General features: G+C 39.6%; 8 protein-coding genes across 8 annotated transcripts; 5 read left to right on the forward strand and 3 right to left on the reverse strand.

Annotated features, from left to right (window-relative positions):
* Positions 1 to 10,409: 10,409 nt before the first annotated feature.
* Positions 10,410 to 11,354, forward strand: LOC113195120 (olfactory receptor 10W1-like). The gene has a single exon (XM_026406532.2). It carries the CDS (start codon positions 10,410 to 10,412, stop codon positions 11,352 to 11,354), a length of 945 nt encoding a protein of 314 aa, XP_026262317.2.
* A 17,359-nt stretch (positions 11,355 to 28,713) lies between these two features.
* LOC113195121 (olfactory receptor 10W1-like) lies at positions 28,714 to 29,654 on the forward strand. Its single transcript, XM_026406533.2, is given in 2 exon segments — positions 28,714 to 29,125; positions 29,128 to 29,654. Coding segments are annotated over 2 exon segments (939 nt in total).
* A 16,520-nt stretch (positions 29,655 to 46,174) lies between these two features.
* Positions 46,175 to 47,134, forward strand: Or10q1 (olfactory receptor family 10 subfamily Q member 1). Its single transcript, XM_026406535.2, has one exon. It carries the CDS (start codon positions 46,175 to 46,177, stop codon positions 47,132 to 47,134), a length of 960 nt encoding a protein of 319 aa, XP_026262320.2.
* Positions 47,135 to 57,614: 10,480 nt separating this feature from the next.
* Positions 57,615 to 58,592, forward strand: LOC113195123 (olfactory receptor 1S2-like). The gene has a single exon (XM_026406536.2). It carries the CDS (start codon positions 57,615 to 57,617, stop codon positions 58,590 to 58,592), a length of 978 nt encoding a protein of 325 aa, XP_026262321.2.
* A 7,926-nt stretch (positions 58,593 to 66,518) lies between these two features.
* On the reverse strand, positions 66,519 to 67,463 carry LOC113195159 (olfactory receptor 9Q2). The gene has a single exon (XM_026406580.2). The coding sequence runs from the start codon at positions 67,461 to 67,463 to the stop codon at positions 66,519 to 66,521; it is 945 nt and encodes a 314-aa protein (XP_026262365.2).
* A 10,336-nt stretch (positions 67,464 to 77,799) lies between these two features.
* Positions 77,800 to 78,735, reverse strand: LOC113195162 (olfactory receptor 9Q1-like). Its single transcript, XM_026406584.2, has one exon. The coding sequence runs from the start codon at positions 78,733 to 78,735 to the stop codon at positions 77,800 to 77,802; it is 936 nt and encodes a 311-aa protein (XP_026262369.2).
* Positions 78,736 to 117,815: 39,080 nt separating this feature from the next.
* On the reverse strand, positions 117,816 to 118,760 carry LOC113195124 (olfactory receptor 9I1-like). Its single transcript, XM_026406537.2, has one exon. The coding sequence runs from the start codon at positions 118,758 to 118,760 to the stop codon at positions 117,816 to 117,818; it is 945 nt and encodes a 314-aa protein (XP_026262322.2).
* Positions 118,761 to 136,220: 17,460 nt separating this feature from the next.
* On the forward strand, positions 136,221 to 137,165 carry Or9i1 (olfactory receptor family 9 subfamily I member 1). Its single transcript, XM_026406586.2, has one exon. The coding sequence runs from the start codon at positions 136,221 to 136,223 to the stop codon at positions 137,163 to 137,165; it is 945 nt and encodes a 314-aa protein (XP_026262371.2).
* The last annotated feature ends 7,014 nt before the right edge of the window (positions 137,166 to 144,179 follow it).

The following is a 144,179-nucleotide window of genomic DNA, read 5'->3' on the forward strand; positions in this document are numbered from 1 at the left end:
TATGTATTAAACATTGGCATACAGATGAATATGGTCTATAGATCAAAGTGTGGAGAGAAGTTGTGCCTAAACCTGAACTACTCCATTTTTACAAATCAGCAGATTGCCATGACCTTCACTTTGAACAAGTTCTGCACCCTAAATCACCCTGTTCCCTGAAAAAGTCCTTCAGCTAGCTCAGTAATCTCATCTGGCCACCTGCAGTGACCCTTTTGCTTTTTGCATCTGCTCTCTGCCTTTGCTCTTGGCAGGGCCTCTTGAAATCCTGTGACCACCTTAATCCTTTCTTAGCCATCTGTAACCTCTATATTATGATGTAAAGTATGACATGTGACTCGAGAGTTAGAGATACTAGTAATTAAAATTGGAATGGAATAAAAAGAGACCGTGATGACCCTGCACATGGCTATCAAGTGAACCACTGGTAGTCAGTGAATTAAAGCTGATAAACGAGCTGTAGCTGGTGAATTTATTGTTACTCAATAAATTCTGACACTGTGGAAAGACAAAAATGCGCCTGCTCTATGTTAATGTTGATGGCACAGCTTGCTCACAACAACTGGAAAAGTCAGCAGGATTCCAGTCATCAAAGAAGGAATCTGGTGAATAAATAGACCACTGGCAAAGTAACACAAAATACGTGAACTTTTTTTTTTCAAACAAATCACAGTATTTGGTGACAGCGATAAGATTCAGATCCTACCCCCAGGAACTCATGAACAGATACTAAAGGTCACTCTGCCAACCCAAAGGCTGGCTTGCACCATGGTGCCAACTATTTAGGGTAAGATCCAGTGAAGGTACAACTCTGTTCAATGCAGATCAAAGATGGGAGAGCTGAGAAGGGAAATTACCTACACTCTATGGGGTCTCATCTCATGAGGAAATGGTGGGGAAAAGAAATATACAAATCAGCAGGAAGAAGAGAAGCAAACCTCAGGTCACCTGGCTATGATTACCCCCTGTGAGGTGGACTGTGGAGTTGTATCACATCAAGAAAGTATTTCCGTGGGCAAGAAAATTAAGTAGGAAAAAAAATGTTAGCTCTGGGAAGAAAGATAAGGGACAGAGTACAAAAGAAAAGCCCTAAAACAGTGCTGGGCTCTGGGGATCCATGACACCCTACAGAGAAGGAGGTCAGAAGAAAATCATCAATAGCAGTCCCAGAGGGTATGAAATCAGGCTTAAAGAATGTACTAATGTAACACACTAATAGAGAGATCATGAAGAGAAAAGTTACCTGAAATGTTGTTAGAAAGCCCTCTCAAGTCAATTAGGATAGGCCCAAGGGTAAACAATTTAGCACTGGGAGGACTTAAAAGACATAAATCTGCAGATGATACAATGACAGACAGATAATAGATGACTCCCAGAACCATGTGATCCCTATGCTAGGGCCTCAGAAGACTTTAACAATCCTTGCAGGAGGAAAAACAGTAATAAGTTATAACCATAGAAGAGAAAAGACCCAAAAACATAACAGAAGATCTGTTAGCAGAGGTAGTTAGTTAGATTTGAACAAGAATAGAAGGAAATGTCAGGAGAGGGGAGCAATAATAAAAGGGCTCCCCAACTGGGAACTGATCCAGACTTCCCAATCTCCTACGTGGAGAGCGGTGACAGTGATTGGGAGGCCAGTGTCTGAGATTGGGGTCCCTGATGATATCATGGCTGTGGCATGCTTGGTGCCCGGAAAAGTTTCTGGGCAAAGGTGCAGGATGCCTGGTTGCTATGGTAATGCCCTTCATAGGGAGGCTCTATGCTAGAGTCTTATCAGCCTCCACCTTGCTCTCAGGCACACAGCTCCTAGGAATGAAGGAATTATTTTGCTGAGACAGCCACAATGTTTCACCAGCTCAGCTGCTCCTGAACCTGCATACATAACAGTAACTTTAAACAATGGACTTTCTTGAGAGCTACACAGTGCTCCTAACATTGCACATTGCAAACTGTAGAATGTAACTGAGGAATAAGCTACATAATGTTGCTAACTCTGTAACTTTCATGAATACAAAGAATACTGCTTGTATAGTCTTTAATCTGATTAATGAGACATATATAATAAAGATTGCTGGTGTAATTCTTTAGAACTGCTTCTCCATCAGAGAGCAGTGCTCCACTGAATCCCAGCTGTTAGTTTCACAGTCTGAGTTTGTGAGTCTTATTTCTTCCAATCTCCCACCACCCTTCATTGGAACCTGCTTGCTTGGCCATGCTGGTTGCAGCATCCCTACCCCTATATTCCAGAAGGAGACACAGGACAGTCTCCCTAGATGTATGGGCACCCTCATGTTCCAGAGGTCATGCATGTGCCCACAAGTTGCTCCAAGAATCATTATACCATTGTATAACCTTCTGCCAGTGGCACTAAGCCAGAAAGAGCAAAGTGACCTGCATATACAGGTCCCTGCCCTCAATTTTCAACAGCACAGGCATATTCCTTCCTCAAATGGTCAGTGATGACACAAAGCATCAGAACCAAAGAGGTGTGAACAAGGTCTTATGCCACTGTAATTTCCCATCCCCTATCCTAAAACAAACAAATAAAAAATCTAATTATTTAGGGCACTGTGATCCCTAGTCAATCTGCCCACCCCTCTCTCCAGGTGTATCTTACTTTCTCTTGCCTTTCCCTCACCTTATAATAAACTTGCCCTAAACACCACCTCTGTCTCATTGTATAGTACTCTGTCTGCAGCAGACTAATCACTTAATCTTAGATAATTATACCCAAGGACTTAGAAGCAAATCACAATACTCCACAGTTAATTCTCAGCCTAACAGAGAATACACCAGGACAGAATTCCAAAAACAGGACAGACTTTATGCAAAAAGAAACCACAGAGGTTGGTTGGCTACCATTTACACTCAGGACAGAGTAGTCCATGTCATTTGTAAAATAGACTCACTCAGAGTTATCCAGCATGGAGTCACTCAGACCAGGGCACAGACTGCTTCCCAGATGTATATAGAGAGAAGTGAGAAAAATAGCTTAGAGTTTGAGCTGTAGGAATGACCCAGAAAATTGTATGGGAAAATAATTTAATAAGCATAATTTATGTAGGTACACTATAGGTTTAATTTGCAACAATGGCACTATTTGTACTAATTTGCCTGATACTTTGTATCCATTTCCCTGTGTGCTGTATAGGCATGGAATCCATAGATAAACAGGCTTGTCCTACAAAGTACTCACTGTATTATCTGCCTTGAGTTTTGAATTCCTAGTATAGGACTCGATTTGGGGCAATGGAAAAGCTTTGCAAAATGCCTAGTGAAACATAGTAGGATGAACTAACACAAGTTCTAGTTCCAACCTGAGTTCCTATAAAGCATACATCTGGAAGGACAGTCCACTGGCAGTGTTTGGAGAAATTGCTGTCCTCAGGGTCCCATACTTAATACCACCCAATGGGAACCTCTATGAACAGGTCAGAAACATCCATTTGGAAAATATCAAGTGATTCTATGTAAATCAAACTCTTTACATCAAACATTTGCAAACAACAACTTTTTTTCACATCCACCCACATTTAGATACTAAAGCTTATTTATCTTCATTTTTACTGATCTTTCTGGAACATTGCTGAAAATCCTTAGGTTTCCACTTCTGAGGTCACTTCCGCAGGGATCCTCTGCAAAGCCACTGGGTGACATCTTTGTTTCTGTTTTATGCTTTCTAAATTAGGACATGAACATTCCTGAGATGATGGCATTTGCAGGAACTCCACAAGGAGGCCGTCCACATTAATAATTTTTAAGCCTCCTCACATTTCTCAATTTATTCAATTTTTTTGTTTGTTTTTAAGTTTGATCTTTCAAAATATCAGCTTTCTTACAGAAAAGTACGCCAGTAGGCTCCACTTCTTCCACCCAAATTCCCTTTGGGATTAATTAAATCCAGTCCCTGCAAATCAAGGGAAAAAAGTAGAATTACTTCAGCAACAAATTATTATTCATTCCATGAAGGATCTGGTCCATCACTACAGTATATCCTAATAGTTTCTTTATAAAATGTGGGAAATGAGAAAGAAATTCTTGGCAAATGGGTATCTGTTTCTTCATCAATTTTTCCAAGTACTTTTGCCGCTGGGACATGATGACAGGGAGTGAGGGTATTTGTGAGATGGGGGGCAATGGCTCAAATAGCATACACATGGAGACACAGGTGACACTGTCTGAAGCAAGATGCAAAACCAGATTAAGGCCATCCCAAGGCCCCATCACTTTCTATTTTTCTGTGGTCTGGTATTTTGCTCTGGTGAGTGGCTTTTGCAATTATGCCATGCAATTTCCTGTTCCATAATAAATTCTCCAGGCACTTATTTGAAGTCAGGAAGGAGCATGCTAAGATTTAACATCATTGTTGCTGTATAATGCCTTGCTTAGCTCGTGGACATATCAAACCACAGTGAGAAATTACTGGAGAAAGTAAAAGAAGCCCTATATATTTTCATAGTTATAAATTCTCTGCCCTCACCACCACATCCTCCAAGTTGTAGGACCATTCACTTGTCCCCCACACCCCCAAGCAAGGACTCACACAGGCAACTTGCTTCTGAATAAAATTTTCATGTAGACAGGAGTTAATCTATATTATTAGAAAGAGATATATGGTAAGGAAGAATTGGTGTTTCCTTGGACTCAATCAGGGAAAAGGGTGCTCTGATTCCAGACGAACATTCTTAATTCATTTAACTAAAATATCTGTGCAACAGAGAAGAAAACACAGCAGGCTACCAGAGGAAAATGGAAAGACTTGCAAGTGCATAATATGGTCAGCTGAAATTCTGTGTTCTCCTCCCAACCTCCTCATCTTTATCTTCACATGTAAGATTCATTCCTTATTACAGTTCCTGACCTGAATCTTACGTCATTTGCATACCTTCTATATGCCTAGCTCCACGTTCTCAACTGGGATCAATTTTAACTTCCAGGGAAATATTTAGCAACGTCTGGAGATATTTTTGATCATCACAACTGAAGGGTAGGGACTGATGCTACTATCATCTAATGAGGAGAAACCACGATGATGTAACCCCTCCTACAGTGAACTGGACACTCCTGCTCCCCCACTCATCTGCAACAAATATATATCCAAATCTAAACATCAGTAGTACCCAGGTCAGGAATCCTAGGCTAGGCTTGTGTCATACATACAAGTTAAGAAGAAGAAAACTTGGTCATTTCCTTTGTTGAATTAGGCACCACTAAGAAAAATACAAGTGTCAGGAGGCTGAGGCAGGAGGATCGCAAGTTCAGAGCCAGCCTCAGCAAAAGCAAGGTGCTAAGCAACTCAGTGAGACCCTATATCTAATTAAAATACAAAATAGGACTGGAGGTGTGGCTCAGTGGTTGAGTGCCCCTGAGTTCAATCCTCAGTACCCCCTCTTCCCCGAAAAAAAAAGAAAAATACAAGATCATTAAGGAGCACACAAATACATGTAAACTGAAGCAGAGATGGTGGCAATAAATGAAAGGTTGCAGGACACTTCAAAAGATATGTTTGATCCTGATGAGGCTAAAAGTCAGGGAATTTTTCTTTGGGGATGCAATAATACAACTGGGGTGAAGAATAAGTAGGAACTACTTAGAAAAAAAAAGAAAGTGTTTTCCAAGCAGAGTGGACAGCAAAGTCTTTATGGTAAGAGAAAGGTTGGTGAGAAGGGACTAAAATAAACACAGCTAGAGAAAAAAGTCAGCAAGAGGGGGGAAATTAGGGAGAATTAGACCCCATGTGGCCTTGAAAGCCTTATCATGGCTTATCTTTGCAATTCATGCTGGATATGACTTTCACTAGGGCATGGAGGAAGCTGAATCGAGAGCAAGGGGAACGTGCTATGGGATGAGGCCAATTCATGCCAGCCATTGCTGCATCTACTCTTGGGAAAATTGCTAAAATTCTATCGACCATTTACCTTTGAATTTATCTGTAAGATAAGGGTAAAAGAGACTTTGCAGAGTTCACATGATGATTAAATGCTTTAATATATAAATAGAAACCAAAAGTTCCGGCTTTGTTAGAATTTGTAAGGATAAAATAAGTTAATAGAAAATGTGTAGACTATAAAATAGCAGTGTAAGATGTAGCTACTGTAACAATTTTAATGCTTTGGCATGTAGTAGTCATAATACTTTTTTTTCTTTTTTATTGTTTTGTTTTAGATACAATGACAGTAGAATTCATTTTGATATAATTGTACAAGCATGGAATATATCTTATTCTAATTAGCACACAATTCTTACAGATGTGTACGATGGTGGGATTCACTGTGATGAATACATTTTATATTCTACCTCTCCCGTATGCTCTCTCTTCCTTTATTCTCACTAAAGATACTTCAAAAATCTCTAAACATCTCAAGTTTCTCATCCCTGCCTGTTGTTGGATCTGATTGCCTTCACACACACACACACACACACACACACACACACACACACACTACATTAATCACTCTGTCTGAGCAGAGGAAGTCTTAAGTAAATAGGACACTTGGTATATATGTTTATACTCAGTCACCTAAACATTTATATACACATGAACAACCAACATTTTTTTTCAAAGCAATAAATCCAATTGCTAAAACCATTAGAAGTTTCTCTTCTGTGTGGAAATTAAATGATGATGCCCAGGAAAAGGTAAAATATTTGGTAGGTATTGATTGAGGCACTATTCATAACATGGGATTATGCTGGGCACCATGGAAAGCAGGCGACATATAAAATGTGGTCTCTGTTCTCCAGGGCAATAATAATTGGGACTATGGGTGAACCAAGCAATGACAACTGGGTGGGAATAAGCTGTCTGAAACAAGAGGTTCAACTAACCAGAGTCTGTAAATTTTCTATTTCTCAGGAAATTGTTTCAGGCACTGAGAAGACTGCTAAGTAATGCAATGCTGGTCTTTACTTAGACAACGATACTGCAGAACTTCCATGCAAAACAAGGTCCCAAGAGGACAGACATTTCCAGTTTGAACTCATTACCTGGTAATAGGGGAGGAGGTTTATAACCTCAGTACCACCTTCTTCTGGGAGATGGAATTCATGAGACAAGATCCTAGATGACAACACAATTTACTCCTTCTGGCTTTTGCTTGGGAATGTACATAAACTCATTTCCACTGGGGAGTCTCTCCAGGATAACTTCCCTCCCTTCTTGATCTACCAGAGCACCAACACATAACATACCAGATCCTGTCTTCTATGAGACTAACTGAGAAGCCCAGTTTAGTAGATCCCTCTCTCTTCTCACCTTAAAGGTAAAAAATAATCTTTCTGCCTTCTAGATTTTAAAATCTGAAATTCACTGGGAAGCCCAAATATTCTGATTAAAATGTTGATAGCTGATCTTGAAGAAATGTTGTGGAGTTGAATGATGTAAATATGGATGAATAATGTAAATTTGGATAAAACTAAAATGTTTATAAAGGCCCTGGACTCATATGGTACTTCACATAATCCTCCACCAGGAAACAGATAATATTAATGAAGCAGATATTATTAATATCAAACCTGTAACAGACATAAGGAAGGGAGACAAGAAAACATGTATTATGCAACTTAATAGGCTTCATACATCAAACCAAGTGTTCTAAATACTTTATCTCCTTTAAGATCACCACAGCACTATTAGGTGTTATTATTCACATCTTTTAAACATGAGGAAACAGAAATTAATGTGAGATGATTGGCCCAGGGGATTATGCTATTAATAGTAGGCTGAGCATGCAGCTTGGGCTTATTTAATGCCAAATCCACTATTTCCCTTTTTTTCACATAAAACCAACTAGATAATTGCTGCACTCTTTCAGCCTACACTGTCTGAATTTCCAACATGAAATCGGAGACAGAGACCATCTCTCTCATTACAGTCTTGCCCACTGGGGCTGGGCTACCCAGAGAGGGAAGAAGGAAAACCACAGTGTGTAAGTGGAGATCTCCTAGATGCACTGAGATCCACGGAGATCTCTGGGCATGATGCTGAGTGCCCTTCTCTCACTTCTGTCCAGCACATCATGCTCACAAACAACATGCAATTATAAGTTGATGACATGTTGACATAACTTTCATACTCTTGGAACCATAGGCTTCACCATTTCATCTCTCCAAACTGTTTAAGTGTGATCTGTCCCATGCGGCACAATTCAAAGAAGATATTTAAAATAAGACCCTTTCCAGAGCTTAAATTATGACATAAATCAACACCATGCCATGAAAAAATAGTAAAAGGAAATTAGAAAGACAACTCAGGGCTGCAGGTTAAGAGCTCTGAGATCCATGCAGGGTTCAATGCAGAAATGGCCACAGTGTTTAGAACACATGTAGAAATTGCCTACAAGGAGGATTCGATTAATGACAGGAAAGAGCAGTTGAAGAATTGTGTCTTCCAACACTGATGGAAGGAGGCCAGGAGACAATGGAAGCCCTGGGCACTGAAGGTTTTTGGATACTCTCTTGGAGACTCGACTGTCCAAGAGAGACCAAACTAGACAACACTAAAAAGTCATGAACTGTGATAGCTCTGATGTCATTATTTTATTACAGACTAAAGAGCACCATGAGGATGATATAAGTGTGATAAACAGCAGTAAAACTTTCAGCAGTCATACCATGACCCTAAGACCCTACATCTTCACAGGGGGATAGGCCACCCTTCAGATGTCTACCAGTTGTAGGCATTGAGATGCTTGTTCTTAAGTGATAGGATTTTACCCCAGTGCAATCTTATGTTAGATATCTTTTATTTTCCACAAAACATCCTTAACAAATTACAAACTTCGTTATGACATAATTTAAAAAGAGGAAATAGAAAATGAGTCATACTTTTCACAACATATTTATCTCTTCAATGTGTAATTATACAATATATCAAATTTATACATCAGGCTGGCAATAAAAGTGTAAATCAGGCAGGATGGTTGCCCCCAGATTTTGCAAATAATAATGATGGCTATTTTTATTAGGTTGCTATTACTATGGAAGAGTTATTGTGATATACACCTGAATTACTATTTTGTTTAAATTCACAACTCTTTGAAATAAGTACAATTGTTTATAATTATTCTTTCTACTTTTCAAATAAAAAAATCACTCAGAGGAATTTATGTATTGCCTAGCATCATGGATTCTGGAGTTGGAATTATTCAAAACAAAGCATCTAATTTCAGAGCTTGTGTCACAGTGGTACAGTGGCCCGCATACAACATGCGATAGTGAAATTTGTAATATGCTAAATGACTTTAGAAATAATCCAAATTATTAATGAGTTCAGAAAAGGAAAAGAAAATGAATGAAACAGAGACAGCCATTGTTAGTTGGAGAACAGCAGAGAGCTATTTAGGTTCTAAATGCTCTGAATATTTGTGACACTGAGGTGGGTTTGTGTGAATGATTTTTACTGCAAGAAGTGATTCGTGGTAAAGATTTTCTTCACACCACATAGTAGGAAATATTAAAATTTGGCAAGTTTTCACAAGGTAACATTTCCTCTCTTTTCCACATTATCAAATATGAGTTGGCCTAAGGGGGAAAAGAAGTGGAATGGATGTCCTCTGTGAGTTATGTCTTGTTCTTTAAAAGCTTTTCATGAAAGTTGGATGGCTCCTCCCAAATTTCACATTGGATCCTTACTAGGGAAATTAACACAGGGAAAGGAAGTGGATTGATCTTCCATATTCACATATTAACTCACAGGAAGGATTCTTGGAGCTCCAACACCTTCTGGTGATGCATTTTTTTTTTTAGACTTGCACAAACCAGGACAAGGCTTTGCTACAACACCCTGTCTCCTTCAAGTCCACCACCTAACCAGATTGGAAAGGCCTAGAGGAACCAATGGCAGAGAGGGCTTTGTTTTCTATGCCTTATTTCTAGCAATGAAATTCAGACCATTGCTTCCCCATGAGCATTTTGTTTTTCTTCAATTTCCATCACATCATCACCTTTTAAATCTACATATCTCTGGATTAATACATCAGGAGACATAAAAATATATCAGTGAATAAATATAATATGCAAATATATTAAAGAATTAATGGCTTCCTCCCTCACCTCCAAGTCTCCTAGCCCCAAAAATTCCATGATGCTTTCTTGTGAATTTACTGAGAGAATTTAACTTTCATTTTACTCCTTCTAAATATAGTTCCTGAATTCCACCCAATTCCACTGCCACTTTTCTTCATAGTTTCCCACCCAGCTATGGGCAGTTAGAAATTGAAGTGAAGATATTTCTGTGGAAGGATTTCATAAGAGTGGGCAAAAACTAGTCCTGATCCTTCTTGTTTTCACTTCCAGCCTTGGAAATTACCTTCATGGCGCAGAGTGCAAACACATCACCAGGGTGACGATACATCACCTGTCTGACCCTTCCTTCTGTCCTGTGACCTCAGAGAGCAAGCTGTAGCTCAATGACCTGGGGGAACCACTCGGTGACGATGCAGTTTGTGCTCCTGGCCTACCCCTCCTGCCCAGAGCTTCGAGTCCTGTCCTTCCTGGGGTTCAGCCTGGCTTATGCACTTATCATCTCCGGGAATGTCCTCATTGTGGTGTCCATCCAGGCTGAAGCCCGCCTCCGTGTGCCCATGTACTGTTTCCTGGGCAGCCTCTCAGGGGTAGAAATGTGCTACACTGCTGTGGTGGTGCCCCACATCCTGGCCAACACCCTGCAGTCAGAGAAGACCATCACCCTCCTGGGCTGTGCCACTCAGATGGCCTTCTTCATTGCACTTGGCAGTGCAGACTGCTTCGTCTTGGCTGCCATGGCCTATGACAGATACGTCGCCATTTGTCACCCCTTGCAGTACCCTCTCATCATGACTCTGACTGTTTGTGTCCGCCTGGTGGTGGCATCTGTGGTCACCGGCTTGTTCCTGTCCTTACAACTGGTGGCCTTCATCTTCTCTCTGCCATTCTGCCAGGCTCGGGGTATTCAGCACTTCTTTTGTGATGTGCCACCCGTCATGCAACTGGTGTGTACCAACAGCCACTTCCATGAGCTGTCAGTGCTGGTGGCAGCCACGCTGGCCATTGCCGTGCCTTTCTTCCTCATCGCCACCTCCTACGCCTTCATAGGGGCCACTGTGCTCAAGATGCACTCTGCAGCTGGCCGCCACAGGGCCTTCTCCACCTGCTCCTCCCACCTCGCTGTGGTGCTGCTGCAGTATGGCTGCTGTGCCTTCATGTACCTGCGCCCCCGCTCCAGCTACCAGCCCCAGCAAGATCAGTTCATCTCACTCGTCTACACACTGGGCACCCCCATGCTCAACCCCCTCATCTACACACTGAGGAACAGCGAGATGAAAGGGGCCATTGGGAAAGTGCTTACCAGGAACTGTGGCTCCCTGAGAGTCTAGGACAGGGTCGGGCACGGCCTATCAGACCAGGGTTTGGTTCCAGTGAGTCAATATGCCTATACGGCTGGATTTCTCTCAGCTGATGTTCAAGGAAATTTTTTTAAAAGTATGAATTATATAAATACTGTTAATGTGTGCCAAGGACCTTTAAAATATTTCTACCATTTGACTCAGTAAATACTCTTCTAGGAGAAAAGTATATCAAGGGAATTAATGTTAAGATACGCAAAGTGGCAATGAGAGGGTGCAGCTCATTCCATAGGTTTTAGAAGGCTCATTCCATAGGTTTTAGCCTTTTTAAGAAATGTAAGAATGGAATTGTCTCCGGCAGTTGTCGATAAGGAAACCAACGGGGATTTCCACACCAACAATAGCAGGAAGTCATTATCACTCCTAGACCCAAAAGGCAAACTTAAGTCTCAGTGTTATCAGACACCAGGGAGAGCTGGATGAATGGGGGGAACCACCAGGAAGAACTGTGACTTTGGGGGTAAAAAATCCATTATGGACAGAACTATGGCCAGGAATGGAGAGAGCAGGGAGAGAAATACCACAACCTCTTTCTGCTCAAAATATTCTCTGGCCCTGGTCTTCCATTGGCCCAAACCCATCTGAAGCAAGACGGTCAAAGATATGGGTGACTCTGTGCACAGGTACTGGGCTCTTGTGGCACAGGAAAAGGCATAGGAGGCCCTTCAGAGTTAGAGACCAACAGAGAACAAGGACAACAAAATTGCTTCTTATAGTAATGAATGCAAAAATGAAATAAGTTAACAATTCAATCTCTTCATAATAAAGAATTGATTAAACAATTTCTGCAAGAATAAATATGGGCTTAGCCTTATATTTATGCTTTAAAATACTAGTTGTTAGGAATAATTAAAGTTCTTACCGTGTCCCAGAAATATAGATTATATATAACACACAAGCTTGAGAAGAGTCGATAAGGTTGTTAGCTAGTGGTAAGGCTTTAATAGTCAATGTCTCTGCATGTTTCTGTCTCATTGTGTTATCAATGACTGACAAAACAGGGCTAAAATCCACAACTATGATTCTGCATTTGTCAATGCCCCCCACTTGGTTTTGTCCATTTTTTTCTTTCCTGTATGTTGAAGCTCCATTATTAGATTAAAAAACATATTCAACATTGCTATATCGTGCTGATTTTTTAACCATCTTGTCTTTAAGGAGTGGTTTTTTTTAATTGTAAGTCCAGAATTCTACTTTTCCTGATGTTAGTACTCATATTATCTTTTCTATGAATAGTATTTACATGAAGGTTGTTGTTTTTCTTTGATTACTACCTGTTTCCTCATAAATAAGATGCCTCTTGTAAAGAGCATTCTCAGAAAATTAAGGGCTATGTGTTCCCTCTCTCTCATATGTAGAAGCTAGATGGAAAAATATATTTTCAAGGTATATCACTAAAATAGATGGAGAGACCAGACCAAGGGCAGAGAAGAAGGGAGGGAAAAGGGAGGTCCTGGGGAATACAACTGATGAAATTATGTTATAAACATGTGCACATATGTCACAATGAGTCCCACTATTGTGCATAATCATAACACACCAAGAAAAAAGATATATATATTTTAGGTATTTCATCCCTCATTTTAACTGGTGTTTCTATATCATCTTTCTATGTGTTTCTTATTAATCCCTCTTTGCACTTTGACTTCTCCTTTCCATCCTCTTTTTCAATTTTAAACTATTGTTATCTCCTCTGTCAACTTTCTAGTTATATCTTCCTAATTATATTTTGTGACTGATGCTTACCACCACCTACCATGAATTATTAGGATACCAGTTCAATAAATACGATGGAAACTTTCAAAAGTATGATGCCATTTTGTGTCCTTCTGTGTTTGTGCTGTTATCGTACTATTTTTAAATAAATTCCATCATAGATTATCATTGTTTTTAATCATTCTTAAAAATTTTTTTAAGTAACCTATATTTTTAAACTTTGATTGTAAGGAAAGTTTACTAGGGATAGGTACAAGGCATTCCCTTTTCTCTCATTTTTTTCAAAGACAACATTCTATCATCTTCTGGTTCCCGTTGTTTCCGATGAGAAATCACTTTTTTCACCCTATGTGAATGTAACACTTTACGCTTCTCTTTGGTTCCTAGCCATATTATATAATGCAACTAATGAAGAGGGGGTTTGTTGTATTTAATTACATATTTCAAATGTTAAATGTGTTCACCTTTACCCCAATATCTTGAAAAATTCATTCCATTAGAGCATCAATGAGAGTCCCAAATCTCATCTAAATATCATCAGTTAAGTGTCCCTAATCTCATCATCTAAACCATGTAAATTGGGGTCTAGGTGAGACTCTGAATATGAATTATCCTAGGACAAATTCTTCTCCATCTTTAGACTTGGAAACTATAAAATAAAGTAATGTGATGCTGGGACAGACACAGGAAAATGGTTATAGATATTCCAATTCCAAGGAACTTAGAATTTTTAAAAATGCTCAAAAGGATCTTTGATACCCAAAGATATCAAACAGCATAGATCATTTCAAGTTTTCAAGACCTGTGAATAATCCTGTGTGGGTCCTATCTCCACCACCTGGACATGAAGCTCTCTGCCTTCTGGACCCAAGATTTTCTCAGTAGTCCAAGAAGTCACTCTCTAGGTCCTTGGATCTGTCTCTAAGCTCATCTTTCCTTTTCCATGGAGGGTGGTATGTTTTCATCTGAGTAATTTTATCAGCCTCTTTCTTCTTTGTAGAATTTAGGGAGTCTAACAGCTTTCCTTAATTTCTTTTTTTCTCTCTCCCTTTCAATACAAGCTATCAGGTTTTCTGCTCACATTACTTACTCATAAGTGTTTCCATGTATGTTACAGATGTTTACTCCATTATTGGGAGGGGTGTCCTCCACATGGATTTCCTGGACTATCCCATCTCTATTCTTGGAATTTGCTGAGGTGGTTGTGGGAATCCATGATTTAATGTACCTAATGCCTTCAAGAACCTTCTGTGAGATTGAAAAATCTGATCTGTTGATCTTTCCAAAACACTTGTAGTAAAAGATTTTCCAGCCATATCCTTAACTTTCTATCCATAGCATACTTTCCTGACAGTGTGTCTCCTAATTTTAATATCTCTTGCAATCCAAACAGACTAGGAATCTCCTAATTCCTTTGGCTCAAAAGAACTTGAACCGTGATGTCCTGGGTAAAGCTGGTTAGTTGGTGACTCTACCTCATAATGTGACCCCTTGGCATGCCAGGTTAATATTGAGGAGTCACATGTTAGCCCCTAATTTGTGCAGCTTTGGGCTTGTTTTATACTCTCTTTATTTCAGAACATTCTCCAACCAAGTTTTATTCTCTGGGAGTGATAAAAGTGACTCCCATGCTTTTTATAAGTTATACTCTATTAACGATTTTCATTCAATTGTATCCTACTAACAGTTGGAGATCTTGTCAGCTTTTCAGGGCTTTTAAGAATATGATTTTTAACCTTTCAAATATTCTCTTTCACCCAGCATTTTATTTATATTTTTATTTTTGGATTTTTTATTTGTTCTAATTAATTATGCATGATAGGAGAGTATATTCTGATATATTATACATATATGGAGTATAACTTCGCATTCTTCTGGTTGTACATTATGTAGTATTACATTGGTCTTGTAATCATTTATGCATATAGGATAGTAACGCCCAATTCATTCAAAAATCTTTCCTATTCCCATTCCACCCCCTTTTTACTTATCCTCTTTATCTAATCCAAAGTATTTCTATTCTTTCATAACCCCTACTTATGATGAATTACCATGTGCATATTAGAGAAAATATTTGGCCTTTGGATTTTGGGGATTGGCTTATTTCACTTAGCATGATAGCCACCATTTATTAGCAAATGCCATAATTTTCTTTTTCTTTATGACTGAGTAATATTCTACTGTGTATATGTACCACATTTTATTTATCCTTTCATCTGTTGAAGGGCACCTAAGTTGGTTCCATAGTTTATCCATTGTGAATTGAGCTACTATAAACATTGATGTGGCTGTGTCACTGTAGTATTCTGATTTTAAGTCCTTTGGGTATAAATGGAGAAGTGGGATATTTGGGTCAAATTGTGGTTGCATTCCAAATTTTTTGAGGAATCTCCATAACTGCTTTTCATAATGGTTGCACCAATTTGCAGTCTCACAGCAATGTATAGTGTACCTTTTTCCCTACATCCTCACAAACACTTAATATTGCTTGTATTCTTGATAATTGCCATTCTGACTGGAGTGAGAGGAAATCTTAGAGTGGTTTTGATTTGAGTTTCTCTAATTGCTAGAGATGTTGAACATTTTTTCATATATTTATTGACTGATCACATTTCTTCTGTGAATTGTCTGTTCAATTCCTTAGCACATTTATTAATTGGGTTATTTGGGTTTCATGTGTGTGTGTGTGTGTGTGTGTGTGTGTAAGTTTTTTGAGTTCTTTGTATATCCTAGGGATTGATGCTCTATCTGAAGTGCAGGTGGCAAACATACTCTCCCATCCTGCAGGCTGTCTCTTCACATTTTTTATTGTTTCCTTTGCTGTGAAGAAGTTTTTCAGTTTGGTTCCATCCCATTTATTGATTCTTGATTTTACCTCTTGGTGCTTCAGGAGTCTTGTTAAGGAAGTCAGTTCCTAAGCCGACATGATGTAGATTTGGGCCTATTTTTTCTTCTATTAAGTGCAGGGTCTCTGTTCTAATGCCTAAGTCCTTGATCCACTTTGAGTTGAGTTTTGTCACCCAGCATTTTAAATGGTACTTAGCTTCTTAGTTACATACATCCATTTATCAATGGCATTCTAAAAGCAACAATCCATTGTTGGTTGTATTGTTAAATAAGTGGTTGTCATGAAGTTTACAGATAAGCAATAAAAAAGCTTTTCAGGATAGCATGGGCAGTTGGAGTCAGCTTTCCTGGGTTCATATCCTGCCTCTGCCTCCTTATATCTGTGTGACAAAAGAAATTCACATAAACTCTTTGTGATTCAGTTTGGTGATCAAGTGGAGATGACAATACACGTGTTTGATAGAGCCAACTAAAGGTTAGATATATATTTATATCTCCTATTAAACCCTGCAAACATGAGATGCTAATATTATTGCTACTATTATTACAATTTACAGCATGATAAGGAAAAGAAAAGAAGACAATTGGAGCGTGTCTTCTAGGGAGGTGAGGTTTTGAAAGTTTGTTCCAAACATTTCTTGGCTTCTGTAAATCTGTTCCCTTAGAAATTTCTGCTGAGTTCTTCAAATAGATTTTAGTTGTTTATCATACTGAGTATTTTAGGTGCAACAATGAAAAGGTAAACTTAACTTGGAGAATACCTTTCCTCTGATATTTGCCAAAAATGTAAATGCCTTGAGGTAGGAGAATAGTATTTCATACTAAAATATTTTAGTAAGAATGAATAGAATTTTATTAAAAGAACTATGCCTCATGTTACTCCAAAGCCACATTGAAATGATTTACAAAATATGTTCTTTAAAGAAACATAGTTATGGCTAAAAACATTTTAAACTATATTAAGTTGTTCATACACATGAAACACAAAGATCTGTTATCTGTTAGCAGATTGAGACTGAGACTTGCTGGCAAATTGGGACATACATGCCAGTGACCTAAAGTGACACTTATATGAGTAAATTGTTACCAAAAATCAAACTTTTCCAAAATTTAGTGGTTTAAAACTGCAAATATTTAGGAGAGGGGAAGATGGCAGTGAGTCTAAGCTCCTCCCTAGCACAGAACAGAAACAGTGAGAGACCAGAGAGGACTGTGTCAGAGGATATACTCTGAAACATGACAGTGGACAGTCTGAGACTTGGAGGCACCCAGAAACTGGTTACTGGAACAGAATATCCAGCAAACCTCCCATGCTCAGCGACCTGCATCAAACAGAGCAACTTCCAGTTGATCACTTTCACTAATCTCTCATGAACATAGGCTGACCAAGAGAGTCCAGTGACTAATAGAAGTCCTAGGAACCAGCAATGTAGCAGAGGCACCTGTGTGCCAGTGGCATCAAGAGATCCACAGTGGCCTGCAGATGGAGGTGGGTCAGCTGATAACCCCCGCTAAAGGTTGGAAGACCCCCAAGATATGCAAGAGCAGGAGAAGAGGCTCTCAGGCCATAACAGCACCCTGAGGGCCCATAGAAGGCTAACACACAAAGACCTCGCAACCACTGACAACCACCAAGTGTCCATACATGGGTCACTGACAGCAATCCCCAGCAGTGACTGGAAGCTCAAGAGCTCAATGATTCACAGGAGCCAGGGAATCCCCTATACCCAGTGCCCCAGGCACAACAGAAGTGGCTCACAGATGCCATCAGGCACTGAGCACCTACAGACAAGGGCCTGCAGTCCTGCTGACAGTGAGTACCAGCAACTGTAGCAGTAGCCACAGGAATCACAGCAATAGGAGACAGAGTCTCCCATGCACAGCAGTGCCTCACATCTCTTGGAGGATCTGCAGACACAGGTCCAACATCTATCTAATGGTAACCTCAAAACATTTTAGATGCAGGCTCGTGAATGGTTTTCCCCAAGGGCATCCAGAAACCAGCCTGAAACCCACCCAGCAGCTTGCAGTCTCTCTCACATTGGCAGAAAAATGTTCCACACAGAGGGGACCTATAGAGCCCCACCCCCACAGATTTCAGTCACAGACCAGTGTGCCCAGACATAGATCCACCAACTCCTGCATCCCACCAGGGACAACAGTCCTAAACCCCAACGGGCCATCCAGAACCACCACAGATGAACCACCCCACCTCTGCCTTAGAGCACCATACCTCACACACCCCAAAATCTATGCAGGTGAGACCACACCAGATTTGACATCTGTGGATGCAGAAAGCGTTTCTACAGAAGAGCACACAAGACTGGATCCCCAACAGGGAGAAAAATCTGGTTGCTAAGGCAAGGAGAAATAGGGGTTTTCTCCTCTGGCCTGCCAGGAAATTAGTAGGTACCCAGAAATACCAAAGAAGCAAGGAGACCTACTAGGATTATATTAGAGGTGTGCTGGTGAGATCCACTATATCCAAACACAGAGAAACTTAGAGAAAAATTTGTAGATCTGTTGGCATTTACTGAAGCTCCCAAATCCTGATAAAATTCAAATCATGGAGTCCCAATAAGAAATCTCTCCAACACAAAGAATTCAGTCTAACAACAATTTTGTTCTCAAAGATATTAGTTTCTTGATTGAATTAATAGTTTCCCATTTTATTTGATATTGTATTCCTCTATCCAATGTGATCTGTTTTTAATGTATTCAAGCATTAGTTAAAATTATTCTGTCATTTTTTTCTCTTTGCTCATGTTTATTTTTTCTCCTTTGATTATCTTTTTCTTTTTACATTACTTGCTGCTCTCTCTATTATACCATTTTATTTTTGCTTTTTCTTTTGTTTTCTTTCATTCTTTTTTCTAGTTCTTTTTTTCTTTTGTTTTTCTATCCTTTTTTATCTTTCCCCTTTTCAAACACTATATAGTAGTCTTACTTTCTCCATACCTAATTTTTCAACCTATGGAAGAAGATTTCTCTTTTTCTTGATGAATTAAGGGACTTCTGAAGAACATTTTAAATAAGAGTTTTAAAGGTTATTACACTATGATGCTATCTTGAAGTGGTCACAGTTATAAGGGATTCGTATCTCCTTTAAAAGCAGTGCTGTTGTCTGGACATAGCAGCAGGTTCACATTGAGCAGGATTATTGACACTTAGGTATTTGCTCAGCCTGGGGCCCTTAGTAAACAAACAGTAGCTCACTAAAAAGTTACTTGTACAACAATAGAAGGTAATCATTCCAGCAGCTGCACATAAATAAAGGCAATAGGAGAAAGCAGGAAAATGAGACTCCCCCAACAGTACACAAAACTTCAACAAATGACCACATAGACACTACAGAGGGGGAATCCTGACAAAGAATTTTAAAAGTTGATAGTTATGATCAATTAATTGACAGAATATCTAAGAAATGAAGAAGGAAAATATAAAACATAAAACAGCATTTCAAAAAAAAGGAAGATATTCTGAAAAAAATACAAATTCTGGAAATAAATTACTCAAAAATCAAATTTAAAATTCAGTTGAAAACATTGCCAATAGATTAGACAACATAGGAGATTTTCATGCCACAAAAATAAGATGTATAACCTTGAAAATATAGTCATCAATAAAGAAAAGACAATAAGAAACAATGACCAGAATACTCAGGAAATATGGAAGATTAAGAGAACAATTTGAGGACCTTTAACATCAAAAAGGGTACTGAGATATAGCCTAAGATATGAAGACATATCCTTTTCAGTAAAAATAATAATTTTCCAAACCATGAGTATGAGTTGGAAATCCAAGTAAAGAATGCATTCACAACCCCAAATGGACAAGAACAAAAAAGATTCAATCCACAACATATTATAAATAAAATGTCTGAAATACAGAAGAAAGACAGAATTTTTAACTCCTCAAGTGGAAAAATGAGATATGTCAATAAAAATTAGGTCTAATTTATAACCATAGACTCTAAAAGCCAGGAGAGCATAAAATAATATTAAACAAGCTCTGAATGAAAATAATTAGTAGCAAGATTGCTATATATTCAGCAAAGCTGTCTTTTAAAATTTAAGAAGAAAAACTTTCCTAGATAAGAATAAACTAAAAAAATCGTGATTTCTAAGCCAGCAATAAGGAAAATACTTGAAGAAGTATTACATACAGGATAACTTTAAAAAGTACTCCAGAGCTAGTGGTTGGATAAATGTAATTGGAAGCATAGCTAAGTGAAGGAGATTAGGACTGAATTAAACATTTGATAAAAGGAACAATCCAACAAGAAAATATAACAATTGTAAGTATCTACACACTAAATGTCAGTGCACCTGCTTACATAAAGTGAATTTTACTCTACAGAAAGATTATGATAGCGCCCAATATAACAATACTGGAAGATTTCGACTATCTCTCTCACCAATAGATGTGTTATAGGACATAAATTACAGATTCTTCAGATGTACAAAATATGATTAATCAAAAAAAAACTAACAGAAATTTACAGATTTCATCAATTACCAAAAAAATCCACTCTTTCTCTGCTGTTTGAGGAAACTTCTACAAAACAGAATGAATTTTTAGGACATAGCACAATTCTGAGCAAATACAAAATATCTGATACAATTTCATGCACCTTATCATATCATAATGAAATAAAACTAGAAATCAACAATAAGAAAAAAACAGAAGCTATATTAACACATTAAATTTAAATAACACAATTTTGATCAATAAATGTGTCAGGAACAAATTAGTTCTAAAAACAGTAGAATACATGAAAAACAAAGATTAGAAACAAAATTAGTAGAGAAATAGAGAATAAAAAATAAAAAGAATCAATGTGATAGTGAGCTGGTTCTTTGAAAAGATAAAAATATTGATAAACCTTTAACCAGAATAACCAAAAGAAAAACAGAGAAGGCCCAAACCAACAAAATTAGAGATGAAAAAGAAGATATCATCACAGACATTTCTAAAATCCAGAGGCCCTTTGTGACAATTTTGAAAACTACATTTCAAAAAATTGGAATATCTAGAAGATATTGGCAAATTTCTACACATATGACCTATCAAAATTGAACCAAGAAGACACATGCTGTGGTTTGGGTGTGAGGTAGTCCCCAAAAGCTCATGAGTAAGACAAAGCAAGAAGGGTTAGAGGAGAAATGATTGGGTCGTAAAATCCTTAACCCAATCAGTGAATTAACCACCTGATAGGCCTGAGTAGTAATTGAAGGCAGATGGGGTGTGACTGGAGGAGTTGGGGAATTAGGGATGTGATTTAGGGTATATATTTGTATTTGGCAAGTGGAGATGTCTCTCTCTGCTACTGATCATCATGTGAGCTGCTTCCCTCTGCCACACTCTTCCACCATGATGTTCTGTGTCACTTGGGGCCCTAGGGAATAAAGCCAGCCTTCTATGGACTGAGACCTCTGAAACCATGAGCCCCCAAATAAACTTTTTTTTCATGTAATTGTGCTGATCTGGTCTTTTAGTCACAGCAGTGAAAACACTGAGTAAAACAACATAGGAAACCTAAGCAAACCAATAACAAGCAATAAGGTTGAAGGGGTAATAAAAGGGTTTCCAAAAAGGAAGAGCCCAGCATCAGATAGATTCTCATCTGAATTCTAACAGACCTCTTAAAAAAAGAACTAATGTCAATTTTCCTTAAATTTTTCCATGAAATAGAAAAGAAGAAACACTTCCAAATTTATTTTATGTAAATAATATTATTCTGACATCAAAACAAGATAAGGATGCATCAAGGAAAGGAAACTAAAGACCAACATATCTGATAAACATATAAGCTAAAATTCTTAGTAAAAAAAAAGTATCAATCTGCCTTCAAACACAAACAAAGAAGGTTGTGCACCATGACCAAGGAATGCAAGATTGGTTCAACATACACAAATCAAAAAAAATGTAATTCATCCCATAAACAGAAAAAAGGACAAAACCATATGATATTAAGATGTGCAGAAAATGCTATCCGCAAAATTTGGCAGACATTCATGTTTAACACACTAAAGAAACGAGAGATAGAAGGAATTTAACTCAAAAAAAAAAAAGGCTGTATGTGGCAAACGCAAAGCCAAAATAACATCGAATGGAGAAAAACAAAGTATTTCCTCTAAAATCAGGCACAGGATGAGTATGTGCACTCTCACTACTTCTATTCAATATAGTACTTGAAACTAGCCAGAGATATTAGGCAAGAGAAGGACAGTACAATGATAAGAATATACAGAAAGAAGTTGACTTATCTCTGTTTGCAGATAATATGGTTATAGACTCACTAGACCCAAAAATCTCCATGAGAAGACTTTTATAAATGATTTAAAAATTCAGCAAAGTAGCAGGAAACAAGAACAAGATACAGATATCAACAGCTTTTCTACATAACAATAATGAACATGATGAAAAAGAAATAAGGGCAACAATATTATTCACCACAGCCCACCAAAATATAATACCCAGGAATAAATCTAACCAAGAAAGAGAAACACCTGAACAATGAAAATTATAGAATATTGAGAAAGAAATTGAAGAAGACATTAAAAGATGGGAATACATCTCCCATCTTTTTGAATAAGCAGAATTAATATTATTAAAATGATGATTTCATCAAAAACAATCTAAAGATTCAATGCAATTTCCAATCAAAATGTCAATGAAATTTTTCACAGAATTATAAAAAAAGAGTCCTAAAATTCACATGGAAAAATAAAAGGCCCAGAATAGCCAAAGTAATTCCTTTTTTTAATTTTTTTTCTTTTCAAGGGTTTTTTAATTGATTTTTTAAAAAAATAAATGACAGCAGAATGCATTACAATTCTTATTGCACATATACAGCACAATTTTTCATATCTCTGGTTGTATATAAAGTATATCACACCAATTCGTGTCTTCATACATGTACTTTGGATAATGATGCCCATCACATTCCACCATCCTTGCTAACCCCTGCACCCTTCCCTTCCCTCTCACCCCTCTGCCTTATCTAGAGTTTCTCTATTCCTCCCATGCTTCCCCTCCCTACCCCACTATGAATCAGCCTTCTTATATCAGAGAAAACATTCGGCATTTTTTCTTTTGGTATTGGCTAACTTCATTTAGCATTATCTTCTCCAGTGCCATCCATTTGCCTACAAAATGCCATAATTTTATTCTCTTTTATTGCTGAATAATATTTCACTATGTATATATGCCACATTTTTTTTATCCATTCATCTACTGAAGGGCATCCAGGTTGGTTCCACAGTTTAGCTATTGCGAATTGTGCTGCTATAAACATTGATGTGGTTGTGTTCCTGTAATGCTGACTTTAAGTCCTTTGGATATAGATTGAGGAGAGGGATAGTTGGATCAAATGGTGGTTCCATTCCCAGATTTCAAAGGAATCTCCATACTGCTTTCCATATTGGATGCACAAATTTGCAGTCCCACCAGCAATGTATGAGTGTACCTTTTTCCCCACATCCTCGCCAACACTTATTGTTGTTTGTATTCATAATGGCTGCCATTCTGACTGGAGTGAGATGATATCTGAGAGTGGTTTTGATTTGCATTTCTCTAATTGCTAGAGATGATTAACATTTTTTCATATATTTGTTGGTTGATTGTATATTCTCTTCTGAGAAGTGTCTGTTCAGGTCCTTTAGCCAAAGCAATTCTGAGCAACAAGAATATGGCTGGAATATCACACACAATACCCAACTTCAAATTATACTACAGAGCTATAGTAATAAAAACAGCATGGTATTGGCATAAAGGATAAAGAAATAGAATAGAAAGCACAGAGACAAACCCACACAAAAATAGTCATCTCCTGGGCTGGGGATGTGGCTCAAGTGGTAGCGCACTCTCCTGGCATGCGTGGGGCCCCGGGTTTGATCCTCAGCACCACATACCAACAAAGATGTTGTGTCCACCGAGAACTAAAAAATAAATATTAAAAAAAAATTCTCTCTCTCTCCTCTCTCACTCTCTCTTTAAAAAAAAAAAAATAGTCATCTCCTTCTTGACAAGGTTGCCAAAGACATACATTGAAAAAAGTTAGCTTTTTAAAAAAATGGTATTAGGAAAACAGAATATTCTTCTATAAAAGAATGACACTAGATCCCAATCTATAACAATGCACAGAAGTCTACTCAAATTCAATCAAATACCCAGGAATTAGATCAGAAATTATGCAACTGCCAGGAGAAAATGAAGGGTCAACACTTTAACATACAAGTGTGGGCACTGACTTCCTCAATAAGACTCCTAATAAAATAAAATAAAGGCAAGGATTATTATATAGGATGGCATTAAATTAGAATGCTTCCATACAGTGAAGGAAATAATTGAGAGCAATGAGTGAGTCCACAGAATGAGAGAAAAATCTTTGCTAGCTATTCTTCTGACAGAGGATTAACATTCAGAATATACAAGGAACAAAAAAATTAATACCAGAAATTTTTAAAAATTAACCCAATCAACAAATAAGAAAGTGAACTAAACAGATATTTCTTAAAAAAAGAAATGCAAATAGTCAAGAAATATATGAAAAAATGTTCAACTTTCTTAGTAATCAGAGAAATTAAAATCAAAACTACAGATTTCATCTCACTCCAGTTAAAATGGCAACCATCACGAATAAGTGTTATATGATTTGGGGAGAAAGGTATACTTACACATTGTTTCTGGGAATGCAAGTTAGTACAGACACTATGCAAATTAGTATTCCTCAATAGACGAGGAATGGAATCACCTTATGACATGTTGCCTGGTATTTATTCAAAAGAACTAAAATCAGCATACTATAATGATATATGCATGCCAATGTTTACAGCAGTGTGATTCATAATAGAAAAATTATGTAACCAGCCTGGATGTCCTTCAACAGATGAGTGGATAAAGAAAGTGTGGTACATACACACAATGGAGTTTTATATAAAAATAAAACTATGATGATTTAATAAAATTTTGTCACTTTTGTAAGTAAATGTATTAAAACGAAAAACATTGTGCTAAGTGAAATAAGAGTCAGAAAGTCAAAGATAGAATGTTTTCTCTTGTATGCAGAAGTTAGAGGGGAAAAAGAAAAAAATGTGGGGATCTCATGAAAATAGAAGGAAGAAGAAGAAATGGAAGCAAATAGAAGATGAATAGGGAGGCAGGAGAAGAGGAACGTGTAAGATACTTGGGAATGAAATCATGCATCACAATGAATCCAACTTTTAGGAATAATTATAATGCACCAACACAAAAATAAACAGAAGGGAGGCCAGTCAAGAAGTAGAAGGACATCATGTAGAGGGAGAAAGAAGAAAAGAAACTGGGAAGATAAATGGAGCAGATTTATTGCAATAAAACTTGCAAAGAAAAAAAAAGAAATGGAGCAAACTATGTGATATGTATATGCAAGTATGTCACAATGAGCACCACCACTAGTTATAATTATGATGCACTAATGAAAACATTTAAAATTTTTTCAGACTTAGCTCTTATAATAACTCTAATGCTTGACATGTACCAAAATTATGGTTTACTTCCGAGCTCTTCCATCCTCTCTTTCCTCCTTTTTTGGCACTAATATATGCTGCAGAAATCGTTGAACATATCAGTCTTTTCAGCCCTGCCAATTATTGGAATCTGATTGTCCTACCAACACACACACACACACACACACACACACACACACACACATATTAATCACTCTAATAGGAATTCCCTTCAATAAATAGAACATTGTGTGTGTGTGTGTGTGTGTGTGTCACATAAACATTTAAATACTATTGACCAATCATCACTTTTTCAAAGCAATGAATCCAATTGCTAAGACCTTTGGGAGTTTCTCTGCTCTATGGAAACTTAACAGAAAATACCCTGGAAAAAAGTAAAATATTTGGTATATATTGACTGAGGCACTATTCATCACATGGCACTATGCTGAGCCCCAGGGATGGTAGGCAATATATAAACGTAGTCTCCATTTCCCAGAACACTAATAGTTTGAGATGCGGTAAGCTGAGCTATGATAATTGGGTGGGCGTGATCTCTCTGAAACAAGAGGCACAATTCATCACAGTCTATATATGTCATATGTCTCAGGAAATTATTTCAGGCACAGAGAATGTTCCTACACGTTGTGATACTGGTGATTATTTAGATAACCATATTCCAGAAATTTCATACATCAGAAGGTCCCAAGTGAACAGACAGTTCTGGTTGGACTCATTATCTGGTAACAGGGGAAAAGGTTCATAACCTCAATACCACCTTCTTCTGGGAGATGGAATTCATGAGACAAGATCCTAGATGACACAGCAATTTACTCCTTCTGCCTTTTACCTGGGAGTGGACATGAACTCATTTCCACTGGGGAATCTCTCCAGGATAATTTCCCTTCCTTCTTGTTCCACCAGAGCACAAAGACGACATGCTAGGGCCTGTCTTCTATGAGCATAACTGAGAAACCTGGTTCCGCAGATTCCTCTTTCTTCTCACCTTGAAGGTGAAAGAAAGTCTCTTTCTGCCTCCTAGATTTTGAAACCTAAAATTCACTGGGAATCCCAAATATTCTGACTAAAATGTTGATAGCTGATCTTGAAGAAATGTTGTGGAGGTGAATGATGTAAATATGGATGAATAATGTAAATTTGGGTAAAACTAAAATGTTTATTAAGGCCCTGGACTCACATGGTACTTCACATAATCCTCCACCAGGAAGCAGATAATATTAATGAAGCAGATATTATTAATATCAAACCTATAGCAGACATAAGGAAAGGAGACAGGAAAACATGTATTATGCAACTTAATAGGCTTCATACATCAAGCCAAGTGTTCTAAATACTTTATCTCCTTTAAGATCACCACAGCACCATTAGGTAAGTGTTATTATTCACATCTTTTAAACATGAGGAAACAGAAATTAATGTGAGATGATCTGCCCAGGGGATTATGCTATTAATAGTAGGCTGAGCATGCAGCTTGGGCTTCTTTAATGCCAAATCCACTATTTCTCTTTTTCACATAAAACCAACTAGATAATTGCTGTGCTGTTTCAGCCTACATTGTCTGGATTTCCAACATGAAATCGGAAACAGAGACCATCTCTCTCATTACAGTCTTGCCCACTGGGGCTGGGCTACCCAGAGAGGGAAGAAGGAAAACCACAGTGTGTAAGTGGAGATCTCCTAGATGCACTGAGTTCCATGGAGATCTCTGGGCATGATGCTGAGTGCCCTTCTCTCACTTCTGTCCTGCACATCATGCTCACAAACAACATGGAATTACAAGTTGATGACATGTTGACATAACTTTCATGCTCTTGGAATCATTGGCTCCACTATTTCATCTCTCCAAACTGTTTAAATGTGATCTGTCCCATGTGCACAATTTAAGGAAGATATTTAAAATGAGACCTTTTCCAGAGCTTTAATTATGACATAAATCAACACCATGCCATAAGAAATAGTAAAAGGAAATTAGAAAGACAGCGCAGGGCTGCAGGTTAAGAGCTCTGTAGTCCATGCAGGGTTCAAGGCAGAAATGGCCACAGTGTTTAGAACACATTGAATATGTAGAAATTGCTAGGAGGAGGATTCAGTTGATGACAGGAAGGAGCTGTCAAAGAATTGTGTCTTCCAACACTGATGGAAGGAAGCCACGACACGGAAGGTGGTTTTGTTTGTTTGTTGTTGCTATTTTGGTACCTGGGATTGAACCCAAGAGTGTTTCACCACTGAGTCACATCCACAATCATTTCTTATACTTCATTTAGAAACTGGGTCTCACTGTGTTGCTTAGGACCTCACTATGTTGCTAAGGCTGGCTTTGAACTTGCAATCTTTCTGCCTCAGCCTCCCAAGCTGCTGGTTTTCAAGTATGAACCACCATGCATGGCCATTGATACTGTCATGGAGTCAACTATATAATAGGGAATGATGGCTATCTTTTATTACGTTGTTAATACTATGGATGAGGCATTGTGATACACAACTGACGTTATCATCTTGTTTACATTCACAATGCATTGAAATAAGTATAAATATTGACTTCATTTTTTATTTTAAAATTTAAAAATCCCAAAATTCAGAGCAATTATCTATGGCCTCGCATCATGGATCCTGGAGATGTAATTATTCAAAACAAATCATCTAATTTCAGAGATTTCTTTGCACTGATGTGGTCTCCCTACACAACTGTGGCAAAATGTGTAATATGTGACATGATAAATAATCTAATGTATTATTGAATTTGGAAAAGGAAAGGAGATGAATTGAAAGAGACACCTATCTTTAGCTTGGAGAACAGAGAGCTAGTCAGATTCCAGATGGATGTTTTAGATATTTCTGACACTAGTCCCCATGTTTGTGACACTGACTTGGGTTTATATGAATGATTTCTACTGCAAGTAGTAATTCAGGATAGAGATTTTTTTCAAAGACACATTGAATAACAAAAAAATATTAAAATTTGGCAGTTGAAACAATAGTTATTTAGTTCTGCTCCCTTCCACTTTTCTTCATATTCTCTCACATAATTGGACCCAACTCTGGGCAGTTAGAAATTGAAGTGCAGATACTTCTGTGGAAGGATTTCATGAGAGTGGGCAAAAACCAAGAACTAGTCCTGATCCTTCTTGTTTTCACTTCCAGCCTTGGAAATTACCTTCATGGCGCAGAGTGCAAACACATCACCAGGGTGACGATACATCACCTGTCTGACCCTTCCTTCTGTCCTGTGACCTCAGAGAGCAAGCTGTAGCTCAATGACCTGGGGGAACCACTCGGTGACGACGCAGTTTGTGCTCCTGGCCTACCCCTCCTGCCCAGAGCTGCGAGTCCTGTCCTTCCTGGGGTTCAGCCTGGCTTATGCACTTATCATCTCAGGGAATGTCCTCATTGTGGTGTCCATCCAGGCTGAAGCCCGCCTCCGTGTGCCCATGTACTGTTTCCTGGGCAGCCTCTCAGGGGTAGAAATGTGCTACACTGCTGTGGTGGTGCCCCACATCCTGGCCAACACCCTGCAGTCAGAAAAGACCATCACCCTCCTGGGCTGTGCCACTCAGATGGCCTTCTTCATTGCACTTGGCAGTGCAGACTGCTTCGTCTTGGCTGCCATGGCCTATGACAGATACGCCGCCATTTGTCACCCCTTGCAGTACCCTCTCATCATAACTCTGACTGTGTCCGCCTGGTGGTGGCATCTGTGGTCACCGGCTTGTTCCTGTCCTTACAACTGGTAGCCTTCATCTTCTCTCTGCCATTCTGCCAGGCTCAGGGTATTCAGCACTTCTTTTGTCATGTGCCACCCGTCATGCAACTGGTGTGTACCAACAGCCACTTCCATGAGCTGTCAGTGCTGGTGGCAGCCACGCTGGCCATTGCCGTGCCTTTCTTCCTCATCGCCACCTCCTACGCCTTCATAGTGGCCACTGTGCTCAAGATGCGCTCTGCAGCTGGCCGCCACAGGGCCTTCTCCACCTGCTCCTCCCACCTCGCTGTGGTGCTGCTGCAGTATGGCTGCTGTGCCTTCATGTACCTGCGCCCCCGCTCCAGCTACCACCCCCAGCAAGATCAGTTCATCTCACTCGTCTACACACTGGGCACCCCCATGCTCAACCCCCTCATCTACACACTGAGGAACAGCGAGATGAAAGGGGCCATTGGGAAAGTGCTTACTAGGAACTGTGGCTCCCTGAGAGTCTAGGACAGGGTCGGGCACGGCCTATCAGACCAGGGTTTGGTTCCAGTGAGTCAATATGCCTATACGGCTGGATTTCTCTCAGCTGATGTTCAAGGAAATTTTTTAAAGTTCACATAAGTTATATAAAAACTGTTTATATAACACAAAACTAAGTGTCAGAGACCTTTAAAATATTTCTACCATTTGACTCAATAATTGCTCTTCTAGTAAAGAAATAAAGCAAATGAACATTACATCATGCAAACGAACAAGTATGAGAGGGTGCAGCTAGAAAGAGACAGCTCATTCGATGGGTTTTAAATTTTTTAAAAAATCCAAGAATGGAATTGTCTCCAGCAGTTATGGATAAGGAAACCAACAGGGACTTCCACACCAGCAATAGCAGGAAGTCATTGTCACTCCTAGACCCCAAAGGCAAACTTAAGTCTCAGTGTTATCAGACACCAGCGAGAGCTGATGCATGGGGGGGGGGACCACCAGGAAGAACTGTGACTTTAGGGGCCGGGGGTGGGGGGAAGCCACTATGGACAGAACTATGGCCAGGAATAGAGAGAGCAGAGAGAGAAATACCACAACCTCTTTCTGCTCAAAACCTTCTCTCTCTCTTTCCCTGGACTCCTGGGAAAGAACATGGGTGACTCTGGCCACAGGTATCAGCTTATTGGGGCACAGGAGGGGCACAGAAAGACCTTCGTAGTTAGGGATCAACAGAGAACAAGAAGAACAAAATTGCTTATTATGGTATTCTATGTAAGAATGAAAATATGTTAACAGTTCATTTCCATGATAAAGAAGTGATTAAATGTTACTGTATAAAGGAATATGATTCAGCCTTATATTTGTTTTCAAAGAATAGTTGTTAGACATATTTAACATTAAGTGCTTACTGTGTGCCAGAAATATATATACATATATGTGTGTGTATGTATGTATGTGTGTGGGGGTGTGTATAAAAAGTATGTAACATACATTCTTGAGGGACGTCAATAATGTTATGCCAGCTAATAATATGGTCTTAATTTTCGATACTATCATGTATTCCTGTCTATTTATGTTATCAGTTACTGGCAAAACTGGGTTAAAATCCACAACTATGATTTTTCATATATCAGTCTCTCCCTTTGGTTTTGGTCATTTTTCTTTCCTGTGTTTTGAAGCTCTGTTACTAGGTATAAACTTACTCAGCATTGATATATCTCGCTGATGAATTAGCCATTTTGTCATTAAGAAGTACTCTTTTTTATTGCTGGCTATGATCTGAGAAACAAAATTTACCAAAATTACATTATGTACATCTACTAATATGTCACAGTGAATCCCACAATTTTGTATAATCACAGTGCACCAATAAAAAAAGAAAAAGAAAATAAGCATATAGTTCATCCTTTTCCTTTTTACGATGTATGATGGGAATGTGTAGATGCCATATTCCCATGTGTTCCTCATCCATCACTTCTGCTCTTGGCTCTTTTGATTCCTCCTTTCCAATACTTTGAATTTTTAAAGGATTGTTATGTCTGCTCTTATCTTTCTAGCTCTATCTATTGTATTATATTGTGTCATATTCTATTCTACCGTGAGTTATTATAATACCACTACAGTAAATATGAAGGAAACTCTCAAAATTATAATACCATTTTCTGCCCTTCCATATTTGTGCTGTTATCTTATTTATGTTATTATTTTTTTATAAACAGTTAGTAGTTTTTAACATGTTTTGAGTGGTTTTCTACATTTTTTTAAATTTAACAGTAAGCTTATTTTTACTTTATATAAAATTCTAGGAATGCCTTTTTCTTTAATCTTTTAAAAAATGTCATTCCATCATCTTCTGGTTCCCATTGTTTCTGTTGAAAAATCACTGATATTCTTGTTTTACCTTTGTGACTATAAAATATTTTTTGTTCATCTTTGCTTTCCAACAATATTACTATGAAACTAATTAGGGAGGAGGTTCAAGGTATTTAATTACACATCCCAATTAAATACATTCACTTTATTCCAAAATCTTAAAAAAATTCATTCCTTTAGAGCGTCAATCAGGGTCCAAAATCTCATCTAAATATCATCAGTCAAGTGTCCCTAATCTCATCATCTAAGCCACATAAATTAAGGCCTAGGTGACACTAGTAATATGAGTTTTCCTGGGACAAAAGTCTTCTCCATCTGCAGACTTGCAAAGTATAAAAGAAGATAATCTGATGTTGAAGCATGCATAGGATAATGGTTACAGACCTTCCTACTCCACACACAAAATAAAGAGGATGGATGTAAAAAAAAAGTTTTTAAAAAAATGCTCTGAGGCAATTTTGATCATCAAACAGGATAAGCTGCATTCATTTTCAAGACCCAAGAATAATCCAGTGTGGATCTTCTCTTCACCACCTGGACCTGAAGTTCTGCCTTCTAGACCCAAGATTTCCTCGAAAGTCCAAGAAGTCACTCTTTAGGTCCCTGGCTCCGTCTCCGGGCTCATCTTTCCTTTTCCATGGAGGGTAGCACATTTTCATCTCAGTAGTTTTCTCAGCCTCTTCCTAATTTGTAGAATTTGGGGAGTCTGGCAACTCCATTTCATTTCTTTTTTCTCTCTCTCCCTTTCAATACAAGCTGTCATATTTTCTGCTCATATTATTTACTATTCCAGGGGATCCTCCATATAGATTTCCTGGACAATCCTATCTCTATTGTTAGTGTCTTCGGAGGTGGTTTTGGGGATCCATGAGTTAATGCACCTAACGTCTTCAAGGACCCTCTGTGAAAATGAAAAATCTGATCTGTTGATCCTTCCAAAACACTTTTATCAAAAAAGATTGTTCATTTACTGGCAGCAATCGGTAGAGTAGAGGGAAAGGAGTAGGGGGTTAGGAGAGGGGAGATGTGGGGGTCTGAATTAGAACAGGACATAGTCCATATTTTTATAATAATGTCAAGATGGATTCTACTGTACATATCCTGACATGTCTAACTAAAAAAATATATATATAGTCAAAATAAATAAATAAATAAATATCATTTTTTTTGTTTGTCCAGCCACATCCTCGGCTTTCTCTCCAGCATACATTTTCCTGACAGTGTGTCTCCTAATTTCAGCATCTCTCACAATCTTAACAGGCTGAGAATGTCCTTTGGCTCAACTGTTGTTCCCAGAATTTGAAAGATGGCATCCTAAGTAAACAGGTTAGTTGGGGACCCTGCTGTACCTCATAATGTGGCTCTTTGGCATCCCAGGTTCACGTCAGGGAGTCACATGATATGGCCCTACTTTGTGCATCTCTGGGCTTGGTTTATACTCTGTATCTCAGGATACTCTCCAAGCAAGCTATATTTTCTAGAAGAAATAAAAGTGACTTTCATGCCCTTTTATCTTACTATATTCTAGTTTCCCATTCAAGTACATTTTTATTGGCATAGTATAATTATACAATATTAGTGGGAATCATAGTTACATATTCATACATGCACACAATAGAACATTATAATTTGGTCAATTTCATTCCCCAGTACCTCTCCTTTCCTTTCCTTTCCTTCTTCCCTCCCTTCTCCTGCTCCTCTTCCTCCAAACTACTGGTCTCTCTTCTGTTTTCACAAGATATTCTCTCTCTCTCTCTCTCTCTCTCTCTCTCTCTCTCTCTCTCACACACACACACACACACACACACACACTTTTTCCCCCCTCTCTATCTCTCTAGCTTCCACATAACAGAAAACAGGATCCTTTGCTTTCTGAGTTGGGCTTATTTCACTTAGCTTAATGAGTCTCCTTCTCTGTATCTGTGTGACAAAAGAAATTCACACCAGGTGCAATGGTGATATCTGTAATCCCAGCAACTCCAGAGGCTGACACAGGCGGATTGCAAGTTCCAGTCTAGCCTCAAAAACTTAGTGAGATGGTCAAGCAACTTAATGAGACCTTATCTCAAAATAAAACTTTAAAAGGGGAGGGGCCAGGCAACAGGGGATGGGGCTCCGTAGTAAAGTGTCCCTAAGTTAAATCCCCAGTATCAAAAAATAAAAAGGGAAAAAACATTCACATATACTCTCTGTGTTTCAGTTTTATTGGAAATCAAATGAAGATGACACTACACCTGTCTGATTAGGTCAATTAAAAATTAAATAATGTCTCTCTTACATTAAACCCTATGAACATACAGCATCATTATTATTGCTGCTATTATGGTATGAATAAGAAAAATAAATGAAGAAACTTGGAAAGAAGATGCTGTGCAGGTTGGGTTATCAAAGTTTCTCCCAGGCCTTTTCTTGGCTTGAGAAAATATGTTCCCTTGGAATTTTCTGCTGAGTTCTTCAAATAGATTTTAGTTCCTACACCATGTTAAGTCTTGAGTATTTTAAGTGTAACATAAAAAGGTAAGCTTAACTGAGAGAACTCCTTTCTGTGAGACTTGCCAAAAATGTAAGCCCTTTAATATGATTTAAGGTAGGAGAATAGTATTTCAGGTTGAAACATTTTAGTAGAAATGAATAGAATAACATTAAAGGAACTGTGCTTTAGGTTACCCCCAAAACACATGGAAATGATTTATGAAATATGTACATTAAATAAAGTATAATAGCTAAAAATATTTTAAACTATATTAAGAATATATGTTGTCCACAAACATGAAGCAATGAAATCTCATGTCTGTTAGTGGAGACAGAAGCTGAGACAGTGCTGGCAAGTAGGGATGTCCATGCCAGTGACCTTAAGTGACTCATCTATGAATTGATTGTTGCCCAAAAAAGAAACCAAACTTTTCCAAAATTTAGTGGTTTAAAACTATAAGTATTTATTCTTTCTTGTGGCTCTCTGGTTGGGCTGGACTCAGCTGACTGGGCCTTCTGTTTTCAAAGACACACAGTTGCATTCAGATGGGAATTTGGCCAGGGCTGAAATGTCCAAGATGACTTCACTTACCAGTTTTGGACATTGTTTGGGCTGCTCTCTCCTTTTTTGCTCCATTTTTTTTAATTTTGTCATTCAATAGTCCAGCACAAACTTCTTTATACACCACATGGATCTGGAAGCTACAAACCTCTAAGGCCTATGCTAACAAATCCTAGGCCTTCATTTCTGCTTATCTCATTGGTCAAGGCAAGTCACAATGCCATTCCATGTTCAAGATGAGTGAACAGCTGATAAACTGTGTCCTTGATGAGAGAATGGTTTGTATGTACAGTGATAGGAAAAAAAAATGTTGGCATTCAAAATTGGAAATAATCAAAGACATTTATGAAGTACAGGAACGAGTCTACATGCACTAAATTAAGATCTAGATGGTGCTCAGAATGAAGAATATTTGGATCCATTAACAATATATATTCCCTTAAAAGGCATGGCATTCACATAAACAGTAACTAAGCCAAGCCACAAAGTTGCTTGGGACTTGTAAACCAACATATTCCCAGAGTAAACATCATTCCTTACTATAAATTATGTTCTAAACTGTGGACCTCAGGAATATGGGTTAGGGCAAGAGTAAAACAACTCAAGTAAAATGATAGCTCAAAAACAAAACAAACAAAAAATCCTCCTGAATTATATGAGCAACCAGATAAAAGTCACAAAATATTCATAGAAACCCATTGCCACAAGAGTCTCAATATTTCACAACAAACCAAAGCAAAGAAATGGTAATAATGTGAAAATAAGTTTCATCAGGTAAAAATAAGATTACAAATTATAATAAATTTGTAAAAACAAAATAAAGGATCAAATAACAACTATATAACAAGAACAGGAGTCTCCGAAATAATAACTGTAATTGTGAATTAGAAGTAGAACAATATGGAAAAGGACAAATAAAAAACTGGATATAAAAATTAATCATTTTCATTTTTAAAATTCTTAATAGATGGCATAAACATTTGACAAAAAAAACTTGAAATAAGAATCAGTAAATTAAAACTAAAATTGAGGAGTTACTTAGAATATAGCCAGAGATATAGGACTCTGTACATATAACTTAAGAGACCAGTAGAACTCATTAAATATTCAAATAAACACTTAATGCAAGGGATTTGCACCTCTAAAAACACACATTGTTTCAAATAAGATAAATACAATGGCAAAATAAACAAAGCCCCAGAGGCAGAAAATAAAAGAGATAGCAACTAATAACAAAACATAGTTGCTACCATATGATATGAAGAAACACATGACAAGATAAGAAGAATAAAATAAGAGTGATAGGAGTGTTGTTTTATAAAGTCACAAGAAAGCCTTCTTGAAGGAGGCAACGTTAAATAAAGACTTGAAGGTTGTACAAAAGCAAGGCGTGTGGAGATCTGTCAGAAGAGCATCTCAGGCAGAGCCAGAAGCAAGTGCAGATTCCTGAAGATGAAAGTGTCCTTGTGTTCAATTGTGGAGGAGGAGAAGAAAGATGATGGTATGGTGACAGATCATGCTGATGATGCTCCATTTATGTACGATGTCTCAAACTGCATTCTACTGTCATATATAACTAACTAGAACAAATAAAAAATTTTTAAAAGGTTGTTATGATGGTATGATGTGGTGACATGATGGTAGTCATGGCAACTAATGATGATAATGTTGATGATACTTATGATGGTGGTGATGATGGTGGTGGCCATAGCTAACACCTATCGATAGCTTACATGGTTTGAATCGTTTTTATCCTTTCTAAGTTTTGAAGAGGATGCCATGATTATCCCCAACTTACAAATAAGAGAACTAATGCACAAAGAGGTTAGAGAGTTGTCTAAGGTAACTAAACTAGTAAGAGATATAGTCCAGGATCAAACCCAGGCAATTGGTACCTGAGTCCATGCACTTAATCATCCACACTGTTCTGTATTGCTCTTCACAGGACAGCAAGGAAGTGTGTCACGTCAGGCACTAAGTGAAGGGTAGAGCACAGAAGGTGGTATGCAGGAGAGGATGTTAGAAGTTACCTGAAGTCAAGGTCATGGTGGGAATTATAGGACATAATAAGGACTTAGATTTCCTTCTTAGCAAGATGCAAAGCCACTGAAGAGATTAGAGCAGAGTAGCAGTATTATCAGACTTGCATTTTAAATAAATGGTTCTCTGTGCAAAGAATATTAGTTTGGAGAAAAGGAGATTCAGGGTTCTTTTAGGCATCTAGCATAGCAATCTAGGTAAATAATTATATTTTGAGTGTATTTTAAAGGTAAAGCCAGTAGAATTTTATATGGACTGCATGTGGAGTGGAAGTCCAAGAGAGGTGCCAAAGAAGACTCAAAAAAATTTAGCCTAAGGGAAATAATGAAATGTAATTTACTAAAATTGGAAAGTCTGCAAGAAAATCAAATGTAGTGGAGAAAATTATGAAAATTATATTTTGGAGATATTGCATTTAAAATATCTTCCTGGATATCTAGATCAGGAGTTCAGAAATACTGTGACAACAAACATACATTTAGAAATCATAAGCATAGATGGTATTTAAGCCTTCCTCTATTGTAGTTAGTAAAATTGTACTGTATTTGGGACTCTTCTTAAATAAGCAGATTTTAGGTGCTCTTGCCACAAAAAGAGGGAGATAAATATGTGAGATGATACATTATGTTAATTGGATACACTACAGTAGCAATTTTAATATCTATGATATATATGTATGTATATATATATATCATACCATGTTTTTGTTTTCTTTCCTCGGTTCCATTTTGTCTCTCTCCCCAAGGCTGAATTCTCATTTTCCTCCTGATAACCAAATATTGATGCGCCCCAGGGTTCTTTGATCCTTTTCTTCTGTCTTTACTGACAACTAAAAGTGACGCCATTTGGTGCCATGGCTTTGAATATATTGAAGAGAATCAAAAGTGCCTGGCATAGACGAATTGGTGGAAAAATATCAGCCCTTAGATTAGCCATTATCCTTTTCCAAATTTCCGATCACAGCAGGTTTAGGGTGACTTCAGTTCATATCAAGTCATATTTGCAATACCCTGGAACATGTTTGATTATACATATTGAATATATTATGAATAATTTTACTAGACTCAAGAAACTTAAGAATCCAGATAAAAGAAGAACAAGTCTGAATGTAGCTTCTATATGCACACACAGTTGTGTGTGTCCTAGAATCAGCATTGACACTGGATTGACCACCTCCATGAATGCCAAGGGCAAGCTGATTCACTCAGGTGATTTTAGGAATTCTGAACCTTGATGGATACATTGGACGTGTGTACTTTGGTTCAAAAGAGACCTCTTCACATGCTATTATCTCATGTTCTTCCCCCTTTCTTGAATGGAAAACTCTCAGTTCCTGGTCTACCTATTGCCTGAGAGAGACCTTCCCTAGACATTTGACCTAGGGTAGTCCATGGTACCTGTCTAGTTATTACATCACCCTCACCCTTATCCCCTGTGCCCTTACCCTATCCCATTATTTTTCTTAACTCTCATCCCACCAAACACAATGTTAAATATTCTTATTTTTGTTTATTACTTATTGTCTGTCTTCCTTCTCCCCCAAAAAATGTAATTCTATGAAGGGAAAAAAAATCTCTATTTTGTCCTCTGCTATAATCCAAACATTGAGAATAAAACCTGGTTTAATAGTAGGAATTCAATAAATATTTGTTACACATTGAATAAAGATGTTTTGGTGGTAATGAACATGAGACTGGAAAGCTGAACATGTCTAAACATTAAGGGCAACAATGAGGAGAAAGTACATTATTTGAAGCATGTAAGGGGTAGAGGGAGGTGGAAAGAAAGAAACAGAGTTCGAGCACTTTACAGCTAGAAGGAATCAAGGAGTCCATGCAACCCTGCACCCCCTCTCACAGAGGGGGAAGCCCTTGGAAAGCTTCCATACCAGTCTGTGGCCTGCAGCTGCCACACCACAGAGCCACGGACTGGCCTCTGGACCTCCAGCTGCTTGGGTGGTGTCAAGTGAGTGAGGAACGTGTGTCTCACGTGCTCTCACTGAATGCACATCTGCATTCAGCTCCTCTCACAGAGTGTTCTTTATGGAATAGACCATTGGTAGGTCCCTGTTGGGTGTTGGGAAAGGAAGGAGGAGGGCTGTGTGGAATCCCCAGGCAATAATCATCTACGTTGACCACACAGAAGGGTCATCCCTTAACCCTTGCCTTCGTTCATAGACTGTGGAAAAATTTTTTTCAAATATTTTCTCTAGTTGAATTCAATTTAAGAGGAACCACTGGGGAAATCACTCCTCTTTAGGGACTCATTAATTTTAAAGAGATTTTATAAAGGACCGTTAATAACCTGATGAGATCAGACAGGACTGGACTCTGAGTGAATATATCAGAATCCATTTTTTATTGTTAAGGGGAACACAAGTCTTCTCAGTCAGGGCTGAGATTTGGACTGTTCCCCAGCATCACTTTTTGTAAGGATGTCCTTGTCGGCCTGTGCAACACAGTCACAAATTTTTCAATGTCTTCTCTCCTGAGCATCAGCCCACAGAGGACACTGGCCCCTGGTCAGCTGGATGTTAAGAAGGTACCCCATACTCTCCGCTTTGCATTTCCAGGAGATGCTGCCCAACATGAGGTCTTGGGCTTTCATGCCATTTTGCCCTGCGAGAAGAAGACAGATAAGTTCTCTCTGGGTGAGCCCCTCCATCATCCATGGCAGGAACTCAACATGTTCCAGAAAAGTTAGTTTGTTCTTTAGTGAATTTCCTTAGGTGGCTAACCGAATGGAGGAAATTTCAAAGTGGCATGGGAGCGTTTTGAAAGTCTAAGCTTATCTGATTGATTTGATTTTTATTTTCATTCTAAGAATAAAAATAAATAAATTTCTATAATGCTTTACACTGAGAATCATCATAAATATCAACCTTTAATTATGGACAACCAATGGGTTATTAAAGTAGGTTTTACCATTCACTTTATCAGATCCAGAAAAGGTAATTTTGATAAACAGTGGACTGTCCAGTGTCACATATCTGATAAGCCAGGATCGAATTCAGGTTTTTTGCCTTTTCTTCCTAAATTCTTTCCACAGGATCATCCTAAAGAGAATGACATAAAACTATTTTTATTTTTCAAAGAACCATCTATGAAATCATAAGTTTAATGGTTGTATGTGAAAATAATACATTCCATGGTAAAAAGTTTTTGAAATAAATTTAAACTGATTGCTTTGTTTCAGAGCCTTACAATATACTCTCATGCTATTAAGCATGGTGAATCTCTAAGAAATGTGAATCTTTTCCAATTGACCACAAAAACTTTCATTTCTAGGGCATGATAAAGAGTCCCTATTTTAAAGAAAACAGTTTAAGGGTTAGTTCCTCAATTGTTTAAATTTTTCCATTCATGTGTCCTCCAGTGAAGCTGTAGTTGGCAATCTAGTCTTTTAATTCTTTTAAATCTGTCAGCATAGTTGAGCACAAGACTTGAGTTAATGAAAGATGCTAATGTTTTCCTGCTTCATTATTTATTCATAAGAGTAGTGACCTTGGCGTTGCAATGAGGAGGTCTTCTGGAAGTATGTTGAAGGAGCGTTTACCACTGGAGTTGGGGAAATATGAAGGTCAGGGAAAGATGACATGTGACCGAGCTCAGAAAGAGGAGCAGAATATAGCTAGGAACTTCAGAGAAGCAGGATGTCCAAGACAGAAAGGGTGGATGATGCAAAGACTCCAGAGCAACAGATACCAGGGCAAAAAACAATGTAGTCCAGTAGAACTAGGGCAGAAACTGCAATAAGGAGAATAATAAAATACCTGTCACAGGTCAGTGCAACTAATAATGCACCTTAATGATAATCATACAGAAACTCTCCACAGTAACCTATGGTGTTCTTTCTAAATCAAAACCTGAGATTCCTAGAGATCCGTTAGGAGATGGCAGATCCAGAGCTCACACTCTTGTTGGGAGACCAAATGTCTCCTGAAGGTGTCATTAACTTGGGCATGGTACAGTAGTCATTGCCATTAACAGACATAATTTGGGGCTGGAAATGTTTTGAATAGCTCTCGAATTGCCCAACAAAGAACGCTGCCTCCCTCATCTGTGTGCATAACGTCACACCGAGTTTGAACATTTGTTTCAGCTGCAGAATCATCTGCCCAGCTCTTACACTCTCTTAACTAAATTGCATACCCATAAATGTAAATGAAAAGAGGGGCATATTGAAGGCATGTATGTGGACCCCACCCTCTGTAATTAATCCAACAGAATGTGCATTCTGGCCTGGAAACTTCCATTTGCTTTTGAAAAAGGCTTAATCTCTGGGGACATCAGTTTTTGCATGAAGGATATAAAAAGACAGAAATAGATGTATTGCATTTCTTTATAGTTCCCAGATGTAGAGCCTCCGTTTTACATATATTCTATAAGTAAGCCCATTTTGACCTGCTTTTCTATCACTCCATCACAGCCTGACATTTTCGAGAGTGTTCTGGGTTTCTTAGGTACAGTGTTTATGTATTCGCAGTTTGCATATATTACACATTGCAACAATGCCTCTCAGCCGCTGAGGAAAGACTGCTACATAGGGGAGTTTCCCAGCATCTTCAAATTTATTGGTTAGAAAATACATCAATAGTTTAATTGCTGTGCTTTCTACTGTCCTTTGGTAAGCTGAATCCAAGTTCTCCTTTATTTCATGTAGCAAACGAATATAAACAACCATTGGACAGAGAAAAGTACCAATCTTCCGGGGCCTTAAGTAATTACAGCAAAATTGATTTGTAGAAGGAGCCACTGAACATTGATTTTAAAAGGAAGTTTAAAGGATGCGAGATGTAAGAACAAATTAATTCCATTTAGTGTAAGTAAAATAATTATGATGGGGATATGGGAGTAAACAAGACAAATATTCTTGGCCTTGTGGAGCTTAAATATAACCCAGACTAAAATGTTAATCAAACTGGTATTGCCAAGTGTTGAGTGTTTTAAGCATCAACTCCTAAATAAGCCACAGGAACAGCAGAAATCAAGTGTACTCTGTGCACAGTGAGGCTGGAAGGATTGGAAGTTTCTTTGAGAATAACTTTGAGGAGAACAGTAGAACATTGATAATGATGAAAGAAGCCTATAGATTTGCATGGACTGTTAGGTGATAAGGAAATTAAATTTTGAATACCTTATATCTGGAAAAACAACAGCAGGGGAGTGGGGTAGGATGATGAAGGTCCAGAATAGAAAAAAAATTTATTTATACTAAGTTCTTGTAGACATGAAATAAATAGTTGTCTCAGTGCAGGTTTCTATTAAGAACTTTTAGAGGCAATCAACTTCTTGCCCATTAGCCAGATGAAATGTTTAAATGATCAGATCATCCGTTCATGCCAATGGACAGAATACTTGAATGTGATGCTCAAAAGAGTTGAATTTGAATGGTGGAATGGATTGATTCCAGTTAATTTCGACAATAAGTAAAGTTTCACAAAGACTGTACCATATAATCAGGTACATCTGATGATCCTAATAGAAATGACACTTAATTCCTACATTTCATTAGCTGCATGTTTCTTCTGCACAGTAATATTAGCTTCGCCAACTCCTATTTTCGTTTGGGGCAAATCCTGTAGTACCCAAATACAATAACCAGTTCCTTCACTGTGTTTCATCTCGCTGTGTCTCAATGTTTTGTTGTTAAGAAAAAAATGGCTAATGTATCGTCCCAATGTGAACATGTGTCACAACTAATCTGTTTAAGAAAATGATTTCCAGGGCTGGGGTAGAATGCTCACCTGGCATGCATGAGGCACTGGGTTCGATCCTCAGCACCACATAAAGGTAAAATAAAGATATTGTGTCCATTTAAACCTAAAAACAATTTTTTTAAAAAAGAAAATAATTTCCAAAGGAGTTCCAGGAATAGTTTGAATGAGATGAAATCATTAGAGTAGGCCAAACCCCTTTGAAAATGAGAGGAAAACATTTATTTTCAAATATAATTTGTATGTTTTTAATGTGACAGCCTTATCTTGAATACATGTCCTTTTTCTTTGCTATATCACCTTGTCACATCTTGTCCTGGCAAACTTCAGGCTCCTAAACCCACATTTTGCTTGAACCACAGATTAGGTATGTTTTGCACAAAAGATTTTGACTGTTTCTCTTCAGGTGCAACATTGCTCATTTGATGCTCATGTCTTAGTAAGACTGGATCATTTTAAATGTTTTCTTGAGTCAAGTTCTAATTTACTTGGTTTTGATGACATATAATGACAATTGTTTGGCTGAAATCTCTCTTCTGTTTTGTTTATTCTTCTTCCTTTTCTTTTACTGTTTCTCTTATTATTCAAGGATCCACAGAGCAACTGGAAGACCTAAGAGGATGTAGCTCTAGAGAAGCCTCATTCCTTATTCCAGAAAAGATAAGGATTAAAAGGGTAAGAATCCAAGGAAATTACACCATCCTGAGAAAAGAGGCAGAGGAGCAGATATATCCACCAGACACTGTTATGTCTCAGGAACATTATACTTCTGAAACATTTAATCTTTCTAAATTCCTTATAATGCTCCATATTCGAGTCTCCTATATACATTAAGGGGCCAAATAACATGGTCAATATGAAAATCATATTAACAAGAGAGGGGACTGGGTTCAAACCCAAATTTAACTGAATACAAAAACCCTAAGCCATTGACACCCCGCTGGTCTTCCTTCCTAATATTTTGTTGAAATAACAAATGTTGGAGGAAGATTTTTAAGTCACTACATCACTGCAAAATTGTATATGTTCATGACAAAATTTGTAAATACAGAAAAGTTTCAGTCATCAACAGAAAGATCTCTATCCCATTGACCCAGCAGCACCCATCGTTACTAGGTATGCATTTTTAATTTAAAATTAAAGATAATTATTTTTAGTGGAATCATAAAACTAAAAGTAAATTAACTGAAACCATTCAAATGGGCATTTGCTCATCAACTTTTTGATCTAATGCCAAGAAATTTACTATTAGTTTTACGTTACATGAAGTCAAAGCCTTTCTTACAACAATCAAGTACTAATTCCAGTTTTAACTTTTTGAACACGGAATTGAAAATTAGACTCATGTCCAATGTGAATATAAAATTATACAAACTTTTCTCATTTTCCCCTCCTAACTTTTTATAGTGGTCTGTCTCACATCTTATCCCATAGCCATTTTTAGCAGCTTATACTAGTTAAAGTATTTCTCAAACATTCAAATGATAATTTTCATTATTAGATTTTTATAGCATTTAATAAATTTTTATGACTTTAGAAATTAGTATGCATGATATGAACAGTTTTGAGGAAAATGCAGCTTGCTGGTGGATGTACAAATCGATGTGTGGATGTGGGAATCCTCAGAGCTGCTGCAGAGGGAGCTAAGGTCCCTGGTGCTCGGTACATCATGGAAAACATGTCCTATGTCATACAGAGGGAATGAGGAACCTGAGTTGATTTGTCACATCAGTTAAGTGAAGAATTGAAAGACCCTCTACTACATTGTATTTGGGGGCTAATCAAAAGAATAAATATCTTATTGATCTGGCTTTTTTCAATCAACCCTATTGTATAGTCAAATCCTCTGCACCTCTTTTGTTCAACTGCATTGGTTAGATCAGAAGACATAAAGACAAACAAAAGCAATGCTAGTCTTTCTATATCACCATGCTTACACTGGGTTGGACTTTTTCATGTGTGAATGTGACAGTCTGTCTTTAATAGAATATAAGCCCCATTTAAACTTATTTTCATAACTGAAATATTTACTTTTCTCAGCTTATTTGAAGCTACTTTATATGCTTGCTCACATTTTCCTTCATTTTCAACTTTTTGCTCTGTGCTATATTTACTTTTTAAGAATCATCTGACTGTTTAAAATGAGTATGCTGAGTTTTACATTATTTATGATTATTCAGAAATACACGTTTGGGTAAATACTTCTCTCGTTAGTCACAGCTAAATGAAATACCTCTGGAATCCTTCTTTATATAGGTTGAGGACATTAGCATACTTTTATTTCTCTTATCCCTCTCTATCAATTACCTAATTATACAAATTATAGTTTTAAATATGCATAATTTATTTACCTTTAAAAAATTATATTATGTACATTTTAAATAATTATTCTTGGCAATTTTTTATTTGTTTGCATTGAACTCTTAATGTTAAATATATTATTTACTATGTGATTTTTTTTTCAAAGCATATTGTTTTACATTACAACTTTCCCAGTCTTGAATTATATGTTCTGATTAATCACTCAGCAACCCAGAGCCTTTGTCGAGGGGTTGTTTTAATTGTATTTGCTAGGATATGTTTCCTAAGCCCTTGTAAATCTGGAAAAGACTTTCTGCTGCTTTTGAACATAAATCACTAAAGCCTGTTCTTTCACAATTTGTTTTTCTTTAAACTCTTGTAGACAGCGCTCTGTTGTCTCTTAGATCTTTTTTATTATTAAAAATAAAGTTGTAGTCCAATCTGAAAGTGCTTAATTTATGGGCATTTTCCCCATTCCCAGATGCTTATAAAACCCTTTCTTATCCTCCTGATTGTCCTAACGCGTAATTCAATCCTTCTATTGCATTTGTAGGTTTCTTACCATCTTTTTCTTATCTCAGAAAGCTGCAATTTAATTTTAACTTGGCTGTTCAGTACTTTGTCATTCAAATTTGTCCAAGACCAAAAGTTTATTAGGTTCCTGGTTGGAAATTTAAAGAAAAATTTTAAATAAGAGGAAGTGTATGAAGAGCATATATCAGAAAGAATTGGAATAAAAGATGAGTATGTATCAGAAAGGATTGGAATAAAAGATGTTTGCCTAGTTTTATTTGGAGGCAAAACAACTGAGTATAAAGGAACAACTCATGAATAACCTACTATAATGGGTATGTTCTTTCATTAAGTAATGGAAAGAAGAGTATTGTTACACAGAACAACAAGAATAACCTCTGAAGACAAGGTGTTGAACCAGTTACAATAAAATCCATGCTTTATCCTTACACATGTAAATTGAGACATAGTTAAACTAAGCTGTGATAAAAGGCAACAGTCATTACTTTTGTGAGGAGATAAGGAAGGTTGCTTGTAGGTTCTTGGAATTGTTCCTATTTTTTAACCTTGGTAATGGTATAGTGGTATATTTACTGTGCAAAAAAAAAAAAAAAAAAGTCGTATATGTAGGATCTGGGAACTCCTCTGTGTACATTTTGTATTTCAATAAGAATGCTTACCAAAATGTGAAGCACCCATTTATCTAATTATAAAAAAAATCTACAATTATGTAATTAATTCAATGCTAACTCTCTGTCAATTGGATTTAAAAATACCAGAACGTTTTGTTTTGTTTTGTTCTAAGACATTTCACCAGAAATATCTCCATGTCTCCTCACCAGGATCTTCCACAGAGGAGTGTCTACCCCATTCATAAAAATTTCCAAGGAAAAACATGCCAGACCCCTGTCATGAATTCATTCCCCGAGCATCGTGGTTGGAAACCAATTAAGTAAATAGGTAATTCCAAGTCAAAACTCAGATTTAAATCCCTATTGTGTGGCAGGCCGTGAAGCCACTCAACCAACCAGCGCTCGCCACTTGCCCTTGGTTCCTTTGGCCGAGGGCATGTCGGCTTGGAGCCCTGGGCTCAACCAGTCGGGCCCCACCGAGTTCGTGTTCCGTGTGTTCACCGCTGTCCCTGCGCTCCGGGTCCTGCTCTTCCTCCTCTTCCTCCTCCTCTACTTGCTGATCCTCTGCGGCAACACAGCCATCGTCTGCGTGGTGTGCACACACAGCTCGCTCCGCACCCCCATGTATTTCTTCCTGTCCACCCTGTCCTCCCTGGAGATCTGCTACACCTCTGTGGTGGTGCCCTTGATGCTCTCTAACATTTGGGGGGCCCAGAAGCCCATCTCCTTAGCCGGCTGCGGGGCCCAGATGTTCTTCTTCGTCACCCTGGGCAGCACCGACTGCTTCCTCTTGGCCGTCATGGCCTACGATCGGTACGTGGCCATCTGCCACCCGCTGCACTACACCCTCCTCATGACCCACAAGCTGTGCGTCCAGATGGTGGTGGGCTCCGTGGGCCTGGCCCTGGTCCTCTCGCTGCAGCTCACCGCCCTGATCTTCACCCTGCCCTTCTGCGGGCGCCACCGGGAGATCAACCACTTCCTCTGCGACGTGCCCCCGGTGCTGCGCCTGGCCTGTGCCGACATCCGCGTGCACCAGGCCGTGCTCTACGTCGTGGGCATCCTGGTGCTGACCGTCCCCTTCCTGCTCATCTGCGTCTCCTACGTGTTCATCGCCTCCGCCATCCTGCGCATCCGTTCAGCCGAGGGCCGGCGCCGCGCCTTCTCCACCTGCTCCTCGCACCTCACCGTGGTCCTGCTGCAGTACGGCTGCTGCAGCCTGGTCTACCTGCGGCCGCGGTCCAGCACCTCGGAGGACGAGGACCGCCAGATCGCCCTGGTCTACACCTTTGTTACCCCCTTACTCAACCCTTTGATTTATACCCTTAGGAACAAGGATGTTAAAGGTGCTCTGAGGCATGCCATCCTCAGTAAAGCAGCCTCTGAGTCCAGCTGAAGGCCCAGGGGTTGGGGTGGGCATCTGTCAGTTGTATGTCAATTAACTCTCAATGACAAATTGAATTAAAAATGTTTACTTTCCCAAACTCGGTGTTTGGATTTTTGTTGTTGTTGTTGTGCCTTATTTCCAAAACCTACACTCATTTTTTTTAAAAGTGCTTTAAGTAAGATTGGATTTCTGAACTGAATTTCTTCCAATGTAGGACGACCTCTACTTAGTTCTACTTTAAAGATTCTCAGCCACCCAAGTAATTCCTGTATCAGGAACCCTCCTGCAGTGAATAAAGGTTGGTACCTGTAGACGCATCCTCCTGAGGAGATAATGATATTGATTTTATCCCATGAAAGGTATCTTAAGAAAGGAAAATTCATAAAGACACATTTTATTCAAATGTGTTTTACTGTGTTAAAGGTAATGGTAAATTCGTAGCTTATGTATGAATTTCATTCATTCCATACATCCCAACTGGTTTTCTTCATTTTCTTTCATTTTGCCACGCCAGGAAGGGGGCAGATCAACCACAGAATTAGTTTTCATTGACTAAGCACCTCAGATTCCCAGCCTTAGGAGGGTATTAAGGACAACCGCTGATGATTGGCAGCACGGCCTGCGTGAGCGCCCCCTACTGGTGGTTCTCACGCAGGCCTTTGTTGCTCTGCCTTCTTCACGCCTTCATAATGGCTGCTGCTCATAGATCTACTCAGCAGGTGGCGCTACTGTTCCTCCCACTTCAGAACTCTCGAGTGGAACCAGGATCTTCAGGTACCTGTGACCCAGTTCCAGATAAACGCTCAAATAGAATCCACATCCCTCTCTGGTGTTCACAGCAGACATCCTGCTCCACTTTCTCATGCACACCCTGAGGAACAACAAGGTGAAGAAGGCTCTGGGGACAACTCCTCCCAGGAATTATATCTTCCGAAACAGCCATGGGAGGGTCCAGCCCCAACAGCTGATTCCAGTGAACCAGACCTGGAAGAAAGTGAGAGTATCTGCTTGCAAGTATTAAAAACTGACCTAAGAAGTTGGTATAAATTTTCTGAATGCCATATGATTAAGTATGACAAAGGTCTTGAAAAGTTTTTAATCCTTTGATTTCATGCAAGGTTGTACTCTAAAAACATCATCTCAGTAAATTTTCAGTCAAACAAAATCCAAAATATAAGGCTGCTGCTTACATAAATATCAAATAAAAAGCAACTAAAATCTATAAAATGGAAAGCAATTAAAAACTACAAAATTTATAATATTATATACAAAAATGAAGCAGACTTCCAATTATATTTAGAATAATATTTAATAATTCAGGACAAGTTTTATCATTATATGTATAAATGACAAAATTAAGATTCAAACCTGTATTTACCATAGGAACCTAATTTTCTTTGTTCATTTTTGGCAGTGCTGGGTATTGAACCCAGGCTTTGTGCTTGCTGGGTAAGTGATCTATCTCTAAGCTACATTCCCAGCACGAGAAGCCCACTTTTGTAAAAATATAGGTGTGTAATATTAAATAGAAATACACCAAAAAGTTAATAGTCATTATCTGTGCCTTGTATGATGCTTTTTAAAAATTTGCTTCTTTAGTTCTTGATGCATTTTCCACATTTTCTAAAGCAAGCCTGTGTTCTTAGAATCGGACCAATAAAATTTTTTAAAAGAAATTGGAGGTTCATATAGATTGATTTGGCATGCAGACCTCCCATCATCACAGCTTGAAGCCATTTTTGTATTTTTCCTAGTTTAGGACTGTTTCTTTGGGCTCCTTTTTTCCTTCAAAACTGCTTTTGATGCATTTAATTTTTAAGCTGATTTCACATGGGGATAAGGAGAAGAACTACAAAGTGTTACTTATTCTGGGGACAGCCACAGATTTGAAAATATATTAGAAATGCTTTTGCTTCCAAGTAAATGCTGCAGGAGAAGAATAAAACTCCCTGGTCGACAGGCTGCTTATCAGCCTATCCAGGCCAAGTCAGATCAGAATATAAGACATCAATTATATTTGTACACATTGTGTCAGGCATTGTCTGAAATACCATCAAAAGAGAAGTTTGCAACTGTATTTTCATGCTTCCTTTCATTCTCTGTTTAATGTAACAAATCATACAGGAAATTAACTTGGAACTCAAAAAGAAGAGGATGAAATAATACTCTATAGCAAAGAAGGCCCTTAGGGGTTGCTTGATCCTTTCAACTTGAATTAGTGGGCTCTCCCAGCTACCTTCCTGCATAAATTTGAGATAAATAGAATAAAAGCCCCTCTTTTCTTTGCTCCTTTTCTGCTTCTTTTATTTATTTTTAATTAATAAATTTTGCACATTTGTGGTATAGGCAACATGGTTTTGATATAGCTACAGTTGTGGAACAATTACATCAGCTATTTAACATATGCATTGACTCAGTTACACTTTTTAGCAACACTTAAAATTGATTTTCTTATCAATTTCCAAATATACAGTATATTGTTATTACTGTAGTCATCTTGATATACATCTCTTGAACTTATTCCTCCTGTCTAACTGAAATTTTGCATCCTTTGGCCAATATTTCTTCAATCCAGCTACTTCCCAGCCTCTGTCTCTATGAATTTGATGTTTTTTATCCTTCACATATATGATACCTTGTGTTATTTGTCTTTCTGTGCCTAGCTCATTTCTCTTAACATATATATGATTTTGTGTGAACCCCATGAGCGGTGTTCTAAAAAACAACAAGTTTTGAAAGCAAAAAATATATATACATACAGTATATGTATATATAATATTATATATATACACATATATGTGTATGTTTATTTTGTGTAAACCCTGTGAGTGGTGTTCTAAGAAACAACATGTTTTGGAAGCAAATAAGTCCTTGAATTAACATTTTGATGTGTGATCTGTGTCATGCTTCATGTTGTTAATCTTTCTGGGGTATTGGAATGTCTGTGTTTGAAATACTACCTAATAATGCCTAAGATGAGTATTCCATGTTTGGCTACTCATTATAGTCTAATGTGTTTGGTATATGCCAATAAACCTAACATTTATAGCTATTAAACAAATTATAAATACCTTTCATAATGACAAGAAAGTTACAACAATTTTAAGATTGCTTTTTAACTTCATTAGAAAGTTAACTTCATTCCATAGAAAGCAGTTTCCACAACAGGGAAAACAGAGAGCTCTGATCATGTAAAAAATTGAATTATTATGAGAAAGATATTATGTTTTAAAACTGAATTATAAACATGACTGAGAAGATAGATGTATCATATCTATCTATAGATATATAGAAAACAAAGGATTTCCATTCATAATATAAAATCATCTATAAAGCATAAACTAATAGGAAACAATAGTCAAAAGATAACAAGTAATCTACAGAAAATAAAATATGAATGAGCCATAAACAAAATATATGTACTCACAAGCTTGCACAAATGAAATAAATTAGAAAGATTTATGGGTAAGCATTTTAGCCAATCTGATTAAACAAGCTTATATCTGATATGCATAAAGATGTGGGGTAACAGAGGCTCACAACTATTGTAAATGTAGATTCTATACCATATTTTGGGAGAGAAGTTTGGCAATATCTATTAAATTTTACTTTAAAAAATATATTTACTTGTGCATGACCTTTTATGACTTTTTATTTTTGTTTTTTAACTGATATGTAAAAATGTAGAGTATACATACTAATGGAATAGCATGTAGTAGTTTGATAATGTATATACATTATGTAATATTTAGTTAAGTATATCCGTCTTTTCCTATATCTTTATGGTGAGAACATTCAAGATTCTTCCTTCTAGCTTTTTGAGACATACAGTACATAATTGTTATCTACAGCCACCCTACTGTGCAATAGCAGCCCAGAGTTTCTTATTTCTGTCTGACTGCAGTTTAAGACCCATTGATAACTTCTCTACTCTCCTCTACTCCTACATCCCCAGTCTCTGGTTGTGTTACTTTTAAGTATCTATCCTAAAGAAATATCTGCAGAAGTGCATAAAAATATCTAGAACTATTTCAGTTCTCCATTATTTCTAAGTGGAAAAGTTAGAAGCAATCTGATAACCCTTTAATATGAGAATAAAGAAATGGTGCATTATGCCATCATAAAAAACGAGGTACATCTAGGTCTACTCTTGTGGAAAGTTATCCTCAGAGACATACAGAAAGGGGCAGAAGGGGGATCCTAAGAACAGGGAGCAAAGAGTGTACTCTGCCCTGTTAAGCTCAGCACTGACAATGTTTAGCATTGCAGGCACAAGGTGATAATGAAAGGTAGGCTGTCTTTTTGTTATTTTTGTTGCTGTGTTAAATTCTTTGCAGACAATGCACCCTCTTTCTGCCTGCACCTGGATGTTCTACATCCCCGACCCTCACCCACTCTCCATAGGTGCTATCTCCCAGGAAGACCAGGAAGATGTGCTGAATGCAGAGCACAGGAGAGTAGCAACAGCCTGGCCCTGCTGGGCAACTTGATCCCTTATCTATCACCATGTGATGCTCTAAAATATGACCTCTTGAGAGTAATGATTTCTGCTGAACTTCATCCTTACAAATTTTTAAAAAGCTCTTCCTTTGGCTAATTCTATTCCTAAAATAGCACAAGGAAGAGGGCTATGGAGAAATCATTTCCCTACCTTAGCTAAGTTGACATATACTTTCCAGCACAGCTAGATGTGGGTTTGCCATTCCTGTCTACAGGAATGGCACAATCCAAGCATACACAGAATGTCTAAACTGTCATTATAAGAACATCTCACCATCTCACACAAACTGCCTGGGACCAAGGAACTCCTTTTAGGCCAAAGATGGTGTAGCAATGAACTCATGACCACAGAATCCATCCTTCTATCACATAATCCATTTGATAGAACAATGGAGCAATCTAATTAAACTATCTAAGGTACCAAGCAGGAAGCAATATCTTGTGAGTTGGGTAGTGTCCTTCTGGATTGTGCATATTCTTCAAGCCAACCTCAGATAAGCAGGAAGGCATCCTTCATAGCTTAAACACGGATTCAGGAGCCAATGGATAACAGCAGGAGTGGCACTTCTCTCTCACACCCAAAGTCCAATTTAGGCAACTGTCGCTTCTCATTCCTGAAATCCTGAACCAGAGTAATTCCAAATTATAAACTGTGGTTCCATTCCCAGCTTTCCAAGAAATCTCCATACTGCTTTCCAAATTGGCCGCACCAGTTTGCAGTCCCACCAGCAATGTACAAGAGTACCCTTTTCCCCACATCCTCGCCAGCACTTGTTGTTGTTTGACTTCATAATGGCTGCCAATCTTACTGGAGTGAGATGATATCTTAGGGTGGTTTTGATTTGCATTTCCCTGACTGCTAGAGATGGTGAGCATTTTTTCGTGTACTTGTTGATTGATTGTATGTCCTCCTCTGAGAAGTGTCTGTTCAGGTCCTTGGCCCATTTGTTGATTGGGTTATTTGTTATCTTATTGTCTAATTTTTTGAGTTCTTTGTATACTCTGGATATTAGGGCTCTATCTGAAGTGTGAGGAGTATTCCCCTTCTTGGTCTATTCCCTAAAGACCTAAAAAGAGCATACTACAGGGACACTGCTACATCGATGTTCATAGCAGCACAATTCACAATAGCAAGACTGTGGAACCAACCCAGATGCCCTTCAATAAAAAATGTGGCATTTATACACAATGGAGTATTACTCTGCATTAAAAAATGACAAAATCATAGAATTTGCAGGGAAATGGATGGCATTAGACAGATTATGCTAAGTGAAGCTAGCCAATCCCTAAAAAACAAATGCCAAATGTCTTCTTTGATATAAGGAGAGTAACTAAGAACAGAGTAGGGACGAAGAGCATGAGAAGAAGATTAACATTAAACAGGGATGAGAGGTGGGAGGGAAAGGGAGAGAGAAGGGAAATTGCATGGAAATGGAAGGAGACCCTCAGGGTTATACAAAATTACATACAAGAGGAAGTGAGGGGAAAGGGAAAAAAATAAAAGGGGGAAAAATGAATTACAGTAGAGAAGGTAGAGAGAGAAGAGGGGAGGGGAGGGGAGGGGAGGGGAGGGGAGGGGGGATAGTAGAGGATAGGAAAGGCAGCAGAATACAACAGACACTAGTATGGCAATATGTAAATCAAAGGATGTGTAACCGATGTGAATCTGCAATCTGTATACGGGGTAAAAATGGGAGTTCATAACCCACTTGAATCAAAGTGATATATCAAGAACTATGTAATGTTTTGAACAACCAACAATAAAAATTTTTTAAAAAATTATAAACTGTGATAAGCAATGATCACAACCAAAACCCAGCAAGATCAGGGCCATAAGAATTGAGATCCTTCAGGGAAAGAGGTCCAACTCCCAAAGACCAACACTGGTCAACCAAACTGTGAGCTGAAGTGTGAGGGATGGAAGACAGAGTGGAGAATGTCCATCAGAGCCCTGGTGACGGCCATGGAGGTGAAGACTCTGGAATGCATGTGGACAGTGTCCTGCCTCAGCATTTTTGATCAAGACAGAGCACCACCTAGCAGGAGACTCTAGACCATGCCTTCTCAACAGGGACAAGTTCACATCCACATGGCCCAAATTTAATCATACAGGGGAGAAAAAAATCTTAGATATTGTCATAATGTGTTTCTCTCCAAAGCTCAATGCCATCTGAAAAAAAAAAAATTGTTTCCCCAAAGTATTTAATGTCATGGGGGTGAGGTTGTGAAAAGAATCCAGGATAAAAGTCTACAGAGGCTCCTAAGGTAGTTTCTGAGCAATAATAAATAAAATATGAAGGAACATTTCTCCCTATTACCTGAGAGTTTTTTTCCCCCATTCAAATATTTTCATTCTCCTAAGAAAACGGAGTCACCACGCTGTACTGTGGATGGGACAGCATGAGCCAATCCAGGTGGCGTGAGAGTCGAAGTGCATTGCACACCACATGTCCCTCCTCTTTCTAACAACACCACCCACCTCGCAAAGCCTGCTTCCTCTTCCCAACTTCTCTGAGCCAGTGACATTGAGCCTGTGCATCAACTCTTCCCGCACAAAATTCCCCTTCTCTCCTAGACTCGGAGTGAGAGACGTATCTTATGGAGCAAGGTTCCTAACTTCTTGTGTGGCTACCAAGTGGCCAGAGAATGCAAGGTGGAAGCTCAAGATATGGACTGGACCTTAGCTAGTGGAAGACAGGAGATGAGAAGGAAAGACCATATAAAGATGCCTTCCTATCTCCCCTCTGTAGACCGCTCCGGGCTGTGACTTCTCCTTCCATAACAAATACACTCTGAGTGAACATATCTGAAGAATAACCTTCTCTGGCTCTTCCATTGCCTGTTGTAAACAATGATTCTTGGAGTAATGCATTGTGTTACATTTTATTGCCTTTACCGTAGCCTCAGATGACAGTATTCCTCCTCCTAACCTCTCTGAGGTTTTTCCTTTCGATAAAATACCAAGACTTAAATTCTTGCCTTGGGCTCTGCTTTCTAGAAGGTCCATCTTAAAACAGTAAGAGAAGTGACTGATAAATATCCCTCATGGACCAATTGCCAACAAAAAGATACTAACTCCACCCACATTTCCTTCCTGCAAGTAGACATGTAGATAGTAGATAGATAGATAGATAGATAGATAGATAGATAGATAGATAGATAGATAGTCAAGAAGAGAAGAAGAATTTTATGTGGGAAGAGTTGATGCACAGATAGAAAGAATAACTTGCCTTTAGTTTCTTCCCTCTTACCTCGTTATTTTAAATATTAGTCATGAATATATGTTATTCAATCCATGTCATGAAACCATGTTGAGTTGCTTGCTGTTTAGAAGAGAATACGTGCTCTTGGTTTGAGTGAGAAATAACTGCACCATGTTATGAGGCCCATGTATATATTAGAAGAAGAGAAGTATTCATCAGGGCTGTATCTCCAGCTGTGCAGCTTCTTTCATTCCTGTCCATTTGGGGGTCTGTTTTTTCAGATTTCCCAATGTATTTTGAACCACTAAATATGATTTCAATGTTTCTTGTCAATATTATTAGCACACATCCATTCTCTTTGCATACTGGGTCTCCAGCAGGCTCTAGAGAGAAAACAGAGAAGGAACTTTTGAGATGCTACTATCTCCCAAGGAACATGAGACTCACACAAGTCAGTAATTGGCTTGCTCTGAAGAGCAATATCCAGCCAAATTACAAGCAGGAAATCACACAGAGGAACAAAAACAGAGAGGAAAAGCAGAGCTGCCTGTCTATTCCCCATTTACCTCATCAAGGGCAGGATGTGAATACTTGTCTCTAGAGAAACATTTCAGGGATGTTATCCCAAAGGACTCAGAAGGAGCTCAATGTCCCCCATGAGCCCAACACCATGACTCCATTAACGCTGATGCTCAGAGCAAGAACTCAGCAGCTCTGTGAAGTGCATGACAGCTGCCCCCAGGCCCCATCTGCTACAAGAAAGCTTCTGAGTCCAGACTCCTGTTACTTCCTGAGATCTTACCGACATTCAGAGGTGAATCTTTTTAAAATTTAGCAACTGGTCTTACTTAACCAGCTGGTCACTTCAAGGACTCAGAACAATGTGTGGCTGGGAGAGGGGGAACAGGAAGGAGAGATTGGAGATCAACACTCAAAAACACACAAGCCCCCTTTCTAGTGAAGCCCAATCCAGCCCAAGACCTGGAACCACAAGACCCTCTAAGACCAGTCTGTATCTTAGGCACAGATCCCTGCTGGTCCCTTCTCTCATTTTAGTTTTGTCATGGAACCTCCCCTCCCCTGTTTGATTTGTAAGCCAGGCTTCTCAGAAGCAAAGAGACCTCAAAGCTCCATTGACCTTCAGTTTTCCAGAATCCCAGAGATGGAGATTCACTGTTTCCTGACCACTCCATGGGAATTAAAAAAAAAAAAAAAAGAAAGAAAACGTTTGAGAGACAAAGGGCTTGGGAGACAAGAGAAGAAAGAGGAAAAATGAGAGAGTGACTATATAAGGAGAGTAGAAAGATGGCCATCGACCCCCGCTTGGTTCTCACACTGATATCCTTTCCAGTAAGTCACTAATCCACGCTCCCTTCCCAGTCTTTGGTGATACCACGTGAGTCCTGGCAGTTTTCTGGGTCACTTCTGGTTTAGCAATGACTTTTACTTTGGCACTGAAGACCTACTGCCAGGTATTAAAAAGCCAAGCCCAGCCAAGCCTGGCCCAATTTAATCCTTTCATTTTACATCCACTTCAAAGCCAGGGTCCTCTCTCCGTAGCTCACATCTGATGTACAGCTTGGAGATCTACAAACCAGAGGTAGCTGTTCTTCCCATGTTCTTTAACCCCACATCCCCATCACATGGCTGCCATTGTCATTGTCATTGTGGTTGTTTGGGTCCTCCTTTCTTTTCTTTTTCAGCTTTATAGAGCCAGGAAGGACAAATGAGAGTGTGGGGGTGGGGGAAGGTGGGCTGGTCCAAGTCTATTGCCCTAACACACCCAGCCGCTGGTGCCTTCCATGTGTCAGCCATGTTTCTTCATGAGACCATTTTTGGGTTCTTCCATGGTGTCCTTTACAGACTACTCTATTATGCAGTTCCCTGAGAAGGGCAATAACTTTTCACCTTCATCCCTTTCATAAGAGAGCTGTCTCTGGTGTCGTCCTGCCACAGCCACCTCCACCTAGCACGCTGTTTCTCGATTGGAATCCCAACAGGGTGGCTTGAGTTCCGATGACCCCCTGTATCACTCACTTCACAGATTCCTGCCCGGCCATAAGTGGGGGTGCATGGTTTTCCTACTAACCCCCATTTTTCACTCTGCCCTGCTATAGTAAGCTGATCCAGTGAGCTTCCACTTTTAGAAGGGAGAGCTACAAGTCTGAAAGTTCACATGAATCCTCTAAATTCTCATGGATCACCTAAACGAAGGTGCCAGTGAAGCAGAGTTCTGGTCATCCCTTCTTGCATTCATTCCCCAAGAGCAGTTCTTTCGGAGTCCTCCCCTAACTGGTGAGAAGGAGGGGTCACACACAGTATGCCTCTATAAGGATTCTCATGTTGGGTTGCTTCTCCTTCCCTGAATTCTTCACCTTTCAAAATGCTATCTCCTTAGATTGAAAGGATGAAGTAAACAGTAGAAACAACCTTTGGATGAGTTTGTTCATTCTTAAGTAATTCCTATAGAGGTATCTCGCATCTTTGCAACATGGGGTGCGCTTCAACTGTGGTCCTCAGTTTGGGAGATTTAAGTAATATTCAGAACTACCTGGAAAAATCACATTCATAATTCCGTTAGAGTCTAAAACTGTTAATTGAGAATTATCTACCATGTGCTGTCTTTTTCTTGAGGCATTTCCTAAGTCTCTGCACTGCTGAGATAGTTTCTCATTAAGTAGCCCTTCTACTAAGTAGAAGGAACTTCCTTCTCCTTCAGTTTAGAGGAGGTGCCCCCACTCACTGAAAAGGCTGAGGGGTACCATTTTGTTATTTCTTATGGGGGTATGAAGACTTTGTGTTCCATTCTTCAGGATCACAGAACGATGCATCAAGGAAACCACACCACCATATCTGAATTCATCCTCCTGGGACTCTCCAACAAAGCTGAGCAGCAGAATCTCCTCTTTGTGCTTTTCCTGGGTATGTACCTGGTCATTGTGCTTGGAAATGGACTCATCATCCTGGCCGTTGGCTTGGATTCATACCTGCACACCCCCATGTATCTGTTCCTGGCCAACCTATCCTTTGCCGACATTTCCTCCACTTCCACCTCAGTCCCCAAAATGCTGATGAATATTCAGACCAAGAGTCAATCCATCTCCTATGAGAGCTGCATCACACAGATGTACTTCTCCATCGTGTTTGTCGTCCTCGACAATTTCCTCCTGGGGATCATGGCCTACGACCGCTTTGTGGCTATCTGCCACCCTCTGACCTACACGACCATCATGCATTCCAGGCTCTGTGTTTTGCTCACTGTCATCCTCAGTAATATGGTAGCCCTGCTACACACCCTTCTGCTCACTCGACTGGTCTTCTGTGACAGCAACGCTCTCCCACACTTCTTCTGTGACTTGGCCCCTCTGCTCAAACTGTCCTGCACGGACACCATGATCAACGAGCTTGTGTTATTCACCGTGGGCTTATCGGTTATCAGCTTCCCCTTTGCCCTCATCTTCTTTTCCTACGCCTGCATCGTCAGGGCTGTCCTGAGAATCTCATCCGCAGGGGGGAAGTGGAAAGCCTTCTCCACCTGCAGCTCTCACCTGACCGTGGTCCTGCTCTTCTATGGGACCATCGTGGGGGTTTACTTTTTCCCTTCGTCCACTCACCCTGAGGACACAGACAAGATTGGGGCAGTCCTGTTCATTGTGGTGATACCCATGATGAACCCCTTCATCTATAGCCTGAGGAACCAGGATATGAAAGGAACTCTGAGGAAGCTCATCAATAAAAAAAGGTTACTTCCTTTGATACCATGAGTTCCTTTGATCTTCATGGCCAGGTGGATGATGGAGCCCAGAGTTTGTGACAGAGATGGGATGGTTCAACTTTTGATGAACTTCCAGATAGCTGCCTCCTATCCACCAACTCTGAAGGGTCAGTGATTTCCCACATAGTTCTGATCTTGAAAACAAGATCCTTCACCCCCACCTACAGATTGTTGTCCCAACAACAACACACATCTTGATTGCAATCTACAAACTCTGGTGTAAAATTTTAATAACTTAGACACTAGTTGGTACATGTAATGCCTAGAGTCTAGTTTTTGCAGCTTTGAAGCCAGTTACTATTAATCATTTATTTAATGTGTTCTCTAGGTAGTTTTTCCCCAAAGTGTGTTTGCCAAAGTTCTATTCAGTGAGATGTTTAATAGTTCTAAGAAAGGAATATTCCCACTTTCAAATAATTTGGGGCAATTCTGAGTTAAATAAGGCAAAATGTTATGAACTAGCCAACTTCTCTGAGTTTTCAACTAATATTAATTTAAAGGGTAAAGTGGTATGCAGCACTTCTCAAAACTGAACTGATTCAATAATACAGAAACTAATTAATCTCAGGGTGGTTTGTGGAACTAGTGTTGCATAGAATACATTTTGAAAAATGTGATTCCAGGTGACTTCAATTATTTCCATAGAAAAACATGGAAGTGTATATACAGAAGTTATCAGTGATGGTCCTGACTCTGTCCCCAAGTTGCTATTAACCTTAACGCATGCCAGTTCACCTTCTTGAGCCTATTTTCTTATCTACAAAATAAGGTGATTGGTCTAGGCTGCTTGTGCATCAGAGTTACTGGGAAAAATTTTTTCCAAAATTCACATCTTTAGATCCTACAATGCCTTTTTTTCTTGGCCAGATGCAGTGGTGTGGATTCAGGCTTTTTAACTCCCTCTGAGTCAATTTTACTGAGTTTTAAGAAAAGAATCAGGACAGTCACATAAAGCAGTTCAGTGGAAATCTCCTGACCTCTAAGCATGCTTTTTAAATATCCCAGTTGTTCCATGAATGGTCAAGAGAAAGCACTGAGTTATATGAGCCACCACAGTTCTGGAAAACATTAAGCCTAGAGCTCCTTAGGCATTATACCCTGTTAATCACAAAAGACCCTCAGAGGCGTGTGACTGAGGTTCATTTGTTGGTGCAACTGCATCTCAGCAAATACAGATTACTCATCAATTATAAAGATTAGTTGCAAGAAGGCTTTGACCAAGGTTCAAACGTTCAGTCTTCTCCGAGGTTAAAAGAAATGCTACCAGCCATGTTTTACTACTTTCACCCCAAAACCCACCCTGGACATGCTGACCCAGGCTCTCTAGAGAAGGAATCAGGCACTCATGTTTGGAAAACACAGAGGGTTAAATTGGTCTCTATCCCTGTGATCTGTTCTGTCTATTGCCTTCTAGTCTCCTTCCACAGGAGACTAGAAGACAGGGAGTAAGGAACAGGAAAGCTTATTTGGCCAGAAATAGACTCATATGCAAATTGGGAGCTTGCTCAAGAACATGAATTTGAATTAGGATTAGAACATAGAAGATAACTGGGAAAGAAGAGAGAGTCACAAACTCTTAAGAGGACCTTGACAAATCTTCACAGAGGAGAAGTCGAGATTTGTATCTAGATGCTTGCATAATCCTTAGACCTCAATTTGTCATCTTCAACAAACATCTATTGAGAACCTTCTATTTACCAGTCTCTGAGTCTGACCACAGGACTAAGAGAATAAATGACTCACCATGCACGACCTTACGCACTACCAAACCAGAGAAAGATTAAAAATAATTTTACATGATTTTTAAGAGTTGCTCTGCAATCTGCATTTGGGGTAAAAATTGGGAGTTCATAACCCATTTCAATCTAATGTATGAAATATGATATGTCAAGAGCTTTGTAATGTTGTGAACAACCAATAAAAAAATAAAAATAAAATAAAAATAAATTTAAAAAAAAAAAGACTTGCTAAGCAAAGGCAAATGTTTGGCCAGTAATTCGTGTCATTAAGGAAGCATAAGATTTTTGCACAACACAGTCAAATGAATTGTCTATTATTTTTGCTCTAGCCATGCCTGAGAATAGCCAGTTTGTGATTTGATCAATAAAAAAGAGAAACCTCTGCCATCTAACTATAATGCAAATGTAAGATGAATGCCTATAAAGACCAAAAAAATCTATATATTGGATATTGAGTGATCTATAAAATCTATATGTATAAAAAGCTTGCAAATACTCACTAAGCAAAATTTTTGAGTACCTGTGGGAGTCAGAAGGAAATAGGGGCAGTGTCTCTGCTTTCTTGACTCTTACCTCATAGTTCAGGAGACAGTGAGCTTGTAAATGAATAAATGATGACTATAATAAAAGGCAGAAAGAAGTAAGCAGGGTTGGGGGAAGATAATGAAATAGGGTGGAAGGCGTATCTTAGGTAGGGAGGATTAGGAGTTGGGGGACACCTCCACTAGGCATTTGAGCAGAAAACTGGATAAAACAAAGGAGTGAGCCAAGAGAAGATCTGGAGGCACTTTCAAGACAAGGGAAGAGTGAATTTAAAAGATACCTACATAGGGACAGGGTTGCTTCTCAAGGGACAGGCAGCAGATAGCCCTAGGGCAGAATGAGGAGGAGAAGTAAGCAGAGACAGCCATTCGGGTAGTTAGGAACCCATCCAGATGGAGTCTTGTAGGTCATGGCATGGCAAGGAATTTTATATTAAGTATTTATAGAAGGACTGCTTGGTACATATGGCTGAATGAAATCACCTGTGTCTAGAGAGAAAGATTCGGACAAAGCCCAGGAAGACTCTGATCTTTAAGAACAGAATAATATAATGCCCAGAAAGACAAATGAATTTTTCAAAGAAGAGAAAAACTGTTTCAGATCCACTGTTACAAATACTCTCTAATTTGCTATCATCCCTAGCTATCTTTCAACCTCAGCATTGAAATCAAAATGACACTGACTTCTGCAGACAGATTTGTAAGGAGATACAAACATCTCACATGTCTTCCTTTCATTTGCTCTATTCTCCTTTTAACAAAGACTGTCAATAACTCAGAACACAAACCTCTTTTATAATTGACAATGACCTATTATATATTTTATGAATAACCAGAAGAGAGGAGCTTGCAGTCTCAAAACACAAAATAGTGATAAGGAAACAGAAATTTTAATTACCTTGACTTGATATACATATTGTATACATGCATGGAAATATCACACTGTACAAATGTGTGCAATAATATGTGTCAATCAGAAATTTTTTTAATAAATAAATGGAATTAAATTAGCCTACAGCTTTAGGCAAGATTATCTGTGGCCTTTTTAACTACTCAAGAAGGATCGAAAATATCTTCTATTTTTCTCTCATAATAAAGAGAATAATACACTATTGACCAAGTATATATTACCCAGAAATACATGAATGAATATACATTCCAAAAGCAAACAGTGTATTCAACATATTAACAAACAAAAATTTAAAAAACAAAAGGATATCTCATGGATGCATAAAATCTTATGAAAAAATCCAAAAATCCATTTCTGATATTCAAAAAAAAACCTCTCAACAAACTAGAAATCAAACAGAACTCCCTTAACCTGATGAGAAATCCTCATAATGAATGGTGAAGAACTGAAAGTTTTCCTCTAAGATCAGGAACAGGAATTTATATCCCCCCCCCACACTTCTATTCAACATTGCAATTCCAATCAAAATTTCAATAAACTTATTTTTTGTAAAGATTTTTTTATAGAGAGAGAGAAGAGAGAGAGAGAGAATCTTTAATATTTATTTTTCAGTTTTTGGTAGACATAACATCTTTATTTTATTTTTTATGTGGTGCTGAGGATCGAACCCAGTGCCCCAGGCATGCCAGGCGAGTGCGTTACCGCTTAAGCCACATCCCCAACCCATTTTTTTGTAAAGATTGAAAGACTGGTTTTTAAAAATTATATGGAAGTTTAAAGGGCATAGAATACCTGAAATGGCCATGAGAATAGTGAAGTTTAAGGACTAGCACTAATTGAAATTGAGATACATTAGTATTCAACATGTGGTATGGTACAAAAACAGAGAGATCATTGGAATGGAATATAGAGTCCAGAAATAGGTCTCCACATACATGAACAACTGACTTGGGGCAGATATGCAAAGAGAACTCAGAGAAAGTCATCCCACTGTCACCTTGAATGCTTACCATCTTTATTTGTCACTTAAATATTTACATAAAATGGTTTTAAGTGGGCAATAGACATTTCTCCAAAGATTCACAAATGCCCAACAGGTATGAAAAGACACTTATCCTCTTATTCAATGACTGCACCATCCAAAAGACGGTTGATGAAAGGAAAATGCGCACTCACTACCATAGAGGAAGGAGACAGCTTGCAATGTGCCCGGGAGCCACTTCAGAGAGTGCTGCTTTGGGGACCTGAGTTATCCCAGCAATTTGCTTCCACTGTCTTCTTTGGTGGGATCCTTGATCCCATGGGGGAGCTTTTCCCATCCCTCCTTCTCCCCTGTCAATCCCCTTTCTCTGCTCCACTGATCACCCTTCTATTTTCATGGAATTCCCCTCCCCCACTTTTTTGGTTCCCCTCCCCCCCTTTTTTTTCCAAAATTGATTAAGGGGTAGATTTTATGTTATCTTTTCTTACTATGATTTTTAAGAAAGGTCTAGTCATGCCAAGTGTCCAAGAGAATTTGGAGTAAGTGGAATTCTTATGCACTGCGAGCATTGCTGATGCAAATGTTAAGTGATACAACTACTTTGGAAAACAATTTCAGCAGATTCCTAGAAAGTTATACATACATCTACTTTATGACCCAACTGTTCTACCCCTAGGTATATACTTAAGAGAGGGGAAAGTATATCTCTAGTCAAAGGTTTTCCATTGACAATTTATAATAACCCAAAACCAGAAACAACCCAAAAGTCCATAAATATATACATAAATAAACAAACATGGTATATCGTATGATGTAATAATACTGAGCAATAAGGAGTAAATTGTTAACATATGCAACAATGTTAGTGATCCTTGAAATAATCATGCTAGTTGAAAATACTATACATTATTCCTTTATACCAAATTTACATGATTCTCTAAGAAATTCAAATTCATGTATTATGACAAAAAGCAGATGAGTTTTTTTTCTGGGATGTGGAGAAAGAGTAGCAGGAAAGGCCACAAGGGATGAAGTACAGTAGGGCATAAGAAAACTTTTAAGGGTGATGTATACATTCATTATCTTGATTATAGTGAGAGTTTCATGAGCATATTCATTTGTTAAAACATATCAAATGGTAAATTGCTTAAATATACAATTTGTTGCATGCCAATTAAACCTCAACAAGACCATTTTTTAAGTCAGCAAATCAGAAAGGATTTTAGACACACCCTTCAAGTATATCTTATGATGATGATCATAGAAACAAAAATAATGAATTATATATACATAAATATTCAATTCCATATTTTTACATGGTATTAAATTGTAAGAAATAGCAATGATCATATTTGGAAAGTAATCTCAATTCCTTAAGCCCAAAAAAGAAGATTTGAAGGCAAGGTTGGTGACTGCTTGGTGGCACCATATTGATTAGCTGTTTATTGGAAAAAGCTTTCACAGAACAGGTCTTTCTGGCAAGGCTTTGGTAGGCATAGTTCAGCTGAACCAATCCTGCTCTTTCTGAAAATAGCCCTAGACCTTCCACATTGTCCCATGGGAGGTGCCCAGGTAAGTTTCATGAACTTGGCATTTATGTCAGTCTCAAAAATGTCCCCACTGCAGCCCACAGTGACAGAACATTGAGAACAAGAGTGCAACTGAAACCCGGACAACTCTGAAGAAAATCTCAAGAACGTGGGGCCTTGGAGAAAGAAAGGGCAGGGCAGGCAGATATCAGTTAAGAGGAGGCACTTTGGAGTAAAAGGCCTCAGAGCAGAACCTTCATCGTCTGCCACTCTCTTGCTACATACTTTCAGTTCAGTCAGTTCAGTCACATTACCTTTCTGGTCTTAGTGGGGTTTTTTCCTTTTGCTAAATGGAGTCAATAATAATTATTTTCCATTACAGTTGCTAGGAGTAAAATCAATGATTCATGTAAAGCTTTTAGCATAGTGCCTTGCATGTGCTTAGGATGCATTAACTTAAGAGTTAAGTTTAAAAATTATTCGTGAACTCTCTACTTATAGAAGTGTCTACCTCCAAAGCTCAAGGGACCAGGAGGGACTATCCCAGACAGTTCTGAAATAAAAAGCCTCACAGATCAGCTCTTTGTGTTCTGGAACCTGGATGATCATTTTAGTAACATGTATGGATGGTTATAGAGCTTAATCAGCACACTCCTACTCCACAAGCACCCAGTTGGTTTTAAAAATAAATGATACATGGAAAGCCCACGCAGGGTAAGTGCTCTGTGAGTAGAATTTCACAGATGAGAAGCAGGTTGAAAGGCACTAACTAATCCGAAGCCTTACAGCTAAGAAGTAATAAACTGGATACAATGATGCCAAATTCAAAGACTTTTCTACAACATAAACACATCTAACACTCACAGGAAGCCAGTGTGTTGAGGGAACACTTACATAGCAGTTGATATTTGAAACAAGGCAAAAACGTTGGATTGTTTTCACCCCATTCAGCAGTTTTTAGGTGTTTGATGCAAAGACACGAAAGCTGACAGGTGAACTCCAATGTTGTGGCCACCTGCACAGTATTTTCCCCTTTATCTTTACCTTTTAGAGTTTGAAAGCTGCCATTTGTTTAATCTGCACACCTCAGTTTCTCATGCACAACTATATGTGCACGTGCAAGCGTGCACACACACACACACACACACACACGCACTCAGTCACATTACACAGCACTAGCACTTGGGCTATAAAATGAATGATGCCAACTTCCTTCTACTTCCAGAGACTGGACTTTTACCTTTTTTCCACCAGATGATAAAAGGAAAAAGAAAAGTACAATAACAATAAATTCTGGGCTGAGTGATTTAGAGCAGGCAGTAGATCACAGCTAGAGACAGGAGGTATGGCAATTAAGAGCTTGGACTCTGGCTGGGTGGAAGTGGCACTCTACCATTTGTTTGCTGACCTTGGGAAAACAGCTCAACCTCTCTAAGCTTAAGTGCTTGGTCCACCTTCAGGAATAATAAGAGAGCGTGCCTTATAAGGATATCTTACAAATTAAATAAGGTAATTCCTGTAGCAAATCTCCTATTATTTCTGGAAGGTAATATCGAATAAATGTTAGTTGCTGTATATTAATATTATTACAGTCTTTATTATTATCATTTCAAGCCACAGAGAAAGAAGGAAAACAAAAGGAGAAGAAATAATGGGATTTGGAAAATCCCTTTGAATAAAACAGAAGTTTCCTTTGTAGACAGCTTCATGATTTTTCCAAATATTTTTTTCCTAATTCATCATGTACTTCTGTCCCAGGGAATGTACTGGGGCCAGCAGATACTAGTGAATAAAGACAAACATGGTCCCTACCCATTCGTGCATAAGATGCTCAAAAAGAAAAAGGCTTATTAAGTAAGTAAACCCATGGGGCAGATAAGAAACTAAGGACTGAAGAAGATGGAATTCAAAGGTAGATGACACTGAAGCTTCATTCATTCAACAAATATTTATTGAGGGTTTTTTATGTGCTCCATTCTTTGCTAAGCCCTGGGTATGAAAACAGGTTTGTCTCATGTCAATTCCTTTCCAGTGGTGAGTGTCAGACAATATCAAGCACATAAAACATCTAGTATGTCCAGTTATGACAAACATTACATAGAATAGTAAGTCAGAGTGTAATGAGGTGCGATTTTTACTAGCATAGTGCAGGAAGAAGGAATGTCACCTGAGAAGGTGACATTTGAGAAATGATATCTTTCCCAGGGGTCTGGCTAGGGCCTTGTGGAAACCTTTGATCTGCTCAAGAATTTCCTAACTGCCTCCTTGACCTCCTTATTCCTCAGGCTATAGATGAGGGGGTTCAGCATTGGAGTCACGACAGTGTAGAGCACAGACACCACCCTGTCGCCCCCCGAGGACTGGCCTGAATTATCCCGCAGGTACATGAAGATGAGGGTGCCAAAGAAGAGAGCCACAGCAGTGAGGTGGGAGGTGCAGGTGGAGAAGGTCTTGGCCCGGCCTCCGGCCGAGTGCATCCTCAGGACGGCCACGATGATAAACAGGTAGGACACCAAGATGACCAGGATGCAGGCAGGCATCACGAAAACGGCGAACACGACAATCACCACTTCCTGGGTGTAGCTGTCCCCACAAGTGAGTTTCAGCAGAGGAGGGAGGTCACAGAAAATGAAGTCGATCTCATTGCTCCCGCAGAAGGAGAGAGTGAAGGCCGTCACCGTGCGAATGAAGCCACTGGCAAAACCGGCCACATAAGCCCCGGCTACCAAGCCCGCGCGGGCCTTCTCGGTCATGATGGTGAAGTAGAGCAGCGGCTGGCACACGGCCACATAGCGGTCATAGGCCATGATGGCCAGGAGGTAGCAGTCAATGGAAGCAAAGAAGGTGAAGAGGAAGAACTGAGCGGCACAGCGAGCTTGGGAGATGGCCAGGCCGTGTTCCCACAGCACGGCCAGCATCTGAGGGACGATGACAGAGGAGTAGCAGATGTCCACGAAGGCCAGGTGGCTGAGGAAGAAGTACATGGGAGTGTGGAGTCGGCGGTCTTTGCGGATCAGGAGGATCATCCCAGCGTTCCCCAGCAGAGTGGTGAGATAGAAGCTCAAAAACACCAGGTAGAGGGGAAGCCCCCACTCGGGGTGCTCAGTGAAGGCCACCAGGAAGAACTCAGTCACCAAGGTGTGATTCACCTCAGCCATCCACGTGGCGCTTCACCAGGAGCCAGAGGAGGGGACCCCTCCAGAGAAGTTCAAGTCATTTCAAGTAATAAAGCTTAAATTGAGTGTCTGACATGTCGCCATTTGACTTCAGCACGCTTTGCCATCTCAGGGTGATAGGAGCAAGTTTAGAATTCGCGGTAATATAACAAGTGATGAATGGTTCTATTATAGTGGGAATGGAAAGCAAGTGATTCTCTAGGTTACAAGTCAGATCTTGTATTTGCAACTCGCTTTCCAATTAGCTGTTTGATGTGACCAAGGCACTTAACCTCTCTCGACCTCAATCTCTTCCTCTGCCAAAAGGTGATGGTAGTCTCTGCCCTGCTTAGGAGCTAATGCATAAATTAAAACAGATGTAAATGCACATTGAAAAGTGAAAAGCATTCTACGGGTATATGTGGGCTATTTGCAATTTTAAGCGAAAACTTTAAGGAAGGAAAATTAATATTCTATGAACAAAAGAGCACAAACCAAAAAAAAACATTCATTAGCAATCAGCAATGGGCTCTGCTTATAGGGATAAATCTATTCTCAGTTTACAAACATGAATGTTTAACAAACAGCTGTTATCCTCATTAGAGCTGGCTGGTTTACTGAGGCTTTATATAAATATATACACACACTAGCATTAACCCTGGAAACAACAGCAAACATAAGCTCCTTTAGGCACCTAAAGAAGCTCCAGACGCATTTTTCAGTTATTCCCAAAGACTCTAATAAAGGAAGAAACTTGATAATAAACAGCATACAAATTTGAAATCAGGAGGAAGCAGAAATGCTTTTGCAGTCTGATGTTGTTGGAGTGCTATTGGACAGGAGTCTGGGTTAATAGATTTGGGGGTCCTTGATGGAGTTCTAGCACACGGCTGTCAGGAGCACCTTGGTCATGTTTGAATAGCTTGGGCACCAGCAGTCAGGCCAATGCTGAGCTCACCGGAAAAGGATAGTAACAAAGACAAGAAGTTGGCCCTGCAGGCCATCAGCTGGGCTTGAACTGTCCTTACCCAAATTCCACTTTGCAGGTGTCTTCATCCTCTGTTTGCTGTTTCCTCTGCCTGTAACCTGGGAATCCAGAGGACACTTGGGTTCTGGCTCATCCACATCAAGTGTGAAGCCCTGGGCAAATCACATTTCCTCTCTGGGCTTAATTACCTTGCCTGTGTTCCCTTTCAGTAAGCAACAGTGCAGCCTGTGTCCACAGTCACAGCAACCTGATTGACATGGGGTCATTTCTAGTACCTCTATCCCGTGTTCTCACTTCTTGGAATCTCTCCTCTCACCCTTGACAAAGCAATACATCTCTGACACTAGTATTTCCTGGGAGGTTTTGCAGACCGATCCCAAGTCAGCAGAGCTAGGAGACCAGCCTTTCTCTCCCTGCTTCCTCTCCAGCCCTCACCCCTGCTGGTGGCGCTTCTTATATTCACCGCCCCAGCATGGTACCTCTAATTGGTTCCTGAGGTGACTCTCCAGGGGAAGGTGATTTCGTGACTTCCTAACAAGGGCTCTAATACCTTTGAAGATTTCTCTTTCATTTCAAACTCCCAAAGCCCCCTCCCGTGTCTTGCCATCCCTCAGCAGGGTCTGATGGGGCTCATTTCTAGTCTTGCCTCCTTCCTGCTTTGTCCTTAGAGCCTTCCTATGTCTCAGTAGCATGCACTTTTGCTCTCCATCACCGGGACCGGCTGGAACTGGTGACTGAACATTGACATGTGGCAGAAGCAGAGGATGGTGCAAGTGGGGCGTCACAAGATGGCATGTGACAGAGGCAGGTGCGAGTGAGCTGTGAACAGACTTCCTTCAGAGAAACAGAACCCACTTGATGATGACCACATTCTGCACCCGGGCTCTGGTTCTGAAACCTCAGGATGCATAAGAGCTACCCAGGGAATTTGTCTACCATGTGAGCACCAGTGTCCCACACAATGGGTTTGGGGACAGTGCATCTCTCATGGGGAGCAGGAAGCTACACTGTTAATGGGTACCCCAGGCGACCTGATAGAATTAATCCTCAAAAGCTATATCTAAAGACAGTGCCTAGAGGAGCATTTTGGGGAGCTCTTGCCCCAGTTGACCTTCTGCCACCCCTTCCCCAGGCTGCAAAGGAACCCTGTGCCATAAACCAAGTGAAAATAATAAAGACATGTTCTTGAAGAGCCCGATTGCTCCAAAGTCCCAGTGATGTCTTCCTTCCTTGTAGGAGAACTGAGAGAGTTTTGATGTTTTTCTGTCTTATGAAAAATTTTTAAAACCTAGATACAGAGATAACCAGGAAGGTTCTTGGTGGCAAAACAATAATTCAAAGCCAGCCAACACTCTGTCAACTAAGCCCATCTGGAAGTTGCTCAACACAAGACGACTTCAGGGAAGTAATTCTCAAGCTATGCTGCATATAAGAATCTCCTGGGGAGTTTCTAAAATCCCAAGGCACAGCCAGGTGCAGTGGCACGTTCCTGTAATCCTAGCAGCTCAGGAGTCTGAAGTAGGAAGATTGAAAGTCAAAGCCAGCCTCAGCAATTTAGGGGGGCCCTCAGCAACTTAGTGAGACCCTGTCTCAAAAAATAAAAAGGGCTGGGGATCTGGCTCAGTAGTTAGGTGCCTGTGGGTTCAATCCCTGGTACCAAAAAAAAAAAAATCTTTTTAATTAAAAATAATGATAAAATCCCAAAGCCCCAGTTGTACCCCTAAACAATTAAATCAGAGTATCTGAGTATAGGAGCCCGACATCATTCCCTGGTGATTGCAATGTGCAGCAAGGTTTAGAACTACTAACAGAAGACTCCTGCATATCACCAGGTGTCTTGGGACATCTGGAGCTTGGAAACTGCATTATGCTATATTCCTATATGGAGAGTCATATTGAATTACAGCACATTTGAAGATAGGTAAAGCCCTATCATTTAGAAACCTCATCAACTTTATCTAAACCATGATTTCTCTGAATAATTTAGTCACAGAACTTCTTTTTTATTAGCATCCCACAAAATCAGAGTTCCTAAGGATGGATGCTCTTTAGTAAAGCTCTAAAGAAGCTCAGAAACTGCCCCAATGCCAAGCAGCAAAGCAGCAATTATTCTAAGAAACAGCATCTCCTAATGATTCATCTCAGGATCTGGCTCCTTAAAGTCTCCATGAGACTGGTTTCCCCCAAGAGCAATTGCTCCTACTGGGAAAGGAATTGGGAGGGAATCTGGGGGAAGAACACCTTTCCAGACAGGTCCCCGGGGAGCTATGGAAGTGACACCACCTTGCCCTTTAAGAAAGGTCTCCTCTTCCATCAGGAGGTGGGTCCCATGGCTGAGTCCCTCAGTTCTACTTCATGAACAACCCTGGACATACCCACCCCTTCCCCAGGCTGCAGAGGCCATTGAAACCCTGCTTTCAGGAAGCATTGAATTAAGTTGAATGAATTCAACTTACTTAATTAGGTTGATTGCATCTTTCCACAATGTTCATTTTGATCAAAACATCACATCATACACATAAACAAATACACTTATCATTTGTCTGTTAAATAAAATGAACTTCAATGGCTTAATATAAAAGCAAACTAAAATGATTATTAAGCTGATTCAGCCACCCTGTGGCCGGCTCTAGAAAATGAACCTCCAACATGAGTTCTCAGTCACATTTTCACACATTGTATTAGGACCCGTAAAAGTAAAGTAAAAGAAGTTTAGATTATTTTTTCCTAAAACCTACAACTCTGAGGCAAATTTTGAAGGAAAATCCAACAAGATAATAATAGCAAAGACTATTTTAACTGCTTACTATCTATATAGCACGCCTCTTCACTCTTCTAAAATAGATGATTGATGGATGGATTGATTGGTGGATACACTAGCTCATTTAATCCACACAGTGATCCCATGACTTGCATACTATTATTACTCCCACTTATAAGAGATGAGTGCTTAAGTGGATACACAATATTCCCACAGAAAGAGGCAAAGGTTTGAATCCTGCAGTCCGGCTCAGAATGAGCACTCTTAACTCCTATACCATACTGCAAACACTCACAAAATGGTCTCTAAATTCCACAATTGGAAATGGTTGAGGGATTCTTGCATGTCTGTATTTTCCTTCTAGACTTTTGGAAAGAAAGGGTCTTGGCTTAGAGATGGCATGAGCTACAGGTGAGTAGATAGTGATAGGAAATTCTTGGGTACTTTCCTGGGTCCCTGCTCTATTCTGCAGACTATCACCACAGCCACTGCTGATGGCAAGGACTCAGACCCACCTATTCACATGTAGTCTTACCTTCCTAGACATAGTAGATCAGACAAGGCCAAGACCTGATCTGTGTTGGTTACAAAGAATAACCCTCTCTTATTCCAAAAAGAAGATTTGCTCCAAGTGGATATCTGTTCCCTGGAGCCCAGAAGTTGTGACTTGTGACTTGGAGGGGATACTAGGAAGGATATAAGAAGGATATATCTTCAATTCTCACTCTCTGATCCATGGTCACTATCTTGCCCCATCCACACTTGGGTGGATCTCATGCCAATTTAAGGCTGAGGAACATCTAGTACCAATAAATTTGCATTGGAAGGATTTTTGGAAGGACTTATCCTGCCACAAAAACTTCTCTCTCAATTCATTATTGGTATTCCTGCTTTAGCTTTATATGTTCTAGAACTGCAGGATTTTTATAGTCTCTCACAGCTATTAGAACTAATAGGAATATTAGAGGTCAAATGACCCAGGCTTTCCGATTCACAGGCAAACTGTTCCAGGCCACCAAATAGGAAGATTGTTAGTGGTTGGCTCAATTAAGTTGATTGTCATCCATGACTGATAATCCAGCACTTTACCCAAGGGCCCTTAGTGCTCACAAAGAAGATGCCCCAAATAAAGATGACCAGATAATCATGTTAATTCATCTTGATGCAATTCTATGCATATCTGCTCCCTAGCCCCAAAACACTCCCAGAGGCAAATAGTCCCAAGACGAGTTTCTTCAATTGTTTCATTATAAGGTTTCTCAAAGTTTTCTCAGAGTCTCTACATCTGAACCTCACAGAAGGGTGGAGTCAGAAGGAACTCAGGAATCCAGTCCAGCCCTTCACTTTATGGGCCTGGAGAATGAGACCATGAGGGAGAATGACCTATAGCCCTTGGGTTTCTTAATGAGATCTGAGTTGCAAATGGCAGAAGCCCAGAAGCTAGTATAACTTAAACACATAGAATTTACTGGAATATCCTGAATTCTTCAAGTGTACACCAGAAATTTCTCAACATCATTTAGAGGATGGGCCAGGATGCAGCTAAGCCTGGGGTACAACTGAGACCAGCAACTCCTGAATTGAGCAATTTCTCATTTGTCTGTGATTTTCTCTTGAATATCAGCTTTATTTTCTTCCTAAACCTACTTCTTCCACAAATTAGGGAGGGAGAAAATCCCTCTGGTTGTTCCCATACTTTACATACCACAAAGAAGATGAAAACCAGTTGTTATAGCACAAAATCGAAACAAAAAAAAAAAAATCCTTTCGGATGGCAGAAGGCCAAGAAATGGGAGACAGGGATTGGCCCATGTTGGCCAATCAGTGAAGACTAGAAGGATGGTATTTATAGGGAGATGGATGTACTCCTGTGAACCACTTGGTTAGAATTAAGGAAGGGGCATTTCCAAGATTAGAAAGATGCTGCAGTGAGAACTCAAAAGAATAGATCTTCACCACAAAATGGCAGGGAGGGTCAGAGCAATTGCCACTGCCCTGTATTTTAGGAATCCCACAGAGCTGGTGACTGCACAGAGATTGACAGAGGTGACAGGTGGCAGAACTGAAAGGTCTACCTCTGGTGGGTGCTTTAAAAGTTCACGTTCACATCCTATCTGCCATCAACAAGGCATTGGAAAGACCGCTGCTGCTTGGGGGTCTCTTTAAGTTTTCTGCTTGACCTTCTAGAGTGAATAAAGTGTGTAGAAATTTTGTCTTTGGATATTCCTTCCTGGGACTTGGCCCCCATTCCTGGACTTAATTGCCTGGTTCTCAAATGTTCTCTCCCCATCCAAACCCATCCCTGGAAAGAGTTCTGAGACAGTCCTTTTGTGGCTGGCAAAAGGGTCCTGTCATCAAAGTTAAAGCCTAAACAGAGGGCTGGGGATGTAGCTCAGTGGGAGTGTTTGCCTATCACATAGGTCTGAGCCCCAGCGCTGGTGAAATAAAAATCCCCAATAGATATATGAACTCTCAGGCCACAGAAGGATCCTTAGAATTCCCTTATTCAACTTTCTGCCTTATTTTGCAGACGGAGAAAATGAAATACAGAACTAGCGGATTCCTTTGTGGAAGGACACACAGCTGGTTGGTAGCGGTCATCACTCAGCCCTCTTCCCACCATAGCCTGCATTCTCCAGGAAAGCTCAAGCAGGCAAATTTCAAGCAAAGGATTTGGGGGGGGGAAGGAATTTAAAAAGGAACTAGGCCCTTTCTTGGCACCTCAGAATCATGTCACATTGCTCACATCTTCTGCCACCAAAATAAAATAAAATCTGCTGATTTGCACTTCCCTTCCAGGACCGTGGCCTTTTTTCTTCTACTGTGGTCCTCAGAACATCTCATTCATGTGTGGGTGAAAAATGGTGGGAGGGTCTTCTAAGACCCTACCTGACACCAACAAACCCCTTCTTTGACAGCTTCCAAAGGACCGTAACCTAAAAGTGAAGCTCTCCTTGACAGATACCTGAGGAAGGTGATGTGCGGAGCCACAGGAGGGCCAGGCATGAGACAGGCAGGGTGCAGGTGCGGCACCATGTCCCTCATCCCCTCATTGAGCTGGATTTCCATGCTTTCACATCAGAAGATCTTTTTCGTCTCCTTTTAGATATTATAGCCACATTCAAAACTTCCCAGTAGATGGTGTTTCCTGATCTGAATGGCCTGGTTTTCCCTAAGCATGTATATCCAAAAGCAGAATTTAAACTTTATTGAGTTATAACAGGTACACAAAAACATTGCATTTACTTGATGTAAACATTTTACTGAGTTTGGACATATAAATATACTCATAATACTACAATCAAGGTGCAAATTTTTTCTCATGTTCTTTTTTGGATTTTCTTTTTTGTTGTATTCTGGGTTGTTTGTTGTTATTGTTGTGTTGCATTTTGTTTTGTTTTTGTTGGTTGATTGGTTGATTTCTTGTGTTAAGAACATTTAAGATAAGACCTTTCTTCTTTCTTCTTAATATAACTATCATATCGTTAGCTGTAGGTACTATGTTGTACAACAGATCTCTAGGACTTATTTGTCTTGCTTATTTATCTTACTGTAATTATACCCATAAAATAATTCCCCCTTTCCTCCTGACTCTAGGAACCACCATCCTACTCTCTTCTTCTATGAGTGTGACCAGGTTCAATACTTCACGTAAGTGGAGTTCTGCAGTATTTGTCTTTCTGTGGTTTGCTTAAATCACCGAGCATATTGTCCTCTGTGTTCATCCATGTTGTCACAAATGGTAGGATTTCCTTTTTTCATGAGGCTGAATAGTATCCCTTGTACATATATATTTTCTTTATCCATTCATCTATCAATGGACATTTGGGTTGCCTCTACCTCTTGGCTGCAATGAACATGGGGACAGGGGTGGACAGATGTTGGAGATGACGATTTCAATTCTATTAAATATATACCCAGAATTGGTATTGCTGGATCCTGTTATGATTCTATTTGTAATTCAAAAGCAGATTTTTAATGAGTTATCAGCAATCATGTGTTTTCTATTAAAGCAGAACTTTTAGTATCAAAATAACTAAAGAAAAACAACCACAGATTTTTTAAATAAGTTCAACACAATGTGCAGAAAGATGTACAGAAATACTAACACCATACCCAAGCGACAACCCACTTACCTCCCTATTATCAACTACTCTTAATTTATTCCTAACTGAGCCTCATGTCCCCTTTCATACATAAATAGAATGCATTTTTCAACTTTTGCTTAGCTCTTTTTGTAGTAAAAAAAAAAAAAAGTAAATGGAATCTTACCTACAACTTGGAGTTTCATAGTCAAGTTCCTACAACCTTCTCACTTAACCCTTTGATCTTGAATAGAAGTCCTCAAGTTCCTGCTTATAATTTAACCAGAAGGAGGCAGTGAAGTGCATCCTTGGACCTGACAACTCATTCTCTTGGTACTCCCTTTCCATTCATCATGTACCCCCTACCTTCTGGTAGATTCTAAGGGAGCAAATAACTCTTCAGTGTACTGCTTTTTTTCCAGACTCAATATTGCCTTTTTAAAGCAAGAGTGTTTGGGTCAACTTTTACACTGCTGTGACCAAAAGACCTGACGAGAACAATTAAAGGAGGAAATGTTTGTTTTGATGCTCACAGCATCAGAATTCTCAGTCCATAGACCGCCAGTTTCATCTGCTCTGGGCCCAAGGTGAGGCAGAACGTAATGGCGGATGAACGTGGTATAAGAAAGCAGCTCAGGACATCGCCACCAACGAGGAGAAAGAGCTCTCCTCACCACAGACAAAATATAAACACCAAAGGGCACATCCCCAGTGACCCACCTCCTCCAGCCACACCCTACCTGCCTGCAGTCACCACCAGGTTAATCCCTATCAGGATTATCACACTGATGAGGTTAAGGCTCTCCTAACCCAATCATTTCACCTCTAAGTTTTCTTGCATTGTCTCACACATGAGCTTCTTGGGGACATTTTATGAAAAACCATAACAAGAAGGGAAATTCCTATGACTAACTCAAGATCTCCAACTTCTTGCTTAAGGTTGTCTACCACTGTAACACACGGACACTTGAATTATATGTTAATCGTGCCCTTTGATGGAGCTATGCATTTGCAGCCTAAGCATCAATACTCAGACAAAACTCTATTAAAATTTAAAATGTCTCTTATAAAAATTATATTATATTTTTAAATATCTTTTCCTCTAAAGAGAAACATAATGTCTTTGAAGATTTCTATGTGTTTTATTTTACTATGTGATCTCAAATTGAGTATCCCTGGGGCTGTGTTCTCTGAATCTTCCACCTTTCATAAAATCTGCTTCTTCCACTTTGAAATCCTGTTACTGTTCTGTGGAGCTGAGTTTTGAATCATCTGTTTCTTAGATACCGTCATCCTCCACCTCCCAGAATTCTGGGATGTGTTTGTTCAACCGGGATCTTGTTTATTCGGTATTCCAGGTGGCAGGGAGAGAAGGAGTTTGAGTTTGGGAAATGAACAATCAAAGAAAATGAGCAAAAAATGAGTAGATGGGACTGAGTCAGTTTCCCGTGCAACTGGAAACTGACTGAGGCAAGGTACCTGTGGTTGGAGAGGTGAAGATCAAGAACCAATACCCTTTAGGAGGCTTTGGGTGCAGCCTGAGGTGGTGCAGCATACAGAGAAGCAGGACAGGCTGGGATGCCTCCCCACCACCCCTCCAGGGAATGCAGCAATGCTCTGCCTCCCTGTGAACCGAAGCTCTGAGAACACAGAGCCCATGCATGTGATACCATTATGGGCAGTGGGAATAGTAAAAATTCACCAAGTGGCTTCTCAGGTCTGCAACATGACTAGGGAGCTGGGACAGGTGGGATAGAAGAAATAATAGGGTGTGTTTCCAGTGCTGAGAGCAACTGACAGGCAGGTTATCACGGGTGGCTGTCATCTAGAGATTCGTGTGAAGCATCCTTGGGAATCACAACCAGGATCTGAAGGATTCATTCAGCGGGGTCAGCTGTAGTAACTGGGCCACCAAACTACCTTAACTCAGTCATTAAAAATAAATACAATCTAAATATCAAATCCTAATTGATGGCATGGACTCTGAGGTGCATAAGGATGAAGGACAATGCCAATGTCTGCAACTCACCTTGAAATTATTCAAACAGCAAGGCTGGTTGATGGAAGAATTGATGGATAGATGAATTGATGGGTGGATTATCCATACGGGATGAAGTAAATATAGCCAAATATCAGCGATGACAGAATCCAAGTACTGAGTGTTAGGAGCTTAGTATAGATTATTTTTAACTTTTCTATACAGTGGAAATCTTCCATTGAAAATTTTGCAAAGTGAATAAAATCTTGTTCTACAATCACAGAGCAGTGAGGTGTGCCCTATCTGGATGACCCGAGATTTAATTTCAGATTCTTTTGCCACTTGTCCTGGGAGTCATAGCTCTTATTCCACTCTCTTCTCAGCCCAACTTTTCCTTCTCTGCCTTCCTCTCCCTGGTGCTGAAAGTCCTGGTTCTCTTTATGCTGGGTACCCTGAGGGCCTCACTCGACCATTTTACCTGCTATAACTGGCCCTACAGAGTGGGTGACCCCAAGACTTCTCCAAGGTTAGGACAGCTGGATCCTGCTGAGGATATTCCTGAGTGCCTCCTTCACCTCCTTGTTCCTCAGGCTGTAGATGAGGGGGTTCAACATGGGAATCACGGTCGTGTAGAACACAGACACCACCCTGTCTTTTTCGGAGGACTGGCCAGAGTTATCCCTCAGGTACATGAAGATGAGGGTGCCAAAGAAGAGGGACACTGCCGTGAGGTGGGAGGCACAGGTAGAGAAGGTCTTGGCCCAGCCTCCAGCTGAAGGGATCCTCATGATGGCCGCGATGATGAACAGGTAGGACACCAAGATGACCACCATGCAAGCGGGGAGGACAAAAATGGCGAACACGATAATGACCACTTCCTGGGTGTAGCTGTCCCCACAGGTCAGTTTCAACAGAGGAGGGAGGTCACAGAAAATGAAGTCGATCTCACCGTTCCCGCAGAAGGAGAGAGTGAAGGCTGAGACGGTCCGCACCAAGGCGCTGAAGAGACCAGCCACGTAAGCCCCGGACACTAAACCCAGCTGGGCCTTCTGCGTCATGATGGTGACATAGAGCAGCGGTTGGCACACGGCCACATAGCGGTCGTAGGCCATGATGGCCAGGAGGTAGCAGTCAATGGAACCAAAGAAGGTGAAGAGGAAGAACTGAGCGGCACAGCGTGTGTGGGATAAGGCTGCCCCGTGCTCCAACAGCACGGCCATTGTCTGGGGAACGGTGACGGACGAGTAACAGATGTCCATGAAAGAGAGGTGACGCAGAAGGAAGTACATCAGGGTGTGGAGTCGGCGGTCCATGCGGATGAGAATGATCATCCCCAAGTTCCCGGACAGAGTGATGAGATAGATACACAAGAACAAGAGGAAAAGAGGGAATGCCCGTTCAGGATACTCGGTGAATGCGATCAGGAGGAATTCGGTCACTAAGGTGAGATTGGTCTCTGCCATGAGCCAGTGGTGCCTGAGGGGATGAGCACGAAAAGCAAGTTAGGAAGCTGCAAAAAGGATTTCCCTGCATGTCTACTTTACATTTACTAAACATGCACCATGGACAGATCATGGCAGGTGCTATGAGGGGTTTCAGAAATGACCTATCTGAACTCCTGCCTTCAAGCAAGTTCCGTGGCCTAGAGTCATCTAAGCATGTCAAGAATGAAAGATACAGGTATACATTTCCAGAATAGGAGTGCATATTCTCCCACTTCCACTGCCAAAGAGTGTGTGAGCTCTGAGAGTCAGATAATCACTCTGAGCCAAAATTTGCCTATGGCTCCAACAGGAGCAGACTGATCATCTCTCACTTACCCTGAGGCCACCCTTTTCCTCCAAGAACTGCAGGTCCTCCTTTATTTCCAATCCTCTTCATCTCTTGTCTGCATTAACAGCAGCCATGGAACTGACTGTTTTCCCCGCCTTTAGATTCACTTCTTGTGCACTCTCGAAACATCAGTTAAAAATCTCAGTATTTTTAAGACTTTGATCATATCACGTTCCCCTGTTAAAAACCCTGCCATGGTATCCCATCGTGGATAGGGTGTCGCTCAGACTCCCTAGTATGGGAATACTCCCCTGGAATCTCCTCCATTTACTTCCTCATGCCCCTTCTTACTTCTGAGACCTTGCACCCATGGTCACACCTCACCCTCCCACAATCTCTCAGACACACTGAGTTAACAGGATTTCTCTGATCCACCATGTTCTCTCACATCTCTGTGCTTTTGGCAGAACACCTGCCTGGAATACCTTATCCTTCTCACCCATGGGTTCTTGCCAACTCTTGGGCTGCCTTCAAACCTCAGCTCAGGAGTACTCTTAAAGTCTCTGGGGTCACCTCCTCCAGTCAGTGCAGGGCCCTTGGAGGTCAGCACATGGCAAGGGCTTGAGATGTTTTCACAGAAAAGCCATCACATGAGATATGAAGCCCCTTGCAAAAGGAAAGGCACCATGCACATGTTCAAGTTTTATTTTTTCTTTTATTTTATTGACTCTTTTTTTCTGTTGGCAAACAGAAAATGCCTAAGAATAAAACTAAATAAAATTGATGAACAATCATGAAGGTCATAAGCCATTCTTGAGTTTACATGTCTATCTTCAAACTAACAATATGCTAACTTAATATCTGCTATCATATTTAACCCTCTTGGTTTTTACCCAAAATTGATTTTTTAAAACTATATGGTCTTGCCTGTAATCCCAGCTACTGGGGAGGCTGAGAAGGGAGAATTTCTTCAGTGCATGAGTTCAAGGCCAGCCTCCTTGGCAACAGAGTAAGACACTGTCTCAAAACAATATTTATTTATTTTTCTTTTTTTATTGATTTAAAAAAAATAAATGACAGAGGAATGCATTACAATTCTTATTACACATATAGAGCACAATTTTTCATATCTCTGGTTGTATATAAAGTATGTTGACACCAATTCATGTCTTTATACATGTACTTTGGATAATAATGTCCATCACATTCCACCATCCTTGCTAGCCCCCTGCCCCCTCCCTTTCCCTCCCACCCCTCTGCCCTACCTAGAGTTCTCCTATTCCTCCCATCTCCCCCTCCCTACCCCACTCAGCCTCCTTATATCAGAGAAAACATTCAGCATTTGTCAAAAACAATATTTAAAACAAGAAAGAAAGAAAACTCTAATTTTCTTTTTTTCCTATTGTTCTTAATAAGAGAAAACAATATACACACCACTCTATGTGATTTGCATACTAATTCACTTAATCCCCATAATCACTTTATGAAAAAGGAGATTTTCTTATCCTTATTCTACAGATGAGGAAACTGAGACAAAAAGAGTTTAGGTGAGATTGAGAAGACAGCACAACTAGTAAATGAAGGAACCTTCATTAGGGCCAAAGCTGCACCCAGAAGTGCTGTTTACCATGCAATGAGATTTCACATGCTTCCCAGGGCCCTTCCAACAGCCCCTACTCAGGAAGGGCCCACCATTAAATCAACAAGCACAGATGCCTGCACTGCAGCCTATGAGTATCTGAAGGCTGGTGGAGGCTTTTGGACTAAGGGATAGAACGTCCTTTGGCAGACTTACAGTGTAACAGGATAGAGCAGGCATTGATCATCTTTAAAGCATAAGACTTTGGCAGTAGAGCAGTGTTGGACTGACCTATTGGGGAACGTGGTAAATAAAGGAAATTGGATATGGTGACCTGAATTGAACAAAGAACCAGAAGAACCAGGTCAGTTCTCTCACCTGAATTCCACTTTGGCTTTAACTGGCTGGTCCTCTTCTTTGTCCACTATATTTCCTTAGTCTCTAAAAGGTCATTTCTCTTTCGCTCTTTGGAGAAGGGTCCCACGGGTGTGGAGGGACCTGTGTGCACGGAACAGCAGGAAGTCGGGGTGGATCCGTTTGCACTTCCATGTCTGCTCAGTTATGATGGGAGCCAGTCTCTTGGATCCTCAGTGTCCTTCTCTCCTCCCACACCCCCTCACACACATGCCCGCAATGTATGAATCAACGTGGGGACAATAATGCCTTAGCTGCCTGACGGTTTCTGGACTGTATGGTTCTCAAGAGCCTTCTAGGCAGTACTGTTCTGTCAAGGACTCTCTTCTCTTCCTCTTTGTTTCCATGACCTGCTAGGTCTGGTTAGGATACATTCTTCACCCTTGCTTTTGTTCCATTCCAGGCAGAGGTAGACACCCGGCTCCAACACATATCCCCTTAGGAAGACACACTAATATTGGCTAGAAAAGCCCTGAGGTCCCCAGTCAGTAAAGTGATCTCGAAGGAAAGACAATTATTGTTCCCGTGGACTCCTCACAAAGCACCTGGTAGCTCTCATTTAGGAGGAAAGAAGCCTTCCCTTCCAGTTCCAACTCCCAAAGCCCTAACAAATACCCAGAGTGGAATCCAAAATTAACAATCCCAATTCTGCATAGTCCCAGGAGGAACTAAATGTCTCTGACTTTAACTTCTCCAATCACAGCAAGGTCACAAAGGATGCCAATTGTCACCCTCACCAGTGTGGCTGTATGCTGACAGAGGGAGGCTTTGATCCACAGAATTAGGAGGGTCAACCGAGCACCCTGCAGAGAGACCTCAACAGGATGCATTCATTGTGTCATTTCTTTGTCCTTTCTGGGAGTCAGAGGTTTCATTAAGCTCCCCCACCCCACCCCTTTTTCCTTTAAACACAAATGAAACCAGAAGGAAAACAAAAGCCTGGGATGTTATCCAGAGGGGGATTGGGCAAGTTCTTCTTATTGATATGGCCTTTGCCAGTTCTCCACCAATTTGACACCCTAAGATTTTTTTTATCCTCCAATTCATAAGCATTTTGCTAAATTGAATTTCAACTGTTCTCAATTCATAAAAGAAAACAAGATGAGAAAGAACAGAATAAATCTCCTCTTTGACAATTATGAAACCAAGAGAAAATGGGGCCGCCTGGTCCATCGATTCACCACTGTGCTAAGAATTCTAAATGAAGAATAATTAGAATAAGACAGACTCCATGTTTGTGTACATGTCAAAATGCACTGTCATGTGTAACTAAAAGAACAAACAAAATTTTTTTAAAAATGAAACACGCATAAAAACAGACACACAATATCTGCCTGTTGGAAATAGGCAAATAGGTGAGATAATCATCTATCATTCAAGATGACAAGTACTAAACTCTTAAGCAAAATGTGAATCATGCGCCATGGGGAGTCAGTGTAGGGTGCAGTTACTTACAGGTGGGGGAGATTAGGGAAGGCTACCCAGAGATGGGCTTTGACAGTCTGCTAGGATGGAGGAATGTTGACAAGCTCTGTAGGAAGAGGGATCAGCATGACCAATCATCCACGGTTAGATGATCCCAGGGACGACTCCTGATGCAATGAGTGGCACTTTGATGACAGCTCAGAATGGTGCAGATTCCAAAATGCTGGGGACATATCAGAAATCAGACATTTTCAGACTTTCAAATATTTGCATGTACATAGTGAAATAGATAGAAGATAGGACACATATCTAAATCTGAAATTCATTTATGTTTCAGGTATATCTTATGCACACAGCCTAAAGTTAATTTTATACAGTATTTTTAGTACACCTATGTTTTGACTGTGACCTGTCACACGAACTCAGTGTGGAATTTTCCACTTGTGACTTTAAGGTACTCAAAAACTCAAATTTTAAATTTTCATATTAGGTATACCCAACCTATATGAGGCAAGTCAAATCCAGGACTCAGAGCAAAGTATATAGGTGTTGGTTCAAGTGCAAAAAATAAGGTGGCAACAAAAACCTCAGTACAGAAGATAAATAATATTTTAGCATAATACTTTAAAAAATCAAAATCAATGCAATATAGTCTAAGAAAAACAAATATAAAAATTGTAAATAAAGGCCGCACAGCATTACTGATTTTTCTCTTGGCCTCAATCCCAACATGGTTCGACAGTTGCACTGGTGCTGGGAGATATGTTGAAATGGGATGGCAATACCAGAGAGCTTCCAAGGAACAGACTTTTCCTTGGAGAAAGAGCCTTTCCATCACCTAGGGATTTTCATTTCTTTTCTCTCTGTTCTCTGTGTAAAAAAAAAAAAAATGCAAGAAAGTCAACATAATAAGATCAATACTCGAAGAGTGACTTTAACCATTTCAAATCATTCCCTTCATCTATCTTCACAAGAGCCCTATGGGATAGAGAGAGAATGAGACTCTTCATTGTACTGAGGAGTAAACAGAAGATTAGAAAGGGGTTCAGGTCATACAGTACATTTTGTCTGTCCTGCACACCCTGTTTGCTAGAGGACTCTGCCCTGGTCACAGCCTCTTCTGCCCAAGGGGATTTTTTTTTAATGATCATGAACACTCTCATGCATATGCATGTCAGAGCTCTCAAAATGAAAAAGTCTTCCCAGTTATCCTGTGTTAACGAATAACAGTAACACAATGTGACTTGCAAAATAAACTTATTTCTAATTCATGAAAAACACAGTGTGGTTTAGGCGGTGCTGAGTCTCATAGCTATGCCCTTTGGAGCCGGTGGACTTGGGGATAGCTAGTGCAGGACACAGCAAAGGAAAGACTGTAGAGGAGAACCAAGGACAGCCTGGAAGCAATCTCTTCTTCACTCCAACATCCCAGTGACCAGAAGCAAGTCACATGCCCTCAACATAACTGCAAGAGATGCCAGGAAATGCACAAGAGCACACAGATATCTGCGCAAACTAATGTTCAGGCTAACACCTCTGCTACCTTTCCTACCCTTTGTGCAGTATAAAGTCTAGAACCCTCCTCAAAATTTTGAGGGCATGCAAGGGTTCACTATTACATTTGCATGGCTCCTCCTCATCTTGCTTCCACTAATACATTATTTATATTTGTGCACATTTCCCATGATTGTGTTCACCCTTCTCTGCACCACAGCACTCCAAGTGTGAAACATGACCTGTTTGCTTTTTGTTTGGTTTGGGGTTTTGTTGTTTTATTTTGCAGTACTGGAGATGCAACCCGGGGTGCTTCACCACTCAGCCACATCCCAACTGTTTTTTTTTATTTATTTATTTATTTTTTTTTTTTTGAGACAACTCATTAAGTCGCCCAGGCTGTCCTTGAGCTCATGATTCTCTTGCCTCAAACTCCTGAGTCTGGGATTATAGGTGTGTACCACCGCACCCAACTCAACTGTTTTCTTTTTTTCTTCATTTTCTAAAATTAATACAGAGTATGAGCAGCAGACTTTTAGTAAAGATATTGTAGAAAATTTAGGAGGTTTACAGTACTGCACAGATGGGAGGGGAATTTAGAACTGAATAATGAATGTTGTGCTGCAAGTTTCCTGGCCATTTCCATCCGAAGGAACTCATTACCAGCTGCTCCTCACCTTTACCTTCAGCCTGCCTGCTACCATCCAACCCCATCTCTTTCTCTACTAAGGTAATCTTTTATTTATATCTATATTCTCCCGGTGGCAAAGTCTTCCAAACCCCTTTCTATCCAGTCGACTAGAAAGAGATTTAAAATTCTTTTCATATTGTTATGCATGATAATGTAAATCTTTAATATCTAAATTTCTTCTATTTAGATCATGCATTGAAGGTTCTTAAATTTCATTATCAAGATGCTATAAATCACCATGTGCCTCTATCTTTCAAGAGTGTTTTCTTCAACCAAAAAAAAAAAAAATTCTCTTTTTAACAGAGAAAAATTAGGTCAAATGTCAGCTAAGATTTTTTTAACATACCAATAAAGGATTCAATGTTCAAAGAAGTCTGGAAAAAAATTAAATGAAGTTAAAAAACTTTATCTTTCCAGAGACTTTAGTATTTCATATGCTTTATAAATCTCAAAAATAAAGAGTATATTTTGAAGCAATTCTCAAAAGTATTTAACCACAGAGTGCTTTGTTGTCTACTGTGGTGTAATAAACACCCACAAATTCAGTGGTGCACAATAATGAGTGTCTTTTTCCTCTCACATTTGTGGTTTCACAGTCAGAAAAATTCAGTTTGCTTAGGATGCATTTGGCCACCTTGTCAAGCTGTCAGACTGCAGTATGTTCCTGATCTGCTTGCATGTCGTCTTTGGATCAGCAAGCCTTTCAAGGAATGTTCTTTTTCTAACAATAACAGAAAAACAAGCAGACAAAGCCCCGTTATCAAAACACATCTCCTGCATCGACTCTACTGATGTCCCATCCATCAAAGCAAGTCGTGTGGTCAAGCTCAGCATCCTCAAGGATGGGAAGGAGGGGAATTTATTCTATTCCCAATTGGAAAGGAGTGAAATGAATATTTTCTGGACACTAGTCCAGCCATCACTGTTGTTCGTAAATGTTCATGTCCTACCAACCCCCGAGAGCCACATGCAACATACACTCGCCATCACCCAATACCCCCCACCACAAGTTTCAACAAACTATATCATCAAGATGAAACTCTGGCATCTTGCAATCTTCACCAGGTCCAGAGGTAACTCCCCCTGAGTCTAAAGAATTATAATCTAAAATGGGCACAGTGGTGTATGCCTATAATACCAGCGGCTCACCATACTGAGATAGGAGGATATCTAATTCAAAACCAGCTTCAGCAAAAGCAAGGCACTAAGCAACGCACTGAGACCCTGTCTCTAAATAAAATACAAAGTAGGGCTGGGGATGTGGCTCAGTGGTCGAGTGCCCCTGAGTTCAATCCCTGATACAAAAAAAAAAAAAAAGAAAGAAAGAAAGAAATATAAACTTAAAAGACAAGTTTGATGTCATCCCACAAACTTCAAAAATGCATTGATGAGTCAGCGATGAGCACTTCCATTAGAAAAGCAAAAGAGTGACAGACACCTGGAGTCAGTGGTCTATAGCAATTCTGAAATCCTGGTAAAGTGTTGCTATGTCTCCTTATCCTGGAGCAGAAAACATGCCTGTCAGTGCATGAATCATCTCCCCTGGGAAGTGGAGAGTGGCAAGTGGCAGAGAAAAAAACACCATGACCATATTTGTTTTTCATAACCAGAAACATGCAAACAGTTTCTGTGTTTCACTGTCTCTTTTTTGCGGTACTGGAGATTGAATCCAGGGGCCCTGTACCCCTGAGCTACATCCCACCCATTTTTATTTTTAGTGTTAGTTTGAGACAGGGTGTCTCATGAAGTTGCCCAGGCTGGCCTGGAACTTTCAATCCTCCTGCCTCAGCCTCCTGAGTCACTAGGATTATAGGCGTGCGCCACCCCACCCAGCTCACTTGTCTCTTTCAATTAGCATGCTGTAGCCACTTAGAGTTTACCAGAAAGAAGGGGTAAGAGTAAGGGTTCTGGTCTCAGATGGCTTGGGTTTAAATCCTGTCTATCATTTTCCATCTGTGCAATCTTAGGAAATACACAAAATTTCTGTACTTCAACTTCCTCATCTATAAACTGGGGGATAATAGTAACAATCTCAAAACATCATGGAGAAAATCAAGTAAAGACAGAAAGTAAAGCCACTGTTGAGTTAGATGCCCTGCTCTTCTCCGCACAATTTCCCAAATTCAACCTTTCTTCCTACTTCCAGGTCAGAATCTGTGTACATTCAATAACACTATAGAGCTCACACCAACTGGTTACTTTAAGACAGCAGTAAAACCTATCTGGACTCTAATGAATATAGAGCCCACTAATAACAGACGTGATAACCACAGAAATGAGTGCCCATAATACACGAGGCACCATGCCAAGCATTTCACATAAAACTCCCCTCTTAAGAATAAAATTATAAATTGTTCAAACTAAATATAGCATTTCTAATTATGTAAGAAAATATCCTCAAAGATTATTTAAAAAAAGAAAAACTTTTCTTTAGATGAGAGCTCTTATCACTCCATCAAGCAATGTCCCCCAGGGTCCTTGAATCCCATTTTGCTCTTCTCTAGTCCAGTGTTAATTGACTAATGATGTCAGCCTTCCCTGTCATTGCCTTTACATAATTTGATTTCAAATATATGTCAATCTTTCTCTCCATTAAAATAGGAAATTTTTTGTTGTTATTATGCCTCTGTCTTTCACTGTCTTCCCTGGTGCTAAGCTTCCTGGGAAACTCCCTTGTTGAAAGATTCCCTACCTCGGGAGGCCTGGTTCCATGCCTAGGATGCAGTGAACACTTGCAAATGATTAGGAGAGCCCAGATGGTTGGTACAACAGAGGAGGTGCTGATGGACACTTTGCACAGCTCTGGAGATAATTAGAAGGACGTGGCTTTATTAAAAGCTTTCCTCGGGGCCTCCTTTACTTCCTGGTTCCTCAGTTCATAAAACTGGAAAGTTCAACCTGGGGCTCACTACTGTGGAGAACATGGCCACAGCCTTTTCCCCGATCAGGGAGGGACTTGCCTAAATCATTATATACACAGATTAAAGCCAGAGTCCCAGTGACCAGCCCAAACTGCAGTTACACAGGAGGCAAAGGGATGATTTGTAGATGTGCAGACACCCTGGTTGTTGAAAGGGATCACAGCTGCTCGGGGCAGAATCATCTAGAAAGAGAAGAATTAGCAGCTGCTTGAGGAAGCTAACCTCCGGGTCAGTGCCAGCAGCAATGGAGGTCACAGAACATGAAATCGACTGTTGAGAACAAAAGGAGAGACGAGGCGTGATGTATTGGTAGGCCAACAACTGTCAAACTCTAAATCATGCATCCATCACCCTCTGCCCGACATCTTGGGAATCATAATAGACAGGGGGGTGACGGTGCCACAAAATAATCACAGTCCCATCTAAAAACCTAACTAGTATTTCCAAAGATGAGGCCCTAATTTCAATCAAATCATACATTCAAAAATGTTAAAGCAATGGCTTTCAGTCACCCCTGTGATCACCACCACACGATGCCCTGTGTTTCTTTTAGCCCTTGTTTAACTACCCTGCTTCAAGAAACAGCAATTACCTGTCCTATACGTTCCCTTTAGAAATAGACCTGATATATCATGGACTTAAGGAGCCAAGAGAATTTCGAAGTCAGTTTTAATGCATTAAAGATAAAAATTGCCTTAAGGCTAAAATTTTTTCATTGCAAGAGAGACTATATTGAAAATAAAAAAAAAAATCATTGGAATTCCCCAAAAAGGATCTTCTGATATAAAGAGCAATCCTGGAAAACAAGGGAGAGATTATACCACTGAGCATAAAATTCACACTATATAGAATCATATTCTTTTTTGTTGTTGTTGTTATTTAATTTTTAAATTGATTTTTAAAAAATAAATGAGAACAGAATGCATCACAATTCTTATTACACATATATAGCACAATTTTTCATAACGCTGGTTGTATATAATGTATGTTCACACCAATTCATGTCTTCACATATGTACTTTGGGGAAGGGAGGGGGCAAGGGGTTAGCAAGGATGGTGGAATGTGATGGACATCATTATCCAAAGTATATAGAGTCATTCTCTTTGTTAAAGTGACACGTTATCTGTAGGTAAGGGGTCGAGGAGAGGGTACCCTGATTAGATTACAGGTGTTTTCTGGATTCTTAAGAAGTAGCCAGTGTCTGACATCCCTCAACCCAGGAAGATTCCCAGAGGAAATCATCAGAAAGCCACCTAAGTCTTCATCCTGTTTTCAGAGGCATCTGGAAGACGGGATGCTTGTGTCTTGCTTCCTAGGGTGATGGCAAACCTTGCTGAGAATCCCTGCACCCGACATGCCAGCAGAGCCCCGCACCAGCAATGATTGGTAAAGGTGTCCAGGAAGAGAGGTCAAAACAGCCTCACAGAACCCTAACACCTCCATGCAATAAACTGCTGAGAGTGCTGGTGGCCAAAGGAGCCTCTGGGCCATGCAGAGAGAACGTGGAGAGCATGGATCTGAAAAGAGAAGCCGTGGCCTGACTATGGGCAGCAGCAGCCCAAGAACAAAAAGCGAGCTAGCTGCATCTAGACATAGGACAGGGGAGCACAGGGAACTGGCTGTGCCAAATGTCCTATCTCAATGCCAGAGTGATTGGCAAAGCCCTTGAAATTTTAAAGCGCTCCCAGGGAGAAGAAGGGAACAAAAAGGAGAATTTCAAACTCAGGTTTAATCCTGAATGGGCTTCACTTAAAACTGAAAGTGAGAGAGTGGCCCTGCATTGGAAAGGATTTGCTTCACCCCCCTACATCCCCCCGTTGAAAATGACTGAGTTTAATTAAAACAAACTTTTAAAGTTGTTTTTTTCACACACCTATATTGAGACTATAACTTATACACCTGCTACACTTAGCAGAATTCAGAGCAAAAATGGGACCAGGGAGAATGAGAATTGTGAAAAAAGTTAAGAGGCACAAAAATTTTTTTTAAAAAAAAAAGGTAAAGGAAGATAAAATTAAAGAAATAACAGAAAGAAACTTTCTTGAGTCTAAGAAAATAAATCTTAGGCCTTCAGATTTGGAGAACATTGTCAAGATGCCAATATTGAAACAAGACATACTTCCAGATGCAAGGATGGAATGAGTACATTGCACATTTCTGTAGGGAAAAACAAAAAACAAAAACGGGTGATTTATAAGGAAACAGGGAGACTGCCATCAAATTTTTCATCTGCTATCCTGAATAATAGAAGCCGAAAGAAAGAAAAATGTCTACACAGGTCAGAGAGAATGGCTTTCAATCTACTATTCCATACCTGGCCGACTTATCACTCAACTGTGAGTTAATCATACAAGACGCACATTCTCTGACCACAACATAAGGAATAGAGAAATTAACAAAGGCCTAACTGAAGAAATTATTAGCCATTTTGACATAATGAAGTAACCTGAACAGTTACTCTTGAGATAAAATGAAGCTCATCCCAAAAATCACAAACTATTTAGAAATAACTGACCTTGAATAAGTATATATTAAAATATGTGAATCAGAGCAGCAACAGCAGAGGGGCAAAGTAGGCCTTTTAATATATTTTATTAGACAATATGGACATCAAAAGATAAACGGAACAAGGAATCTCAGTGGCACTTGCCTGGAATCCCAGTGGGCTCTGCAGACTGAGGCAGGAGGATCACAGGTTAGAAGCAAGTCTCAGCAATTTAGCAAGGCTGTAAGCAACCTAGTGGGACCCTGTCTCAAAATAAAAAAGGGCTGGGGATGTGGCTCTGTGTTTACACACCCTTAGGTTCAATCCCTGGGCCCAAAACAATAATAAATAATAAATGAATAAGTAAAGAAACAAACAAAATGGAACATATATTACAAGGAAATACACAAATAGCACATGCACACTCACATCAAAAAGAAGCTACAAGAAAGTTTAAAATTTTTCAGTAGAAAGTAATGACATATGTGATAAATTTCAAATAGACCTGATAAACCATGAGTTGGTTCTTTGAAATAATCAACAAAATAGACAAATATATTGCCAGTCCAAATGAGGGGAAAAAAAAACATAAAACAAACAAAAGAATGCCACTAAGACTGAGCAATGAGAAGACACAGTTTGTAGAGTTAATAGTCTACTATAAGAAAGAACTTCGCAAATATATCATATTGACAAAAAATTAAATATGACCTGAAGTTATATGTATCAGTATGGAAAAATCCCATAAGCATCAGGCTTATGATGGTTATGAATAACATTGTTGGAGAGCTGAACATTATGAACACCATGGCACCAACAGATGTGAAGTTCTAAAATAAATATAAATAAACCGTGGGTTGATATGGAGACATAAATGTGTGCTGAATAAGCAAAAGCATGTGTGGGAATGTTAGCTCCAAGTTCAATGTAGTTATGATCTCTGCAGGAGAAGGGAAATGGGTACACCTGGATGAGCATTCATCATATAACTGTTTGCATTTTGTGTTCTGAAGATATTTTGTAATAAAAACTGTGAGAGATACCCTACACAGTCATAAAACTGTTGAAGGTCTAAATGTCATGCTTCACTTCTCAAGAAAATTTAAAATTATTAAACCAGCACAAAATAAATAGGGAAGTAAATATATCATCAGAGTTGAAGAGTAGTAAAAGACCTACCTCCATCAAAGGCATCAAAATATTGTGGGTTTTATGCCAACGACCTTTGGAACTTATAAGGATAGATCGTCCCTATGATATTTTAAAACTTCTGAGCACATAATGGCTAGCACAGCATTAATATCAAAACCAGACAGAGATCGCATATATGCACACCAAAATAAAATCATACAAAAATCTCACTTTTATCTCCAGTTGCAAAGACTTTGGATAAAAATTAGCAAACTGATTTCACTATTGTCAACATATAAGCTTGTGACTTCTCACAAGAATGTAAGGATGGCTCAACAGTAGAGCATCTATTCATGAGAAGGTTTTTACATATTACAAGAGAAAAACACGTGTCCTTTGTGATACATCCTTAAGAAAAAGCACTTGATAAAGTTGAACACTTATTCTTTACATGAAAATATAAACAACAACAATAACAAATTTGAGCAATTAATAGCGGAGCTATATTCAATCCCAAAAAGCCAAAGACCAAATGTTTTCTTCAATATGAGGATGCTGATTCATAATGGCCATGGCAAAGAGCATGGGAGGAATGGAGGAACTTTAGATAGGGCAAAGGAGAGGGAGGGAAAGGGAGGAGGCAAGCGGGTAGGAATGATGGTGGAATGAGTTAGACATCATTACCCTAAGCACATGTTTGAAGACACAATTGGTGTGAAAATACTTTGCGTACAGTGACTTGAAAAGTTGGGCTCTATATGTGTAATATGAAACGAATTGCATTCTGTCATCATGTACAACAAATTAGAATGAATAAATAATTTAATTAAAAAAAATAGTGGAGCTATCTTGTCTGTGCTGATGAGGGACAGTGGATTCCAGACATTAATGGCAAGTGCTACGAAATGGCAGGCTACGGAAGACATTTTGACTACCTTCATATGCAGAGCAAAGCAGCTTCCCCTCACAGTCCTGACCCAACATTACTCTGAGGTCCTAAGCAACACAACAGATTAGAAAAATAAAACAAAATGTTACATATTTTGATGAATTGGAAAACTATCATAAATTGTAAGTCATATATTGTCAATGTAGAAAAACCGAAGAATTGGCTGAAGAGTTATCACAATCTAATCTATCAATGAGGTATCTATGTACAAGAAAAACATTAAAAATTAATAGCTACAAATGCCTACAGCCATGTTGTTTGTTAGGGCAGAACTAACCACAGGTGGCTATTAAGTACTTGATATGTTGCTAGTCAGAATTCAGTTCTAAGGGGCTGGGGTTGTGGCTCAGCAGTAGACCGTTTGCCTAGCACATGCGAGGCCCTGCGTTTGATCCTTAGCACCACATAAAAATAAATAAACAAAATAAAGGTATTGTGTCCAACCACAATTAAAAAATAAATATAAAAAAAGAATTCAGTTCTAATATCAATGCTGGATTTTTAAGATTTAATATGAGAAGGAATGTAGAATTCCTTAAAATTTTTATGTCATGTTTAGATACTAGTTTTTTAGATATAGTATTAAATAAAATGTTATTAAAAATTGATTTCACCTGTTAACATTAAAAGAATTTTAAATTATGTTTGTGTGTCATATTTGTGGTTTGTGTTATATTTTTTTGGATAACATTAAACAACACAGTAGAATAGAAATTTAAATCATAACAGTAACAAAAACTATGATTACTATTTAGGAACAAACAATAAGAAATACCCCACTACATGTAAACAAAATTTTAAGAATCTATTGAAGGAGCTAGGGATGAGGCTTAATGGTAAAGCACTTGCCTGGCATGTGTGAGGCCCTGGATTCCATCCTCAGCATCATAAATAAATTTTAAAAATATATATCTCAATGGGGAAAAAATACCATGTTGTTGAATGAATTCAATCTTGCAAAAACTGTCAGAATGAAATCCATTGCTTTAATTCAAATCTCATCAAAATCCCAATGAATTCCCTACTCATGTTGTCAGTTGTGTTGCAATGATGGTTTATCAATGACCGAGTTAAGAGTTATCCTCTACTGTGACCTTTGCAATATGGTTGCAGCTTTGCCCTCCCAGAGATGGAGTCTGCTTCTCCACCCCTGAATATTTCTGATTTTGTGGCTTTGTCCCATGGATTGTCACTGAAGGGATGGCATGCCATTTCTGAGCATTAGCTTCAAGGCACCTCGATCACTTCTGCTCTAATTCTTGGAGCAGCTCTAATTCTAGATCCGTGTGACTAGTATGAGCTATCTTGTTGGAGGATGGGATAGCACATGGAGGAGCATCCAGCTGTCCCAGCCAAGGACGACTTACAGCCAAGAAACTCCCAAAGATCTGAAAAAAAAAGTAGCCAACCTACAACCTGGTTCACAGTCCACAGATGCGTCAGCCTCCTCAGCCAAAACCAAGAACACTAGTCAACCCATAGACTCAGCTGAAAATTTCAGCAATCATAAAAATTTGGCAACAGATAACTGATCCATTGATAAAACACGACAAGTTGATTTTAAAGTTTATCTCAAAATTTGGAGAAATAAGAAAAATAAAGTCATTTTTTAAATGCTAATGAGATACTTTGCCTTGTCAGAAACCAAAATCAACTCCAAAGCCTCAGAAATTAAACAGATTAAGTTAAATACTACTGTAGAATTAAAATATATCCATGGAACAAAAAAAAAAGAAGTACTGAAAAGAAATTCAAATCAATATGGAAATATGATATGAAAATGAAGTGTCAAAATAATCGATAAAGAAACCAGTAAACAGTGATTAGAAAATTGGCATATCACATAAAAATAATGTATGACTCAGTATCATTTTATTTATAAAAATAAGAAAAGTATTTTTAAACTTTGGGGAGAGAAGGATGACAAGAAATACCAGGAATTAAAGCTTTAGAAGACCCCTAGCAGGAGAAGTGGCGGCGGTCTGGGAATGGTCCTCTGGTGGAACAGCAGACATAATGCTGTAGGAGGTGAGCCCCAACATTCTCCTTCTCTTCATCCCCTGGTCCCCTGCACCGGTCTTCAGAGCCTAAAAGGAATATGGCTTCTACTTCATTTCCTTCATTCCTCCAACTCTCATGCAAATGTTTATTATGGCCCAAACTGAACTAAAACTATGCAAAGAAAATAATTGTAAAAAATGTTGCTCTATTCTAGCTTGGCTGAATAGTCACAGGACAAATCCATCAGCAATTCCACTTCTAACCCGTATCACGGGAAGATCCCTTCCTACTAGGAAACATTATGCAGCTTTGGTGGGAGTTGGAGTTGAAGGCATGCCTGGTATTGTGATGCCTCCTGCTTCACTTTTCTTGCTAGGGATTGTTTTAGCTATTCTGGGTCTCTTATTTTTCCAAATAAATTTCATGATTGCTTTTTCTATTTCTATGAAGAATTTCACTGGGATTTTAATAGGAATTGCATTAAATCTGTATAATGCTTTTGGTAGTGTGGCCATTTTGACAACATTAATTCTGCCTATTCAGGAGCATGGGAGATCTTTCCTTCTGAGGTTTTCTTTTTTTTTAAAGAGAGAGAGAGAGAGAGAGAGAGAGAGAGAGAGAGAGAGAATTTTAATTTTTTTTTTTTTTTTTTTTTTTTAGTTATCGCAGACACGACATCTTTGTCTGTATGTGGTGCTGAGGATCGAACCTAGGCCACATGCATGCCAGGTGAGCGCGCTACCGCTTGAGCCACATCCCCAGCCCTCTTCTGAGGTTTTCTTCAGTTTATTTCTTTAGTGTTCTGTAGTTTTCATTGTAGAGGTCTTTCACCTCTTTTGTTAGATTGATTCCCAGGTATTTTAGTTTTTTGAGACATGTGAATGAAATAGTTTTTCTAATTTCTCTTTCAGTAGATTCATCACTGATGTATAGGAATGCATTTGATTTATGAGTGTTGATTTTATATCCTACTTCTTTGCTGAATTCATTTATTACCTTTAGAAGTTTTCTGGTGGAATTTTTTGGGTCTTCTAGATATAGAATCATGTCATCAGCAAATAGTGATAGTTTCAGTTCTTCTTTACCTATTTGTATCCCTTTAATTTCTTTCTTTTGTCTAATTGCTCTGACTGGAGTTTCAAGGATGATGGTCAGAATGGCAATTATCAAGAATATAGGCAACAATAAATGTTGGTGAGGATGTGGTGAAAAAGGTACACTCACACATTGCTGGTGGGACTGCAAATTGGTGCAACCAGTATAGAAAGCAATATGGAGATTCCTCAAAAAATTGGGAATGGGACCACTACTTGACCCACTCCTTGGTTTGTACCCAAAGGACTTAAAATCAGCATATTATAGTGATGCAGCCACATCAATGTTTATAGCAGCTCAATATACAATAGCTAGACTATGGAACCAATCTAAGTGTCCCTCAAAAGATGAATGGATAAAGAAAATGTGATATATATATAGAGATATATATATATATATATATATATATACACACACACACACACACACACACACACACACACACACCAAATGGAATATTACTCAGTTTTAAAGAAGAGTGAAATTATGGCATTTGCCAGTAAATGGTTGGAGTTGGAGAATATCATACTAAGCGAAATAAGCCAATCCCACAAAACCAAAGGCGGAATGTTTTTTCCAATATGCAGATGCTAATTCACAATAAGGCGGGGAGGGGGCTAGGAAAGAATAGCATTACCTTAAATTAGGTAGAGGGAAGTGATGGGAGGGGATGGTAGAGGATGTGAGGATAGGAAAGATAGTAGAATGAAATAGACATTATTACTGTATGTATATATGTGACTGCATGACTAATATGATTCTGCAACATGTATACTCAGAAAAATGAGAAATTATGTCCCATTTATGTATGATGTATCAAAGTGCATTAATGTATTCTACTATCATGTATAACTAATTAAAACAATTAAAAAAAGAGAGAAGGAATGCCTGAAATTAACAAATGATGAGTTATCCATAATTGTAACATAAAATGAAAAGTTTCAGAAAATGATGTAAAGTATGATATGATTTTTGTTTAGAAAAAAAGCAAATAGTTTAATGAGCATAAACAGACTCATACAAAACTAATCGTGTACCTGGGTGATAAGATTGAAAGTCAGAATCTCTGAAAAGGAAGGAATCGCACTTATTTTTTTTTACTTTATATATTTATGTATGCTTTAAGTTTGTTAAAACAAAAAAAATCTGATTTTCGTAAAACAAAATCCAACTAAGTCTGTAAAAGAAACCAAATACCTAAAAAATGTATATAATGGAAAATTCACAGGCTGTGCACTCATTACATTTAATCATATCTCTTCCATTAGGATAAATCAAGTTATAGTGGTGGTGGTGGTGGTGGTGGTGATGTTATTAGAATGAGGCTTTTTGGTGACCCACTATCTCTACCTCTATCCTACAAGTTGGAAGACTTCTGAACAGCAGTTTTTAAATATAAATAAATCCTTGGGCTGGGATTGTAGCTCAGTGGTAGAGCACTTGCCTGGCATGTGTGAGGCACTGGATTCAATTCTTAGTACCAGATGTAAATAAATTTTAAAAAAAAGGTCTATTGGCAACTAAAAAATATTTTTTAAAAATAGAGAAATCCAGGGAGTGTTTTATAATTTTCCTGGTCTGAATAAACAACAGAATCTCTATGTTCAATCTTGGAACTCCAGAAGGTGCACAATTTTGTAAATGTCAATGGTTCAGAAGAAAGAATTTCCCACATGATGTACTCACCAAGGCACGAGGGGAGGGACTTCCCTAAAGCATCCCTCACTAGACCCTAAAGTCAAAGAATGTATTCTATTCTCTCCTTGGCACTGCTAGTGGCACCTGGTCCCTTCCATCAACAGATACTCATTAGCTGTCCACTGACGTCGGCAGTGAACTGAAGGTACAGAAACAGCAGCAAGCAAGGCTCACACTGCCCTTCCCCACTGAAAAGTTCAAGGCCCCCTGGGGAAAACAGACATCAAAGCAGTCACAGGAGGTGACTGGCGTATTTCAAAAAGGAACGGAGAGAGAGCTACAGGAGCAAACAGTCCACTGGGGGAATCACAGACAAACTTAATAATGTCTGCAGAGGATTCTGGATGTGGAGAGCCTGTTACCTAAAGAGCCCATTTGTGACAAGATCCAGAAGAAGACTTTCTTATTGGGAGGAAGAAAGTGAGTTTTTCCTTCCACAGACATTAAGCATATGTTATGTGCCAGGAACTGGGGTATTTCTAACAAGCCATTGTACGTTTATTCATTCATCACTTATTCCACAAATATTTCCTAAGTACTGTCACCTGCCAGGGACTTTTTTAAAGCACTGAGAACACAGCAGAGAGCTATGCCCTCATGAACTTGCATTCTTGTAGGGTGACAGAAGCTAAAATTCCAGAGGAAAACATATTAGATGGTGATAAGGGCTATCTAGAAAAGAACAGCAGAAAAGAATGTCAGGGAGCTTGTTTTCCATTTTAAACAGAGTGATCAGAGAAAACCTCATTAAAAGGTGATCTGTGAGCAAAGATTTAGAGGGATCCAGACAGCAAGCCATCTAGGGGAATAGTATTGTAGGACAGGATACAGTAAGTGCAAAAGTCTTGCAGTTTCATCATGTCTGGTGTGTTCAAGGATGGCAAGGAGACCAGAATCTAGCAAAAGAATAATCAGATGAGGGCTGGGGTTGTGGCTCAGTGGCAGAGTGCTTGCCTTGAATGTGTGAGGCACTGGGTCCAGTCCTCAGTATCATATAAAAATAAACGAATAAAAGTATCGTGTCCATCTACAACTAAAAAAAAAAAAGAAGAAGAAAAATAATAATCAGATGAAAAGGAACTCTCTTAAAATTCAATGTGACAAGCAATGTGGCTGGAACATTTTGCTAATGAATTAAGGAAAGCCATGCCAGAATTCTAGAGCTGGGCCACATGGGCAAGATTTAGTATTCGCTGGAATGACATGTTTTTTAAAGAGATGGAAATGGTAACTACCCTGAGGTGGTCATTCCACATTGTATGGCTATGTCAAATTATATACAATTAAAATAATATTCTTTTACAAAGAAACTGGAAGCAAGGTCAATGTTAAACAGAACCATTGTCCTCAGGATAAGTAAAACCAAAACCTGACTTGGCAGCACAGGACAGGTGTGGTCAGGGTGAATGGGATCAGACTCCTCCCTGAAGTCCCCTTCCCCTTTCCCTAGTGTGTCTCCTTTGTTCCTTGTTTTTTCTCTCCTCGTGACCTTCTGGTCATCCACTGATGGTGATCTCTGGGTGAACTCTGCTCGGGGTGACAGGACACCCTGGCCCAGCCCCACCACCATCCTTGACTAAAGCTGTGTGATCCTGGGTGAGTCTCTCCATCTCTGAGCTTTCACGCTCGCATCTGTTGCTTTTCACTATTCCCCGCACGCACACACAAAATATAGAGATGATCACAGTTTAGTCACCTAAAGACAGGAAGCTGGAGACGTTTCACTTAATGATTCTTTTTTCTTCCCACATGTGCATCCCCGATGCAAGGAGAAGCAGGTTGGGAGTCATCTGCTGGGGGGCTCCTGGCTCAGGCACAAGATTGTATCTGTGTGTTCTGTGCCAGCCCTGTGGCCAGTCAGTGACTGGTCTGAGTCTCCAGGGAGAGGTTATTGCTGATACTGGAGTTTCCTTTTGTACAGATGGCACACCGTGGCCTGAGGTTTCTCTTCAGTCCCCATTTCTTAAAGCCACAGGCTTTATTGGGCCATCGTTAAGAAGGTTGAGGGAGCCTGAAGTTCCAGTTCTGCCTTGTCCCAGGAGGAAGCATCTATCTCCCAGTTTGCTCTGTCATAGTGATGTCATGAATCAGAGGCTGCCACCCTCACCACCTGTGACCTGGGAGAACGGACTCTTTGTAAATACCCAGCCTTTCCCCAGAGATGGTAAAATAGAAACCCATTCACTGCAGAGAAGAAGAGGCCCATTGTAGCCACCAGTTGGCCCTCTCTGGGGTCAGGTGCTTCATCGAGTTTCTCTCTTTAATCTTTAACACAAGAGAAACCCTAGGGGGAAAATAAGTAGGACAAGCGCATTTCCCCGAGAAGCAACTGGCAGAGTGTGCAGGTTGGCATAACCTGGGCCAGCTCTCTGCAGCTGAGAAATTGTGGCAATTATTCTTAGCATCAGAGGCACAAGCACTTTTTCTGACTTTCAAAACGTCCAGGCAAGAAAAAGGAAAAGAAGAAGGTTCAGATGAAACTCCTTTGGGATAGGAGGAACCAGGCACAGGACAGGTGGGAGCCATCTGCACCCTCGGTCATTTTGTCATCCATCTTTCCTTGTGGAAAGTGCCCTAGTAGCCAGGACTGACATTTATACATATAGAGAGAGACATACATATCTCCTGCCTTCAATAGCTTTATAGGCTGCCATAGGAAGGCCATATATACGATCAATCATTTCCAAACCATGATGCAAATTCAGAGGAGATGATTTCTAAGGAAGTGGCATTTTGGCCTCAACCTTGACACATAAAATTTCAAACTTCCTGTTCTCGCTGTCCTGCCTAATTTTTTTGCATAGCCTAGAAAATAACATATAACTTACTTATTGTATTTATTGTCTGTCCCCCTCACTGCCGTGTAAACTCTGACCAAGACTTCTGCCTCGCTTTCTGTCCACCTCAGCCTTCCTCCTGAAGAAAAATGCATAGAAAAAGTGATGTGCTCTATGTTCACGGAGTACCTTCGGTGTTTCAGCACAGTGCCATATGTACTGTATCCTGAGAAGGTTATGTGACTTTCCCTGTTCTTCTGAAGCAGGGACACAGGGAGGCAGGGGCTAAAAGCTTACCCGGGGCCATTCACACCCATCAACCTTACAGAGATGAGTTAGAACCTCATGGAGCATATAGAAAGTGCTCAAGAAACAGAAGTTGTTATTTCACTTTTTCTTGTACTTTTCAAAAGGAAGACATCAAATTATCTTAGTACTAACAGTTGGCATAGGAAGCCATATTTTTCCTTTGACTTTCCTGCTTATTATAATGCCAGAAATTAAAATCACCCTCCATTGAGTGCCTTACCTTTTACAAAGATCCAAGAAGGTCTTTTTCCAACTTCCGTAGTGTGACACAGATGGCCTCACCAATGGTAGGCTCTTTCTTATGCTTTGCTCTGGAACAATTAATAGCATGTATTCACTAATCACATCCTCAGTACAGTCGCAAGCCAGTCTGAATTTTATCACCCTGACAACCCATCATTAGAGGGATACACTATTTCTATGTATCATTACAATAAACACATTCAAAAAAAGCATAATACTTCTCAGCGATGAAAGCTGATTTTCTCAAAGAAGTGGAGACATTTTTTTACTAATGACGCCTCATTACCAGTAACTGGTGAAAATAATGGCATGTTAGCACATTACACAGCTACAGAGAGTAATTGTTAGGAACCTTCCTCAAGGACTCCTTCATCTTCTTATTTCTCCAAGATACAAACCAAAAGATCCCATGTAGTAACGATATGTGTAAACCATGTAATCACCTTAACCAAACCAGCATGATCAGTATGGAGTATCAAGTTGTCTATTAGCACCATGAGGTCAAGATCTGTATATACCTTGAGCAAGCGAGATGGCGCTTGGGGTGTCCAGGAGGCCTCATAAGGTAAGGCAGAGCTCGGGGTGTCCAGGAAGTCTCCGAGCAATGCCATTTCAAAGAACCTTGAGCTTGGTGTTACCTACTGGAGAGGAAAGGAATTTCTGATTAACTGTATATATCAGCTGGGACTCTTTTGTTGTAAATCACCAAAGACAACTTGAACAAGCTTGTACAAAGCAAAATAAATTTTATTATAAGAATATGTATATTCAAGTCAGGGCACAGTTGCACACTCCTGTAGTCCCAGAGGCTAGGGAGCCAGAGGCAGGAGGATAGTGAGATCAAAGAGAGACATTCAGCGACCCTGTCTCCAAATAAAAATATTTTTTAAAAGGTGCTGGGAATGTGGCTCAGTGGTTAAGCACCCCTGGTTTCAACCCCCAGTGCCAAAAAAAAATGTCTATTCAGAACCCAAGCCAGGATTCCAGTTGGAAACTCTGTAGGAAGTCGGGTAGTACTTCCTGTCCATCTATTGTATAAGTTCATTCTTGGTATTCCTCTCTCTCTCTCTCTCTCTCTCTCTCTCTCTCTCTCTCTCTCTCTCTTTCTCCACCTTCTACCTACTGTGCTGTGCAGAATATATAAATTCACAGAATCCAAGTTTAGATGCTTTGGGTTTAGTTGCATGCATACCTCTTAACTCTATCGACCTACTTCCAAATTCCCAGGAAATTATTCTAATTGGCTTAAACTGAGTTAAGAAAAAGTTGTGGTTCAATCCACTTGTGACCCAGGGTCACTGCCATCTATTACAAAATATATGACGGGTGATTCCATCATTGTAAGCTAGAAGGGGAGTAAACATGCTGTGTTCAAGAAACAGGAAGGGCAGTGTGAATAGAGGGTACTGGGGGAAACTATCTCAAACCTCATATTCCCAGGGAGAACTCATGAGTCCACTTTTTAAAAAATATTTTTAAATAGAAGGGAAACAGTATAGTAGAAGCAGGGAACCAATGAAAAAGGAGGTGGGGAAGGAAAAGGAAAGGGGGAGAACTGACCAACTTATGCTATATGCAGGTGTGAACATATCCCAATGCATTCTAATTTTATATATAACTATAATGCACTAATTTAAAAATAAATAGAATAAAGACCAATAGGATAGAGTAAGGGGATCCGGAGGATAAAGGAGGGAAGAAGAAGGGATAATACTGAGGACTGAAATGGAGAAAAATACGCTATATGCATTTATGAATATGTTTAAATGAACCTCACTATAATGTGTAACGACAGTGCACTGAAAATGAAAACAAAAAATGTTCTGCTCCCTCTGATCAAAATCCTTACATCCAGTTCTTCCCTGTCTTCTCGTATATTCAACATTTAATCTGTGGTTGTCTATTGCCACATAATAAATTATTCCAAAACTCAATGGCTTCAAAAAACAATTATTTTTTATTATCACTCATGGGTTCTTGGATTCAGGGATTCAAACAGTACATAGCAAGGCCACAGATACCATACAGAAGGGCTAGGCCTTTATTAACTCACTCACTATATGCATATCTGGCTACAGTTGAAGGACTATCCGGGCTGTGACCATAACACTCCTCCCATGGCCTCTTCATGTACTATAGGCTTCCTCACAAAATGGTGACTGAGTTCTTTGGGCAAAAGTGGGAGCCAGGCAGAAACCATCTTAGAAACCTAGCATCAGCATTCACATATGTCCCCTCCTCCACATTCTATTGATTGAACTACCTGCTAAGATTTGCCTGGTTTTGAGAGGAAGGATCATAAACCCTCACATCTCAATGGAGGCATATATCAACATCATATTGCAAGGAGAGTATGGGTGCATGTATCTTGATGTGGTTATCTTTAAAAAATAAAGTCAGCTATACTATCTGGTAAATCTTCTTAAATCTACCTCCAGAAAACATCTCAAACCTGACCTCCTTCTCCACCATTACCATCCTAGCTCAGCTGTTCTCAAAATGTTTTAGACTATTGTCAATTGCTTTCAAACTGGTCTCTCTACTCTCACTTTTAAACTCCTTTCTGTCAGTTCTTTACAGAAAAAGCTGAAATGTCTTTTCCCGGTTCCAACATCTTCATCACCTTCAGAATAAAATTCAAAGTATATACACCCTTCATAAATGGCTCATGGCTGGCCACCTACCATAAGAAGATCTATTATAGGTTTGAGGGTAGGGAAAGCTGTTGAAGATTTCTCAATTCCTCCAAGCTGTTACCAGTCTAGTCTCCTCGGTGTACCCATGACTAGAAATAAGTAGCGTTCCAAGAGATCTATGGTGAACTTTGGCAGGTTTCAAAGATGTGTGATGCAGCAGGGACTTGAACTCTGAATGCTTGTATAATAAACATGGTTTGGAATTGATACCCCCAGGCATGGTCTATTTCTTTTATAACTCTCACTATGAAAAATATATAAGGCACATCAAACCTGCGCAACTCTGTTCGTGTCATGTGCCCCAGACCTTATCTGAATGCATGATCGTGATGGACATTATAAATGCTGAGACTGGTCAGTTGATTCATGTTTCTTCTCTGAAGAATTTTAACCAAGAAACATAGATACTGTAAGCCACTTTGGTAGTAAGAACTTGAACTGATTGTCTTCATATATTTTAGGGCTGGTGGTCATATTTGGCCCTTGTACAGAGGACATTGGTCAAAGGATTCAAAAAGAATCAGAGTGAATCAGAGATGAATTAGACCACAACACCCCTGAGATATGAGAACAAAGTTTTGGTTCCCAGTAGCTTTTGGAGTCCAGTTCCCAGGGTGCCTATCTGCATTCAGCTCCCTTATCCTTGAAATTGACTATTTTGTCTTGACAATAAAATTCCCCACTGTTACCGAGGTAGCTTGACATGATTTCCATTTGCCACAACCAACAATCCCTGACTAAGAGAGCCTGAGAGGGTGTCAGGTGGAGAATGGAGCTTGAACCATGGGAAACATGTTGCCACCAGCCATTTAATTGAGGTACTCAGAAGAGCGTCAACTCACACATCTACCTGCTCATGTCTACTTCTTTGGTTCCCAGAAAATTAAATTCTTTAAAAAATCCTCCAATCCATTTTCTAATTCTCATCAGAAAAGCACCTGCCAGTCAGTGAAAAGCTACTAGACATGAGAAGAGCAATATATAGTTCTTTCTGGACAGGATGGGCCATCCTTACCTGGCTGACAGGTCATCAGTGGAAATTCCAAGCCTGCCATGTAGCATTAAGCAGAAGCTACTTGCCAGCCACTCCACAATCTTCTTCTCTCCCTCCCTCCCTCCCTTCTTTCCTTCCTTCATTTCTTCTTTTACTTTATTTCTTTTTCTTCCTTCCTTCCTTGCTTATTTCTTTTCTCACAACCATTATATTTTTGTTACTAAAGGATAAGAGTCCAATGATGACCAAAACAGATAAAGCGCTTGCTCTTTTCAAGTTTGCAATACAGTTGGGAAAATAGACATTAAATAAATATCAAATAATCACTCAGCAATATAAATATATACCTACATTAAAAGCTACAAAGAAGATTTATATGAAAGAGAATAAGAGGTTCATATGACCCTGGTAGGGAAGTGCTGAGAAGATTACTGAGGAAGGAAGTTAAAACCAGTGCAGGTAGGAGCAACTTCCAGTAAGAAAGTGCTAGAAGGAACAGATCAGCTGGCCTGAATAGATCAGGGACTGCCGCTACCCAAAGTCATACACTTGAGTGACTAGGAGCAGCTGTTGGTGCCAGGACTCAGCTAAGGGAAGTATGGAGCAAAGCGAGGATAGCTGTTGGTTGGGACTGGATTACACAGAGTCCAAGAGCCAGGTTCAGGGATTGCTCTCCACCCTAACTGCAACGGAAATCACGTGCGCCAAGGCATGATATTGGCTGATAGGTTATTAGAGAGAATGTCTTATTATCCTATAAGGAAGTTTGTTATGGTTTTGTTCAGGAATGTTCTCCAAGGGCTCACATGAATAAGGCTTAGTCCCCAGTGCAGCAGTGTTCAGAGGTGGGACTTTGGGGAAGTGATTGGATCATGAGGGCGCTAACCTCATCGATGGATTAACCCACTGATTAATTATTGATTCATAATGGAATGGACTATTGGACTTGGTGGAAACTGTATGATGTGGGGCCTAATTGAAAGGAGAGGGTCTTTCAGAGCATGCCCTTGGGGACAATATCTTGTCCCTGGCCCCTTTCTTTTCCCCTCTTTTCCTTCTCGTTTCTTCTCCTCCTCCTCCTCCTCCTCCTCCTCCTCTTCTTCTTCTCTCTCTCCCCCCCTTTCTCTCTCTCTCACAAATGGAACTCAGAATTTAAGAAGACACTCACTTTAGGGACTGACCTCATACTTAACCAGTTTCAAGAGTAAGCACCTCCTTAGGAGTGATCGCTATGCCACACCATCTTCCAAGGGGCCTGTGATGGTCACCTTGGGCAGGTGATAGTTCTCAGCTGTTTGGTCAAACATCAGTCTAAGTGTTGCTGTGAAGGTATTTTTCAGATACGTTCCACAGTTAAATCGGATAACTGAAGAAAGCAGAGCACCCTGCATAACATGAACAGGCCTCATCCAATCAGTTGAAGGCCTTACTGGAAAAGACACAAAGAAGGAAGAATTCTGCCTCCAGATGGGCTTCAGAGCGAAGACCACAGCCTCATCTCTCCCTGGGTCTGCAGCATGCAGCTTCAGACTTATTAGTCTCCACAATTGTGTGAACCAATTCCTTAAAAGAATTACTTGCAGATGGATTCACAGGTGTATAAACAGACACACAGATGATCTATTGATATATATATATATATATATATATGTGTATAATATATATATATATATATGCATAAAAAGTGAGAAGTATGTCGATATGAATATATCTCCTGGTTTTTTGTTTTTTGTTTTTTTGGTTTTTTTTTGAAGAACCCAAATGCAGGACTTTGCAATCACTATCATCAAAAGCAAGTCAAACTCAGAAAGTCCAGAGTCAAATGTTTTCTCTCATCTATGGAAGCTGGAGAGCAAAATAAAATAACAAAGGGATCTTGTGAAAATAGAAAATGAGAGCGACAGAGTAAAGGAAGGGAAATAGGGGATAGAGGAGGAGAGGGAAAGGAGAGGTACTTGAGAAGAAAGTTAACCAAATTCTGATATGTGCATGTGTGAACATATCACGACGAATCCCACTAAATTGTGTAATTACAATGCACCCCTTTAAAAAGCCTCGAGTCTAGGCAATTAAAAGCTCTTCTGCTCAAGGTCAGTGTAGTGAGAGGCGAACTTCATAATGACTCAGAGTGCAACTCTGAAAACAAACGGCCAGCATTCAGTTCTAGATACGTGTCCAGCTTTCTTGACCTCCTTGTGCCTCCATTTCTTTGTCTGTAAATGGGAGACAATATTGTTATTAATCTCAAAGCACTGTTGTGAAGAATAATTGAGGGGATGTATACAAAATGCCCAGAATAATGCCTGAGCCAATAGGAAACCTCATCAGTTGTCAGGATGTGTTAATTTACTAAGGCTGTGATAACAAAGGACCACCAGCTGTTTGGCTCAAATGACAAAGTGCCAAAAACATGGGCGGCTTTGACCGACTTATCCTCACAGTTCTGGAAACAGAAGTCTGAAATCAAGGTGCCTGCAGAATTGGTTTCACTGGAGACTCTGAGGGGACGGTCTATTCCAGTCCTTTCCTTAGTTTGTCTTCTCCTTCAGTCTTCCCTCATCTCCTCTCTGTGCTGGCCGTCTCTATGTCCAAGTTTCCCTTTTCATAAGGACACCTGTCGTACTGGACTAGGGCCAACCTAGTGACCTTAATTTTAATTGATTGCCCCTATAAAGATTCTACCTCTAAATAAAGTCACATCCTGAGGTACTGGAAGTTAGGACCTCAGCAAGTGAATTTTGAAGGGGACCCAACTGGACCATTAACCCAGAATTACGATTCCCCTGGATTAGTCTGCACAGCAAGTTCCTTGTTGCCCGTGGTAGGCTGGGCTTTCCTAGAATCAGACCCTAAGCTGTGGAATTGAGGGCAAACTGTTTACCTAAGAGGTGACCCCAAGAAGTGCAGGTAGGGAGGTGGACAAGAGAGGTAAGAAAGGAAGAACAGGCCAGGTCTGTGAGCAGCTGCTTCATGCAGTGGCCAGTGCTGAGGGGACATGAGAGGGGCTGCAACAGCCTCTACTGTGTTGCTGTGCACGGTTGAATCCCACCAAGCATGACCACGACCTCATAGTGCATGGACACTGGAAGGTCTGTCTGCCCTGAAGGAACTGCTTCCTAGCATTCTGCAGGCAGAACCTCCAAAAGCTGCAGGGAGGGATCACTCTGTCGGGTCTCGGGTGCGACAGGAGGGAACGCCCTCTCTCTCCGGCTGTGTCTTCAGTGTCCCCAATCATGGCTATAAAGATTCAAAGAAATCATGAAGGATTGGGAGGTGATAATAATTCCTGTTCCCTTCCACCTCTCTCAGCTTCACTACAGAACAAAACAGCCACAGCATTGATTTTTGTTGCAAGCCAAAACACTCCACTTTATTAGTGACTAATGCAGTCTGCAGACAACCCTGTGTCTCCAGGCCACTCACTGGGCTGAGAGCAAAGTGCTCAGACTCTTAATTTCCTTTCTGAACACCAAGTCCAAAATTGCTTTTCTGCCCCCCACCCCACCATCTCTACTTTAAATATCTCCTGGCTCTTTCTCTCCTCTTACAACTTGCTTATGTGATTTCCCCCACACTATTATTACCAGCAATTAATATTTATTGGCATAAAATGATACAGAGCAGATTAATCCCAGAAACATTCTTCCATCCATCAAATCCTAATTCTTCCGCCATCCTATCTGCTCTTTTCATATGCTGAGTCATATTCTAGTGATATAGCGACACTATTAATAATAATCGCTCGCATTTAGATAGCTCAGGAAATCAGAGAGCCCGAGAAGTTGTGAAAGGTCATCTGATCCAGAGACTGTGCTGCATCCTATGTACCAGGCCCCTATTATCTGAGCCAGGAGGTCACACCCTGGTGGGCCACAGAAGAAATAGAGATATCAGATAAGCATTGCTTAGCCCATACGTGATTTTTAAAAATCAAGAAACTTCCCATTTTTAAAACTCAGTTTCAAACTTTCTTTAAAAAAGAAAACTGTTTTCTCATAGTGCATGGCAATACTCAGTTAGAGCCCAGAGGTGGTAGCTCCTATCGAAGAGGGTTTTCTTGTGCATGATTCACCACCCTTCCTGGTGGATCATCTCAGTCTGAATCACTCAGTTACTCGGGTTCTCTGATGTTTGAATCACCATTTAAAAAAAAAAAAAAACTCAAAAGACAAACTTGGGAAAAATGTTTGCAATACAAATGACAAAGAACTGGTTTTGCTAATATACAAATTACCCTTACAAGCCAAAATTGACAAAATACATCAAAAATTTACAAAATAAATACAAATGATGTAAGTAAATGAGACAATTCTAAGCCTTATTAATAATTAAATTAACACTAACTAAAATAATGAGATGCTTTCCAAGGAAATATTGGTCATGATGTTTTAAAAAGCTTGTTCCCCAGTGCCATGAGAATGCTGAGACACCAGTGGTTTCATTCGTTGTGCATTGGAATGGCCCTTCTTTAGGAAATCCAGCAATAGCTCACTTTGCATGTTCCAAGCCTGTGATTTTAATTGTTCCCATCCTTCATTCTCTCATCCAATCTATCCCCCAGTCACATCACGGCTTCCAGAGCTAGCTCCCAGCTGCACCGTCCCAGATCTCCATACCAATCAATTCTCTTGATTCCACTCAGTCTACAATTCCTGGGACTCACGCCCACTGGCCTTACCCTAGAGGATTCCCACACAACTTGTCTCTGCCCACAGGTCTCCCAGGAAATGCAACAATGGTGGCTAACATGGTGGTCTCCCCGAATTTAGGTTCCTGAATTGTCCAGGATTGCATTTCTACCCTGATCCTAACTGGAAAAGAAATGTAAGGTCCTAGGACAACTAAAAACAACAACAACAACAAAAAAAAAAAAAACAGTAACAGCAAGACCAAAACCATTCACATTGATGCCTGGGGTAGTTTGGTGCAATGTAGAGAAATGGAAATTAAACATTAGTTCACAGGCCTCATTCTCTAGAAATGTCTTTGCTCAGCAAGGACTGTCTGTCCCCATGGTTAGAATGAAGTAATACCCATGTGCCCCCAGCATCTTTAGCTCATGCTTCTTACCCAGCCCTTGCAATCTGAGCCCACAAAGCCTCACCACTCTTAGCAGAAGTTTACGTACTTGAGTTCAGTTTTTTGTTTGTTTGTTTGTTTGTTTTAAGACTCCACAGGTAAGTGAGATCATTTGGTTTTTGTCTCTCCATGCCTGGCTTATTTCACTTACCATATGTTCTCCAAGTTCATCCATGTGGCCACAAACGGCAGGTTTTCCTTCATTTTTAGTGTTGAATGGTACTTCAGTGTGTGTGTATGTGTGTTTATGTGTGTGTGTGTGTATGTGTGTGTGTATGTATGTATATCACATTTTCTTTCCATAACTCATGGATGGATACTTACTTTGATTCCATAGCTTGACAGCTGTGAATTATGTTGCAACTTTAAAACACAGTTGTCATCAATAAGTGGGGTTGAAGACTAGAAGTTTCATGGATTAAACAAAAGGAAATAAAGGAAAGGGAGGAGGGAGGAGAATAGGGGAGACAGTAGAGTGAATGGGACATAACTTTCCTGTGTTCATAGATGGTTACATGACCAGTGAAACTCCACACCATGTACAACCACAAGAATGGGATCCTAATTAGAATCAGTTATACCCCATGTTTGTGTAATATGTCAAAATACACTCAACCATCATGTATATCTAAAAAAGAACAAAAAAATTTAAAAAAAATTAAAACAGAGTGGCCATTCAGCCATGGTGCCTGGGCTTGTATAACCTTGCCAGGCCTCTCTTGTTCCTTGCTAAAAAAAAAAAAAAAAAAAGAGCCAGCAAGAAATGAGGAGGGAAAAGCTGGTCCTGAACATGAGTTGAGAGTCCTTCCCTCAGAATCCTGAGACTATGTCTCCTCTCATTATACAAAGGAGCTCAATAAATTAGTCTAGTGACACTTTTACCAAATGATGGTAGGAGGCTGGTATCTGCAGGCAAAAGAATAAAATTAGACCCTTACTTTACACAATATGCAAAAAATACCTGAAAAATGCATCAAATACCTAAACATAGGGCTAAAACGAAATTTTTTAAACAGAGAAAATTTTGTGTCCTTGGACTTATATTAAATATGACAGCAAAAGCACAGGAAATAAATGTAAAAATAAACAAATGAGACGTCATAAAAATTAATAACTTGTGTATAAAATAATGCTATAAACAGAGTAAAAAGGCAACCTTCAAAATGAGCAAAAATATTTGTAAATCATGTAACTTATATGGGGTTAATATGCAGCATATAAGGGAACATATACAACTCAAATAACCTAATTTTAAAATGAGCAAAGAGCTTGAAGAGACATTTTTTTCTAAAGAAGATATAGGAATAACCAAGAATCACATGAAAAATGGTCAATATCTCCAGTCATTGGAGAAATGTAATTTCAAATCCTCAATGAGTTGCCACTTCATATCCATTAATTAGGATGGCTAGTGATAAAAAAAAATAGAAAATAAGTGTTGACAAAAATGTGGAAAAATGGATTCTTTGTATTTTCCCAGTAGGAATATTAAATAGTGCAGCTTCTGGTGAGAAGCACTAGGTATCCCCTCAAAAACTTAAATATGAAGCATACCATATGGGCCAACAAGTCCACTTTTAAGTGCACACCCAAAAGAATTGAAAACAGGGATTTGAACAGATATTTGCACATCCGTGTTTATAACAGCATTTTTCACAATAATCAAAAAGAGGAAAGTCAAGTGTCTACCAACAGATGAATGCATAAGATAATGTGGTATATATGCATAATGACATGTTATTCACTCATAAAAAAGCAATGGAATTCTGATACATGCCACAATGTGGATGAACCTTGAAAACATTGTGCTAAGTGAAATAAGTCAAAAACAGAAGGACAAATGTCATATGATACCACTCATATGAGGAACAGAGAAGAGGTAAATCCACAGAGATAGAAAGTAGAACAGTGGTTCCCAGGAGATGGAGGGGGAGGTTGATGGAGAGTTACTTGATGGGCACAGAGACTCAGTGTGGGAGGTTGAAATGGTTCTGGAGATGAGTGTGCAAATATACTGGGTGCCACCAAATTGTACAGTTAAGTGGTTATAATGGTAAAGGTAATCTTATCTAGACTTCACCACAATGAAAAAAAAGGTTAAATAATCAAGGGGAAGATTTTTAAGTTAATTTTCAAACTGTGAGCCAAGTTCTAAGCTGCCCACTGGAAATACAGTGAGACACAAGATGAGCAAAGTCCCTGCCCACACACAGTGTACCACTAACACAATGAAGCAAACAGCTGCATAAATTTAAAAGATATAATTTGGGGTGGTGGTGGTGGTTCTATGCTCAGGCAAAGTAATGTAAGGAGATAATGCTCAGGGAACGGAGGCAGGGTAGGAGTGCTATTTTAGATGCAGTGTCCAGAGATGCCTCTTGAAGTTGGCAATATTTGAGCAGAAACCTAAATGATGAGGAACAACCACTTCAGGGTTTGGAGGAAGAGTTTGCCAGGCAGAGGGAACATCACATGCAAAGGCCACAAGGTAGAGATGAGCTTAATAATCAAGAGCACCAGGAAGGAACAGATGAGAGCAGAAAAATAGGCAGGTGCCAGCTCATGGGGGCCTAATAGACTGTAGTAAGGAGTCTCGATTTTTAATTAGGACTACTAGGGAGTCATTAAAAGTATTTAAGCAGGAGAGTAGCATAGTCTCATAGACATATCTAGAAGAACACTGAATCACCACTTTGGAATACTGACAAGGCAAAGAGAGAACAGGAACCCCATTAGAAAGAAATGCCCCCCAAACTCCATATGCAAACAACTGAGCCAGAAATAGTTCTATGCAGTGACTGATACATAGAGCAAATTAGAATCCAGGTCATCTGCCTCTTTGGTAATATCTTCCCTTTGGATGCTGAACATTCTTGCAAAGTTAATTCTATTCCTGTAGGGGAAGCTAAGCTGTGTTCCATTTCAGGATCAAGAAAATAGGCTGTTTCCAATCAAAACAGCCAGGGACTTTCCCCACCATCCACCATTTATTTCCTTATATTTCTCTAATCTCATGACCACCACTTAGGAAACCAGGACCAGTTTGCTGGGGCTACGCATGAACATGGGCTATTTTCCTCTCATCTGAAGTTAGAGAAACCCAGAATGCAATCCTTTGATTCATAAGACTCAGCACCTTGTAGCACCTAAATTTGGAGAATCCTAAGAAGAGACTAAAGATGCTTGGGAGGAGAAAATAGCATTAGGCAAATGAATTTCATAAAGGTTTTATCATCAGAGTCTCTTTATTGAAGATGAATGTCTCTTTAGACAGTGAGCCATGATGATGTAATGCTGCAGGATCTTTCTGCACATGCATCTGGAAACATCCTTTCTCTGCTTTAAACTCTTCATTGGTTCCCTAAGGGCTGTGGGATTGAGTACAAACCTCAGAGCATCAGAAAGGAGCTCACAAGATCTGCCTGCTCTTCTTGCTCCACTTTCGCTTCAGCAACTAAAGATGCCTGGGGTAACCCATCACTACCCCAGCAGCTGGTCCATGACATGAACTTCTTTTTATCCTTCAAGACACTGCTGAAATGTCTTCTCCCTTTCAAAGCCATCTTTGATCATCAATCCCTGCAAGGAAAAGTTTATCATTTCCCACTCTGGCCACTACTATACCTTGCCTGTGAATCAATAGCAGAACATGTACATGTATATTTTTGTACATGTTGCAAACATTTCTTTACATATTTCTCACTCCTTCTAAATTACAAGCTCCTTGAGATCAAGGACCATGTCTAAGTGGTCTCCAGCCCTCACTGGAAGATTGTGAACAAAATACAAACTCAGTGAATGTTAGATCAATTTTATTATCAGAGATTATATTCAGCCTAGAAAGCAAATAATACCTCCTACCTCTTCATGCCAGTATTTCTGAAATAGGAAAGTACTCATTTAGGTTGTAAGATTCACACCTCAGTTTTTCCACAGCACTTAACACATTTTAACATACTACATTACCTACTATACTCTTTACTCATTTATTATAGTCAATGTTTCTCCTCTGTTGACTCCATGAAGATATAAGCTCCACGTGGACAGAGAATTTCTTTTTTTGTCTATCTTCTTCATTCATAGCTCTCCAAAATTGCTCCAAAGCAGTGCCCAGCAGGTAGCGGTCCCAAATAAAGGATTAATTTATTGAATTAATGAATGAATAAAACATTTTAGGTTGTGTCTACAGCGAATCTGCAAAGCAACACACGTAGATGGGCTCTTCCTACAATACCTTTCTGAGGAGTTTTGAGACCCAGAGAAGCACATTCGGCAAGAGAAAGGTACTTTTTATTGCTGTAGCCATCTTTTTTTTTTTTTTTTTTTTACTTTTTTGTGTTTGGACTGTTATGTTTTCAATAAGGACAAAGACATGTCAAGAAAAGGAAACAGACACAATGTTCTTTTTGACTATTTTCAGAAAGCTTCATGACTTTTGAAGAGATAGGTGGAGAGCCCTGAGATTCTCCTTCCCAACAGGATTAAAAGCATGAATTGTGTAATGTCCATGCCGCATCTTGATCTCCACAAGCCACCTCACAGCCCCACCACAGGGAAGCAGGCAGCCTACTTTCCTTTCAACTTCTGTCAGCTCTCCTGATTCTCCCAGTGATTCATCCTCCTGAACACACTATCTCTGAGGAAGATTTGTGAGAAAATATGCTCTGAAGGTTGAATTCAGCATCAGGCAAAAGGAGACTCAGAACCTAGAGCTACCCTGCCTCCTCTGAACTCCATCACCAGTGGAAACCTTTCAGCCAAGAGGCTTCGCTCCCTTTCTGCTCCCTGCACCCACTGCTGCCGGAAAGGTGTGGGGGAATCCACAGGGAAGGGTGGTGTGGGCGCCCCAGCAGCTCTGCCCTCTGGCCATGAGCATGTGGCTTCAGTGGGGTTCTCCTTTCCCTGTAGGTTAGACAGCAGGATTTGAGCAAGGGTCGGGGGAGAAATATGAAAGTGTTTTATCTGTCCTGTATTGATCCTCATGATAAAAAAAAAATGTGACTATTTTGCTCTTATCGGTGTATTGCAGATCCCCTTCACCTCACTTGCACCCACAGACCAGCGTCAATGTATAAACACACACTTCCTCCAGGGGCCTAAGAGCCTGTATTATGTGGGTTACATGCCATCGTCCCCTCTACACCATGTCCTTATGCTGATAACCTAGTTAATCCGTCCTTACACCTACGTTCCTTCTTGGAAATTAATATATATGTCCAGTGTAAGACCACGAGTAAAGTGTTAGTGCTGTTCTAAATGATGACAAGAACACAGCACTTTGGCTTCTGGATGAATGGAGTTAAATAGGTCAGCGCAGAGTTCGAGGGTCTGCTCTCTTTATTTGTGGATATATTGAAGTCAAAGTGTTACAACTAAAAACTTGCAACATTAAAAGCCCAGTTCCTAAAAAGAAAGAAATTTCAAGTTGAGAAGGAATCAAAAGAAAACAATTCCAAGATTACCGGCTAGATTCTACTTCTAAAAGATTATATAGAGAGTCTATTTTAAGAATGAGACTTTCATTTTTTTAAGAACGAGAGTTTTAATTGAGATAAAGGAAAACTCAGGATGGAGCTTGACATGTCTTAGGTAACTTATGAATATTCCCATTCAAATATTAATACATGTAATTGTCAAAACAACATAAACGCCATTTCCTCTGTTGTCTTCTATATGAATCAGAGGGAAATAAATAAAAACTTCATTTTATTTTTACCTACTTGGTACATACCTAAAGCAATTATACATATGTAACTTCAAAATCATACATGTACCAAATGTCATTCATTTATGGGCAGAGTTGGTTGTCACTCAGAAAGTAGAAGTTGGGAGGAGAATGAGGTAACAACACCCACCATCACCAAAATAGCAAACCCCTGTTTAACATTTTGGTCTTTAATTTCTTTGTTTTGTAATTTAAAGATGGATTTTCTGCCATTAAACACATAAGAATTCCTGCAAAGGTGGTTTCTTAAGCTCAGGAACACAGCCGAGCATGTCATGGGAGGTTAATGAGTGTGTTGACCCCCAAGGAGTATGACCACCCTGAGGAAGGAACAAACGGGTTAGCCCCTCAGGTGCCCAAGGATGGTCATGCTATATAGAAATAAAGGTGCACTAATGAAAAGGCGGGCAAGCCAACCTCGTGGGCATGCACCTGCTGGCTTTCTCCAGCCCAAGGTGAATCCTGGAATGAAGCATACACAATCACATGAAAGTCAAATGCCATGCACACAATACCACAATTTGTGTTTCTTAGACCTAGAGAGTCTATGTCCCTCCATCTCCACCACCCCGTATGCCCCCTTTCCACACATCATACTGCAGCCAAAGAAATTTTCCCACATTCAGAGCTGACCATTCAATACCTTGCTCTTCTTGGAATCAGTTTCACAAGTCCCTAAGCAGATCTGCAAGGCCCTTTGCCCTGGTTTCTTCTGAATTCACCAGCTGCACCTCACACTAAGCTTCCCCACCTCATGCTACCGCCACTGTGGCTTCTCTTGGTTCCTCAAAGCATCCTGCCTCACAGGCTCTCACTCATGCAACTCTTCCCATCCAGAACAATCTCCCCATCTCATGACTATGGCATACTTAATTCTTTAGGTCTCTGCCTAAATGTTAGTTTTGCAAGTTTTCTTACCACACCAAAATCGATCAGAACTCTATGAGACAATATAACAATCCCTGTGTTTCATTTTCTTGTTCTATTTTCCAAAATGATTTTTAAAAATTAATTCCCTGTAAAAAGGGTTTACTATCTGTCCATGCCCCGGGTTCTAATTCCCATGTAAGAGGAGCCATACATTGTACTCAATACTCTGTTCTGAACTAATATCATGTCTGAGGCATAGTAGATAGTCCATAAATATTTGCTGAGTTGATGGATAAGATTGTGGGATCTCCATGGAGATGTTTCCCAAGTAATATTTCTAGCAGATATGGAGGTCATTAAAAAGTGACAGTCAGAATTCATAGTCATCTGTCTTCTGACAATAAAGTAAATGTCCTAGAGGAGATGAAAATAGATAGTGGGTTTCATTACCGGAGAATAGGAAATAACTTGAATTAATTGAGGCAGATGTGCATGAGTAATACTTTAGAAATAAAATAGAGCTTCTGACCTTCGATGATCAAGAAATATTACAAAGATATATATATATATATATATATGAGATTCAGTTCAGCCCTACATCTAGATAAAATTGTTTCCAACAACTAATGCAGATCATTACATTTTTCTTTCATTCTACAGTGTATTACCCTCTATGACATCTTAGAAAGTAGGCTAATATACTAATTGAACATTTCTTAGATCACATCTCCTTTCCTCTCTTTATTTTTCCTTCTGTTCACTGCTTGTAATTTTTCCATGGCAAACACCTAAATTGGATATGACTAAATGTTAAGAAACATTAATATCCACCCCACCATCCACAACCAAAGAATTTGACTGACCTTACTATGTAAAAACTGAGCTATAGGTTTGTAATTATTTTAGACACAAAAATGAGCCTCAGGAAAAAAACTCAACCTATAGCTTGGGAAAGCATTAATAAAGAACTCAAAAAAACTTAACACCAAAAAAACCAAATAACCCAGTCAATAAATGGGCTAAGAAACTGAACAGATACTTCACAGAAGAAGAAATACAATTGATCAACAAATATATGTAAAAGTGTTCAACATCTCTAGCAATTGAAGAAATGCATATCAAAACTATTCTCAGATTTCATCTCACTCCTGTCAGAATGGCAATCATCAAGAATACAGGTAACAATAAATGTTGGTGAGGATGTGGTGAAAAAGGTACACTTATACGTTGGTAGTGAGACTGCAAATTGGTGCAACCACTATGGAAAGCTAGGGAGATTCGTCAAAAAAATGGGAATGGAACCACTGTTTGACCCAGCTATCCCACTCCTTGGTTTATACCCAAAAGACATAAAAATCAGCATACTATAATGATGCAGCCCACATCAATATTTATAGCAGCTCAATGTACAATAGTTAAACTATGGAACCAACTTAGGTGTCCCTCAATAGATGAATAGATAAAGAAAATGTGGTATATATACTCAATGGAATATTACTCAGCTTAAAGAAGAGTAAAATTATGGCATTTGCCAGTATATGGTTGGAGTTGGAGAATATCATGCTAAGTGAAATAAGCTAATCCTACAAAACCAAAGGCCAAATGTTTTCTCTAGTATGCAGATGCTAATTCACAATAAGGCAGAGGGGTACTAGAGAAGAATAGTGTTACCTTAAATTAGGTAGAGGGAACTGATGGGAGGGAATGTGGGAATAGGAAAGATAGTAGAATTAAACAGACATTATTACTGTATGCATGTATATGACTGCATGACCAATGTGATTCTGCAACATGTACATTCAGAAAAATGAGAAATTATATCCCATCTATGTATGATATATCAAAGTGCATAAATGCATTCTATGTCATATATAACTAATTAAAACAAATTTAAGAATTAAAGAAAACATTCAAACTATATCTAGAACAGGTAAGAAAAATAAATCTTATATTCTATAGCACATTGTTATTTACAACCTTCAGTCATAGCAAGGCAGAAATTTGATAAGAAAACTGATACAGAGCATCTCCAACTCAAGGTCATAGAACTAACAAAGTTCCAGAACCCCAAATTCCATTTCTCTGCTTCACGATATCTTAGTAATAATGAAATCTAGTTGATGTTTTAAGAGAGTGAGATTAAAAACTCCAAGCATGACTTGCAGGGACTTCTGGCCTGATGAAGCGCCCGCCTTACTCCGCTTGGGAAACCCTCACACATCTTTTGAAGACTTTCTTCAGAGCCTCCTGCACTTCCTTGTTTCTCAGGCTGTAGATCATGGGGTTTAGCATGGGAATGATCACAGTGTAAAACATTGACACAATCTTGTCTTCCCAGAGGGACTTGCCCATGTTACCTTTCAGGTAAATGAATATGAGTGTCCCAAAGAATAGAGCCACCGCCATCATGTGAGAAGTACAAGTGGAGAAGGTCCTGGCTTTACCACCCGCTGTCTGAATCCTCAGAATGGCCCAAATGATGAACAGGTAGGATATAAGAATCACGAAAACGCTCAAGATGATGACCAGGAAAGCAAAGAGGTAGATGACCTGCTCCCGGGGCCTGGTCTCACTACAGGCCAGTTTCAGCAGTGGTGCAAGGTCACAAAAGAAGAAGTCCACTTGATTGGATTTACAGAAGGAGATGGAGAAGGTACACCCAGTGCGGACCACGGAATTCACCATGGCACCAGCGTAGGCAGCAGCCACCAGCCCCAGGCGGGTCTGCGGTGTCATGGCCGTGGTGTAGAGGAGGGGATGACACACAGCCACGTAGCGGTCATAGGCCATCACAGCCAAAAGGAAACACTCGGTGCTACCATAGAACGTAAAAAAGAAGAACTGGGTGGCACAGCGCTCGTAGGTGATGACCGTCTTCTCAGTCCTCAAGGTCTCAAGCAACTGAGGGACAATAACAGAAGAGTAGCAGACGTCCAGGAAGGACAGGTGGCTGAGGAAGAAGTACATGGGAGTCTGCAGCCGAGGGTCACTCTGAATCAGCATGATCATGCCCAGGTTGCCCCCCATGGTGATGAGATAAAAGGCCAGAAACACGAAGAACAGACATAACTGCAGCTCTGCGTGAACCTGGAACCCCATCAGAATAAACTCCACCACCCTGGTGCTGTTCTCTGCCATGAAGCCAAGGTCACCTGCTGAAATAAAATAATAAATCTCATTGAGGAGCCACTAAGGTGATGAAGGCTGGATTTAATCACTGCTCAGTAATATAATGATTTGGTTTTTTTTAGATTTGAAAACTACTGTACATTTTTCACAAACTTCGTTTCACTTGATCCTTCAGAAACTCTGGGAAGCACATGTTGTTAATCCCACTTTTGACAGAAGAATATAAGGGAAAAAAGAAGTGAAGTGGTTCGTTCAAGATTCATCGTAACCAGGCAAAGCCAGGGTTAGAGTGTGCTTCTTTGAATACTTCCAAACACTTGTAGGTCCCATGTTAGAGGCTATATCAGCTTCACATAGAGCCATAAAACACTGCGTTGGAAAAACCCTAGTGTTAGAGTCCAAAACCCTAGTGTTATAGTATTAAGGACTGGGCTTTGAAATCACCAGGTTTAAATCCTTTCAGACCTTGAGCAAGAAATTCACTTGTCTGACCCTAGGCCTCCTTCTTGGTTTAATGGGATTACAACCCAAAGTCTTAACATTAAGGTGAAGGACATATTTGCATACTGTGCATGGCCCTTGATCTCACTCACACTTAGAATTATGTTTTCCAAATGTGGTATACATACAATGAAATACTATTCAGCTATAAAAAAGCAAGGAAATCCTGTTATTTGTGAAACATGGATGAACCTGGAAGACATTACATAAAGTGAAATAAAGCCAGGCAGAGAAAGATAAGGACCACATGTTCTCCTCATACATGCTATCTGAAAGTTGAACTCAGATAAGCAGAGAGTAGAATGGTATAGTCGGGGTACTAAGGAGATGCTGGTCAAAAGAAAAAAAAAAATGTCAGTAAGTTCAGGACATCTATTGTACAACAAGGTAACTATAGTTAATAGCAAGGTATGCTTAAAAATTGCTGAGAATAGGTTTAAGTGTTCTCACCACAAAAAAAGTATAATATATATTAAGTATCTTGATTTAGCCATTCCACAATGTGTGCATATCTCAAAACATTGTTATAAATACCATAAACATACACATTTGTTCTTGTTAAAAAATAAAAAATGATGAATCCATACAAAATTTTTTTCTTAATTATGAGATAATAGGAATGACACACTACTAGATTCAGTCTGGAATCTTCTTATCACCAAGTCCACAGCCCCCTGGAGTTCCAACATCAACTTTGCCTATGTGCACCTAAGCACAGTGAACTTAGATGCGAGACAGAGGGACATAAAGAGCAAGCACAGTTAGAACCTCCGCAGCCTGCTGCCTGCCAAGTCGCTTCCCCATCTCTGCTCCTGCCAAGCATTATGGCCTGGTTTCCAAGTGCTCTTCTTATTCCCAAGGACCTGCCCCAATTAAAAAAAAAAAAAATACCAGATCATTATCAATCAATGAGATGCCTGCATCCTGCCATTCCAGAATTAGCCTGCAAAACTCATTAAGGGACAAAGCCGTCACATGGAGTTTACAATTCTAATGCAGATGGGGTTCCTGCCAGGTACAATCTTGTCTCTGTGCCTTTGGATGCTAATAATTTGGGGAATTGAAAATATGGAATGTGGACTTCAAAGATAATTCCTCGTATACTCTTTTCATCCTTGAAACAAAACCTGAATTTGAGAAAAATCTCCTATTGCACTTCAGATAAGTAATAAATCAAACTTTGATCAGTGTTTGGCAACAATGCTCTAATGGTAGAACAAAGGTCAGCATCTGATGGGGACTTTTGCCTCACACCAAGTTCTTAATAGTATAAAAATTTAGATTGTTTTCCTGTTCTGAGGGCTAAATCTTATCTTGATCTTCTCCCAGAACAATGACTTGCTGTGTTCTTCAGAGTTCAAGCATATCATCCTGACCCGATGGAAAAAGAATCTGTATTCATGTTTTTATTCAGTAAGAATCTACTGAGAAGTTACCCTGTACCAGGCTCTCTTCTGATTGCTTAGAACAAAACAGACTAAGAAAGATCTCTGCCTGTGGAGCAGACATTGTAGCAGAACCGTCTGTATACAATATGCTTTCAAGAGAAGAAATATATTTTCTACCATGTTAGCAGATGACAAGTTCTATGAAAAGAAAGGCAGGATGGGGGGAATTGAGGGTATGCAAGTAAGAAGGATATTGAACAGGACCATCCTAGAGCTCATTGAAAAGCAATGTCAAGCAGAAATGATGAGATCAGGTAATAATTATTCACATTTATTTGCACACACTATTACCCAAAATAATACTTTAAATGACATTTTTAAAAATAGCAGTAGACTTTCCCGCTCCCATTACAAAATATGTGAAGTTTTTTCAGGTCCTTTTGAGACCTTTTTAAAGACAACATTCTTCAAGGGTATTATCCTTCGAATAACAAAGAGAAGCCCCTGAAGTACTGGAAGTTCCATAGGGAGCCCAGGATAACCTAGCATAAAGGTAAGGCTGGATCCCAGAAATAGAGCACAGGAAATGGGCCCTGAAGATACACTGAGCTTGTTCCAAACCTGGGCCTAGCCATTTCCATTTGTGTGAACTTGGACAAATTCCTTGACCCCTAGAATCAATTTTGATACCTATTCAATAACAATAATTGCACTGCTGTGCTTTGAGGAAAAGATAGAATTCATGGCAACACACTGTGCCTAATACAGAGCATATCTGACACATGAAATTATTACAAAAATGGTTTTATAACCCTTTGGTTCTTCAACCGTTAAGAAATTTAATTTATCACTGCTTTATTGCTGAGTAAAATCAGTCTCAAATTGGGCAAACCACTCTCTCAAAATCATGCAGTTAATAAACAGCACCAGGGTTTCCACCTCTAAATCCACCACACTTTCCACTAACCTAAACCATGGCCCATACTTCAGCTGGACACATAAACTAAATCGGTTGTACTTTTATCTTTTGGTAATGATTATAATGAGCGACGTGAGGAGAGTGCCCAGGATGTTAACTATTGCTCTAGGTATTTCATGTAAACAGATTCATTCATTCATTTCTCACAATACCCCAACATAGCCCATCTTCTTCTTTTTTTTTTTTTTAAATTTATTTTTTGTTATTGGTCGTTCATAACATTACATAGTTCTTAATACATCATATTACACGGTTTGATTCACGTGGATTATGAACTCCCCCTTTTACCCCGTATACAAATTGCTGTATCACATCAGTTACCCTTCCATTGATTGACATATTGCCTTTCTAGTGTCTGATGTATTCTGATGTCTGTCCTATTCTCTACTATCCCCCCTCCCCTCCCCTCCCCTCCCCTCCCCTCCCCTTTTCTCTCTCTACCCCTTCTACTGTAAATCATTTCTTCCATTTGTATTATCTTGTCTTACCCCTCCTTTCCTCTTGTATGACATTTTGTATATCCCTGAGGATCGCCTTCCATTTCCATGCAATTTCCCTTCTCACTCCCTTTCCCTCCCACCTCTCATCCCTGTTTAATGTAAATCTTCTTCTCAAGCTCTTCGTCCCTACCCTGTCCTTGTTTACTCCCCTTATATCAAAGGAGTCATTTGGTATTTGACACACAAGCAGAGGCTGACAGAGATTAAGTCGTTTGGTTAGGTAAACCACCAAGCAGGGATTTGAATCATGACCTGTCAGATCCCAAGGTCATGCTCTCAATCATCCCCTTGTTCATGAGTACAATAACAATGAGAGTTACCAGGCTATGGACACTTTTCTTATACCCAGGACTTTTCCAGTAGTTTTACAAACATTACCCTCTTACACTTGGGGCAAGGAGAAGACTAATATTAAATAAAAATCTTGGCAAATTACCCTAGTTCTGAGTTGGAAGCACTGCCTAGTTTCTCTTCCTTGTAACCTCACGGTATTTTGTGTGTCCTATCTGCAGGAAGGGGAAGGCAGGAGAGGTGTTTATAGGCTTACAATCAGAATGGAACTCCTAACCAGGAGTCTCACCCTCTCAGAACATCCCCTCTATTGCAAATCCATTCTTCCCTAATCCCCCATTATACCTCTAGCACAGAATTAAGTTGAAAGATGACAGTCGTGTGAACATGCCCTGATTACCATCTGCTAGTGGATACTCCCCTTTTGCCCAAATCTCATTCCTCATTTTTAATTTATCTTATCTTGCTGCATGTTGTGCATTTTTATAAACCACTTTAAATCTCTTTTGGAAAGAGGTATTGATGAATAAATAAATACAAAATAAAATTGCCCATTTGCTGGATGCCAGAATAATCAGAATAATTATCCCTATCAGCATCAGACCAATAACAGTGCCGCCAGAGCACTCTGCCAAATGGGTTCTGGAAAGACAATGCACAAACAGGCATTCAGCCTAAATCAGACTCATCTGTGTATGGATGATGGAGAAAGGCAGATGCTCAAGGAGAAAATGGAAAAGCTGAAGGAGGTTCTCCGGATCTGCCATACTACAGCTAGCTCCTGAAATCTTAAAGTCTCAAGATAGCTCCCTAGGCCTTCATTTTGAGACAGTGTGGGGAGAGGTTCTCCTAATCCATAGCAAACCGGATGAGATCCTTCTTGGCATCAACTGTGTCCACTTTAATGAGCAGAAGAAAATTTTGAGGGAAACCAAGATTTTCCAGTGGTTTCTGATCTTCAGAAGAGCTACCATATTTTTTCCAAAAACTATCACCCTGCCATGTGATACACAGTCTAAATTCCTAAAACACTGCTGAATGATTTATGATTCTAGGCAGAACAGCCTTAATCAATTTCCTAATAATTAAGATTAGGGAAAACAGCAACTGCACCATAACATCAAGGTGGGAAGGGGCTGGGGATGTGGCTCAAGTGGTGGTGCACTCACCTGGCATGCGTGCGGCCCGGGTTCGATCCTCAGCACCACATACAAACAAAGATGTTGTGTCCACCGAAAACTAAAAAATAAATAAATATTAAAAATTAAAAAAAAAAAAAAGGTGGGAAGAAGAACCATGGATGTGTGTGGCCTTAGAAGAAAGTATTTGGTCCCAGGCATTCAGAAAAGCTCAATGACCAGGTGAGTATGAATAGAATACTGAAGAATCAGTTTCCTGTTTTTGAAGCCCTCAAAATAGTTGAAATCATTGGCTTCTAAGGACACACCAGAAGAAAGTGGGTCTTGAATACCATCATATTCAGGTGTGCAAACATTTCACTTCTGGGAGCCCTGCTATAATGTGGCTCCGTAATTCTGGGTCACCCTCCACCGACATTAGTAATGTCTGCCCAAGACTCACAGCCTCATTTCTATATCAACCAACAATACACACAACGAAGATACGTGATCCTCACCCACTCAGAAGCTAAAGGAGATTGTCTGCTCTTTGAGATTATCAATACACCCCAACCCTCCTCTTAATCTCAGAAAACTAACGGGGGTTTCAGAAGAAAGTTCAGTGCACCTTAATAGGCTCCATCTGTCATTCTGGAGAAGAAAGAGTACTGTACTAAGAACCAAGAGGCTGCTAAGAATCAAACAAGAAAATGCACAGGAAGATGATTCTAAAATTAAAAAAAGTTTGCACTTGCAAGGGATTTCTATAAGTGCCCAGAGATCAGCTTTATAATAGCACATGCTGTGGGAAATAAATAGTCATGGATCTGAAGAGTATTTATATAGCTCAGTAAAACTAATCCACTTAGATCCTCCAAGTCCGTTTAAAGTTGTCTTTAAATGGTGATATGGAAAGGTGGTGTTCTATGCCTAAAGTTATGTAGCCAGTTTTCTCGGCTGGAATCATGCAACAAAAATTTATAAAGGCTTTGCCCATGAACTCTGCGCCAAGCAGCATACTGGACACCAGGGATGTAGTGAGAAATATTTAGAACTAAACAGACATGGATGATGGTGATTTGCCCTCTGCCCCATAATCGAATTGGCATCCTCTGCCTGTGCTGTCTTAAAGAGGAAAGAGGAAAACAGATGAGGGATAATGTTTTGGCTGCCTCTCAATGTGACAGGGACAACTTGGACCCTCGGGATGTTTAAATGATGGGAAAAGTATGTCAGTTCCCTCTGCCACGTTTTAAATGGTTCAACTTAAGGATGAAAATAGTTTCTATCCAAGGGCTCCCTGTTACCCTCAGAAAACATTAGTTGATCATTTTCTAATTGAATTCAAGACTTAGAAAAAAATATATTATCTGGCAATATATTGCACTGAAAATAGAAAAAAAAAGGCAGAATCAGCAAGATATCAAGGAACTGAACTACTTTGAAGTTCTGTCACAGTGGGGTCAAATCCCAGCCAGTCACTTAAAGTCCCTGGATTTCAGCTCTTTGTTCTATGCGATGGTCACGATGCTACCTAAGCCACGGGAGTGTCATGAGGATGAAGTGAGATGAAATATTGTGGGTTCAGAAAAGGACAGTTGTGCTGCATACGAAAGAAGATGTGAATTCCATCCCCCAGATACTACAAACTGCTCATCATCCCTCCCTTTAGAACATTATGGACCCGTTACCTCATTTGACCCTCACACAGCCCATTTTCAGATAAAGAAAGTGGGACACAGAAAGTTCAATGGAATTGTCCAAGGGCCACACAGCTAGAGAAGCAAAACTGCCAGACCCAGGACATAGACCCTTCCTACCACACCACACGCCACAGAGATAGGTGTCCCCTATATGAAATAGCCAGGGGAGGGGACGTGAAACACGGAGATCTTAAGACTCTTCCTCACTTTGTGATCCTGGAATGAGCTTCCATAATGGTATATAAAGTCTACCCAAACACTGACCCTTCTCCTCCTCCGTCCTGCTCACTCTGACCTAGCTTCTTCCCAGATTGAATGCAGTGGAGTTTTGAACTTAAAGGAGCCTCAGAAGGTGATGGTCTCAACCTCCTAATGACGTAGTATTACCTCCATCCTAGAGATGAGGAGCATCTTGCCCAGATACAGTCAACCAGGGGGAAAGGTTGGGGTAACTAGAGCCCAGGTCTCCTGCAGCCTGAGGAAATGCTCTTTCTGCTGCCTGGGCTGCTCCTCCTGTCAGAGAACACGGCTTTTCTTATTCCAGAGCTACTGCCCTTCTGTCAAGGGGGATTAGGAGGGTAGAGGAGCTGTGATGCTGAGGATTCTCGACAGAGCCCGTCTTACAAAGCAGGACTGTGGGCATGGGTTTTCATGAGCTCTGACTGGGGCTCTTTCACCCCCTAATCTCCTTGAGCTTCTCCCAGAGTCAGCATCCAGCTTACCAGTTTCTAAAGGAGAGACCTCAGTTCTCTCTACTTAGAAATGACTGAGCCAAGCACAGAACATTGCTCCAAAGACTCTGAACTGCAGGGATCTAAGACTCACCTGCCACCCAGGACAGAAATCTCCTCTCTAGCTTCACTGACAGATCATTTCCGAGCTGACAGTGATCCTTTCTGACCAGTTGCCTTTATGCAGCCTGAACAATTCCGAGGATGGAGAAATTACTCTCCCAGGAAGGAGTTTGTTCTGTTTGGGAGCCTGCCTGTAACTTTCAGCTCTCTGTAAGGTCAATCCAGTGTGATAACTGGGTAACTCCAAACACCTGACAGAGTTTTACAAGTTTCTTAAGAGATTCCACAAGAACTTTCCTTACTCTCTCCACTTTCTCAATTAGAATCCATGACATCCAAATTACATCCTTACCTTTTCATGGCATGTCTCCTACTTTGTGACTTCTGATGCTAAAAACAATCACCTAAAACACATCGGAGAGACATTATCAGTCCAGTGTTACAGAAGAGGAAAGTCCCAGCACATTGAATTCCCCAGAAAAAAATCACACTCAGTGTTGACCCTACTTTATAAAGGAAACCCCTCTACTTTATAGAGGAACCCAAGATTCAGATTGTCAAGTACACTTCTAATCTGGACTGTGGTTCATTTTCTCTCTGATCTACCAGAGCCACACTCACCTTCAGCAGCACCAAGGGCCCTCCCCAGTCCAGAAGCCTGAGTGAGTGCAGGCAGGGTGTGGAGACCAAGTGGCTCTTCAAGGAGATGGAAAAATGGACATCGTCAGCACCTGCAGCTCACAAACCCCAGCACTCGCCAGAGCAACCGTCAATAGGTGCTGGATCTCTGCCCTATCCTGGGCTGGATCCTTCACCCCAAGAAGGCAATTAGAAGACGGAGGCAGGGGGATTGCCATTGACGGGAGTTTCTAATCAGGCCCTAAGCTTCTAATTAGGCTTCTCCGACTCCCAGAGGAAAGAAAACTTCCAAAAAGGGCCCATGCACTGTTCGCATTCTCCATTCCTCCCCGTCAACCTTCATCCTGTCTGGAAGCCTCCACCGTAATTCAACTTCACCTTGGGGTTGAGGATGCTACTTCTGTGTTCTGCTCTCTGAGGAGTTGTCATGAACCCAAGGTGACCCATTCTGACCCACCTCCTTTATAAGACACAAGTGAAATGTGTATGTGAAGTCCCAGTGGCCTGCTTACTCAATTACTCAACTAATATTTAATTAGCTATAAAAATAAAATACCTAGAACAGTACCCAGCACACCATATTAATTTTATTTATGTTTAGTCTATTGAATCACCTAGAGAAATCCTATGAAGTAGATACTATTGTTATAGCCTACCGAAGGGTGAACTAGAGAGGTGAAACAGCCCCTCGAATAGGAAGGGGAAGGTCTGAGATTGCAACCAGGGCAGGCTGATTCCAATGCCTGACTCTCAACCACCATTGCTATCGTAGCTGATGTCACTCAGCTGATAATTAATAAGCTTCTTTAATACAGAAAACTTGGGCAATGAATAAAAGGTATAGCAAAAGAAATGGAAACCGCTATAATCACACCATTCCAATAAGCCCTGTTCCCAGTTTGAAGGGAAATGCACTAAAATGTGCTTACTTAACGCATAAACTCTGACAGTCAACTGCGTGGGTTTAAATCCTCCCTCTACTTTGTGAGTGTAAGGAGTTATGTCACCTCTCTATGCCCATTTCTTGGGGTGGTTATACACATTTTGAACAAAATGACTCATGTAAAACACTCTGAACAGGGTCTGGTACTATTATACCTGTCCATAATTTTTTTCTATAGGCATTTACACATCTTTTTTTTAATTGGGATTGAAGTTCATATACTGTTTTATATTGTTCCATTGAGTAAGTTAATAAGAAAAAGATTGACTGTTATAAAGTTGCCTAAGTAGGAGGGACCCATGACCCACTGCAGTACCAAGTTATCTAGGGATGAATCACAGTATATGGGAGAACATATATGCAAATACCTAGCCATGTTTTACAAGGTACTTAAGTATCAGTGGATTGGGCTCTGGATATTCCCTGGGGAAATTGAGGATAACTCTGTATGTCTGTGTGTGTGTGTATATATACACACATACATACATACATATACATACACACAGATGGAAAATAAAGATATGTATGTATCTTAACCTCAAACACGATAAAGAAAATTTATATTCCCAAAAATGACTGTTGTGCTTCATCTAACACCAACACCTGCCACCAGCGATCCAGCTCTGCCCAAAGGAAGAGCTCTCCTTCCTTCCTTTTCGATGAATCCCACACAGACTCACTCCCCACCCAGGATTGCTGAGGGTATTTTACATCCAGGATCTCTGCAGAGGCCAGACTTTGAATCCTTTATCTCAAGGGAAATTCCTCAGTGTCCTGTATAGATAGTGGCCCCTGGATCTTTCCCACCAAGAAACCACAAAAAGACAGAGACTCCCCTAGATTGTCTCTCTCACATTTGATATATTAAAATTTTCCAAGGAAAGTCTTAGAAACAGTTCAACATTCTCTTTCCAAGTAGTCAAGAATTCCACCATCAGGGATTCAATACACGTTTCTTTCTGGGGCTGGGGTTGTGGCTCAGTGGTACAGCGCTTGCCTAGCACGTGTGAGGCACTGGGTTCCATTCTCAGCACCACATAAAAATAAATAAATAAAATAAAGGTATGGTGTCCATCTACAACTTAAAAAAAATTAATGTTTCATCATATATAAATAAAATTTTTAAAAATGTTTTGTGGGAGACCCACCTTGCAGGTGACTGAGTCACACTCCCCGGCTGGGTGCTGAGGCGCTCAGGCACAGAAATGTGGCAGAGCTTTCCCCACCCTTCTTGGGTTCGAGGGTCCGTGTCTTGTGCATGGGTGTGTCTTGTGCACGGGTGTGTCTTGTGCATGGGTGTGTCTTGCTACAGCCCCGTGGGTGAAGCTGTGCTCACCTGTTCCTTTGTAATATAACCCCTTGCCCTGTTTAGGGTAGAATCTTCCATGGAAGTGCCTTGTGTGTGTCCCCTTCTCTTACTGTGCCCTTGGGTGTGGCCTACCCAGGTGTCAGTCAACCTGCTGACAGTGGACATCATGAAGATAGACTCAGCCCCCTGAAACCTGACCCCTCGCCTCATCTGAATAGCTTCTCCTCAATAAAAGGGGTCTCCCACAATGTTTCTTTCTACAACTGATGTAACATGGCAGCTTCATCATATACTAGATTCTCATCTACACTTGGATATTCTTCCAAGCTTTGTAATTTGTTATAGTGATATATTTACAAATTCTTATGTCTGAAGAACACTCTCTTTCATTAATATATCTTCATAGTAAGTTTATATCAGGCAAGTTATTTGCTATTTTTGTATTTCCAGTTTTTCTCTGTTATTTTCACCCCATTTGCCCTTCCTATTGTATAAATACTGAAATATTTTCTTTCTGATAATATGTCATTTTTCCAACAAATCTCCAAAGATTATGAAAGTGATATCCTTTTTATAAGGCCTGCTGATACTCATTTTGACAGATCTATACTCTTCTAGCTATTCCAATGCCTATATAAATATTCAGAACAATAAACACCTCAGTTTGGTATATATTCTTCTAAATAGTCCTATGCCTGTATAAATATATAAAATAATAAATACCTCAGAGTTGGTATTGAAACTTTTTTCAATTGAAATGGTTAGAAAACTCAATAAAATATATTTACAATACAAAAAAAATTAAATTTATCAACTCACGTAACCAAAACCATTTGATTCTAATACCTTCAGGCATAATTTCTCCAGAAATTCAAATTTTCTCATCAGGCCACATCTCCTAACTTTCCCTCTGATCCATTTCCACTAACATGGTAGTATCAGAAGCCCCAGATATAAATACTCAAAAGTCCATCAGGAAGAAAGACCATTTCTCAGTACCCCAGCTACTAGTTGCATATCACCTGCAGTTACTGTGAGCACTGATGACAATAGGCTCACAGCTATATCCTCCGCTGGAGTAAGGGATCACTGTTCCTAGAAATTTCTAGGAAGTCACACCCCTATAGAGGGATATTGAGGACAGCTCAGTCATTGAGTGGCTGTTATAAACTGCAAAAAGTCAAATCCCTTGCCGGAGGCAGAACTAAGTTCATGGTGGAATTTGCAGGAAGTCAGAAGTGTTCTCCAGGAACTCACAGTTCAGCTAAGGAGATGAGACTAACCACTAAGGAAGAGCTATGAACAATGGAAGACAAGTGGAATGCAGGGCCACCATGTGTGGTTCTAACAAAGAAATCATGAGTTTCAGAGGCCAGGGAAGAAATGAGAGCTGGAGTAGCCAGAGAAAGTTGACCATACAGATTCAGATTTGGAGGATACAGATCCTCCAAATGAATCTTCAAAGAAGGTGAGCTAACAAGCTATCCAGGGTAGATGTAATTGAAATGTGTATAGGCCACCCTGGACACATCCCTTCCAATAATTGGTCTTCTTTGTAAAACACTAAGCAGACAGTGCAATGAGGCTTCCACCCCTGAGATGGGACTTGACATCAGGACCAAGGATGGGTGCAACATAAAGAGAATTTCACCAAAAGTCCACATCCAAGCTCCAGTCCCGGGAGCACTCACTGCAGGACAGCAGAACACAAGGGCCAATGATGAAAAGAACCAAGTCCTTCCCTGCAGAAGCTTTGAGACTAACAAGAGACTCACAAGGCTAGGAGTTGCCACAGAATCCCAAAAGATTTGCTTTTATCCTCTAAGATTTGTGGAGAGGATGTGATAATGAGCTCTGTGGAAGTGCATTCTCCCTGACAGGGCTGGCTTTTCCCAGGAGCCCCGGGGTGTCTCAGGTGCTGATTCATGATCCAGCAAAACCCTCTGGGCTCACAGCATCTCTCCCACAAAACCACCTCCAAAGCATTTTAAATACTCACTGGCTTGATGAATAAGAAGGAAACCTAAAATTGGTCAGCTACATTCATTTATCTGAGCGACTTTAACTGCTTTTTATGAATTGCCTGAAAAAACCTTAGGTTGGTTTTTCCAAGATGAATCAACTGGATTATTGCACCAGGTAATAAACACATTAATTCTCACCCTGAAAATCCTGGGCAGATACTGGCTCTGAGGAAAGGTCCATGCACACTAGGGAAGATGGAACTAGGCAGAAAATCTGGCCTTTGCTATCAGAACTTACCATCTCATGGGACCACATCCAGCCTAGGATGTCGGCTCTTGTATGAAACATGCAAGTAAGACGGGAACATTTTAATCTCTCTGGGTTGATGTATCACTAGGTCAATTTTAGAAAATATAACTTCATGGGAAGTTGATATTAGAAAGTGCAGAGTTTATAAAAGACATGTCGCTGTAAATTACTATGCTTTCTATATCTATGCTGGTAAGAGAACTAACTATACACATTAAAACTCTGGCTTTGGAATAATATAAACCAAGATGAGAGTCCAGGTTTCTTTACTGACTTGTTATGTGACCTTGGGTAAGTGACTTAACTACTCAGAGTCTTAGTATGCTCCAGTACAAAATTTCATAGCATCGTGAGGTTTGTATAAGATAATGTGTGTAGAATGTGTAACATCATGATTGACAGAGAGCAGATGTTCAATGGCTACCAGCATTTAGAAAAGTAACACAGCCTCGTCATTCAACTGGGGTCAGAGAACCAGTGTAGAATCTAAATATTTTTTTCTTTCTAGCTGTGAAATCTCAAGCAAAATACTTGATGATTCCAAGCCTTAGTTTCCTCATCTATAAAATAAGGGCAAACATCCCCAAGTCATAATGTTATTGTCAAGTTAAAAAGGAAATAAAGTGTTTAAGCGTCTACCCGAATCAAAGACCTCTGCTCCCTCTGCTCTTGCCTCAATCCAAGTTGATGTTACCACAAACCCTTCTTAAATAACGTCATACAAAACTGGGCGTCGCCAGCCAGGTCCTGCCATTTTTCCTTCTGGAAAATATCTTGCAAATTTCTCTGTTTGAAAATAAGCAAAATTTACCATTAGGTAAAAAAATCCATTCTAAGTTTTCAAAAATCATTATTCAGTCCTCATTTTATTCTTGGGGAAATTGAGGTTCTAATCGGTTAAGAAGTTTTTCCAAAAAGAGATTATGGTACAACTAAGTCTGTCCTAACCCATAAAAAAGGAAAAGAAGAAAAAATTTAGATCACAAAAAAAAAAAGACTCCAAAATCATTCTTGATTCTATCCTCCCATGGAAGTTGAGTTTAGACCAATTAATCTACTAGAGGTTTAAATTCTTCTTTGGTAAAAATAGATAATAAAGGCTGCTTAAAGGTCTATTTCAAGGACTAAATAAGATAATACATGCAAAGTATCCAAAATCTTTAGCAGAATGGATCAGTTAAATATGCTATAAGCATATCAAGGAAGATGATAATGAAGTCACCAATAACAAATTAGAGTTGCCTATGTTACATAGAAGACCACAAAAAAATATGGTGGATGTGGAAAAAGAAGTAAAGTGTGATTTGTATCACAACATCACACGTGTAAATTTGAAAGCATAACTAAACCACTGTATTTTTAAATATATACATATCTGTAAATAAATATAAAAAGAATAGGGCTGGAGATGTGGCTCAAGCGGTAGCGCGCTCGCCTGGCATGCATGCGGCCCGGGTTCGATCCTCAGCACCACATACCAACAAAGATGTTGTGTCCGCCAAATACTAAAAAATAAATATTAAAAAAATTCTCTCTCTCTCTCTCTCCTCTCTCACTCTCTCTTTAAAAAAAAAAATAAAATAAAATGAGATCTTTTATCCACGTTAGCTTTTAAAATATATATATATATATATATATATATATATATAAAGAATAAACGTAGAAGGATATATATTTTGTTATGTTCTAAGTTTTTAAAATATTTTTAGTTGTAGCTGGACACAATATATTTATTTTATTTGTTTTTATGTGGTGCTGAGGATCGAACCCAGTGCCTCACACATGTTGGGCAAGCACCCTACATCTGAGTTATGACTCCAGCCCTGAATTTCAAATATAGTAGAGGGAATACCCATGAGGTCAGGGAAAGGCATGAGGAGGGGGTGAGAAGCCCAGAAACAATAAAATATAATGAAGAAGTGCCTTGCCTTGAGCAATGAGGACCGCCATCAGGAACCGGAGAGTATGAGTCATTCAGCTCAGATCTAAGGTCCCACAATATTACGTTTAAGTAACTACAAATCACTTGGAATAGTGCCTGCACAGTTTATCTAATCAGTACCTGGTACATATTTAATCAATAATTAGTACATATCTAATCAGTAATTAGTGCACCTATTTCTAATAGTATGGATATTAGGAACCCATCCAAGAGCCCCCTTTAGCCTGTACACTTAGTCATAAGATCCTGGGTTGTAAAGGCAGAAGATGACCATATAATCTAGATCCACAGTCTTCAGAATAGAGTGAAGCCCAAGGAGAGGAAGAAACCCTCTGAAGTTTCTTTAGCTGTTCAGTGCCTATCACAGAGACGGCAACCGCCCAGCTTGAACAATCCCAAGATGGGCTTCCAATGAGGCTTGACTGATCCCTGGACCCTGGTGCTGGGGTGGCATGGAGCATTGTGTGTGATTGACAATGTCTTCCTCTCACTAGGGATCCTTGGTTGGACCCTGAGGATGCTGTGGACTCAAGGGCAGTTTCCACTGGCCCCTTCATGAAAGTGTGTGCAGCTGGAATCTCTACCTGTGGAATCCATAAAGCTATCATGATTTTATAGATGCCCAAGCTGGTTCAGGGCCTCATCACCAGTTCAGAACCTGTTGCAGGAAGATCCCGGCAGAACTGGAAATAGAACAGTGCTCCCATGATCACCAGGAGAACTGCCTGCTCTCCCCAGGTCTGCAGACAACGCACTCCTTGACTTTTGAAGAAGTCATTAACCTCTCTGGGCATCAGTTTCCTCATCACCAAAATAATAACAGTACCAATCATGTCCACTTCACAGGGATGTGAAGGCAACGACAGATGATTATGAATATAAGAATGTTTGAAAGAAAGTGAAAAAGAGGTATTCTGATGAGTAAGTAGTTTTGACTACCATGAGTCTTATCAAAATGGCAATCCTGTGTAGTAGAGCAGTTAATCGTTGTACTAACGAAAAAGAATTTATTAAAAACTAATTTTGATATTTATAGATCTGGTTATAGATTCAATAATTCTGAATTAGCAAATGCCAACATGAGAGAGTTGGGGATGTGGTACTAGGAGTCAGGGAAATGGTTCAGGGGAGCAAAGTAAGAAAATGGAATCAGGAGTCTTGGATGAGGACCCTGCCCCACCACATGTGAGGTCAACAGCTAGTTTTACATGTCTGATCTGTTTCTCATCCACAAATGAGACAAGTGTCACTTGTCCAGTAGGATTGTTGCCAGGATGTGTAAAATATTGCATATGGAAAGTTCTAGAACAGTAGAGATGACATTGAAGAAAAAAAGGTATGAATCCTGATTTCCAGGCAAAGATCTCAAGCATCACTTGGACTTTAGGCACTTTAATGGGGATTCTGGCTGGACTTGGAAAGTTGCCAGCAACAAGCACACTCACTCTGATGTGACCCCAATCTGTGCCCAGTGACAACAGAAAATTACAGGGAATGCAAAAATTTCTGTGACTCAAATATAAAACAAACTAAATATAATTATTTTGAGCATCTGGTAAAGTATAAGAAAAGAACATTCATTTCACTTGATATTTGAAAGCTTGTCCTCAAGCTAAAGTTTAGTGACATTGCTTCCTCTACAAATTCTATCATGCTATTTAGTCTCTTAGTGTATGATAAGCATGTAATAATAATAGAGAAATGCCTCTTATTATTGTCATAATCAACCCATAGAAAAGTATAGAAGAGCTAATTAGAATAGAAAACATTGTCACATGAAATGGAATAAAATATTTGTTTGTTTTAATGGGGTAGAAAGGAAGAGAGAAGAAACGATAGGGAAATGACTTTTTCACCTTAGTGAGAGTTCAAATTTACTCAATTACTGAAAGAAAAAAAATATACACACATAGGGATATATATATATATATATATATATATATATATATATATATATAGAGAGAGAGAGAGAGAGAGAGAGAGAGAGACAAACAAATATATTATTTAAAGAGATAGACAAATTGCAATATAACAAAATTTTCTTGAGGGAATGCATTATCTTTCAGAGCAAGAAGTCAATAGATATTTTTTAAGACTGATGATAATAGCAAAAATAAGATAAACTAGCATTATTCAGCTCTTTCAACAGCTGGACTCTGTAGATTCCTGTTACAGGTATTAATTTATTTAAAGTCCAAAATAACCCTATGCAACATGGATGAGAAATTGAGGCACAAACGTGTTAGATAACTTTCCTAAAGTCAGATAACTAAAAGGTAGCAAGACTATATGTTTGAACATATTATTTATAATCATGATCTTCTAAATGATAAAAAATAAATAAATAATATTGTGAAGATAATGACCTCTGAGCTGGAGTGGTAAAGATTAACGTGGAGGAAAAAAACTTGTATCTGTTAATTATCACTAACTGACCAGGAAATTTCAACTGCCTGGTTGAATAATCATATAATAAGAAGAAAAATATATCAATGTATACAGTAAGGAATTATTCAACATGATGAGTAGATCATCATCTTCCACCTTCTGAACAGATGGTAAGAAGAGATTAAAATTGTTTCATGTCTGGAAGGGATAAAACTAAGGCCAGTGGGTGGAAGGTACAGAGAGGAAGAATCCAGGTCCAAAACAGAGAATTACCGGTGGAGCTGTCTGCAGATGGAGGCTCACGTAGCAACTAAATGACCACACGGGGTATGCAGGAGAGGGACTCCAGCCCCAGATGGGATTAGAATACATGTCACTTTTCTCCCTTCCAAACTTGAGAATCACGTGTCTTGTATCTCCAGAGGAATCCCCAAGATGAAGCAGAATTAATTTGAATCAGAAGCACCAACTCAGGGCTCTCAGCTCCATACAATGCAGAAGAAGTTCAAGGAGAATCAGCCGGGTTCAGGATTTCTAAAGAAAAATTTAAAAAAAAAAACTCTATACCTAAATTCAGAATTATAAACTCATCTTCTACCATAGAGAAAAAGATTCTGTTCCTGATTCTAAAAATTTTGTTTTGTTTGTTTTGTTATTTTACTTTGTTCTCATCCTCAGACCAATAGTCCACGCTGAATCCATGGCCAAAAATAATCTCACTACAGCGGCCGAGTTTATTCTCACAGGCTTTACTGACCACCCCAACTTGGAGATGCCCCTCTTCCTGGTCTTTCTCAGTTTCTATCTTGTCACCCTTCTGGGGAATCTGGGGATGGTGGTACTCATCCGAGTGGATGGCCAGCTCCACACCCCAATGTACTTCTTCCTGAGCCACCTCTCCCTGCTAGATGCCTGCTACAGCTCTGTCATCACCCCTCAGATCCTGGCCACACTGGCCACAGGCAAAGTGGTCATCTCCTATGGCCGCTGTGCTGCCCAGTTCTTCTTCTTCACCATCTGTGCAGGCACAGAGTGTTTCCTGCTGGCAGTGATGGCCTATGACCGCTATGTAGCTATTAGCAACCCTCTGCTCTATACTGTGGCCATGGATCCCAGAGTCTGCTGGAGATTGGTGCTGGGAGCCTATGTCTGTGGGATGTCTGGGGCCATCCTGAGAACCACGTGCACCTTCTCCCTCTCCTTCTGTGAGGACAACCGGATCAACTTCTTCTTCTGTGACCTCCCGCCCCTGCTGAAGCTTGCCTGTGGTGACACAACGAACACGGAGGTCATCATTGTCTTCTTTGGCAACTTTGTGATTTTGGCCAATGCCTTGGTCATCCTCATTTCCTACCTGCTCATCATCAAGGCCGTTTTGAGGGTGAAGTCTTCAGGGGGCAGGGCCAAGACTTTCTCCACCTGCGCCTCCCACCTCACCGCTGTGGCCCTTTTCTTTGGGACCCTCATCTTCATGTATCTGCGGAGCGGCTCAGGAAAATCCCTGGAGGAGGACAAGGTGGTGTCTGTCTTCTACACTGTGGTCATCCCCATGCTGAACCCCCTGATCTACAGCCTGAGGAACAAGGACGTGAAAGCTGCCTTCAAAAAGGTCACTGGTAGAGTCCAGGTGTCCCAGAGGGGGTAGGTGGAAATGAAAGGACTTCCCACGGCTACATATCCTAATAGGTTCCAGCACTACATGCATCCTATAGGCATGAATGGAGACAAGGCAGACCAGGGCCACCAGGCACATGAGAAAAATTGCAAAAGCTGTAAAGTTTGTAGCCAGCAATACCCCTTCCAGCCCATTCCTTGTCACTCAACAGTCCTGCCACTCTCTGATGTCATAACTTAGAAATCCTGAAGTTCACCACCCCAACGCTTGCCACTCTTTCCCTCTGTTCTGGGCTCCCATCAACATTACCCTGTTCTTGTCAAAGATGACATCTGGGGACCCCTGTGAATTGGGCTAATAATTGGCCTTCCTTTTTCCTTTTAATATATAAATAAATGATCACTTCAATTAGCAGGAGGACTATATAAAACAGAACTGAGACTCTCACTGGCCCAGGGAAGGAGGTCTTTGAGATACAGGCCTCCCTCTTCACCATTAGGGTGTCTTGCCCCTTAGCGTGTCTTCCTTCCTGCTCAGGCCATGGTGGAAGGTGCAAACGGCCTTGCAAGCTGGAAGCTCACTGGCTCTGTGGTTCCAGCCTCTTTGCTCTGCTGATATCTCAGGAAGAACTAAGCCCCTTACCTTTGGGAGGGTCTCCCTCAGCTCTGGCTGCTGAAGCACACTGTGCTGCCTCCTCTCCTCACCCACTGCCTACCCCGTGAACAGTTCTTGCAAGCAAAGAGCTCAGAGGGATATAAGAGACAGCCGAGCCACACATCACCTTCTCTAGCAAAGACCTTGCTATAAATTTATAAAGACTATTGCTATTTAGAAATCTGAATTTGCTCATTACTTGGTTCACATTTTGAAAAATTCAGAGATTCAGAGCCTCAAAGAAAATTGTATTTATAATCTTGTGCTTCAGAAATAGGAATAGCAAAAAAAAAAAAAAAAAAAAAAAGAGTCCTTGGAGACCCTCTAGTTAGGCTTATCCCAAAGCATAGATTCCATGTCTCTAAACTTCCATTCCAAAAAAACAAAGACTTTGTAGCTAAATAAGGATGGATAATCTCACCTCAAGAGAAGGAGCTACTAAGTACTAGAATATAATGATATTTGTGTGACAATTCAACATGTCTACACCGGAAATTTCCAAAATGAGTTATGGACAACTCTAGACAAGATGTGGCACTAGACCTATCCATGGCCCAGACTGAATGTGTGAAAGCTGCTTTGTGTCACATAACTTGTCTTGTTGATACAGCAGGCAGTTAATATTTAAGCTGGTTACATTCTTTCAACTTTTTTCATTTATGTACTTCCCTCAAACAAAAGACAGCTGGATGAACCTAATCTCTTTTTTAAAGCATTTGAACTAAGAAACCCTGAAATCATTTTTCTGTTTCAATGAAATTAAAGATGATAAACTTCAATGAGATCATGATCCACAGCCATGTTTAAGTCAAAGTTAGGAGCAAGCAAAGTTGAGGTCTCAAGAATCTTCTTAAATTAATCAATCTAGGACTTGCTTCTGTCCTTGGTATTTATTAGGCTCAGGTCAGTGGCATCAAGTCAAAGAAAATGGAAGCAATGGGAGAAATCAAGGAGGTCCATGCCAAGATACCACTAATCAAGAGATTTGATGTGCTAGTCCAAAAGGGCAAGATAGCAGTATAGAGGAACCCACTTCTTGCCTGATTGTTCCCAAGATAAAACCAAAACAACCGATATGTAGCTAGCTGAATGTTGAAGTGGGTAGCCATGGGAGAGCACTGGAATTCTCTGAGTGCTTAAATCCAGAGTCATCTTGAAAAGGGCCCTGTTGTCTGAGCTTGAATCACTTTGAGAGTCAGAAACATCTGAATTTTCCTATCTCTGTGACCCTGCAGCCATTCAACTGCTCTCCCTTGATAATGGACTTCCATGAGACAGTCTTGGCTCAGGGTATGGAGTCAAACTGTTAGAGTTCTAAGCCGTGGGAAATGTGAAGTGGGATGGAGAGGGGAACAAAAGGCACTTTGGAGAACCTGCCTTCTGAGTTCAGTGGCGTGCACAGACACATGGCGTTCTGCGTGGGCACCAAGTCTGATGGCACCATGAACAAGGATGGCAGATCTCACAGATCCCACCACCCCCATCACGGCACAGATCTTTATGGCTCTGTGGCCTTTCCCACCCTCAGAACCATCTGGGTACACACCATAATGCTGGTGTCTGTCCTGGCCCACCCCCAGCATTGCAGCCTAAAAAGCTCCAGAGGAATCTTTGCGTGAGGAGTTCCACATTTCAACTAGGTTATTCCAGGAGGCAAAGCAGCTGAGAAAAAGTTAAACTGCCTTCAGCCACAAATCACTCTGGTTAATCCCTGGAGGGCATCACGGCTGAACAACGGAGGGTGGTGAAAAGCCTATATGCATAGCTTTTTCCACAGGAGCACACAGCTCAAGACCCAGAGAGAAGCTTTGGTCCACATAGGTCATAATTGCTCTTGCCCTTATCTAAGCACTTTGGCAAGTAAGACTGTTTTTTTTTCTTTTTTATTCTTTATTTCTTTTTATTTTTCAATATTAAATAATAAATGTAATAGATATAGGACAATATAAAGGATCCATGAAACAAAGGGTTGATTCTTTGAAATGAAAAAAAAAAATTTGGGTAAACCAATCTTTTTTATTATTATTATTGGTTGTTCAAAACATTACAAAGCTCTTGACATATCATATTTCATACATTTGATTCAAGTGGGTTATGAACTCCCATTTTGGGTAAACTAATCTTTAGGAAGAGAAGGAAGAGCCAAATAAATAAATAAACAAAATTACAGTTGAAAAGGAGACATTATGACAGACACCACTGAACTTCAAAGGATCATTAGGGAATATTTTGAAAAATATATGCCTAGCTAAGCACAGTGGTGTACACTTGTAATCCCAGCAACTTGGTACACTGAAGCAGGAGATCACAAGTTCAAAGCCCATCTCAGGAACTTAATGAGGCCCTAAGTAACTTAACAAGACCCTGTCTCAAAATAAAAAATTTTTAAAAAGGGGACTAGGGATGTGGCTCAGCTGTTAAGCATCCCTGGGTTCAATCAGTATGATATATATATATTTATATCAATAACTATGATATAAAACCTAAATAAATCTTTAACAAGCATTGAAATTGAATCATTAATAAAAGTCTCCCAACAAAGAAAAGCCCAGAACCAAAGGACTTCACTACTGAATTTTATAAAACTTCTAAAGAACAGACATCAATGTTCCTCAAACTACTCCATAAAATAGAAAGGAAAGGTCACCTTAGCTCATTCTGCAAAGCCAACATTAACCCACTACCAAAACCTGACAAGGACACAACAAAAAGACAAATACATTTATCAATATTCCTGATGAACAAAAAAAAAATATTCACAAATTGAATTCAACTGTACATTTAAAAGATCATATGTCACAATCAAATTGCCTTTATTCCAAGGATACAAAGAAGATTTAATATATACAAATCAATCAATATATCACATAAATTGAACCATGGACAAAACTCACAGGATTATCTCCATATATGCAGAAAAAGCTGTTGATAAATTTGACATCTCTTCATGATAAAAGTCCAGAAGAAAAATACCAGATACAGAAAGATCATACCTCAACATAATAAAGGCTGTACAGGACAAATCCATAGCCAACATTATACTGAATGGGGGGAAGCTAAAATTATTTCCTCCAAGACAAGAATCAAGATAAATATGCCCATGTCCATGGCTCTTATTTAACATAGTACTAGAAATTTTAGCCAGAGCAATTAGGCAAGAGAAAGAAATGAGTCATAAAAATGTGAAAAGAAGTCAAATTTTTACTGTTTGCAGATAATATGGTTCTATACATTATTTCTATACTTATAAAATCCCAAGGACTCCACTAGAAGACTCTTAGAATAATAAATTTATTAAAGTAGTAGAATACAAAATAAACAATAAAAAAATCAGAAGTTTTTCTATACACCAACAATGAATTTACCAATAAAGAAGTCTGAAAAATAAATTCATTCACAATAGCTCCAAAAAATAAAATTAAAAACTTAGGAATAAACCTAACTAAGGAGATTTACAACGAAAATTACCAAAATTAAATAAAGAAATTGAAGAAAACAGAAGCTGGAAAAACCTCTTCATAATCATGGTTGGGATAATTAATAATGTTAAAACAACCAAACCACCCAAAGCGATCTACACATTCAGTGCAATCCACATCAAAATATCAATGACATTCTTCACAAAGCTAGGAGAGAAAATCTTAAAATTCATGCAAAAGCACAAAAGACCCTACATAACCAAACAATCCTGAGCAAAAAGAGCAATACTGGAGGTATATCAATATCTAATTTCAAAGCATGCTATAGAACAAGAGTAATAAAAACAGCATGGTATTGGCATTAAAAACAGACTCACAGACCAATGGAACAGAATAGAAAATCTAGAAATAGACCCATGCATTTTCAGCCAACTGATTCTCAACAAAATTGCCAAAAATATACTTTAGAAAAAGGACAACAGCCTCCCAGTAAACTGGACTGGGAAATCTAGATATTCACTTATAGTAATTTGAAGCTAGACCACTATCTCTCACCCTGTACAAAATTTGACTCAAAATGGGTCAGAGACATTAATTTAAGACCAAAAACTACTAGAGAAAAACAGGGTAAGCCTCTTGAGGTAGTGGCACAAGAAACAACTTCCTCGGTAGGAAGCACAGGAAACAAAAGTGAAAATTGACAAATGGGAATGCATTCAATTAAAAAGCTTCCACTTATCCAAGAACACAATCGACAAAATAAAAAGACATTCTACAAAATGGAAGAGAGTCTTTGCCAACTACTTATCTGAAAAAGGATAAGTGTACAGAATATATAAAGAACTCAAAAACAACATAAAAAGCAAATAATCCAATCAAAAAAGAGGACAAATGATATAAAGATATATAATAAATGAACACAACAGACATTTCTCAAAAGAAGCAGACGGCCAACAAATACATGAAAAAAATGTTTAATATATTTGTCAATCAGGGACATGCAAATCAAAACTATGATGAGAATTTCATCTCATTCCAACTAGAATGGCAATCCTCAAGAATACAAGTAACAATAAATGCTGGCATAGATGTGGAGGGAAAGGAACTCTTATCAATATTGGTGGGAATGTCAAATTAGTACAACCACTGTGAAAATCAGCATGGAAGTTCTTTAAAAGACTAGGAATGGAGCTACCATACAGTCCAGAGTTTATTCAAAGGAATTAGTCAGGATACTACAGAGATACATATATTCACATGTTTATAGCAGCATAATTCACAATACCCAAGTTATGGAACTCACTTGGATGTCCATTAACAGATAGGTGGGTAAACAAAATGTGATAGATAAATAGATAGATAGATAGATAGATAGATAGATAGGATAAATGATAGATATGATAGATGGATAAATGACAGATACACATGTGTGCAGGCCCATACACACATGTGCACGTGCACACACGCACACAATGGAGCTTTATTTGGCCATAAAGGAGATTGAAATTATGTCATTTACAGGAAAACAAATGGAACTGGAGAGCATTCTGTTAAGTGAAATAAACCAGACTCAGAAAATAAAGGGTCATATGTTTTCTCTCCCATGTGGAAGCTGGAGAGAAAAAAAGGAAAGGGATATCATGAAAATAGAAGGGAGACCATGAGGGCAGAGGAAGGGAATAGAAGGGAGAGAGGAGGGGAGGAAAAGGGAAGATACTGGAAAATGAAACTGGTCAAATGATGTTATTATGTTCATGTACAGATATGTCGTGGTGAATCCCACTATTATGTAAAAAGGTTTTTATAAAAAGGTCGGTAAATATGTAACAAAACCCTCAATATGTTTAACCATTAGGGAAATGCAAATTTAAACTATAATGAGGTTCTATCTCACCCCAGTCAGAATGGCTATTACCAAAAAAAAAAAAAAAAACCAAAATTGACAAAGCTGATGAGGATGTGGAGAAAAGGGAACCACTATAAACTATTGGTGGGACTGTAAACTAGCACATCCCCTTTGGAAAACAGTGTGGAGGTTCCTCAAAAAACTAAGACGGATCTTCTGGGCAAACCAGCCTTCCCACTCCTGGGTATGCGTCCAAGGGAAATTAAGTCAGCATACAAGAGAAACAACAGCATGTCCACGTTTATTGACTATTCACTATAGTCAAGCTGTGAAATCAGTTTAGGCACCCATCAACAGAGGGATGAATACAGAAAATATGGTATATAAACACAATGGAATATTATTCAGCCATAAATACCAATGAAATCCTGTCATTTGCAGGAAAATGGATGGAACTAGGAACCATTATGTTGCACTAAATAAGCCAGACATGAAAGATGAATATTATATTTTTATCTCATATGTGAAAGTTTTTTTTAAAAAAATGGCCTGAAACTGAAAATATAACAGGGCTTTTAGGGACTGGTAAGGAAGCCAAGGGATGGTGGGAGGAAGAGGAAGAATCATCACCGAAAACTGTGACTTCTGACCTGTGGTCATTACCAGCTGCTAACTGTAAGCTGTTATTCAGCAATAGAAAACTAATACATGACACTCTCCCTGTATTTCTTATAAAATAAAAGTTAAGTTTAAAGCAGAGGCCAATTAAGCTTTTTCTGAACTGGGTCAGATGGTAAATATTTTAGGCTTTGCAGGCCAGACAATCTCCATTACAATCACTCAGGTCTGCCATTTTTGTGAGCAGGCAGCCATAGGCAAGTGTCTCTGGGTAGCCATAAAACATTTTTTACAAAAATAGGCCACAAGCCACATTTAGACTGTGAGCCATGGTTTGCTGACTTCAAAACTAATATATATACAATATGTGGAACACAAGCAGGCATATAGTAAGTGATCATTCTTTTAATAATTATAATTTTATTTTTTTTTATTTTTTATTGGTTGTTCAAAACATTACACAGCTCTTGACATATCATATTTCATACATTAGATTCAAGTGGGTTA

The sequence above is a fragment of the Urocitellus parryii genome, chromosome 4 (assembly GCF_045843805.1).
Source record: "Urocitellus parryii isolate mUroPar1 chromosome 4, mUroPar1.hap1, whole genome shotgun sequence".
NCBI classification, from domain to species: domain Eukaryota; kingdom Metazoa; phylum Chordata; class Mammalia; order Rodentia; family Sciuridae; genus Urocitellus; species Urocitellus parryii.

What these genes read in the sequence shown, in the direction of transcription:
- LOC113195120 (XM_026406532.2), top strand. Translation starts at nt 10,410, where the DNA reads ATGACCTGGGGGAACCACTCGGTGACGATGCAGTTTGTGCTCCTGGCC.
- Or10q1 (XM_026406535.2), top strand. Translation starts at nt 46,175, where the DNA reads ATGTCGGCTTGGAGCCCTGGGCTCAACCAGTCGGGCCCCACCGAGTTC.
- LOC113195123 (XM_026406536.2), top strand. Translation starts at nt 57,615, where the DNA reads ATGAAGACTTTGTGTTCCATTCTTCAGGATCACAGAACGATGCATCAA.
- LOC113195159 (XM_026406580.2), bottom strand. Translation starts at nt 67,463, where the DNA reads ATGGCTGAGGTGAATCACACCTTGGTGACTGAGTTCTTCCTGGTGGCC.
- LOC113195162 (XM_026406584.2), bottom strand. Translation starts at nt 78,735, where the DNA reads ATGGCAGAGACCAATCTCACCTTAGTGACCGAATTCCTCCTGATCGCA.
- LOC113195124 (XM_026406537.2), bottom strand. Translation starts at nt 118,760, where the DNA reads ATGGCAGAGAACAGCACCAGGGTGGTGGAGTTTATTCTGATGGGGTTC.
- Or9i1 (XM_026406586.2), top strand. Translation starts at nt 136,221, where the DNA reads ATGGCCAAAAATAATCTCACTACAGCGGCCGAGTTTATTCTCACAGGC.